The sequence below is a fragment of the Scyliorhinus canicula genome, chromosome 1 (assembly GCF_902713615.1).
Source record: "Scyliorhinus canicula chromosome 1, sScyCan1.1, whole genome shotgun sequence".
NCBI lineage: Eukaryota > Metazoa > Chordata > Chondrichthyes > Carcharhiniformes > Scyliorhinidae > Scyliorhinus > Scyliorhinus canicula.
In genome coordinates, this window is record NC_052146.1 from 131,149,443 (window position 1) to 131,293,621 (window position 144,179).

Below are 144,179 nucleotides of genomic sequence, written 5' to 3' on the forward strand. Positions count from 1 at the left end.
ATCACCCTTCTGTAGGTGAGCAAAATGTATTCGAACATAACAGCTATGTTCAGCGCAATGGTTGGGGCCGCTGCACTGCAGTTGAAGATGGAGCAGCATCCACAGCCACATCCCACAGTGGATGCAGGGCCAGCTGCAGCAGCAGAGGGAATGGCCGAGGAGTTGCCCGTCGTCGAGCAGCATGGGGGTGAGGAGGAGGAGGAGGAGGCATTGATGGTGGAGCCAAGGTGCCAGAGGCAACGACCGAGGCCGAGGGTTTACCGTCCCCGGATCTCATTCCAGACATTGCCTGACATCACCTGCAGGAGGAGACTCCGGTTGAGCAGAGAGACGGTGACACATATCTGCCAACCCGTGTCGCACCTCGGCCCACGTGGAACGGGAGGAGGACACACGATCCCGGTTGCCGTCAAGGTGACGGTTGCACTGAACCTTTATGCAACCGGCTCCTTCCATCTCTGAGCGGGGACTTCTCCGGGATCTCCCAGGCATCGGTGCACAGGTGCATCCGGGATGGGACCGACGCCCTGTATGCCATCGCCGACCGTTACATCACCTTTCCCGAGAACCGAGCAAGTCAAGATTCACGAGCTCGTGGATTTGCCAACGTTCCTGGGATATCGATGGTGCAGGGGGCAATCGATTGTGTTCATGTCCCCATGCGCCCGCCTGCAGGGGACAGGGACGTGTTCACAAACAGGAGGGGGACATACTCCATGAATATCCAGGTGGTATGCGACCCCCACATGAGGATCATGCACGTGTGCGCAAAGTTCCCAGGGAGTGTGCATGATGCGTACATTCTTACGCAGTCGTACATCCCTGCGATGTTTGAGGGACGGCCCCCCCGGCTGAGGGGCTGGTTGCTAGGCGACAGGGGTTATCCGCTGAGGTCGTGGCTGATTACGCCTATACGGAGGCCTCAGACCAACGCGGAAACCCGATACAACGAGGCCCATGCAGCAACCAGGGGTGTGGTGGAGCACTGCTTCGGATAGCTGAAGATGCGATTCAGGTGCCTGGACCGCTCCGGAGGGGCCCTGCAGTACCAGCCCGACAGGGTCGCTCGCATTGTTGTGTTCTGCTGTGCGCTGCACAACATCGCGATGCAGAGGGGAGATGCCCTGGTGGAGGAGGCAGAGGGAGAAGCCAGTGGCAGTGGTGCCAACACGGAGGAGGAGGAGGAGGAGGAGGATGGGGAGGAGGAGGTCGGTGGAGTGGCGGGCGTAGCACGCAGACAGGACCCGTGTGCTGGTGATGTCCAGGACGCTGCACGACGGCACCGGCGAGGACAGCGGGCATGCAACGTGTTGGTGGCAGCCAGATTCACGCGCCCGCGCGCGACATCCCCGCTGTACACCAAACCACCACCTGCATCGGCAGTCGCGTAGAGGGTCAACATACAAGTGCCACAACACCCCCCCGCACCCCCGCTCCGTGTACACTGCTCCAGTTCTACATCACCCTTACCACTGCGGCACAACGGTAGGCACGACATTGATGGCTGTATCAGCGGGTGTGATCAGTGCCATGTTGAATGATGACAGCCCGATCTGGGATGAGCTGTGAGCTCAGAATCGTTACACAAAGTCTGACTCATGGCAATAGCTGAACCATCATCTCGGTGTTTGCTGAGTTCGTCAGGGACACTCCATCACTTGCCCGCGTGGGGTGGCTGAGGGAGGGGGTGGGGGGAAGGGACTGCACACCCGCCACCGAGTTTCACTGCTCGTCAACCCCCAGCGACAAGGGGCAACACGGTGGCCTAGTGGTTAGCACAACCGCCTCACGGCGCTGAGGTCCAGGTTCGATCCCGGCTCTGGGTCACTGTCCGTGTGGAGTTTGCACGTTCTCCCCGTGTCTGCGTGGGTTTCGCCCCCACAACCCAGAAATGTGCAGAGTAGGTGGATTGGCCACGCTAAATTGCCCCTTAATTGGAAAAAATAATTGGGTAATCTAAATTTTAAAAAAAACCCCCCAGCGACACTCGGTCACCATCACAATCCCCGTGGCAACGGAAAAATCACACGGTCTTACAAGTTAGGTGCAACAGTGAGTTTAATGGTTAACATGATGTACAGATGCCCTAGCCCCTACAACTAAACTGTGCCCTTCACCCATGCCAACTTACTATGTGTCCCTCTTCATTGCCTTACGGACCCTACCACTACGTCTAAGTGAATCCCCAGATGGTACAGCAGGAGTGGAGGCGGACTGCTGAGAATCACGCCCCGCGACATGTCTCCCCGTCGGCACTCGTTTCCTGGGGCGACCCGGCCTTGCTGGGCCAGGCTGCTCCGCGGGCGTCTCGGGTGATGTTGTGCCACCCTGCTCTGCCCGCTGCCCACCCAATGCACCAGGGATGGGACGGGGGGAGGCCGAACGTTCCGGGACGTCCCGTGATGGAGATAATGGGACGGGCCCCGGAACCTCCTCCTCCCTTGGGGAGCCCGGTGGCCCCCGGGCCTCACTTTGGGACAGAGGTGCGAGCGGGAAGATGCCCCGTCGCCCCACCGACACCTGGTGCTGCCAGTCCTGGAGGCCTGCAACGGTCTCCACCAGGGTCCGAAGGTTCGCAGAGACGGAGTCCAGGGAGTTAGACATTCCCGCCAGGGAGTGTGCGACCTCAACCTTTGAGTGCGCGATGCCATCCAGCACGTGCGTCAGGCGATTGATGCTCTCCGCAACTGACTGCTGCGACTGGGCCATGGCGTGCTGAGACTCGGCCAAGGCCCGTAGCGCGCTGGCAATGTCATGCTGGCTCTGGCGCATTGCTGCCTGTGAGAGAGCAACCCTGTCCAGGGCCATGGATGACGAGTGCACGTGAAGCCCAACGCCTTGCATAACCTGACCCATGGCCGAAACCGTTTCACCCATTGCCTCCACTGCGGATGCCACCCGTGCGGTGTCGGCCTGGGTGGCTGCCATGAGCGGCACCACTCCCTGCTCCTGGGCGCGGTTCGATTCCTCTAACTGCGTCTGCAGCTGCTGGAAGACGGCCCTCATCCCGTCATTGTGTCCCTGGGTTTGAAAATGCATCGGCTGTGCGGGTGGGTCAGGTAAATCCAGGAACCCGGGAAACGTCTGGGAGCCAGATGGATGCTGGGCCTGGGCTGCCCTCCGACCATCCAGCCCCTCGGCTGCTCCGACATCCACCTGCTGTACCAGCTCAGCTGTGTGGTGCACACCAGACCGTGACCCAGGAGCCTCATCACTTAATTGCCCAACCGAGGTGAGTGTTTCTGGGATGGTGGATGGTGTGGGAGACAGCAGTGCCGCAAGATCTAGGTCCTCGTCCGTCATAATCTCTGCAGTGTCATCGTCCCATTCATATCTGGCCGCAGGGCGCACGCGGCCCATGCCATCTTCTCCCTCAATGGAGCCTCCAGAGTGTGGCGCCTTTGTGTGCACCCTGCTGGACGGACCCGGGTTGGGAGGATGGCCCTCCTGGCTGACCTCCTGCCTTCCCTCTGGCGTGTGGCCCTGGGTGCGGTGGTGGTGGCGGATGTCTGGCCTGGGTGTGGCAGCAGACCTCCCTGGATGTTCGTCAGCACGCCCTAGGGAACAGAATAAGACAGGGGTATTTAGACACTCTCGGCCGGGCGTTGGTTGGTCCAGTGGGCTGAGTGTGAGGGGAGAGAGGTTGGGGGGGGTCCAGTGGGCTGAGTGTGAGGGGAGAGAGGATGGGGGGGTCCAGTGGGCTGAGTGTGAGGGGAGAGAGGATGGGGGGGTCCAGTGGGCTGAGTGTGAGGGGAGAGAGGATGGGGGGGTCCAGTGGGCTGAGTGTGAGGGGAGAGAAGAAGGGCTGGGTGGGGGGGGTTGTCATGCAGGGTTGTCTCACTTGGTTCTGCACCGCCAACCTTGCATTGCGCGACCTCTCGGGTGGCAGATCCCCCAGCAAGGTCCAGAGCCCTCTGCTCAAAGGCAGTCAGGGGTGCATTATGGGGGAACCCCCTCCGGTCTTGTTGCGCTCCCGGTTGTTGTGCGCAGTCTTGTCCTGTTGGGGGGCATAGATAGATCATTACAATTCGGCAGGTATTCGGCAGGCCTTTCAGATATTGGCACAGGTTGGGGGGGAAAGTTGCAGCTAAACCATGGTATCTCTCCAGGGGGTCGCAGCGTTCATGTGAGTCTGTGACAACTTTGTTAACCACCCTCCACTCACTCTCGCCCCCCCCCTCCCCCTCGTGCCCGGGGGGGGAGGTGGGTGATGTGGGACTTGGGGGGGGGGGGGTTGTTGTGACCCAGGGGTACCCTCTTGGCACTTACCCTGGCAGCCCTGGTGAGGTCGTGGAGCTTCTTTCGGCATTGCTCCCCAGACCGAGGGGTCTGCTCCACAGCAACCCACTGCTGTACCCACCTCACGCCAGGCCCGTCGCACAACGCTGGCAGGGTGGCGATACCCTCTTCTAGGGTAGATGATGCTCCTTCGCTGCATCGAGGAGGGTCTCCCAGTCACTCTCGGCGAACCTCGGGGCGGCCCTCCGTGACTCCGTCATCCTCCCTCTCAGTCTGCTGAACTGGTCGCCCGCGCCTTTTTACGACGCGGAGCGGCGTCATACCGCCGTCATTCGGGCGTCGCACCATTCTGGCATCATCGCCCACGTTGTTTCCCGCGGCCCTGCTCCTAGCCCATTCGGGGCCTGAATCGCTCGGGAACGGGGCCGTGGGGAGCCGTCGTGAAACTCGGCCGAGTTCACGACGGCGTTGCCGATTTTTTTCCGGGTGCGGAGAATTCCGCCCAACATATTGGAAAGTGTTGCATTTCATCACTGACACATCGCACCTTGATTTAGTTTATATTGATGAACTGGGGCAAGGACAAGCTTCCCACCTGAGATCTAGCCCACCTCAGCGTAAACCCACTATGTGGTCGAGCGGGCGGGAGCCTGGAGTGAATCCTGACCCTTCAATTTCACATCCCCCCACTAAAAACCCACTGGTGGAGGAGCATATAATTCTGGCCATTGTGTATTTAATTGGACAGTTCTACAAGTGACTAAGAAGTAAAGAAGTAAAACAGGCATTGTCCAGGAAAAGTCAAATCTTCACTTTTGTTTTTGCTTTTGTTCCAACGTAATCTACATCTTCCAACGTAAGCATATACAGCCATGTATTATTTTAGAAATTGTAGGATAAGAAATATTTTGGCACATACTGTAGTTCAGGAAGTACCACTAATCATACAAAATGTTCTTGGTAAGCAATTTAGTGCAGTACTGAGGGAATACTGCAGCATTGGAGGTGGCATCTTTCAGATGCAAAGTCAAGATCCTGTGGCACTATTCTAAGAAGTGCAGGGGAGTTTCCTGATGTCTTTGTCAATGTATATGCCTCAACTGATATCATTAGACAAAAATGAAGAAAATTATCTGATTATTCTCTCTTTGCTGGGATTTTGCTCTGAACACACTGGCTGCCATGTTTTCCCTACATCCAATATTCTTAATTGGCTGGGAACAAAGTCTCTGAATGAGCACGTTGTGCCACATGTTTCCGGGCATTCACCAAGGCCGCACATAGCCCCATTTTATACAGTGGGGAGCTCCGCTCGCCAGCTCCCCGTTGTAGCGAGATCGGGATGCCATTTTTAAATGCCGTCCCGATCTCCGAGGCTCCGAAACAAATCCCCGGCCTCCTCCCAGCCCAAACGCAATATGTGAGGGTTGCCCTGCCCCCAACACCCACGCCAGGCAACTCCGGCCCAATCACGCCAAACTGGCACCTTGGCAGTGCCAAGCTGGTACCCAGGTGGCACTGCCAGGGTGTCCAGGTGGCACCAGCTGTGCTAGGGCACCATCCTGCCCAAAGGACATGCAGCTGGGGGCCTCTGATTCCTTTGGAGACCTCCAGGAGTGTTGATCCATCTGGTCCTTGCTTGTGGCAACCAGCGCGAACGGCGTTTGCCCGTAGGTCCCTAGGCAAAGGGATGAATCGCAGAGCTTCAGGTACCTCAGGAAACTGCACATTAAAGTGAGGCCTATTGCATCGCTCTAATATGCAGATTTGTCTGAAAGTGATCCCGCCCATTATGGGCAGGAATCATCTGCAATATCTCACGAGATTGCGTTGCATCCGAATAGATCCCTGGAGCGGGGTATCCCGGCTTTCAGCGGCCACGCTGCACCGCGGCGGAGCTGCTTTTATGGCATGTTCTGGTCTTGCCCAGACTTCTTCGAGGGCTATGTCCAAAGTGGTGGGGGTGAGGGTGGAGCCATGCCCGATAGTGGCGGTCTTCGGGGTTTCAGACCAGCCCGATCTATTCCTGGGGAGGAGGGCGGGACGCCCCTTGCCTTTGCCTCCCTGATGCCCGCCGTAGAATCCTGTTGGCTGGCAGTCAGCAGCATCGCCCAGAGCTGCAGACTGGCTGTCCGACCTCTCGGAATCTCACACCCAACCTATTTCTCCACACAAGAGGTGATCGTCTCCCTGGACGCAGAAAAGGCCTTCGACAGAGTCGAATGGAAATACCTCATAGAGGTACTGGAGCGGTTCGGGCTTGGAACAGGGTTCACCGCTTGGGTAAAGCTCCTATACAACGCTCCCATGGCGATGGGTGAACGGACAACAATACCAACTCCCAATACTTCCAGCTGCACAGGGGCACCAGACAAGGATGCCACTGTCCCCGCTGCTGTTCGCACTAGCAATCGAACCGCTAGCAATTGCGCTCAGGGCAGCAAAAAATTGGAGGAGGGATCCGAAGGGGAGGTAGAGAGCACAGAGTCTCACTCTATGCGGATGATCTGCTCCTCTATATCTCGGACCCCACAAAGCAGCATGGACGGAATCATCGCGCTCCTGAAAGAGTTTGGAGCCATCTCGGGCTACAAACTCAACATGAGCAAAAGTGAGATCTTCCCAGTACACCCGCAAGAGGGGGAGGCAGCACTAAAGGGGCTGCCGTTTCAAACAAGCCCGACATAAATTCCGCTACCTGGGGATCCAAATAGCCCATGACTGGAAAGGGATCCACAAATGGAACCTCACCAGCCTGACGGAGGAAGTAAAAAAGGACCTGCAAAGATGGAACACACTCCCACTCTCCCTCGCGGGGAGAGTCCAGACGATCAAAATGAACGTACTGCCCAGGTTCCTCTTCCTGTTTAGATCCATTCCGATCTACATCCCCAAGGCCTTTTTCAAAGCGCTGGACAAACTTATCATGGCGTTCGTATGGGGGGGGTAAAAATGCTAGGATCCCAAAGAAGGTCCTACAAAAAACAAAATCCGGGGGGGGCTAGCCCTCCCGAATCTACAATTCTACCAACTGGGCGGCAACAGCCCGAGCGAGTAAGGGGATGGATCCAGGAGCCAGAAGCCGGGTGGGTAAAGTGCGGAGGAGGCCTCCTGCATGGGAACCTCCCTCCGGGCCCTCGCCACGGCAGCACTCCCATCCCCTCCCAAAAAACACTCCAGCAGTCCATGTGGTGACAGCCACCCTCCAATCCTGGAACCAACTGCGGCAGCAATTTGGCCTGTACAAAATGTCGGACAAGGCTCCCATCTGCAACAACCATAGGTTCAAACCAGTACTGACTGACGCCACCTTCAAAAGGTGGAGGCAGGACGGGGGGACACTGACAGTCAGGGACCTATACACGGACGACAGGATCGCAACACTGGAGGAACTGACAGAGAAATTTCAGCTAGCTGGGGGGAACGAGCTACGGTACCTGCAGCTCAAAAACTTCCTACGAAAGGAGACAAGGACGTACCCACAACCGCCACGACAGACACTACTGGAAGACCTACTGGACGAAAGTATCCTAGAGAAAGGGAACTGTAGTGACATGTATGACCGACTGGTAGATAGGGACGACACCGTACTGGACGCAACAAGAAGGAAATGGGAGGACGACCTGGGGATGGAGATAGGGTGGGGACTCTGGAGCGAAGCACTGCATAGGGTCAACTCCACCTCCACGTGCGCAAGGCTCAGCCTGACGCAACTAAAAGTGGTACATAGAGCCCACTTAACGAGAAACCGTATGAGTAGGTTCTTCCCGGAGGTGGAGGACAGATGTGAACGGTGCCAAAGAGGCCCGGCCAACCACGCCCACATATTCTGGTCTTGCCCCAGACTTCTTCGAGGCTATGTCCAAAGTGGTGGGGGTGAGGGTGGAGCCATGCCCGATAGTGGCGGTCTTCGGGGTTTCAGACCAGCCCGATCTATTCCTGGGGAGGAGGGCGGACGCCCTTGCCTTTGCCTCCCTGATTGCCCGCCGTAGAATCCTGTTTGGCTGGCAGTCAGCAGCATCGCCCAGAGCTGCAGACTGGCTGTCCGACCTCTCGGAATCTCTCCAAATGGAGAAAATCAAATTTGCCATCCGAGGGTCAGACGACGGCTTCCATAAGAACGTGGGAGCCATTCATGCAATTGTTCCGGGACCTGTTTGTGGCCAACGTGCAAGAGGAAGAATAGTCGGGTGGCCAAGAATCAGGGGAAAATGGACAGGAATCGGGGGAAGGTAGCCGGGGGGGGGGGTTTACGGGTTCGTTATGGGGGTTTGATGGCAAGCTAAGGCCCAAAACCAAACTATAAATAAATGCCTATAAACATGTGCCTCGGCCATATTGGGGAATGTAAAATATGTATGCTAGCTAAAGGGGGCGGCCGCAATTGTTGTTATGAAGATGCTTACCTGTAAATATTCATGTTAAATTTTTGTGTTTTCTTTTTTTCTCTCTAATAATTTGTAATTTGTCATATATAAAATATGAAAACTCAATAAAAAACATTTATAAAAAAAAAACTTATTTCTCCAAACATGGATATGTGCATTGACTGTATAAATTCGACATTTCTCACTGAGTGGTCTTTGTTTAGATGTGATTCATACAAGTCACAATAAACAGACTGCAACACTGATGTAGTGTGGATATCAGATGACAAATTGATATCTGAATGAATCTGACTAAATAAAATGGAGGTACAAGAGCAACAATGTTTTTATATATGTTCATTGGTCTCAGACAGATTGCTTCTACGCACAATAAGAGCCACATCAGTGGCACCAGAAATTGTCAAGAATATAGCGAATGAGGGGCTGAAATCATTAGAGAAGTAGCAGAAGAGAGGCAGATGAAACTGCAGACTGTGCAAAGGAGGAGGGTCGGGCTACTGTGAGGCCTTGTGTCAAAACTGATTCAGAGGGGTAATGATAACAAAAGTAGTGATGACTGACAGTCAGCTATTCTTGGGGTAGTCACAAGCACAGCAGGAAAATCGATACTTTATCTAAATTTTTGGCTTCCATTTTCCTCCAATCTCCAGATGTAAACTGGTGATTTCACTTCACCCAGTTCCCACTTTGCTAACATATATGTTCAGGGTTTTTGAGTTGCTGCACCTGTATTCAAATGTCCCTAAGCTGCCTCGACACTAACATCAGTGTGTGTCATCTGAATGTGAATTCAAAAACTTTGAAACTCCAAATGAGAATCGGAAGTCCCTCGTCTTGGATCCATTTAGACTGAGATGTTACAACCTTGGCCTCTAGTTTATGTAGCTCTGAAAGGTGGGTTGACTGGCCCATTATTCATTCAGCCGGTGTTTCATCTTGGCCTTGATTTCTGTAGCATAAGGACAAAAAAGCAACAAAAATGAGCATTGCTCACTGACCCAAAATATCAAGACGTTCAGGACTATTTATGAGTTTTATAACCGATGGAACGGAAAGCACGAGTCACTCTCTTCGCAAAAAACAAGTTGCATATTTGAGTGCAAAATGTCAAATGGACCACTCATCATCCTATCCCGTAATTTTCTGTTCTATGTGAAACCGTTAATATCAATCTTTGTGAAAATTTATAAATGTTCAAATATTTAAGGTGTATTTTAATCAAAGTTTTGAGGAAAAATACTTACTGGTGTTCTTACAGATTGAATTGTCCTGTTTATATTAGTTTGTGGGTGACTCAAGATATACGGGTATTATTTGAGATTGAGCTATCCCGTTACATTAGTATGTATGTAGACGCATCCTAACTGTTGGCTCTTAGATACTGAGCTGTCTTGTTGACATCACAGTCTCACAGTGGGACACTGTGTTCACTGTTAATGGACTACCCAATCCATCGCACTTTATGCTGAGCCACTCAGGATGGGTTGGCATCACACGTTCACAAGTGCTCGAATGATATTCACAATAATTAAAGGGTTAATTAAAGTTATTGCAGTACAAGAGGCTACCAAACACTGAACAAGTTAATTTCTGAACTGTATCGAAATAACCTTTTGTCACTGTAGCAGCCCTGTGCTACTCCAGAGCAGAGTCGAGTCTTAATTTGCCCAGAATAATTGCAGAGAGTCTGATTAAAACCCAGGTGTTGAGAGAAACTCAATCTTATTTCCCAGGGTGATTCCACCGGTTTAAAAAAAATGTTTTTCTGCAAATGAAAAAAATGCGAAAAGATAACAAAATTCATTGCTCTTAAAATTTTAAATTTAAAAAGTTAATAAAGCTCAGTCTGGAAGATGATAGGAATTTGCATTTTGCAGATTAACATGCACAAAAAAAGCAAAAATCCTTTTGCCTCAGGTAATAATTTGAGAAACCTTTGCATATTTTATTTAAAACCAGACCGAGTTTAGCAGGGTAATAACACAGACAGATGATGATTAGAAGGTTAGGCCTGGAGGGCTCACAGCTTGGGCCCTGCAACTCCTCACACACAAAAGACTGCTGAAGAGCAGATTACTCTAATTGCCTGTCACGCGTTTGTCAAATGTTCTGTGCAAATATTATGCACAACTCTGCCAACCTTTTGAATATCTCTCTAACAACTTTTTTTTTTGCGCAGACAAGTTTCGGCATATTGTGTGTTACGAAACTGTGAATTGATCTTGTGGCGTGTGCTGCTTGTCATGGCGGGGACCCACCCCCTGAACAATAATTGAAAAACTGCACCCTACAGAGGGAGTTATCAGGAACGGGCACATTAGTCCAGTTGATTTTTGTAAAGTGAATAACGGGTTTGCCGAAATTTGTATTATCAAGAGGAATTACTTAACCCTTTGAATAACCAGACCCTCAAATATTTACAAGCCTTTCTACGCTCGCATATTTATTAAAAAAACAAAAATACCTTCTGGAGTTATTTTACGTCTCAATATCAAAGAAAAACCAGAGGAAACTGTCACTTCACTGAAAGCTTTCATAAACACAATGGAAAATGTTTTGTGCTCATTTCTTTGTTACAGTCCTTTGACAATTGGCATTAATCCACAACGAAGGTTCTAGTGTCAGGGTTAACATTAGCCTCAGTTTTAAGTAATGTATTTAAATGTCATAAACTCATACTTATGAAGTCGTTTTTAGGTTTTGGGTATGCAATTTGTGGAACATAAAGATACAAGTAAAATAAGTTAGCCGAGGAAGGAATTTAAGGCAAAAATACTTGTCTACAAAATAAACATCTGCCTCAACTTTATAATTGAAAGGGGCAAACACAGGGACAAGAACAAAGGCACCCAATATGGGTCCAATTCAATGTCAATGTTGGGGGGGGGGGGGGCGGGGGGGGGGGGCGGGATTTCTTTTTAAAATCTTTTTCAGCCCTGGAAATTTATTTTTTAAAACAGTGGGTTAGAAGCTATCTAGGATTTGTCCATAAGCAGTCATTCGCTGATGATTGCACAATGTTCATTCCCATCTCATCAGATATTGAAGCAGTCCGCATCCACATGCAACAAGACCTGTGCAGCTTTCAAGCTTGGACTAATAATTGGAAAGTAAAATTGGCATTACATAAGTGCCAGACAGTGGCGAGAGAGAAATAACCATCTCCCCTTTACATTCCATGGCATTATTACCATTGCTGCATCCCCCACTATCAACATGGTGGGAGTTAATCAGAAACTTATAAAAAGACTGTAGCTACTAACAGCAGTCAGAGGCTGTGAATTCTATGACAGCTAACTCACCTCCTGACTCCTCAAAGTCTGTCCACCATCACAATACATAAGTTTAAGAGTGTGATGGAATACTGTCCACTTGCCAGGATGTGTGGAGCTCCAACAACACTTAAGCTGTGCACCATCCAGAACAAAACAGCCTAATTGATTGATACCCCATTCACCACCTTAGACATTCACTCCCTCCACCACCACCACCCAGTAGCAGCACTGTGCACCATATACAAGATAACACAGCAGCAACTCTCCAAGCCGACATTGACAGTACCTTCCAATTTCATAATCTTTACAACCTAGGACAAGGGAAGCAGATGCTCGGAATACCATCACCTGAAAGTTCCCCTCCGATCCACACACCACCCTGACTTGGTACTATATCCCCATTCCTTCACTGTCTCTCAGTCACAGTCCTAGAACTCCTTCCATTGTGGATGCTTCGACACCAGATGGACTGCAGTGGTCGAAGAAGCTGCGTCACCACCACCTTCCTAAAGGCAATTAGGGTCGAGCAGCAAATAGCGATATTTACACCCCAAGAAAGAATGAGAAAGGTCAAACCAGCGTAAACGTTTGTGCAATTCATGCAAATAAGAGTTTCCTTGATCTTTTGCCGCTGGTCTAAAAACATAATTCTGGAGGCTGGCTCATCCACAATACTGGCCACACCCCTGATCGAGTAAATCACTGGGTGAATTATATCTATTTGTGAGTCAAAAGATCCTTAACAATTAAACTGTTTTAGTCACAAGGGCATAAGTAGACACTTTTTTAAAAAGGGTTTCAAAGAATAAAAATAAATCACTGAGAAATTTACTACTGTGTACCACTATGCAGTAAGGTCATTTTCAACTTTATTATTCAAATTGCACCAGGTAACCATTCTTAAATATATCAAGGAAATTCCCAATTGCACTTGTTCATGAAAGATTTGGGCATATGCAAATAAATTTGAGCAGAAACTTGAGCAAAAAAAATTAAATTTCAAGAACAATACAATGTTAAGTGACATTTGTGCCTGGATCACTGATTTCTCCCAAAGCAGAAACTCTACCCAGCTGTGGATTTGCCTCTAATGTTACGAGGTATTGTCCAAGGGTTGAGAGCGAGAAATAAGTGATCTGTCACTTCAGTGGTACAGATCAGTCCTCGATATAATGCTCTTCCTAAAAGCCAAGGGAGTGTAGCAAGGGAAACATAGTATGTGATATCATTACCAAATCCTTTCCTATTTCTATCATTTATAACTAAGAATTAAAATATATTATAAATTCTGTATTAACCCTTACCAGAGTTAGCTTCTGTTTAACCTCTCCGTCAGGCAGCTGCAAATTTGAAATGAATTTTAGTAAAGCCTGATTTCTCTTTGTGAGTCCTTCATGGTTTGTATACATAACTGAGACTGCTTGACGGAATATTACGGTCAAGGAAAGAAACAATATACGGTTTTGTACAGTAGTACTCTGTTGCATCCCTTATGACATCCCAAAGTACAATCAGTCTTGATTCAGTGGTCACTCTCACCTTTGAGCCAAACAAATTCAATTCCCACTCGGGACACATGAGTACCATTGACAAGGCTGACCCATCAGTGCAATAAGTGAGAGAGTGCTGCATTGTTGGAGGTGCTATTATTTGGATGAGGTGTTAAACCGTGGCAACGTATGTACCCTCAGGTGGACATAAAACAAGTTCTACATGTTATTTGAAGTAAAACAGGAAGTTACCTGGGCAACCTTTATCCCTCAGCTGACGCATTCAAACAGACTATCTAGTCTTATCTCATTGCGTCTGTGGGATCTGCTATTGTGAAAATCGGCTGCTGGATTTCCTTACATTATAACGGCGACCCACACTTCAGAGTACTTGATTGGCTGTGAAACATTTTTGTCCTAATGTCCTTTAGGGAAGGAAATCTGCCATCCCTACCTGATCTGGCCTATATGTGACTCCAGACACACAGCAATGTGCTTGACTCACAAACGCCCTCTGATGCATGGATAGGGATGGACGAAAAATGTTGGTCCAGCCACCGACACCCACAACCGTAACTGAATAAAATATCACGGCCATAACGTTCATCTTAATTTAAGGCAATGCCTTGGTACAAAGTATAGTATCTGTAACAATGAATCCCCCCCCCCCCATCCCAATCCCTCAATGCTGTACTGAAGTGCATGAATCAATATGACTCAGAACTTGTAAGTGCAATTCAGTGCTTGTTTAGCGCATAGAAATCCTAAGGAAATTGACTGAAGTTAAGCCATACCATCAATACTCAACCTCAGTCTATGACTTTACAGGAATCTTTTCAAGATGGAACAGGAAGCAAGACAAGCATTACCAAATGGAAACAAAATTGACCGAAACAAGTGATCTGAGAAGAACCAGGCTACTATAAAAATAAATGACACATATTTGTTAATTAGTCATCAAAGTACCTTCGCACGCAAACAAATCTGTATGGAATTACTTCGTCACAAGCTGAAACAAATTCTGTTCATTTGAGACAGAGAAGCAACCATCACCAATTTCTTGCAAATTAAAAGACTGAAATATCTATAAACTGCAATAAAGCAGTGAAATCATAGTTCAAAGGTATTTTTACATTCTAGTCAGGTAATTTACACTGGGGAGTTCAGTCGACTGCTGCAGACCCAAGTGTCAGGATTCCACAGTCTGGGTTGAGTTAGGAGCAACAGTCCAGGTGCTACCACTAGACATTGTGCCCCAGGCTAAAGGAAGGAAAAGCAGCTAAGGCTGCTCGTTCAGAATGCTGTCCAGTGACCCCTGCTAGCAAAGAAGCGATTGTGTGAACAAATGAAGGCAAGATTGGATTCACTGACATCCTCAGAGTCGAATAACTTTTTTTTTTTTTTTTTTTTTTTTTTGTCTCCAACTTTCATTTATTTTGCTTTGCTAATGGAAATTTCATCAAACATTTTAATCATCTGAATTTGCAACACACAGAAACCCGGAATTGACATTTTACTTTAAAACTAATTTTTGGGGTCCACCTTGCCAGCTGTAAATTTCTCATCCAAAAGTAGATAATGTAGCAGAAGCAAAATGCTGCAGATGCTGAAAATTTTAAATAAAAACAAAAAGGTGCTGGGAATACTCAGCAGGTCTGGTGGCACCTGCAGCCCCCGCCACAACCATAAAATGCCGCCAGCAAGGGAAGATAGCCCACACCACATGGCAAGACAACCAGGTAAACCTTGGCATTCTCACTGCAGGCTAGGAGAGCATCTTTTCCTGTCCAGCTACATTTGCCTCTGCTCCTTGGGCCAATTAAGGTTCTCCTCCCCCCACCAATAGAGGAAGGGATGGAAAAACCAGAGTCGAATAACTGACATTATTTTTGAACAGTGAAAAGCCAGTTAATCGAAGAAAAGAGGAAGACCATGTGGGAAGGGATTCTAGTCCCCCAAAAAGATGAACCCGGCCTACATGTCACCCCAGAGAATGAAAGGGGACTAATTGATTTTACCTGTAAGATCACGGGTTGGATTCTCTGCACCCCGACGCCAAAATCGCGGCCGGCGCCGGGGCGGAGAATCCAGTTTGACACGGAAATCGGGACCGGCGCCGGTTCGCCGATTCTCTGGGCACCGAAAAGTGCGTCACCGGGGAGTACGCCGCCTGGGACCCATTCCCCCTACCCCTCTACTTCCTGAGAGACCAACAATCTGTTCAAAATAGCCTTAAACGTATCAATCAGTGAACATTCACAACCCTTTAGGATAGAGAATTCCGAAGACCAGCACCCTCTGCTAGCTCAGCGGCATTGCTCCCTCTACCCCAACCCCTCGCTGACCTAAGCGTCAGACCTAATCTGTCCAGCAGCCTCTGGGACAGTCTGAGCAGTTTTGCCAACTTCATTTAAACCAGGTAGCCATGCTCCTTTGGGCTCCACATGCCTCCCCTATTGCAAGCTCATCTCCCTCTCCTGATCAGAGAATCCATGGGGACACCTTAGGAACTGATTCTGCCACTTACCTGTTGTTGGCAGGCAGCCTTTGGGCCATGTGATTTTTGCCTATTCCTGTCAACCTCCCAGCCGGAAATCAGCCATCAAGATGCAAATGAAAATTGGCCAGATTCCATTCTACTGCAGGGGAGCAGAAAATTAATCCATTGTTATGTTCATCCAGTGTAAGTCCTCTGGCACGACAGTCTCCATCTCACGGCACCACCTGTCTCTTCAATGACCTCAAGGATTCTGTCCTCACTGCCCTATCTAGAAGTTGATCATAGATGATCATTTGATGGAATTTCCTCACATCAGACCTGATTAAAATTAAACTTTTAGTAGTTCTCCTTCTAATCGAACTAACGTGAAAGAAACAATGAAGTAGGATTAGCTTTCTCTTTCATGTTATCTGTCTTCAATATGCCCATAAAGTCCCTGCTCGGTAGATCTTGACTATAGCAATTGTGTAAAATAGATTATAGACCCTTTTACATCCCCTCCAATTTTATTTCTATTGTAGTCAAATGACTGTCACCCCTTTAACATTTGGACAAAGTAAAAATCCACTCCAAAGAATCTTGGTTTTTTCCTTTTTCCCCTCCAATCCTGAAAAAAATAACAGTTGTAATTCCATAAAGCATTCTGTTTCCTCATTCACAAGCAGAACGTTTGCTTAGTTGCCAGTGTTGTCTTTGCTTGAGGTCACTTCCATCAGGGATCACTGGATGAGCTGGCAGGTGAGGTAGGGCAAGTGAAATGAAATGAAATGAAAATTGCTTATTGTCACGAGTAGGCTTCAAATGAAGTTACTGTTGAAAAGCCCCTAGTCGCCACATTCCGGCGCCTGTTCGGGGGAGGCTGATACGGGAATCGAACCGTGCTGCTGGCTTGCCTTGGTCTGCTTTCAAAGCCAGCGATTTAGCCCTGTGTTAAACAGCCCCTAGTGTGAGGTGTGAGGTGCAGTGGAGGTATCGGGCTTCAACCGATTTCCACATGCCGATTTTTCTTCTCTCCTGCCAGGGATGAAGACGACAATTGTTGCCCCAGAAACTAGCTGAAATTTAAAACTTGGGGGTAAATATGAAATATCAAAAGTACAACCATTAAGGTAATCAAGGAAAAACTGACAGAAACTTTCAGATACAAGGTCATTGACCTGAAGCATGAATTCAATTTAGTATTTCCAGTTTCTGCCAGACCTGCTGAACATTTCCAGCATTTTCTGTTTTCCTTCAAAAAGACATCTTTTATCCAGGGCGAAGGAACTTGCTACCACAAGGAGTAAGGAAATAGCATTAGTCTTTTAAGGGGAAGCTGGTGAATTACACCCATCCACCACCTTAAACATTCGCTCCGCCCATCACCAATGCACAGTGGCAGCAGTGTGTAGCAGCTGCAAGGTACACTGCAGCAATTCACCAAGGCTCCCTTGACAGCAGCTTCCAAACTCCTGACCTCTATCGTCTTGAAGAACAAGGGTGCCACCCGCAAGTTCCCCTCCAAGCCATCCTGACTTGGACCTGTATCTCCATTGATTCACTGTCGCTGGGCCAATGTCTTGGAACCCCCTGTCTAACAGCACTGTGAGTGTGCTGAAACCACATGGACTGCAGCGGTTCAAGAAGGTAGTTCACCAGCTCCTTCTCAAGAGAAATAAGGGACGAGGAATAAATGCTGGCTTAGCAATAGACACCCACATTCCGTGAAAGAACAATTTAAAAAAAGCATGAGGAACAAAGAAAGAGACAGGTATGCGAATAGACTAGGAGGAGTGTCATGTGAAGCATAAATGCCAGGCTGGGCTTGTTGGTTAGAATGGCCTGTTTCTGTGCTATTCATTCTATATCATTTACAAATTGGGTTGGTGCAAACCCTCATTGTATATTACCTTTTTATGCAATGGGCCAAACTCTAGTTCACATACAAGGGCTACCTATGCACTGGCAGGAGAAAGATCACTTGTGGATGATTTTCCTCCCATTAAAATAAATGGGTGATGAACGACAGGATGCACAGACACGATTCTCAATGACAGTCAATCCCCACTGGGACGAAGGAGCACACAACTCGGTCTCCGGTCAACACTGGGATATTCACCGGAACATCTGGTAGGGTTGTTTCTTTGCCGGCCGCTGCACTCAATTCTGTCAGGTTTGTGCCTCGGTGAGAGGGGTATTGAAGTGAATTCACTTTGTTGGACATTTTGCTGGATTGTGGTTACGACAGAATACCTGCAGCAGATGTTTATCCAAAAACATAGTTGACCTCAAAAGGTTTACAGCTTATTGATAACAAGGGAGGGCATTTTAAGGAGCACATTATGTTAAAAGACAGTTCTAGTACACTGAAAATTAATATTACCTACAATCTGGAAAAACAATGTGCAGACAGAAAGCATCTTTCCTCTCGTTTCCCTCCATGAACTCTGGCAACCACTCAGTACCTTACCCAAAAGGCCATTCTTTATGCTTGAGTTGACACAATGAATGTCAGTGCTCTAGTTGACCTTAGGGTATTATTCAAGCTGAGCTCAATCCTGCACTCACCTGACACACATTCTCACTCATGAACACAACTTCCAGTAGGTGTCACTAGATGACAATCAGGAGCAGGAAGCCGACCTGATGTTAGGATTCAAAGGCGCTGAGGCCAATTGTGGCGTCACTACCAATTCCATGTGCAATTAAGCACACAATTGATAGCAGTGCAATTTGCCTCTGGAAAATCATGAGTTTGCAGTCAAAACTGAAGAATGAGGATTGTGGCCAGGCTGAGAATTTGTCATTGGACTCTGGAAAATCCTGCAAGTATAATTACTGTCACAAAATCATTCTTAGTTGGAATGGCTTTAAACAACTGGTTTGTTTATCTGATCTCGGAGAATGCCTGTTATCATAGCATACCTGAACACAGGTCAAGCATTATCACATCAGATTCTTTTCAAATATACTCAAAGGCTTTTTTTTTACTTTTTCATTTACTGTTTGGCTACCCGTAGTATATCTCTCAATACGCAGTGCTATAGATTCCCTTGGTAAATGCTTCAGGAGCATAGGTTTGCTGACAAAGAGAAGCATCTTTAATATTGGTCTTGGTTGAACTCGAAAAGTCTGGCTCATCTTTTCACCCATTTAGCTAAATCTCAGCCTGAAAGTCTGTATTTGGTTTATGGAATTCGGACTTGACAGTGTAAATATTATTATCTAGCTCATGGGTGCACATGATCCAAATTGGAAGAACAATATACTCAAATTCTATTATTATTATTTCCAACACTGAGATCTTTAGTAGTGTTTCGGGGTCTGAATCCTGTCATTTCAATGATTTTTCATGTAAATCGAAAAGCAGCACGGTAGCATGGTGGTTAGCATAAATGCTTCACAGCTCCAGGGTCCCAGGTTCGATTCCCGGCTGGGTCACTGTCTGTGTGGAGTCTGCACGTCCTCCCCGTGTGTGCATGGGTTTCCTCCGGGTGCTCCGGTTTCCTCCCACAGTCCAAAGATGTGCGGGTTAGGTGGATTGGCCATGCTAAATTGCCCGTAGTGTCCTAAAATGTAAGGTTAAGGGGGGTTGTTGGGTTACGGGTATAGGGTGGATACGTGGGTTTGAGTAGGGTGATCATTGCTCGGCACAACATCGAGGGCTGAAGGGCATGTTCTGTGCTGTTCTATGTTATATATGTTCTATAGGGTGCAATATAATGGAAATGTTCCTTTGGGCATGATCTAGCCTCTAGCTGAATGGGTATTGCTAAGGGCGCTGAGAAGCACCCCGCTTCCTGCTAGATCGGGGGCTTCAGCGGGGAATCATTTTAAAATGGTGTCCTGATCTGGCGAACCCCAGACAAACCCCAAATCACTATAGTGAGATCCCGGGCCTAGGTGGCACTGTCAGGATGCCAGGCTGGCAGTGCCAAGCTGGTATTTTTTGCGCGGCAGTGATCAGGCCCAGGGTTCTCTGTGTACGTGAGGTGGGGTTCAAGGGGGGCCATTATATGTCCCCCTTATAGAATCATAGAATTTACAGTGCAGAAGAAGGCCATTTGGCCCATCGAGTCTGCACTGGCCCTTAGAAAGAGCATCCCACCTATGCCCACACCTCCACCCTATCCCTGTAACCCCACCTAACCTTTTTGGACACTCCGGGCAATTTAGCATGGCCAATTAACCTAACCTTCACGTCTTTGGACAATGGGAGGAAATTGGAGCACCAGAAGGAAACCCACGCAGACGTAGGTAGAACGTGCAGACTCCACATAGACAGTGACCCAAGCCGGGAATCGAACATAGGACCCTGGAGCTGTGCTAACCACTATGCTACCATTATGGGTGAGTTAGGGCTGTGGGAGTTTCGGTGGTCGCGTCTGGGTGTCGAGATATCAAGACGTCATTTAAAAATGTCATCCCGATCTCTCCCTGCACTGAGGAGTTTCGGCGAGCGGAGTTCCTAAGTGCTGGAAATGGGACAAAGTGCAGTCTCGACCGTGCAACCGTGCATTCCCCGCTGAGGCCCCATGTCTAACCAGAGTCAAGTTAGTTAGCTTTGTGTTTGGTGGTACTGCAAGAGCCTTGAAACATGCGGCTAAATGCATGCTATGGGCATAGTTGCCATTTGTTTGATTCGTGCCCTAAGTGTGGTTAGATTGTGGTGGAAAACGTGCCGACAGAGCCTGCCAGACACTTCGAGCAATACTCGCCATAAAGTACACTCAGGGCAGGATTTAATGGAAAATTTCGAAGTTCATTTGTGGTGGGTGTTCAGAGAGTTTCCCGTGGGCTCTGCCGGCGTGTTCCTCACCGCTATCAAATGATACGTAGGACACGATCAAGTGGCCACACTGCACCGGAAAAGCAGCACACCATAGTGCAGCGCGGCCAATAAAAGCTGGGAGACGCCGCTCCCGGGATCTTCCCGGCTCGCAACACCTCGCAAGATTCAACGCGATCTTGTGAGACGTTGCAATGTAAATCCCGCCCACAATGGGGGAAATAGCTAGACAGCTAGTCTTACACTAATATGCAGATTCCAAAGGTACCTGAGGTTTGGGATTCATCCCTTTCGCCTCAGAGTCCTCAGGCGAATGTCATTCAGTACTCGGAGGAGTCTCCCATGGGATCGGAGGCTCCCAACCGCCAGCTCTTTGGGCAGTGTGGTGCCACAGGGTGCTGGCCACCAGAAGTGCCATCTATGCACCCTGGCAGTGCCACCTGGGTGCCCAGGTGGCACTGCCAGCTGGCAGGGGCACTGCCAGATTGGCACAGCCAAGGTGCCAAGCTGACATTTTTTTGCATGCATGTGATCGGGACCGGGGGCGGGGGCCTTGCTTTGGTGGTGGCAGGGTTGCGGGGGCGTCCTGATCTCTCGCTACACTGACAGAGCTCCTCAGTGTACAAATGGGGCTATGTGCGGCCCCGGCTGTGCCCTCCCCATTCAGGTTCCTTATACAATGCGAGTCACATTGAATAGCAATGCGTTTCTCGGCACTGCGAGCGCTGGGAAATACGCGGTTGAACACACTCTCTGTGGGAATTGAAATTGAAAATCACTTATTGTCACGAGTAGGCTTCAAATGGAGTTACTGTGAAAAGCCCCTAGTCGCCACATTCCGGCGCCTGTTCGGGGAGGCTGTTACAGGAATCGAACCGTGCTTGCTTGGTCTGCCTTCAAAGCCAGCGATTTAGCCCTGTGCTAAACAGCCTTTCGGGAGACTCGCACCCTCAGTCAGTGTTTTGGGCCCTGGGAAGTTTCTCACCGGTTTAGCCCACACTTAGGGCGTGATTCTCTGGCTTAGTTGCGCTCTCGCTCTAGCAAAACGAGGCCGCTGAAGAACAGGAGAGGCCAAAAACGAGAACAGCGCCGGATGCCAAACAGTTTGCAATACAATTGGCACATTACCGTGGGTGAAATCAGGATCTCCTGAACAATTATCACCAATTAAGTCCTATTTTCATACAATTAACGAGAGCCACCCCTTATCCAACGGCCTCCCATGATTCATTGGCCTCCCCAGCAAGTGGTCACACTGGCGCCTATTAGAACTCCTTTTGAAAAACGTGAACCTGGCAGAAGGGCTTTTGTGGGGAGCCAAGGAGGTGAGTAGCCAACTTTGCTCAAAGGCAAAGAGCCCGGAGGCGCTGGGTTTGCCACCCGGGTGCCCAATGGGGGGTGAGGGACCCTTGACTGAGAGTAGGGAACCCCAGTTTGGGTGGGGGATCCTCTGAAGGGTGGGCTGCCATAGGAGAGCGGGGGGAGGCATTGGGGAAGAAACCGTGGAACAACCATGCACCGCACCACAATGTCAACCCCTGGATCATGTGTATCCATTCCAGGGGTAATTATTGTCCCTACTCTTCTGAACCACCGACCACCCATAACCCCCACCAACTGCCGAGGCCCCAGACCATGTAGCTGAAGGCTATTGCTAATAAGGAATTGGCAATCAAGGTAAGTGCACACTTCACACACCCCAAGTGGATTCACATGGGTAGGTGGGCCATGAAGCATATGGGAGTAATTGCCTAGTATTCCAATCAGATTGTGATGCCTGGACACAGTGCCTGAACACTATCGGAGGTAACACCTCACACGCAGCAACCAACATCCGAATATCCAGGGATGGGACACAGCTCCGGGACCATGTCCACGGTCGAGGGTGGGTGAGTGCAATGGGGAGGGGACCAGCACCCGATCCAGGTGACATTATGAGTGGGTGTCCAGTGTACAGGGTCTGGGGACGGTGAGGCATGCCCGCTGTGGCCAGGAGTGCATGGGTAGGTCATTCCATGTTGGGGGAGGAGGGGACCGGGGTATCAATGGGGCAATGGAGGGTCCCGCCCTGGGAGCGTGCCACATGAGACTCCACAAGTACTCAGTGCGGCAACCATTTTGAAAGGGTGCTCCAATCTCCAAGTAAGGGGGGTGCAGGGGGTCACCATGTACTGTCCCTGACTACCCAGGGGCCTCCGTTAGACCAGGAGAACCCCCCCCCCCCCCGGGTGCCATTTCGCGTGATCCACATCTGTGTGGACCAGTACTGATCAGCGCCCAGCTGCAGGCTCGCTGAGGAAGCTGTTATACTCACTTAGGCGCATGTGGCTTGGTCGCACTCATTGTGGGTGGGACTCACCCACAGGGGCTGGTTTAGCTCATTCAGCTAAATCGCTGGCTTTTAAAGCAAACCAAGCAGGCCAGCAGCACGGTTCGATTCCCGTACCAGCCTCCCCGGACAGGCGCCGGAATGTGGCGACTAGGGGCTTTTCACAGTAACTTCATTGAAGCCTACTCGTGACAATAAGCGATTTTCATTTTTTTCATTTCAGTGCGGGCGCCGCCTCACGAGGTCCGGGTAGATGTCGCGAGGCGATATGGCTGTCGGGAAGCCCTGCAGGAGGCTTCTCCCAGCATCTGCCGGCCACGTGGCTTTCCCGTTCGGGGGCAACGCAGCTGATAGATTGCGCCCATCATTTTGGTGCCAATTCTGGCTTTCTGAAAGGAGCAAGTACATATCTTATGAAACACATAAATGTCTACGGGGACTTGACAGGGTAGTTGCTGAGAGAACATTTCCCCTCGTAATGGAACCTAGAACCATGGGCCCAGTTTCAAAACAGGGGGTCTCCCATTTAAAATGTAGACGAGGAGGAATTTCTTCTCTCAGAGCATCATCAATCTTTGGAATTCTCTACGCGAGCGAGCAGTGGAGGTGGGGCCACTGAATATACTCGAGTCTGAGTTAGAGAGATTTTTGAACTACAAGGGTTGTGGGAGACTGGCAGGAATGTGGATTTAAGGCCCAATTGGATCAGCCTTGATCTCATTGAATGGCAACATAGACCCGTGGGGCCGAATGGCCTACATGTCTTCCTATTCCTTTTCAGTTACAGTAAGAAACTGTTGGCCTTTGTTTTGTCCTTGTAACCACATTTGCTTTGGGAACACCACTTTCCTTTCAAGGCTCGTCAAGTTGTTCTCACCCTAGGGCAGAGTGAAAAGCTTTAACTTCTTTAGCAGCGCTCGAGTTTATTTAATTATCTTTCTTATGGCCTTCTTTTCATTTGTTTCCTCTCCTGTCCACCCACCCAGGCTGCAAGTATTTTCGAGACTTAGAGGAGGTCCACTCCCAGTCTTCAGTCTGTATCCCTTCACAGCCAGTTACTAAGATGAGTGAGTTGAATGTCTGCCTCCCTCTCTCTCAACAATGCAATGAGACTGGGAATTGTCATGCAGGGAGAACTCCAAAAGACAGTGACTGCAGAACCAATACCTTGTGCTATTAAATATAAGAGATGAAATTTGGCTGTGCCAGTAATGCAAAACGGGCTGCGAATCAGCAGCCAAATACCGCGCATATCTTCTTTCCACTGAATGACAGTTCAGATTCCTTTTATAGGCTGCTTTCCTAGCCTCACTCCCACTTTTACTAAGTTTGAAATTAAAAACTACAATATTTCACAAATCAATGAAAAACAAGAACTGCCACGCTGAAAATTCAGCCATTGATTTGCTACAAGACTGTCTTGTGCTCCTAGCATAGTCTGATTTAATCTCCATCAACTTTAATTGGAATTCGACGTGAGCTGAATTCCAGATCTGCCTTGATTAAAAGAAGGTAGTAGGTCTAAACTGGTGTCATGTACATGGGCATCGGCAGTTTTTACTATCAGTTAATTGGGAACTGAAGGAGCTATGTGGATTGCTTTATTTGTTAATGAGTAATTTTCACAATGTTGCTCTGGGCAAGCAGGTTACACAGATAAGGCCTCACTCAAGTCTAATTTGTGCATAATTAAAGGAAAGGTATTTTCCGCCACCGCACCCACCTTATATTGCATATTTCCCCTTCCTCGCCTCAAGGGCTGGATTTTCTGGCCGTTCATGCCAGCAGGATCTTCCGGTCCCATTGACGGCCACCCACCATCACAAGTTCCCCAGTGGCAGAGGATGTGAACAACGGGAAACCCTGTTGCCAGCGGCAGGGGTGGAAGTTCCCTCCGCCGCCGCAAAACATGCTGCCGGGGGAAGGGGAGGGGAGAGGGGGAGGGGGGGAGGGGAGAGGGGGAGGGGGAGGGGGGGGAGGGGGGAAAGGGGGGGGAGGGGGGAAGGGGCGGGGCGGAAAATCCCCCGATGAGATGGAGTTCTCAAACTGGCCAACAAACCCCCGTAAACAACCAAATTGACATTCTTCCCAAGTGAGCTAAGACACTAAGCCGGAATTCTCCGGCTGTTCGCTGGTGGTAGGATTCTCTGGTACTGCCAGCAGTCCACCCCCGCCCGTGGCGTGGGATGGCCTCCATGTTAATTCCAATCGACAGTGACGGGAGCAGAGACGCCCGCGGCCAGCGAACAGCATGCCCCCTCACTCTGCAGAGAAACACGCAGCTGGCAGGCTGGAGAATCCTGCCCTCAATTATCATATAGTGGCTGCTTCAGCTAAATTCAGTTCTGTCTACATCTCGACATTAATACACTTCCAGTGGGGAGAATTTTCCCAAAGTTTAACAAGTTCGCAGAGGGTCCATCTCACTCTTTTTTTTAGAAAACACAAATGAACAAAGACAAAGGAGAATCAAACATAAACTGGCTGATCTCCCTGATCTCCCTTCAGGGGTCAAAAGTAACAATTGGCTGCAAAAGTGAACAAACAATGTGAATCAAATCAGTCTACAATTACAACTGCACAGAACGCCTAGGATTTGTAGACTTGGCCCAGGTTGGTCACCCACAGGTATTTTCCCAAATGGTTGTGAAGGGAACCTTTCACCTTGGGTTCTAGATTTGCCTCACACTTTAGTCTCTTTAGTCCCGAGGTTACTTCATTCCAGAATGAATAAATACAACAATAGAACCTCCTGCAGACACTCCCCCCTCCCCCCCCCCAACCTAAATTACCCAATCTCAACTCTGACATTCATTGAAACACTAAAATTGGCCTCAGAAAGAAGGAATCACTCTGTCTTCCCTCTCCTGAGCATTTCGCACTGACCTGTGTGCTCGAATATAGAGGTTGGTATGAACAAGGCTATATTCTTTGATTCAATAGCTTCCAAGCTTAGGAATGAAGCATGAGACAGATAGACTTGGTTAGGATGCCTTCCAATATTTGTAGAGCTACAGCAATATGCGCATGCCTTCAGGAGAGTAGAACATTGGAAAATAAATTCCTGGCAAATCCAACTTCAATCCCGACTCCATCTGGATACAGAAGTTGTTTAGTTAGCTCTCTAACATCCATGCTGCATTTTTCATTTCAATCATTTGCAAGCTGATTCATTCAGCTGCATTTTTGCTCCAATCTTTAACATGAATCCCTTGGTGGTACAGATTCAATGTACAGCTATACCTCAAGTGGATCAGATCTTTTGTCTTAAACTTATTGACTGGAGTAGTATTTATTGCCGTTTGATTCCTCCACCACCCCACCCTTGATGATGAATTGTCCGTCACTTAGCTGTGTGTGGAATTTTCAACCCCAGGCAACTGACATTGCATGAAGGGAAGTGGTTATCTGCTCTCAGCCTTGCCTTTGCATGTCAAAGGTATTGAGTGAAGTGTTTACAATGGGAAACCCAGGAGTATTTCCCCAGGGATTACTGCAGTGTTTCAGTAACCAGAGCTCACCTGTCACTCTGGTAACATTCAATGATATCATGGTCACTGGAATCCTGGAAAGCTTGGAATGCCTGAATATTTTCAACGCAGGTCTGGATGATTACATTTTAACAGTAGGAGATAACATTGAATCGTTGCAATCGGGCATTTGAGATCTTCTACCGGGGACTGTACACCTCCGAGCCCCCCAACGGGGATGCGGGAATGAAACAGTTCCTAGACAGACTGGAACTACCAGTTGTGGGGGAAGACAGACGGGGGGGAGCTGGAAGCTCCAATAGACCTGGGATATATCATGGAGACCATCAGCTCCATGCAGGCGGGGAAGGCACCGGGACCTGACGGATTCCTGGCGGACTTCTACAAACAATTTGCACCAGTCTTGGCCCCATACCTAAGGGACATGTTCGCGGACTCACTGGCAGGGGGCACCCTGCCCCCAACGCTAGCGCAGGCCACAATCTCACTAATATCCAAAAAAGATAAAGACCTGACGGAATGTGGATCATACAGACCCATTTCACTGCTGAACTTGGATGCAAAAATACTCGCAAAGGTCCTGGCCACAAGGCTGGAGGGCTGTGTACCAGAGGTGGTCGCTGAAGACCAAACGGGCTTTGTCAAGGGTAGGCAGCTCACAGCGAACATCAGGCGGCTGCTGAATGTGATAATGACCCCCTCCGGGGGGAGAACACCAGAGGTGATCATCTCCTGGACGCAGAAAAGGCTTCGACAGAGTTGAATGGAGCTACCTCCTCGAGATACTGGAGCGGATTGGGCTAGGAGCAGGATTCACCGCCTGGGTGAGGCTCCTGTACAAAGCTCCCAAAGCGAGTGTCCGAATTAACACCACCAGCTACAGAGAGGAACAAGACAGGGCTGCCCTCTGCCCACACTCTTGTTCTCTCTAGCGATCGAACCCCTGGTGATAGCCTTGCGGGGCGCAAAAAGCTGGAAGGGAATCCGGAGAAAAGACAGAGAGCACAGAGTCTCACTCTGTGGAGATGACCTGCTCCTCTATGTCTCAAAGCCACAGGAGGGACTGAAGGCAATACTGCAAATACTGAAAGAGTTTGGAACCTTCTCGGGGTACAAACTTAACCTGGGCAAAAGCGAAGCATTCCCAGTGAACCAAAAAGGGGGAGGGACAGAGCTGGTGGGGCTCCCATTTAAAACAGCCCAGAACAGATTCCGTTACCTGGGGATCCAGATAGCCAGAGACTGGACACAGATCCACAAGTGGAACCTGACCAGCCTGATGGAGGAAGTAAGAAAAAACCTTCAACGGTGGGGCTCACTCTCACTCTCCCTGGCAGGAAGAGTGGGACGATCAAGGTGAACATACTGCCATACTTCCTGCTTAGATCCATCCCAATCTTCATCCTCTAGGCCTTTTTCCAAAACATAGACAGGTTAATCATGGCGTTTGTGTGGGTGGGTAAAAACCCGAGAATTCCCAAACCGACACTGCAATAGGAAAAGTCAGAGGGCACCTGGCTCGACCGAACCGACAATACTACCACTGGGCAGTAACGGCTGAAAAAGTGAGGGGATGGGTACAAGAACCTGACACAGATTGGGTACAAATGGAGGAGGCATCCTGTAAAGGAACGACCTTCTGGGCCCTGGCTACAGCAGCACTCCCATCCTCCTCAACAAGGTACACAACGAGCCCAGGTGGTAGCGGCCAAGCTGAGAACGTGGACCCAGTTGAGACAGCACTTTGGGATAACCAAAATGTCCCTTATAGCCCCCATCTGCGGCAATCACAGGTTCCCCCCAGCCATGCTAGATACCACCTTCAAAAGATGGAGGCGGGACGGGGGCACACTGACGGTCGGGGGCGTCTAAGTAGGGCCCAGACTGGAGACACTGGACGAACTGACGAGGAAGTGGAAACTATCAAGAGGACAGGAATTGAGACACCTTCAAATAAAACACTTCCTTCGCAAAGAGACAGTGGGGTACCCCGGGGCCCCAGAAAGCACACTACTAGAGGCCCCGATAGGCACAAGCAGCGAGAAGAGGGGGGCTATGTGGGAAAATATACGGACAGCTACTGGACAGAACGTGAACACCTCTGGACGGGACCAGACAAAAATGGAAGGATGAACTGGGGACAGAGGTAGGATGGGGACTCTGGAGCGAAGTACTGAGCAGGGCGAACTCCACCTCCTCCTATGCAAGGCTAAGCCTAATGCAGCTCAAAGTGGTGCATAGAGCGCACCTGACCAGAACCCGAATGTGGTAGTCACCACTGATTGTATAATAGTTGATATTAGAGGTAATACGGTAAGGTTCCTGTACTACAGGTACTGGGGTAGATCCCTACCTGCTGGCTCCGCCCAGTAGGAGGAGTATAAATGTGTGTGCACACCAAGCTGCTCCCATTCTGGGAGCAGCTGCAGGAGGCCACACATCTCTGCTTAATAAAGCCTCGATTGCTTTCTACTCTCGTCTCGTCGTAATTGATAGTGCATCAATTTATTAAGCAGAGATTTTACAGCGATGGAACTATGCATCAAGCCAGATTGCCTACAGCTGCACCCACAAGCAGCCAACACCACGTCGGCCTTCGACCACTGGCTAGCTTGCTTCGAAAGCTACCTCGGATCAGCGACTGAACAACCCTCAGACGCACAGAAGCTCCAGATCCTGTACTCCGGTGAGCTCGAGATTTTTCCCCTTATCCGTGATGAACCCACTTACCCTGAAGCTATGGAGCTTCTGAAAGGACACTATATCCGGCCGATCAACAACCCCTACGCCAGGCAACTCCTGTCCACGAGGCAGCAACTCCCTGGTGAGTCATTAGACGATTTCTGGCATGCCCTGCACATCCTGGCGAGGAACTGCGATTGCCAGGCAGATTCGGCCACTGAACATACAGAACTCTCAATCAGGGACGACCGCACGGCGCCCTCATGGACATTGTGGGCCCCACCAGTGGCCGCCCCCAGCCAACCCCAAGCCTGTGTCGCGTGGCAGCCAGCCAACCCCAGGGGGCCCAAATGCTATTTCTGTGGGCAGGCAAAGCACCCCCGGCAGCGCTGCCCGGCGCGGAGTGCAATCTGCAGCACGGTAGCATGGTGGTTAGCATAAATGCTTCACAGCTCCAGGGTCCCAGGTTCGATTCCCGGCTGGGTCACTGTCTGTGCGGAGTCTGCACGTCCTCCCCATGTGTGCGTGGGTTTCCTCCGGGTGCTCCGGTTTCCTCCCACAGTCCAAAGATGTGCGGGTTAGGTGGATTGGCCATGATAAATTGCCCGTAGTGTCCTAAAAAGTAAGGTTAAGTGGGGGGGGGGTTGTTGGGTTACGGGTATAGGGTGGATACGTGGGTTTGAGTAGGGTGATCATTGCTCGGCACAACATCGAGGGCCGAAGGGCCTGTTCTGTGCTGTACTGTTCTATGTTCTGCAGGAAGAAGCAACATTTTGCTGCTGTGTGCCAGGCCCGGTCGATCGCTGCTGCATCTCGGCCCAGTGTTCCTGCACCCACCACGTGCGCTGCCATTTGCATCCCCGCAGACCACGTGCGGCCCGTGGGTGCTGCCCTCTTCCTTCCAGCAGCCCATGTGCGGCCCGTGGGTGGCGCAATCTTTAATGCCGCCCGTCATGTGCGCCCCGTGGGGCCGCCATCTTCGGTGCCAGTTTGGACGGCGCCTCAAGACCCCTGCTCGTCTGGCACTTCATCTGGTCGTTCATTGCCGACCAGCCCGGGGCCTACCAACAACAGCCGCAGCTCGCCTCCATCACGCTCGACCAGTCCCGGCCGCACAACCTCGCCACCGCGACGATGACGGTGAAAGTCAATGGGCACAAAACATCTAGCCTTCTGGAATCTGGGAGCACGGAAAGCTTCATCCACCCTGCTATGGTAAGGCGCTGCTCCCTCACGGTACACCCCGTTACCCAGAGTATCTCCCTGGCCTCGGATCCCATTCCGTGGAAATCTGGGGGTACTGCATCGCCACCCTCACCGTCCAGGGCATAGAGGTCAGCAACTTCCGGCTCTACGTCCTCCCCAACCTCTGCGCTGCCCTGTTACTCGGCCTGGACATCCAATGCAACCTCCAAAGTCTAACTTTAAAATTCGGCGGACCACTACCACCCCTCACCAGATGCGGCCTCATGACCCTTAAGGTCGACCCACCATCCCTGTTTGCAAACCTCACCCCGGATTGCAAACATGTCGCCACCAGGATCAGACGGTACAGTGCCCAGGACAGGACCTTCATTAGGTCAGAGGTCCAGCGGCTGCTGTGGGAAGGCATCATTGAGGCCAGTAACAGCCCCTGGAGAGCCCAAGTGGTAATAGTAAAGACTGGGGAGAAACACAGGATGGTCATTGACTACAGTCAGACCATCAACACGCAGCTCGACCCGTACCCCCTCACACGCATATCTGATATGGTCAATCAGACTGCACAGTACCGTGTCGTCTCCACAGTGGACCTGAAATCTGCCTAATACCAGCTCCCCAACGTCAAGGCGGACCGCCAATACACTGCGTTTGAAGCAGACGGCCGCCTTTATTACTTCCTTAGGGTTCCTTTCGGCGTCACTACCAGGGGGCGGGATTCTCCGACCTCCTGCTGGGTCGGAGAATCGGCGGGGGCCTGCGTCAATCCCGCCCCCGCCGTGTCCCGAAGTCTCCAGCACCGGAGATTCAGCGGGGGTGGGAATCGCGCCGTGCCGGTCGGCGCCCCCCCCCCCCCCGGCGATTCTCCGGCCCGCGATGGGCCGAAGTCCCGCCGCTGTCATGCTGGTCCCGCCGGTGTGGATCAAACCACCTACCTTACCGGCGGGACCAGGTGGCGCGAGCGGGCTCCGGGGTCCTTGGGGGGGGACGCATGGGGCGATCTTGCCCCAGGGGGTGCCCCCACGGTGGCCTGGCCTGCGATCGGGGCCCACCGATCGGCGGGCGGGCCTGTGCCATGGGGGCACTCTTTTCCTTCTGCCTTCACCATGGTCTTCACGATGGCGGAGGCGGAAGTGACCCCCTCCCCTGCGCATACGCCAGGATGATGCCAGCAGCCGATGACGCTCCGGCGCATGCGCGGACTTCCGCCGGCCGCCGAAGTCCCTTCGGCACCGGCTGGCGTGGCGCCAAAGGCCATTCCCGCCAGCCGGCGGAGCGCCAACCACTCCAGCGCGGGCCTAGCCCCTCAATGTTAGGGCTTGGCCCCTAAAGGTGCACCCCCCGTCTCTCCAGGTAGGGGAGAATCCCAGCCAGGGTCTCGGTCTTCCAATGTGTGATGGACCGAATGGTTGACCGGTACGGACTGTGGGCCACCTTCCCGTATCTAGATAACATCACCATCTGCGGCCACGACCAGCAGGACCACGACGCTAACCTCTTCAAATTTCTCCACACCGCTAAACTCCCTAACCTCACGTACATTAAGGGGAAATGCGTGTTCCGCACCAACCGCTTAGCCATCCTTGGTTATGATGTGGAAAATGGAGTTCTAGGGCCTGACCCCAACCGCATGCGCCCCCTCATGGAACTCCCCCTTCCCCACTGCCCCAAGGCCCTGAAACGATGCCTGGGGTTTTTCTCCTATTATGCCCAGTAGGTCCCTAACTATGTGGACAAGGCCCACCCACTCATCCACTCCACAGTTTTCCCCCTGACAACTGAGGCCCGACAGGCCTTCAACCGTATCAAGGCAGACATCGCCAAGACCACGATGCACGCGGTCGACGAGTCCCTCCCTTTTCAGGTCAAGAGCGATGCATCGGACATCGCTCTGGCCACCACCCTCAACCAGGCAGGCAGACCAGTGGCATTCTTTTCCCGCACTCTCCATGCCTCCGAAATTCGCCACTCCTCTGTCGAAAAGGAGGCCCAAGCCATCGTGGAAGCTGTGCGGGATTGGAGGCATTACCTGGCCGGCAGGAGATTCATCCTCCTCACTGACCAACGATCAGTTGCCTTCATGTTTAATAATACACAGCGGGCAAGATCAAAAATGATAAAATCTTAAGGTGGAGGATCGAGCTCTCCACCTACAATTACGAGATTTTGTATCGCCCCGGGAAGCTCAACGAGCCCCCGGATGCCCTATCCCGAGGTACATGTGCCAGCGCACAAGTGGACCGACTCCGGGCCCTACACGATGGTCTGTGTCACCCAGGGGTCACCCGGTTCTTTCATTTCATAAAGGCCCACAACCTGCCCTACTTCATTGCGGAGGTCAGGGCTGTCACCAGAGACTGCCAGGTCTGCGCGGAGTGCAAGGCGCACTTCTACCGGCCAGACCGAGTGCACCTGGTGAAGGCCTCTCGCCCCTTTGAATGCCTCAGCATGATTTCAAAAGGCCCTCCCCTCCACCGACCGAAACACGTACTTCCTGAACATGGTCGATGAATACTCCCGATTCCCCTTCGCAATCCCATGGCACGATATGACGTCTGCCACGGTCATTAGAGCACTCAACAGCATTTTCGCCCTGTTCGGTTTCCCGATGCATCGCTCTTGACCTGAAAAGGGAGGGACTCGTCGACCGCGTGCATCGTGGCCTTGGCAATGTCTGCCTTGATACGGTTGAAGGCCTGTCGGGCCTCAGCCGTCGGGGGAAAACTGTCCACAGCGACCGGGAATCCTCCTTCATGAGTGATGAGCTGCGTGGGTTCCTGCTCAGCAAAGGCATTGCCTCGAGTAGGACGACCAGCTACAACCCCCAGGGAAACGGGCAGGTGGAGAGGGAGAATGGGACGGTCTAGAAGGCCGTCCTGCTGGCCCTGTGGTCTAAAAATCTCCCGGTCTCCCGCTGGCAGGAGGTCCTCCCCGACGCGCTCCACTCCATTCGATCGCTACTCTGCACTGCGACTAATGAAACTCCCCCATGAACGTCTCCTTGCCTTCCCTAGGAAGTCCACCTCCGGGGTTTTGCTCCCAATGTGGCTGGCAGGTCCTGGACCGTCCTCCTCTGCAAATATGTGCGGATCCACAAGGCGGACACGTTGGTCGAAAGGGTACAAGTACTGCACGCGAACCCGCAGTATGCCTATGTGGCACACTCCGACGGGCGCCAGGACACAGTCTCCCTCAGGGACCCGGCACCAGCTGGATCCCCACCCACGGCCCACCACCCGACACCCCCCCCCCCCTCCGATTGCCCCGGAACCAACCACCCTCCCCCCAGTGCACCTCACTACAGCCCCCGCCCCAGGCGATCCGTCCTCCCATTGGTTCCACCCGGGGATGAAGATGAGGACAACACGCTTCCGGAGTCACAGGCGACCAAGTCTGCGCCTGCATCACCACCGGGACCGAGGCGCTCACAGCGGAAGATCAAGGCACCCGACCGGTTAAATTTGTAAATTTTCACCAGACTGTAAACTTTAAATTCTCACAAACCTGTAAATTTGTCCCCCCCACCACCCCCCCCCCCCCCCCCCCCCCCCCCCCCACTGGACTCTTTTTTAACAGGGGGTGAATCAGGTAGTCACCACTGATTGTATAATAGTTGATATTAGAGGTAATACGGTAAGGCCCCTGTACTACAGGTACGGGGATAGATCCCTGCCTGCTGGCTCCGCCCAGTAGGCGGAGTATAAATGTGTGCGGACATTTATGGTCAATCAGATTTCACAGTACTGGGTCTTCTCCACAGTGGACCTGAAATCTGCCTACCACCAGCTCCCCATCCGCAAGGCGGACCGCCAGTACACTGCGTTCAAAGCAGACGGCCGCCTTTACCACTTCCTTACACCAAGCTGCTCCCATTCTGGTAGCAGCTGCAGGAGGCCACATATAAAGCTTTGATTACTCTCTACTCTCGTCTCGTCGTAATTGATAGTGCATCACCAAATGAGCAGGTTCTTCCCGGAAGCGGAGGACAAATGTGAGCGGTGCCAGAGACGCCCGGCCAACCACACCCAGATGTTTTGGGTTTGCCCCAAGCTTGCTGGGTTCTGGGCAGTTGTGGGGGTGAGGGTGAAGCCATGCCCAATAGTGGCAATTTTCAGGGTATCGGAGCAGCCAGAGCTACACATGGGGAAGGTGGCTAATGCCCTTGCTTTCGCTTCCCTAATCGCACGCCGGAGAATCCTGCTCGGCTGGCGATCGGCAGCACCACCCAAAGCTGCAGACTGGCTCGCTGACCTCTCGGAATTTCTCCACCTGGAGAAGATTGAGTACGCCATCCGAGGGTCAGGGGAAGGCTTCCTGGATACTTGAGGGCAGTTCGTCGGCCTGTTCTAAAACCTGTTCGAGGTCAGCAGCGAGGAGTGAGATAAGAAAAAAAAAAGATGAGGAACCAAAGGATTGCGCAACCCGGGGAGGGGTGGCAGGGTGCGGGAGGGGTGGGTGTGTGTGGGGGGGGGGGGAGTGGAAGGAAGGTGGGGAAACCACAAGCGACGAGGAAGGGTGCTGAAGCTAATGAAGGGGGGGAAGGAAGGGCAGGGGGGAATCGTAGACCGATCCAGAGGGCAACAAAGTGTACATAGAGTTAGTTAAATGAAGGACAAAACAAACCTTTCTGTGAAATAAAGTAAATTAGCGCGGGTAAGTAAAATGTAATGTATATACACAACAACTGTTTATAAATATGAGACAAGCCAATAAAAAGATTTTCAAACAAAAACATTGAAACGTTGGACACTTTGCCTCCTTGTAAAAAATGGCAATGTCAGGAACCCACAGGTACTAGGTAGAATCAAACACTCTTAGAACGGTTACAGCATAGATGCAGGCCATTTGGCTCATTAAATCCATTCTGGCAATCTGCAAGAGCAATTCAGTCTGTCCCTGTGACTTTTCAGGTGCTTATCAAATTCCCATATTTTCTATTCCAAACAACAGTGAATTTTATAAATAGTTAATCTGTTTTGGAAATGTTGGCTTGGGGTTAAGTGTTACCCAGGACATTAGGAACATTCCCTTAAACTTCTTTAAGTAGTGCCATGGGATGTTTACATCCATCTGAGGGGGAGGGAGACCTCTCTTTACATTCTGTTCCAATGTGTTCCCATATCCAATTTCCCAGTGAAATGATTGGTTCCTTCTGGAAGACTGGGCTGTTAAAGTGTCTACTTCAATTTAACCCATGTCCATTTCCCCCAGTGGCCATAAACTAAATCAATTCTAATTATTGCCAATTTCACGTTGTAAATTTAACCTACTGGGAACAGGGTTAATGTTGCCTAAACTTGTATCATTTAGAAGAGTATCTTTATATCCTCAGGATGCCCAGAGCTCCTCACAGCCAATTAATTATTTTGAAGTGGAGTCATTGTTGTTACGCAGAGAAAAGATGTGGAGATGTAGAGAAAATACAGCAGCCAACTTTCACACAGTAAGAGCCCACCAAATATCAGTGAACTGTATAACCAGTTCATCTGTTTTGGAAACGCTGGGCTGGATTCTCCACTGCCCCAGCCGGTAGTGGAGTTCCTGATGTGGCAGGGAAAAAACGGGATTGGTGCCCCTGCCTATCCGTTTCCAATGCTCCGGTCCCCCGCTGGCGGCGACATCAAGGTTCACGCCCGCGCCAGAGGTAGGATCCTATTAACGGACTAGACACTGGATTCTCCATGCCTCCATGATTTTCCGGCCCTCTGGGGTGGGCATCACGTGGTCCAAGCATTTGCCAGCATGGGCCTGACAGGGTGGACTTCCCAGTGGGCCAAAGACATAAATATTTATGGTAGATGCCCGAAAGTCCATTGGAGGCCCCTCCCCCTCAAAATGCAAATCCTACCCACTACAGCCCCAGACCCCCAATCAGAGACCCCCACCAGAGATCCCCAACAGACACACCCATGAGATACCGCCACTAGACCCCCCATCAGCGACCCTCACCAGGGACACTCACCAGAGACCCCCCCAATATCATAGAACCACACCCAGAACAGAGATTCCCTATTAGAGACCAAACATGTCAGAGATCCCCTCCAACAGAGAAACCCCCCAACAAAGAACCCCAAATGAAAGACCCCCCATATCAGAGAACCTCCAATAACAGAGAGTGCCCCTGTGCCCCCCCCCCCTCCCCCACAACTCACCCCTGGCTGGAAGCAAAAGAGCAGTTCAGGCAGAAACAGTGAAAAAAAGCATTGCTGTCCTTTACACCTGCTGCCTCAGACAAATGTCAAGAAAGCAGGAGTTGTAACACATCACAATGCTTTAAACCCCCTCAGATGCAAGGCACTGCAAAGAGAAATAGATTTTAGTAGGGTTTAATTGACAGCTTCCAGACAACCACAGGTCTGGATTGTTTTTTTTCCATTTCCCTTCATGCTTGAATGCATCTCAAGTCGCCTGCTTTGAACCTAACCACAATGTTTACAAACAACAAGGTGTTAAGTGCTTTCATTTCCTTTTTTTCTCAGCAGAACGCACTTAACTGCTTTTGATATGGTCATGGCGTCTAATCATAGCTAGATGTGGCAAAGTTTGCACAGACTACAAAAGCAGGTGAGTGGAAAAGCAATTATGTTTTTCTTTTTTTCTGCATTGAAAGCTTTTTAAAAAAAAATATTTTTATTAAGCTATTTGAAATTTTTTTTAAATATAGCATAGACAATGGCATCAACATGGTATAATAAACATTCCCCCCCCCCCCCCCATCTTAATCTTCACAAACCCCAACCAATACTGCATCTGCTGACATTTTCATTTTCCCCAAGAAAGTTGACGAACGGCTGCCACCTCCGGGTGAACCCGCCAATTGACCCTCTTAAGGCGAACTTTATTTTCTCGAGACTGAGAAACCCAACCATGTCACTAACCCAGGTGTCTACACTTGGGAGCTTCGAGTCCCTCCACATTAACAAGATCCGTCTCCGGGCTACCAGGGAGGCAAAGGCCAAGACGTCGGCCTCTTTCACCCCCTGAACTCCCGGCTCTTCCGACACTCCAAACATCGCTACCTCCGGACTCGGCACCACCCGTGTTTTTAGCACCGTGGACATTACCTCAGCAAAACCCTGCCAAAACCCTCCAAGCTTTGGGCATGCCCAAAACATGTGGACATGATTTGCTGGGCTTCCCGCACACCTCACACCCCTATCCTCTACCCCGATAAACCTGCTCATCCTAGCCGCTGTCATGTGTGCCTGGTGGACTACCTTAAATTGTATCAGGCTGAGCCTGGCACACGATGAGGAGATATTAACCCTGCTTAGGGCATCAGCTCATAGACCCGCCTCTATCTCTCCTCCTAGCTCGTCCTCCCACTTGCCCTTAAGCTCCTCCACTGGAGTTTCCTCCGCCTCCGAAAGCTCCTGGTAAATATCTGAAACCTTCCCCTCTCCCACCCAGGTACTGGAGACTACTCTATCCTGTATCCCCCATGGCGGCAGCAGCAGAAAGGCCGGAACCTGCTTTCTCAGGAAGTCTCGCACCCTGCTGGCAATTCAAATTTATCCTCCAAGGCTTTCAAGCTGGAAAAGCTCCATCTATAAATAGATCCCCCATCCTTCTAATTCCTGCCCTTTGCCAACTCAGCAGCTCCAGATCCTTCTCCCGTTTCAGGATCAATGAAATCAAGGCCTGCGACGTTATTGAGGGGATGACTCCCTTCTCTCTTGCTTCATTAAATCTCCTCACCGGTAGTGGGCTCAATATCTCTGAAAACATCTTATAGAATTCCACCGGGTAGCCGTCAGGCCCCGGGGCCTTGCCCAACTGCATGCCCTCCAGCCCCTTGATTATTTCCTCAATCTCAATTGGGGCTCCCAGCCCTTCCACCAGATCCTCATCTACCCTCGGGAACCTCAACTGATCCAGAAATGGCCTCATCCACTCCACCCCAGCCGGGGGTTCCGACTCATTAAATTTACTATAGAAGCCCTTAAACACCTCGTTCACCCCCGCTGGGTCCAGGACAGTATTCCCGCCTCTACTCTTTACTTTACCTATCTCCCTGGCTGCCTCCCTTTTCCTGAGCTGGTGCGGCAACATTCTGATAGCCTTTTCCCCGTACTCATAAATCGCCCCCCTTGCCTTCCTCAACTGTTCCACCGCTTTCCCCTTTGGTCAACAGCCCAAACACCGCCTGTAACCTCCGCCACTCCCTCAATAGCCCCGCGTCCGGGGCCTCAGAGAATCTCTTGTTCACCTGGAGTATCTCCTCCACTAATCTATCCCTCTCAGCCGGTTCGACTTTTCTCTTGGGCCCATATCGAGATTAATTCCCCTCTGACTACTGCCTTCAAAGCTTCCCAAACCGTCGCTGTGGAGACCTCCCCCGTATCATTTGCTTCCAGGTAGTTCTGGATGAACTTGTTAACCCGCCCACAGATTACTTCATTTGCTAGCAACCCCACATCCAGTCTCCACAGCGGGCGTTGTCCTCTCTCCACACTAACCCGTAGATCCACCCAGTGAGGGCATGGTCCGACACTGTGATTGCTGAGTACACTGTATCCATCACCTCCAGTATTAGTGCCCTGCTCAGAACAAAAAAGTCGATGCGAGAATATACCTTGTGGACATGTGAGAAAAAGAAAACTCCTTCGCCTTTGGCCGTGCAAATGTCCATGGGTCTACTCCCCACATCTGTTCCATAAACCCTTTCAATTCCTTTGCCGCAGCCGGCTTCCGCCCTGTCCTGAGTTTTGACCGGTCCAATTCCGGATCAATGACTGTGTTGAAGTCCCCTCCCATGATCAGGGTATGTGACACTAAGTCTGGGGTCTTACCTAAAACCCGCCTCATAAATTCCACGCCGTCCCAATTCAGAGCATATATATTCACGAGGACTACCCGCACCCCCTCCAGGTTCCCACTCAACATTATGTACCTACCCGCCTTGTCTGACATGATTTTCCCTGCCTTGAATGCCACTTGTTTGCTGATCAAGATCGCTACCCCCCTGGTCTTTGGGTCCAGCCCTGAGTGGAATACTTGGCTGACCCACCCCTTTCTCAATCTCGTCTGGTCTATAACCTTTAGGTGTCTTGTGGCATTGCCACATCCGCCTTCAGCCCGCTCAAATGCGCAAACACGCGAGCCCTCTTGACTGGCCCATTCAACCCTCTGACATTCTATGTAGTCAGCCTGGTCAGGGGGCTTCCAGCACCCCCCCTCCCCCATCCCCCTGCCAACTAGCCATCACCCTCTTTAGGCCAGCCTCTAGCTCACCTCCACCTCCTCGAGCCCCCCTCGGGCAGCCGGCATTACCGACCCCCCATTTGTCCCCTAGTAACAGTTCCTCCCCTCTCAGCAAAGCAGCTCCCCCCCTCTCCCTCTTCCCCAGCAACAACACTAGAAACCCAACCCCCCAAGTCAAGCTCCAGCTTAACACCTGCTCACCCCCCATTGCGCTTCCGAGCATCAGCTGACCCACGCTGACTTGATAGCGCCCGCCCCTGGCACCAAGCAGTCTGTCTCCCCATTGTTCTCACCACTCTCCCCCCACATGGACAAACATTTTAAAAGCATCACATTCCCCAGTAAACAAACATCAGAAAAAAACAGTGAAGAAACAGTCACTTTAGAAAAATAATCACCCAAAAAACAGAACCAACCCCAAAGCCCATCTCACCTCTAACTGGCTCCATGCAAGACAAAGTTACCTTTAGCCCTCCAAACAGCCCCTTATTACACATAGCACTACTTATATTTATACAACCCAGCACAACAAATCACCGACACAGTACTTCTCCAAGGCTTCAGTGTCTTTTAATTCACCTCCAGCCTCTTTTCTTTAATAAAAGTCCATACTTCATCTGGTGTTTCAAAGTAGAAGTCCCGTTCCTCATGTGTGACCCACAGACGGGCTGGGTACAGCATCCAAACTTCACTCCTTTCTTAAAGATGGCTGTTTTTGCCTGATTAAACCCAGCTCACCTCTTGGCCAGATCCACACCAGGTCCTCATAAATGCGTAGCTCACAGTTCTCCCATTTGCTGCTCCGTTGCATCTTGTCCCACCGCAGAACGTGTTCCTTGTCCAGGAAACAGTGAAAGCGAACCACCATGGCCCTCAGCGGCTCGTTCGCTCGGGGCTTCTTCGCCAGGGCTCTGTGCGGTCTATCCACTTCCAGGGGCCGAGGGAACACCTCAGCCCCCATCAACTTCACCAACAGGTCCATCACATAAGCCCTTGCATCCGATCCCTCACTGCCTTCAGGGAGGCTGACAGTTCTAAGATTCTGCCCCCTGGACCTGTTCTCCTGGTCCTTCAGCATCTCCTGCATTCTTTTCTGGTGGTCATTCATCATCTCTACCTGGATCGCTCTCCCTTGGGTCTCTTGATTCTGCACAACTTGATCAATCGAAGCCTTAATTGAGTCCAGCGAGTCCTTCTTCAGCTTGGCGAAACAATCTTCGAAAAACTTCACCAGCTGCTCCGTCGACCACTGTGCCGTCTCCCCGCGGCCCTTGCTCTTCGCCATGCTTTCCTGTGTTACCAGATCTGCTCTCGTCTTCCTTATAGGACTTTGTCTTCTCACACGGCCACTTCTGGTCCAATTCTCCATACACCGGAGGGGGATTTCTCCTCACTGTTCCACTCTTCACCGATTTATCCCATAAAATCTGGAAAAATACGGGACAAAGGTCCAAATGTCTGTCACAGACGGGAGCTATCAAATGTGCGACCAACTCCTCCATGGCTGCCACCGGAAGTCGCATGGAAAGCTATTTAGCTTCCAGGGAGGGGTGACTGATGGGGGGGGGGGTCATTTCAGTTATCGGGGTAGTCCTTGTTATGAATGTGGTCCCTGTTATGGGAGAGGCTCCTGTTATGGGGTGAGGGGGGGGTTCTCTGTTATGGACCTGGACCGGTACTCTGAGACGGGGAGGTCTGTCTTATGCGGGAGGTCTCTGTTATGGGGAGTTCTCTGTTATGAAGGGTTATGACCGTGGTCTCTGATGTGGGAATTTCCCTGTTATGGAGGGGTTCTCTGATATGGAGTTTCCCCTGTGACGGGTTCTCTGATATGAGTGACCTCTGGTAGAGATTTCTGATATGAGGATCCCCTGGTGGGGGTCTCTGGTGAGGGGGGTCTGGGTGGGTGTCTGATATGGGGGTCCTCTGGCGGGGGTTTCTGATATGGGTGTTCTCTGGTGGGGGGGTGGTCTGGTGGGATGGTCAGATGGGGTGGTCCAATGGGAGGTCTGATGGAAGGTCTCTGATGGGGGGGTCGGGTCAGCCTCAAGCGTGTGTACTGTATGGGGGGGGGGGGGTGACAAAGCAATTCCTGCTGTGGTTGGGGGCATGGAGGATGCCCCTACTTGTCAGCTTTGAGTGCAGAATTTGAGTTGTCGGGGAGGATGGCCAGCCGCCAGACCTCGGTAGAGGGTCACCACTCAAAATGGTGGCCCATTAGTAGGATTCGCAACAAAATCCCTCGCGATCCCCACCATGCATAAATTTGTTTGGCAAGGGAGAGTGAATCACTTCTGGTGCCGCTCGTAGCGCTAGTGCAAACCAGATGCAATTCAGCTCCGGCAGAAAAAATATGGCGGGATTCTCCGTTTTCTAACACCAAAATTGGGAAACACGATTGGGTGGAGAAAAGGTTCCAAATGCCAAAATCGATGCCGATTTGACGCCAACTCTCAATTCTCAGGGCAGCACGGTGGCCTAGTGGTTAGCACAACCGCCTCACGGCGCTGAGGTCCCAGGTTCGATCCTGGCTCTGGGTCACTGTCCGTGTGGAGTTTGCACATTCTCCCCGTGTCTGCGTGGGTTTCGCCCCCACAACCCAAAAATGTGCAGAGTAGGTGGATTGGCCATGCTAAATTGCCCCTTAATTGGAAAAAATAATTGGGAAATCTAAATTTAAAAAATAAATAAATAAATAAATAAAAACTCTCAATTCTCCGGCACCTCAACAGTGGTGTCAATGCGATGTGGAAAGCACGTACAGTAGACACCGTTTGTATGTCATCAGCGAGCCTGACCTGGTATTCTTTGGGGCCTCCACGATTCTCCGCCTCCGATGGGCCGAGTTCCTGATAGTGCGGTTCACTTGTGCTTTTAAAAATCGTGAAACCGGAAGTCATGGTTGCTGGGGGAAAGAGAGGAGGTACAGAAAGTGTCCAACATCGCCACAGTTTGCTGACAATTGTGCCACTGCCCGGAGCATTCTGCCAGGGCCGGGGGGACTAGCATGGAGTGGCCAGGAGGTGGGCTGTGGGGTCGGTGTGGATGGGCATAGAACACCATTGCCGCAGCCAGCAATGCAGCCATGCAGCTACACACGCCGCTGTGAACTTAGGGCCACGGGTCTTATAGGTGTCCACCGCCAGAGCACTCCCCTAGGTACCCTCTGGCCCCAGCCAACCCATCAGTCGGATGGGTGCACTCCAGCGTAACCAGTGCCACCTTGTCGGCTGAAATGAGTGTGTGGGGAACAAAATGGGTATATGCGCTGCAGCTTGTCAGCCTCCTGAGTGTCAATCATGGACCCGGCGAATCTCGCACTGTTTCTTATTGGAATCGATTGTGTTCCACGTGACGCCAGTGCTAGCCCCTCCACAGTCGCTGAATCGGGCCAGGTTTGGTACGCAGTTTTGCTGTCGTGAAAATCCACGAATCCTGCCCCAGCATCAACCCATAGTCTCAGGAACAGAGAATCCAGCCCATAGTCTCCCAAACGGAGCACCCTGCCTGCTGTTTCGGGAATGTAAAAAAAAAAATTTAGAGTCCCCATTTTTTTTTCCAATTAAGGGGCAATTTAGCGTGGCCAATCTACCTAACCTGCACATCTTTGGGTTATGGGGGAGAACGTGCAAATTCCATATAGACACAGGATCGAACTCAAGACCTCAGCGCCCTAGGCAGCAGTGCTAACCACTGCGTCACCAGGCATTCCGGCAATAGTACTGAAGGTTTGTGTGCCAGAACTTGCCGCAACCCTAGCCAAGCTGTTCCAGCAACTACCCTGCAATGTGGAAAATTGCCCAGGTGATTCCGGTACACAAGGAATAAGACAAATGTTGAGCCGATACAGCTGAAGGTGGTGTAGAGAGCGCACCTTACAAGGGCGAGGATGAGCTGGCTCTTTGAGGGGGTAGAACCCCCGCAAACCACGTTCATATGTTTTGGTCCTGTCCAAAGCTGGAAGATTACTGGAAGGAGGTGTTTAGAGTAATCTCTGAAGTGGTGCACGTGAAACTGGACCCGGGCCCTCGGGACGCCATATTCGGGGTCGGACCAGCTGGGGTTGGAAACGGGCGCGGAGGCAGATGTTGTAGCCTTCGCCTCGTTGATCGCCCGAAGGCGGATCCTGTTAGGGTGGAGATCAACCTCTCCACCCTGTGCCCTGGCGTGGCGCGGGGACTTGTTGGAATTCTTGATGCTTGAAAAGGTCAAATTTGAACTGAGAGGAAGGATGGAGGGGTTCTACAATTCATGGGTGTTATTCATTATGCACTTTCGAGAATTGGATCACATCGGACATTAGGGGGGTTGGGGTCTGGGAGGGTTGGGGGGAGAAGGACTGTATGTGTTAATGGTGACTTTGGGTGATTCCTGATTCCTTTTTGTCATTTGTTTATGTTAACATGTAGGCTAATGTTTGGGGGTTTGGTGGGAGGATGGGATCGTTGTTATTGCTGTGGGGATTTACATTACATTCGTTACTGATTATTAATTATTGTTTATTGTTGGGTGTAAATTTGGAAGAAAATGTGAAAAAGGAGAATAAAAAAATATTTTGGAAAAAAAGGAACAAGACAAATCCAACCCAGCCAAATAACTGCCTATCAGTCTACTCTCCATGATCAGCAAAGTGATGGCAGGAGTCATTAACAGTGCTATCAAGCGGTACCTACTCACCAATAACCTGCTGACGGACGCTCAGTTTGGGTTCTGCCAGGGTCACTCGGCTCCTGACTTCATTACAGCCTTGGTACAAACATGGACAAGGGTGCTGAATGCCAGAGGTGAGGTGAGAGTGACAGCCCTTGACATCAAGAAAGCATTTGACAAAATATGGCATCAAGGAGCATTAGCTAAACTGATGTCAATGGGAATCAGGGGGGAAACTCTCCGCTGGTTGGAGTCACACCAACCATAAAGGAAGATGGTTGTGACGGTTGGAGGTCAATCATTTCAGCTCCCAGACATCACTGCCAGAGTTCCTCAGGGTAATGTCCTGGGCCCAACCATCTTCAGCTGCTTCAACAATGACCTCCCTTCCATCACAAGGTCAGAAGTGGGGATGTTTGCGGATGACTGCACAATGTTCAGCACCATTCGCAACTCCTCAGATAATGAAGCGGCCCATGTCCAAATACAGCCAGATCTGGACAATGTGCAGGCTTGGGCTGACAAGTGGAAAGTTGCATTCGCGCCACACAAGTGCCAGACAATGACCATCGCCTACAAGAGAGGATCTAACCATCACCCCTTAACATTCAATGGTATTACCATCGCTGAATCCCCCACAATCAACATCCTGGGGCTTACTATTGATCAGAAACAACGAGACTAGCCACATTAATACTGTGGCTACCAGGGTAGGTCAAAGGCGAGGAATCCTACATCAATTAAACTCCCTTCCTGATCACCCAAAGTCTGTCCACCATCTGCAAGGCACAAGTCAGGAGTGTGATGGAATACTCTCCACTTGCCTGGATAAGTACAGCTCCACCAGCACTCAAGAAGCTCAACACCATCCAGGTCAAAGCAGCATACGTGATTGCTGCCCCTTCCACAAACATTCAATTCCTCCACCGCCGATAAACAATGGCAGCCGTGTGTACCATCTACAAGATGCACTGCAGGAACTCACCAAGGTTACTTTAGCAGCACGTTCCAAATCCATAACTACTACCATCTAGAAGGGCAAGAGCAATAGTTACCTGGGAACCCAACCACCTGGAGCTTCCCCTCCAATTCACTCACCTCCCTAACTTGGAAATATATCGCCATTCCTTCACTGTCGCTGGGTCAAAATCCTGGGGCTGCCTCCCTAACAGCACTGTGGGTGTACTTACACCTCAGGGACTGGAGCAGTTCAAGAGGGCAACTCACCACCACCTTCTGATGGGCAACTGGGGGATGGGCAATAAATGCTGGCCAAACCAGCAATGCCCACATCTCATAAATTAATTTTGAAAAACGCACACTCACAAACACACACCCCCAGAAACACGCACAATTGTCGGGGGAGGGGAGGAAGGCGTTGGGGGGTGGGGATCATAGAATTTACAGTACAGAAGGATGCCATTCGGCCCATCGAGTCTGCACCGGCCCTTGGAAAGAGCACCCTACCTAAATCCACACATCCACCCCATCCCCGTAACCCAGTAACCCCACCTAACCTTTTTGGACACTAAGGGGCAATTTAGCATGGCCAATCCACCTAACCTGCACACCTTTGGATTGTGGGGGGAAACCGGAGCACCCGGAGGAAACCCACACAGACACAGGGAGAAAGTGCAAACACCACACAGACAGTGAGCCAAGCCGGGAATCGAACCTGGGACCCTGGAACTGTGAAGCAACTGTGCTAACGTGCCCCCCCCCCCCCCCCCCCATGCTTTGGCAAAGGAGGAGCAGCAGTAACATGACCACTATATCAGTAATGGGGCACACTTTTAAGGACACTATCTTCATGATAATTTTACAAACTAGAGTAAACCAGAGCATTCTCGGAGAATTCTTTGCTGATGAGACTATGATCTCTTTTGATTTGATTTGATTTATTGTCACATGTACCACAGCTTGCCACTGAAGTCTTCTACTGTACAATCTTCTGAATAATATAGTGACTGTGCTTAACTGATCAGGGTGAAACAGAATTCCTGCTATACTGCAGTGAACTGAAATCACCATAGGCTCCGAGGACCAAAGGCTGCTCTCCCATTATTTTGAGAACAAGCTGACTGATGGTGATTTAACCTGAGGGTCACTACATGTCAGGCAAGAGACAGGGTTGAGAAGATGGGGGCTTCATGAATAACCTCAGCTGGTATAGGAATTGAACTTGCGCTGTTGGCTTTGCTCCGCATCATGAACCAGCCGTCCAGCCAACTAAGCTAGCCAGTTCAGGCCAAGTCAATGATATATGGCAGATCAAAAATTAAAGAAATCTTTAAAAGAATACATTATTTTTATTTTCCTGAAATTTTTCATTTCATTTTTTATCATTACAATATGTAAATTTCATATCAAATGAAAATGCTCAGGTTCAAGATCCATTCCAGGGGTTTAAATAACCTAGACTGACCCTCAGTACAATCCTGAGTTGATAATAATAATAATAATCTTTATTGTCACAAGTAAGCTTACATTAACACTGTAATAAAGTTACCGTGAAAAGCCCCTAGTCGCCACATTCCGGCGCCTGTTCGGGTACACAGAGGGAGAATTCGGAATGTCCAAATTGCCTAACAGCACGTCTTTTGATACTTGTGGGAGGGAACCGGAGTACCCGGAGGAAACCCACGCAGACACAGGGAGAACGTGCAGACTCCACACCGACAGTGACTCAAGCCAGGAATTGAACCTGGGAACCTGGTGCTGAGAAGCAACAGTGCTAACCACTGTGCTAGGAGTTGTGAAACTAAGCACTTTCTTTCTTTCTGTCTGTCTGTCTTTGGGAGTTGGGCGGTTCTTATGAATAGTCGGAAACACATAAATCGAGTAAAACTGATTAGGAAACGTATCAATTATTTTCCTCTGTGAAAACAATGATCAATACAAAGTATTACCAATCACAATATGTGTTAGATTGCAACCAGTAATATCCAAGTGAATTTTGCAGTAACATTTTACATACAAACAGGACCATACATGTGCAACTCTGACCATTGGCCAGAACTGGACCAGTTTTGTCTTAAGGTCTTGTAACAAGAGTATTTTATAATCCACAGTCGGTATGTCACCAATCTGACAATCCTTCATATTATTGACAGAATTATCATATCAGTGAGGTTAATGGATATAAACTCATGTGGAGTATACCATGTGGTCGATCCACTGTCACCTACTTTGGTACCCCTGTTGAAGTTCAATTTTATCTCTGTTGAATTTTTCTGAGTTGAGAAGCTTGAAATGTCTAATTGTTGAAAATAGAAAATATTCCACGAATAAATGCCTTGAAAGCAACAGAACTTAGAATACTTCTTCAGCCATGGACAAATTCTTAACGCGCTGGCCCAAAGTTCTGCTCTGTATTAATGGCAGTCATGAAATTGAACACACAAAGAAAGAGCCCTGCAAAAAGATTCCATAGTCCACAGGGCTGGTCCCAAAAAACAGTTCCTCTGAATCACCAACTTGCACAAATATCTATCCAATCTTCTGTTAAAGCTTCCTAGTACTGTGTCCCACTTATTCATCACCTTCTGCGTCAAGGAAGTAAATCTAACTTGTCACTACACTTTTTGTCTTCCAATCTTGAACCCATTTTCCCTGGTTTGAGAGTTTGTCCAATGTTGAAAATATCATTCGGGGTCTGTCCTTTCAACATTTTCAGTAATAACATAGGGGCTGGTTTAGCACAGGGCTAAATAGCTGCCTTTTAAAGCAGACCAAGGCAGGCCAGCAGCACAGGTTCAATTCCCGTACCAGCCTCCCCGAACAGGTGCTGGAATGTGGCGACGAGGGGCTTTTCACAGCAACTTCATTTGAAGCCTATTTGTGACAATAAGCGATTTTCATTTCATTTTTTTTTCATTTCAATATTTGCCTGAAGCCTTCCTCCTTCCAATGTAAATCATCTCTGGTGCTTGAACTTCTTCTTGTAGCTCAGATACCATAATTTAAGCACCTTTTATGTTTGTCCAAATCTGCATTGTTTTCAAAACCCGGATCATTTTGTACTCCATTGATTAGAATTGTAAACAATCTGCCAGTTGTGGCCATAACTGTGCCTTTAACCTGACGTCTGTATGCATTTTGTTATACATCTCAAGATCCAATATGGCTACTGCTCTATGTTATGCTGCTAACTCATTAGATTCTTCTCCCTAAACTCCAGTAGAGCCACTAGTAATCTACATCAGCAACAGCTTGTGTTTATATGGCACCAATAACTTAATAAAACGTCCTAAGGTGTTCCACAGACGCATCAAAAAGCAAAATTTGACACTGAGACATATGAGAAATTGGAGTGGAGTACCAAAATCTTAGCCAACAATGCGGCTTTTAAGAAGCATTGGAAAGGAGGAAAGAGCGCGAGTGGAACAGTTTAGAGAGCGAATTCTGCCGATTACCCATCCTGTCATATCCAGCAGTATCAGATTCCTGTAAGTGATTGCACAAATTCTCAATGGCACCATTTACAGGTCTCAAGATATTATTTTTCCTCTCCCTGTGCTTTGGGTGTTCCCTTGAATGACTGCGCAGATAACATTCACTCCATGATGCTCTGGATTGACATGAATTACTCATGCAGGACGAAGGTAATATTGATGGTGCACAACAGCATGGTGGTGCAGTGGTTAGCACAGCTGCCTCACGGCGCTGAGGTCCCAGGTTCGATCCCGGCTCTGGGTCACTGTCCGTGTGAATTGGCACATTCTCCCTGTGTTTGTGTGGGTTTCGCCCCCACAACCCAAAGATGTGCAGGATAGGTGGATTGGCCATGCTAAATTGCCCCTTAATTGGTAAAAATGAATTGGGTATTCTAAATTTTTTTTTAAATATTGATGGAGCACTGTCACAGACTGTACTACCAGGTACGCAGCGTCTCCATAGCAGCTTCAAAGGATATAGAGCAGGCCCAGTAGATACTGTAGCCCATATTGCATTGTTGTTCATCGAGAAAGTATGTGACAATGCCGCAAAGGGAGTTAAATATGAGGGTGGGAAACTGAACTTTAAGGTGTTGTGAGACACCATAGATTAATGAAAAGAAAGGGGATTTGGTGCAGGGTGGGATGCAGCAGAGTTTAGATGAGCACTTTGAGTATGAAGGGTGGAATATTTTTCGCGTGACCGATTCGTTATCATGCATTTCTACTGTCATTGGCCTTTGTTTTATGTTTGGAACTATCGACCCGAACTACATCTTAGTCATATTTGGCTTTAACTTGCTCATGTGCATTATTCAATATGTGTTTTATTATGTCTTTGCTGGGTTGTTTTTTCGAGTGTTCTCTCTTAAGTTTGGGTTTCTTCAAGAGATTTTCCTTCTTGGGGATTATTTTTGTGCTGCCTTGGCTTTTGCTTTTCCCAGGAGCGTTCTTTCCGAAGGTGTTTTCTCTTTTTTTATTGCAAATTTCTGCTAATACGCTTGAGATGTTGATAGTAAATTGGCTTTTCATGCAACCATCCTAATTCAATCTACTCCAGTCTAAATTTCTACCTGGCATTCCTCTATTTGTTCTTGGAGCCCTTAAGCTAAACTTGTATGGTCTGACCTGACGCTATTAAATGTGTTGTAAGCTTCAACATTCCTGATGCTGTTTTTCCACTTTTTCCATACTAAAATTTAATCCAGCTGGGCTTTCTTACTATTTGGGGGATTTATATGTCCTTATTTCCTGGCAAAGTTATTACTTGTAGATCAGAGGCTAAATTCCATGTTGTAATCAAAACGTACTTCTCTGTTTCTATTTACATCATCACTAAACGTGTGCCAAATTATTTATTTACTCAACCCTGTGTCCAGATCACTCCCATAGAACCCCTACAATGCAGAAAGAGGCCGTTTGGCCCATTGAATCTACACCGACCCTCCAAAAGGGCACTCTAACTAGGCTTCCTCCCCCCACCCCGACCCTATCCCTGTAACCCTGTTCATTGATCATGGCCAATCCACCTAACCTGCACATCTTTGGACACTATGGGCCAATTTAGCATGGCCAATCCACCTAATCTGCATATATTTGGACTATGGGAAGGAACCAGATCTGGAGGAAACCCACGATAGTCAATAATTCTAATAATCAAGAAATATGGGATGGGGTGGGCTCCATTGTCTTCACGAAACATGAGTGTTTCTGCATCGGGACTGTGGTGGTTGAGCAGTTAATATCATAGATCATTGAATTTATAGTGCAGAAGGAGGCCATTCAGCCCATCAAGTCTGCACCGGCCCTTGGAAAGAGCGCCCAACTTAAACCCATACCTCCACCCTATCCCCGCAACCCAGTAACCCCACCCAACCTTTTTTGGATACTAAGGGCAATTTAACATGGCCAATCTACCTAATCTGCACAGCTTTTGACTGTGGGAGGAAACCGGAGCACCCGGAGGAAACCCACGCAGACACAGGGAGAACGTGCAAACTCTGCACAGACAGTGACCCAAGCCTGGAATGGAACCTAGGTCCCTGGTTCCGTGAAACAACAGTGTTACCCACTGTGCTACCATGCCGCCAATATGTCGATTAATGGGTTGCCAGGAAATGCTGAAACAAATATCCTACATTTAATTATGTCTACATTGTAATGATATGCTTAAGCAATTCTGTATTTTAATATATTAGACCTCCAACCAACAGGGGGAGTAGAACTACATCATATGAAACTGCAATCTCAGGGAGTCTGAGTGAGGAGTCGTCATGGATAGTCGTGTTTTGTGTTAGCTCTCGTATTCTGGTTGTTAACAGTTTACAGTTTGTTTGTAATATTAGTATTGTTTCTTACCCACGTTATGGTACTTTAATAAATTTAACTAGTCACAAACTAGACGATCTTTGTTGCACTGACTCAAACATTGCAACGCACTGGAACCGAACATACATATTGAAGACATTCTGCCACATTATAGGCTGAGCAGGAATTCTACTCCAACGAGGACATAGAACACAGAGTGCAGAAGGAGGCCATTCAGCCCAGTGAGTCTGCACCGACGCACTTAAGCCCTCACTTCCACCCTATCCCCGTAACCCAATAACCCCTCCTTTCCTTTTTGGACACTAAGGGCAATTTATCATGGCCAATCCACCTAACCTGCACGCCTTTGGACTGCGGGAGGAAACCGGAGCACCCGGAGGAAACCCACGAAGACACGGGGAGAACATGCAGACTCCACACAGACAGTGACCCAGCGGGGAATCGAACCTGGGACCCTGGAGCTGTGCAGCCACAGTGCTATCCACTTGTGCTACCACTGTACAGCTGCCACTGTAATATATTTTGTCATTGGAGCTTTAACTAAAGTCTATCCATGAGGAAGGCCATTTCATGCCTTCATGCTCACAACAGAGGGAATGCACATCACCTTGATGCAATACTTTGGTGTCTTCATAATTCCCCTTTTGCAAAATATTTCATAGAAGAATTACAATCAAGAATGAAGAAAAAAAAGTGCCATTCTAGAATTCCAACAATGGGCAACATATGATGATGATAAATGGTGGCCACTGGGCCAGGAGACAAATGTAGTCACTAAGTATGGCAATTAAAATAGCTGGTTAATGATTCCAGAGGCAGAAGGACTGAAGTAAGACAGATGTGTCCAATGTTCTAAAGTATATAATAGAGGATATGGAGTGGGACATTCAGTTTGGGGTTGACAAGCGATTGCAATTAGTCTGTTTTAGTTGAAATGATGGCTGGGATTCAGTGGCAAGGATAACATTTGTAGTGAGGTTAAAAAAAACAATGGTTTTGGTCTTCCCTACATTGAGCTGGAGGAAAGTGTGAGCCATTAAAGATTGGATGTTGTAAATGCAGTCCAATAGCACAAAAGTAGTGGTGGGATCAAGAGAGGTGGTTGAGAAGCAGGCCTGGTTTTCAGCTAAACCTGTGTTCTTAGGTCCCAAAGGACAGCATGTAGATGAGAAAGCATGGGTGCCAAGGGTGGATCATGTGGGACTACCAGGTTGACATTGGGTGATGCAGAAGAAAAGCCATTGCCAGATAAACAAGAGTAAGTAAAGTTTTCATAACCCCAGATGACCATAGGTTGCTTTCCCCTTTGAGGGGGAGAGGTAACTGCTGGCAGTTTAACCTGAGGATCACCACACCTCAGGCGAGGGGCAAGATTGAGAAGGTGGGCCTTCATGAATAATTTCCCAAACACATAAAAAATTTGGACACTAAGAGCACTGATAGTGATTTCTACATTTTAGATAAACAAGAGTGGAACCAAGCAAGGGCAGTTTCACAGAGCTAGACAATGGAGGAGAGATATTGGAGGGTAGGTGGGACAGTCGACTATGTCAAAAACTACACAAAGATCAAGAAACCTGAGGAGGTATGATGCAACATAGTCACTCTCAGAGAAAGTTAGCTGTGGCTTTGTTTAGGGTCATTTCAGTGCTTTGGGTGAGGTAGAAATTAGCGTGAAGGGATTCAATTAAGGAGTTCCAGGAAAATAGGTATGGATCTGGGAGGCACCACAACAGGTTAACATCTCTGTTTAAATGAGTGAGCGTCTTCTTTAAAATAATGAAATCTGCAATTTCCCAAACACAATGAAAATTTAGACATTAAGAGCACAGATGGTAATTTCTACATTTTAGTGCCTCTGAGTGACTACTGTCAAATAGTGACTCACATTTATCAGGATCTGGGTTACAATTATTGAATTTTATTTAAATAACACCCGTGTAACTGACTGAGACGACCTTCTTCCTATTTTTCTCGGTAGCATCTGAACTCCAACTCCAGTCTGATATTCAAATCCCAAGCTATTGTCTGCGTCTGAACACTTTAAATAGGCGACTGCTTTGCAATTTAGCCTGGGCGTCATCATTCATGTTATCATTTTTCAAGTAGTCATCATTATCTTGCTCTCCTAACATCTTTAAAGTGAGCAGTATTCCAAGTGATCCATAGAAATCAGTAGCTTTAATACTCAACGTCTTAAAGAACTAGTGGGTATCGGGAAGCATTTTTGATCAAAATGTCTTGTAATTAAAGGACTCATTCAGACACTCCTCCAACCAACTTCGATATACTCTTAAGTTTAAAATGTGAACTGACAGCAAATAATTGTGACACTTTGTTGATTTAAAAAAATGATCAAATAAACCACTTGCTGGAATACAGTTCCGTTGGTGTCATGCAGCTCTTTAAAGCTTGTGGGGAGCTGAAGAAGGGAATGTTAGGGGACATTTCTACCACAAATGATATTTCACTAAAGCCCATTGCTGTTCTTAACCAATATTCATCTAACCATGATTCCAGGTAAGTACCGCTCGATACAGATCACCTGAAGTGGGAACCCGGGCTGGTTTACTCCATTGTGAGCTGATGTGAACTGTAGCATCCAACACTTGTCCATCTGAGAAAGGAGGAATTTCTAGCTATGAAATGATCTGGATAGCTCAATAATATCAGGATATTCTGTACAATCATGATAAAGTAGCTGATATAGATAGATCCTTTGCTGGTTTACCCTACAATACGGTATCCAGCTTTTACAAAAGTGCCTCTGGCTTGGTGCGCAATTAAATTTCCATGGAAATCTTCTTTTTGTGCAATTAATAAAATTTACACATCTGTGTTGTGTTTTTCTGTGTAATTTATTTTCTCATGACAAAAACACAAATAAAGAGCAACATGCAATAATTATACGGTCCATTAATGAGTAGCCACAGCTATTAATCAGCTGTAACATAAGCAGTCGAGTAATTATGTGCAGATTGTATAGAATGCAGAGTCAGAAACTAAACATCGGCACTCGCTGTTGCACATTTGGTGTACACCAAAGGGTGTCACCTCCACAGTGAATTGCCAATCTTGGCAGATCTGTCCGAGAATGAGAGATACTTCTTCACAGAGAGCAACAGGATAGTCGGTGACTGACGACTTCTCCCAATTACACACTCTTTCACCATATGTTAAACAGCTCTAGAACCAAAGCTGGAAAAAGGTGGGTTAACATCGAGATCCCAAAATTTTCCATCCCAGCGTACAGCGGAATCTGCCTCCACTGGACTGGAAATATTTGGCCCTAAATCTTGTCAACTCTGTCCCCATCCACCAGAGCTGACTGCATTAACCTGTTTTACAGCTCTAGCCTGTTCCTTGTAAGTAACATCTCGACTAGAATTAAATCCTTTCTGAGGAATGCAGCACACTTGATTCTAAAGCTGCCACTTACTTTTCAACTGTCCAAATCAGATAACATAGCCACACATGGGCCAAGAATAAATCTTTTATCCCTCAAAGTATCGTGTATGTGGATACTTAAAGTGCACCAGACACATCAGATTACATCCCTTAACATGGCGGCACGTATGCACAGTGGTTGGCTCTGATGCCTCATAGCGCCGGGGACCCAGGTTCAATTCCTGGGTGACTGTGTGGAGTTTGAACTTTCTCCCCGTATCTGCGTGGGTTTCCTCCGCGTGCTCCGGTTTCCTCCCACAGTTCAAAGATGTGCAGGTTAGGTGGATTGACCATGCTAAATTGTCCCTTAGGTGTCAAAAAGATTAGGTGGGGTTTTTGGGTTCTGGGGATGGGGTGCGGCGTGGGCTAAGGTAGGCTGCGCTTTTCGAGGGTTGGTACAGACTCGATGGGCCAAATGGCCTCCTTCTACACTGTAGTGATTCAATGATTCTATTCCATGATTCTATGCAAGCCTTCTGCTATTTGTTTACAAGTGATAAGGTCCATCCCCAAAAAGATGGCAATTCTAATTCTGGACTTAGATTTAAATGAATTGAGTCTGATAGACAAGCTGATAGTAATTAAAACCAATAAATCCCCAGAGTTTGATAGTTATTATTCCAGAATATTGAGGGGAGCTAAATGTTATGGTGACCACAAAGGGCACGGGGTATCATCGATAGATCTCCCATGGGCTTTATGGAGTATGAACCTCCCTATTGAGCAGGCAGGAGCTTGCTCAATGGAAATGAGCAGCAGGAGATTAAAACCTTCTACTTCAACCTGGGCCGGTATTGTGTAGGTCCCGGGCTTGCACGCTTGTGCAGTAAGCCATGGCTAGGACCTTTTCCATTACGTAAATAAAGGGCCATGGTGTAAGAAGGCCTTGGTGAGGTTATTACATTGGCAATGAGAGTAAAGAAGGTTTTTTCTCTGAGCAACCTTCATTGTCAAGAACAAGTGGCTTCTCTGGTCAGAAAAAAAATGCCTCTCTTCGGAAAACTTGAACCCTATTATTTAAACGGAGAAGATTGGGCCCAATACACAGAGCGCATGCCTGACTTCTTCCAGGTTAATAATATTGAGGGAGATGAAAAACAGAAAATGATCCTACTGGACAGCATGTGGGGCCCCAACATTCAGCTTGATAAAATGCCTAACCTATCCAGATGCCCTTGGTTATTGCTTATTCTTAACGAGTTAGTAGACTTGGTTAAAAATAGACACTATGATCTGAAGCTCTCTGTTATACTCCAGTGACACCACTTTAACATAGCAGGGAGATCCCCGGAGGGAACCTGCACTGAATATTTGGCCAGGTTCCGAAAATTGGAAGAGCATTCTGAATTCAGACCATCCTTGAACAAAATGTTGCGAGGCAGACTGGTTTGGGGAATAAACAAATTGACAACCCAAAAAAATTATCGGCAGAACTCAACCTGGATTTTTAAAAAACAAGCGAACTAGCTCTATCCTCAGAAAGTGCAGAAAAAGGGGCTCTGGAGCTATAAGAGGCAACAGACAGCAGTGTCCTCCACTTAGTGAGCGGGGCCTCATGTAACAGTGGCTATTCCTCAACTGAGGGCACTTATGTAAGTATGATGACAGATAGTCTGTTATCATATCAATGCTCAACTCCTATCACCTGGCAGTCAAGGAAATGCAATGACTCCCCAAGAATGCGTGGGAACATACTCCGAAAGGTTGCAGTGCCAGATGATGGACTATTGCAAGCACAATTAGATTATTTTGTGCAGATCTGGAAGCCACATTATAGGAGGGATGTGATAGCACCGGAAAGAGTGCAAAGGAGATTCACCAGGATGTTGCCTGGGATGTAGAGTGTTAGTTATGAAGAGAGGTTGGATAGACTGAGGTTGCTTTCCTTAGAGCAGAGGAGACTGAGGGGGGAAGACATGATTGAAGTGTATAAAATTATGAGGGGCATAGCTAGAGTAGACAGGAAGAAACTTTTCCCCTTGGGAGAGGGATCAATAACCAAGGGGCATAGATTTAAGGTAAGGGGCAGGAGGTTTAGATGGGATGTGAGGAAAACTTTTTCACCCAGAGGGTGGTGGGAGTCTGGAACTCGCTGCCTGAAAGGGTGGTGGAGGCAGAGATCTTCATAACATTTAAGAGGCATTTAGATGTGCACTTGCAATGCCAAAGCATACAAGGCCAAGTGCTGGAAAATGGGATCAGAACCGGCACAGCCAAGACACAGTTGTAGGTAAAGGAAAATGCATACTGTTTAGGGAGGAAGCTAAGTACTGGCCTGCACAATGCAGGTATATCCACTGCCAGAAACAGGGATAATGCAACTAAACCAGATCATTACAACCAAGGTCGCCCCAATAATGGTGGAACTTCTGGTAATCGGTCAACCATTGAAAATGGACCTGGACACGAGAGATGCAGTCTCTGTTATCAGTGAGAAGACAAATGATCACCTCCAAACTGCTATTCAATCCTTGAGCACAGAAGACACAAAAGCCAGACTAGTCACCTACATGGGGACACCATTCCAAATAAAGGAATTCAGTGACCCCAGTGACTTACAGGCGGCAATCAGCCTGACTCCCACTCATCATTGTGTGGGGGCAAGGGCCAAGCTTAACGGGGAGAGATTGGCTGTAGCGGATCAGGCAGCACTGGTTGGAAATCCTCAAACTGGGTGTGGGATGATTGTATGAAGTCATCAGCAAATACCTTTTGTGGGATTCTCCATCAGCGAGATCATCCGTTTTGCCGACAGTGCACCCACGCCCGTAGGTTTCCCAATAGTGTGGGGTGGCCACAATGGGAAACCCCATTGACCTGCTGAGGGGGTGAGCCGCACCGGAAAACGAGGCTGGGGGGGGGGGGGGGGAGGGGATGATGGAGAATCTCACCCCTGAAGTTTTCCAGGCAGGCCTTTGGAACATTAGAGGAGCCAAAGCCAAGATTTATGTCAACCCCAATATTACACCTAAATTAGAGCAAGACCAGTTCCTTATTCCCTATTGGGAAAGGTGGAGGCAGACCTTAGGTGCCTTGAAGATCGAGGCATAATAAGGCCCGTATAGCTTGCAGCGTGGGCCGCACCTGTCGTCCCTGTCCTGAAACGAGACAAATCGGTCTGCCCCATGTCGATTAGAAGCTAACAGTCACTCGGCTTTCCAAGCTGGATAGATGCCCAATGCCTCGATTCGAAGACCTGTCAAGTTAGTAGATGTTCACTAAGTTGGATATGAGCCACGCCTATCTTGAACTTGAATTAGACGAGCCTTCCGGAGGTATGTTACAATCAACATGCACAAGGGTCTATATGAGTACACTCTTTTGCCCCTTGGGATCTCATCAGTGTGCACCATATTCCAACGGATCATGGAGAACATACTCCAAGGGTTACCCAAAGTGACGGTGTACTTGGATGACGTCCTGGTCACGGGGCCTTCAGAACGAGAGCACCTGTCGGACCAAGAAGGGGTCTTGCAGAGACTCACGAGAGCTGGAGTACATTTGAAGAGAGAAAAATATGTTTTTCAAATAAATGAAGTGAACGACTTAGGCTATGAGGTGGATGAAAAAGGTTTACATCCGGTAGAGGACAAGGTGAAGGCCATCAAATAAGAACCAACTCCAAGAAAAACCACGGAGTTAATGGGCGGGATTCTCCTACCCCCCTCCGGGTCGGAGAATCGCTGGGGGTCAGCGTGAATCCCGCCACCGGCGTCCCCCCAATTCTCCCGCCCCCCAAAAACCGGCCGGTGTGAGTCGTTCCGAATGCCTCGGAGAATGGCAGGGTCCGGCACGACTCAATGGGCGGCGGGGCTGCCGAATCCTCCGGCCCACGATGGGCCGAAGTCCCGCCCGCCTGTAGCCGGTCCCGTCAGCATAAATTAGAGTAGGTCCCTTACCGGCGGGACCTGGCGGGGCGGGCGGGCTCCGGGGTTCCTGGGGGGTCATAGGAGGATCTGGCCCTGGGAGGTGCCCCTATGGTGGCCTGGCCCGCAGTCGGGGACCACCGGTCCACAGGCAGGCCTGTGCCGTGGGGCACTCTATTCCTCCGCATCGGCCAATGTGGTCCTCCGCGATTGCCAATGCGGAGACGAACCCTCCCGTGCATGTGCAGGGATGACGCCAGCCGCACTAGCGCTCCCACGCATGCGCCGATTCGCGCTGGCTGGGAGAGGCTCTTCGGCGCCGGTTGGCGTGGTGCCAAGCCCCTATCCCGCCGGCCGGCGGGGCACCAACCACTCTGGGGCAGGCTTAGCCCCTGAAGGTGCAGAGGATTCTGCACTTTGAGGCGGCCCAACGCCGGAGTGGGTCACGCCACTCCGTCCCACCGGGGGTCCCCCGCCCCGCCTGGTACGAGAGAATCCCGCCCAATATTCTTCCGGAGATTAGAAAAAGATATGGGAAATTTATTCCAAAATTGGCCTCCTTACTGACTCCCTTGCATACCCTACTACAGAAGTACCAAAGATGGTCTTGAAAGGCTTTCAATAAAGTTAACAACAATTCCTGTTATCAAATTTATTGTCTCATTTTCACCCTAAGGAGGAATTAATTTTTAAAAATAAATTTAGAGTACCCAATTCATCTTTTCCAATTAAGGAACAATTTAGTGTGGCCAATCCACCTACCCCGCACATTTTTGGGTTATGGGGTGAGGGAGAATCTGCAAACTCCACACGAACAGTGACTAGTTGAACCTGGGACCTTGGCGCCATGAGGCGGCAGTGCTATCCACTGCACCACCGTGCTGCCCAGAAGGAACTAATTGTGACATGTGATGCTTCCCTTTACGTAGCTGGGGCAATATTTTCACACCGCTGGAAAGACACGACAGAAAGGCCTTTCACTTACGCACGCTGGGTGGACGTATCCTCAAATTGAGAAAGATGGCTTGGCGGTATGTTTGGTGTGAAAAGGTTCCACCAAAATGTCTAAGGCATTCCATAACAGTATCCAACCACACACCCTTATTGCTTCCACCCGGAGACAGCATTACTGTTACTCGCAGTTTATGAATACCTTTTAGAGCACCGCCCTGGAACCTGACACCAAACGTCGATGCGTTGATACTACCCACAAGCCCGGCTCCTTTACCAGCATTGGGAGAGGTCGCGCCAACACTAAATTCTTTTTAGAGACTTTGCTGGTGTCTGCGAGGCAAATTAAGACCTTGATGCAAAAAAATCCAACTCTGTCTAAACTAAGGTGCATGAGCCTGAATAGTGGATTCTGAGGACATCCCTGAGGAGAGATGAAAGGGGCTCTGACTGAGCTCACTGTTGAGGACGGTATCATTCTCTGGGGTAGTTGATCCTCGCCCGGGGCAGTGTCCAATTCTTATGGAACCACATGATGGCCACTCTGGAGTATTGAAAATGAAAACCCTTGCCAGGAGCTACGTTTGGTGGCCCGGTCGCGACTTGCTGAAAATGTGTGATCTGTGCCTGGAGAATCAACACCTCCCACCCTCCCTCTGCTTCCTTACAACTATGGCAGGCCATGGGTGGGAGTGCAGGCGGATTTCGCCGGGCCTTTTATGGGCTCCACGTTTTTGATCCTGGTAGATGCACACTCCAAATGGCTGGAGATACACCGCATGAGCATCACTATCTCGCATGCTACAATAGAAAAATTACAACAATGTTTCTGCACGCACGGAATGCCAGACGTCCTGGCTTCGAATAACGACACTGCCAGCGCCAGTAGTGAGTTACAAAACTTCATGCTGTCCACTGGCATCGAATGTATCAGAACAGTGCCTTATCACCCATCATCAAATGGGCTGGCCAATGCAGGGATTTCTCACAGATTTTTAGCCTCTTAAAACAAATGTTTTTTCACCACGTGAATCACGCAGCGCTCTTGGTAACCTCCCATTCATTCGCTCGCCTTGGGTATACTTTTAATCTCTGCAATCGCAGGGAGGCTCCATATAAATGTCTCCCCAGCACTTGTCTCCGATCCATTGCAGATGAGATGACAGCCAGGAAACGTGTTCCAAGATTTTCTGAGGAAGCCCTGACTTGACTTCTGGATGGAGTCCAGCAGAGATGGGACATCCTCTACCCGCACTCCCGGAAGAGTCCTACCAGCAACATGACAAGCCCGCCTGGGAGGTTACAGTGGCATTAGTCAGTACCAGCTCACTGCAGAAGAGGACGGGCACACCTGCCATAAAGAAATGAATGACCTTCTTGCGCGGCCAGGATAGTTCTTCCACCACCAGTCTCCCAGTGCACCCCCTCACCCACCACTTGCACCGCCTAGGTGATCTCTCACCTGGCCACCTTGCCTCTTCCCACCCCCAATCCCCGACCCAATCACCTTGGTGCCCCCAGTCTCAATTCTGTTCCTCACATCCCTGCTCCCACTCCTGTCCCACGTGTGCCAATACTCAACCATCTGAACTGGCTAGGACTCCCACCTACCCTCTCCCCGACTCTATCTGAGCAGGACAACCTACTTGAGTTAACACAATCGCCCAGAATCATGCGGGAGCTCCACACCCTCACTCCCCATGAGGAAAGAGCCCTTGAGCTGAGTGGGGAGGAGCAGGACTGCGCCTGCGCCTGGGGACAGCGAGCAAAGGTGAGAACACACAGGACACACATTCATTCTTCAAGACTCACATGAGTAAACATCTCACATCATTTATCCCCTGTGATAGACTAATGCCATCTCGCTTCCCTTGCAGGGCAATCAGAAGAGCAGCCCGGAGCATCATCGCGCCCCCTGGAAACCACAGACCTGAGCTGCTCTGTTTTTCTCACCAGGACTGAAACTTTGCCATTTTTTGGTAACATTCCGCCATCAATGACTAAGCTTTTCCTGGATCACTGTCCGTGTGGAGTTTGCACACTCTCCCCATGTCTGCGTGGGCTTCACCCCCACAACCCAAAGATGTGCAGATTAGGTGGATTGACCATATTAAATTGCCCCTTAATTGGAAAAAAAAATTGGGTACTCTAAATTTAAAGAAAAAGTCTAAGCTTTTGATCACTGATCCCAATGTCATTTTATACGATTTGGTGTTAATTTCTGTTTTTTCACAAGTGCCTTGAGACATTTTCATCCATCAAAGATGCTATTTGTGGTGATACAATTTGCATAGCTGTCTGCCACTGGGGCAGAACTCCGGCTTACCATTGGCCCTGGTCGGTCATGTGACTCTCGACCGATTGGTTGAGACCAGTCATGTGACAGCTCTCCGATTGGTTGAGAGGCTGAATTAACCACGCCTCCTTGCCGAGGTATAAATAGTCAAACGCCCAGCGGTCGTCCATTTTATTGTAGACAACCGCAGGGCTAAGTTCTAGTTTATTAAAGCCTTACTTTTGTAAAGCAACTCGTCTCTCGTGCAATTGATGGCACATCACTATTTAAATGCAAGTTGTTGTTATATGAGGTGACTTGAGCCCCTCCAAGTGCGGTTCTGGCAGATTGTGCCTCTCCACGAGATACTCAGTAGCTTCAGAGAAAGTGTGGAGAGAAGGAAAGAATTTCAGGTTAAATAAACCAGAGATTTGAAACTATTATAAAAAGACAATAAATAGGGACAATTTGACAGTGAATCTTTTCCAACCTCGTTCATAAACAAGAAGCCATAATGTGGAGATGCCGGCGTTGGACTGGGGTGACACAGTAAGAAGTCTTACAACACCAGGTTAAAGTCCAACAAACCTGAACCTGGTGCTGTAAGACTTCTTACTGAAGAAACCATAAATGACAGTGCATAAGTTGAGTCCACGTATCAGACAACCTTATTTTTCTGGCTCTAACAATGTTGTATTTGCATATATTTGGTATATAAGTCAACGCCCATTTTCAGCCACGACCTGCCACACTCACATTAATAGTCAGCCTCACTTTTTCAACCCATGAATGCATGTTTTACCGACCAGTATCTTAGACGTGGACACAAGGGATCAAGCAGGTGATGCAGGCAGTGTTGCAAAGATGTACAAGAGTTCCAGAATGTTCAGGAGCGGGCACGCCTGCTCTTTATATTGAATGCTGACGCTGACAACCCCACACAACCATGTTGGCGGTTCACTTTTATTTCTTTTTAATAAATTTTGTGTACCCAATTGATTTTTTCCAATTAAGGGGCAATTTAGCGTGGCCAATCCACCTAACTTGCACATTTTTGTGCTGTGGGGGCGAAACCCACGCAAACATGGGGAGAATGTGAAAACTCCACACGGACAGTGACCCAGAGCCGTGATTGAACCTGGGACCTCGCCGCCGTAAGGCAGCAGTGCTAACCACTGTGCCACCGTGCTGTCCTACGGTTCACTTTTATAAGCAGAATATAAGTCAACCTCCATTTTGAGAGGGATTTTTCAAGCCTTCAAACGTTGGTTCATACCCCACAGCTCCGGTACTTTTAACACCGTGGTAAAGGGATCCAGCTAAATCAATAGGGGACTGGGTGAATAAATGTCTCTGAGCTCTCCTTATTGTTGACCATTACATTCATTCCTTTCGTGAGATTGCTGAAGGTGAGAGGCCATCGGCGTGAAATTCTAAAAGACTAACTGCAAGAAATATTTCCCCTGTAATTATAGTGTTCTGCTGATGTGCAAAGAAACAAAATACAGCAATTTTAAATGCTCCTGAAATCTTCTTTGTTGCAAGGGTGCAGATGAAATATTTTCCTGCTGTCAAGCTGTCTGAAAATACCTGCTACCAACCCAAGGACATGTTGGCTATTATTAAGTTTGTACCAAAATATAACACTTTACCTCTGCAAAATATGGCAATTTGGTAGATAATGAAAAAATGACTGGGGGGCAGAGCTGCCTCTCTGAAAAATTACCGCCTGTTTGTCTGATTTCTTTGCTCCTTCCTCCAAGCCTTCAATCATCTGTTCAGGTGAACTCGGGGCGAATTCATTTAGAACTCTTCTCTTATACCTCAGCTGGCATCAAGCCTGCAGCCTTCTGTACCAGCCCCCTCAACCCCAATCTGAACTATTAAACATTTCAGTGCTTTCTGAGGAAAACATGAAACTTTCCTTTGAAGGATCAGAATCCGTTTTAATCCTTTGCACACAACAGGCAAAGCTGCACAATGTCATGGGGATATCTTGCTGCATTTAAGGTGCTATACAAATGCAGGTTGTTGTACTGTGGTGATATAACCACTGTAGTTATGCGTACTTGTAGTAGGGGGATGTATGCCTGTACCTGTAATACAGGTTCCTCCGGTAAGCCCCTGCCGGCTAGCTCCGCCCACAGGGAGCTTGTGTATAAATATGCGTGTGAGTCACTCAGACCTTTAGTCGACAGTTGCAGATGGAGGGACAGCATCATACAACAATAAAGCCTCTATTATACTAGTCTCTCGGCTTTGAGTATAATTGTTAGCGCTACAATTTATTGTTGTACGATTTCCCATTCACCATGGACATCAGAATCAAGCCTGACCATCTGCAGGTGGATCCGCAGCCACCTCACGCCAGAAAAGACTTTGTTCACTGGCTCGCAGTCTTCGAGGCCTACAACTCTTCAGCAGACCCTCCCCCGACGGAGGCTCAGAAAAAGCAACTCCTGTACTCCAGACTTAGCTCCAGTGTCTTTCCGCTAATTTGAGATGCGACTGACTACACCAGAGCTATGGAACTGCTCAAGGAGAACTATGCACAGTCGGCGAGCACCCTGTTTGCGAGGCATCAACTCTCTACTCGCGTCCAGCATCCGGGTGAGTCTGGAGGGCCCTTATACCTCTGGTACGAGACTGCGACTGCCGGGCCCTCACAGCCACGGAACATTCTGATCTTCTCATGCGCGATGCCTTTGTTACAGGCATTGCATCGGACCCCATCCGGCAACGACTGCTGGAAGGGGCCGCCCCCGACCTCGCGGCCGCAAAGGCCCTGGCCCTTTCCATGACGGCCGCCTCCCGTAGTGCACGAACTTACTCCGCTAGCCACTCGGCCCACCCGTCCTACCCCTCGTGGACCCCGCAACCGGCTCCCCCAGCAACCGCCCCCGCGCATTACGCCTGCGCTGCCCGCCGCACCGAACCCCCTGGGGGTCCCCACTGTTACTTCTGCGGTCAGCAGAAGCACCCTCGCCAACGCTGCCCGGCCCGCACCGCGACCTGCAAAGCTTGTGGCAAGAAAGGCCACTTTGCAGCGGTGTGGCAGTCCCGGACGGTCGCCGCTATCGCGCCCCCGGTCCCCTCGCCTCAGCCGCTCGTTCAATGGGCCCCGCCGTCCGCTTCCCCCGACCCCACGTGCGATCAGTGGGAGCTGCCATGTTTTGCCGCCCCCGTCACGTGCGCTCCATGGGCGCCGCCATCTTCATCCACCACCGCCATGTGCGTTCCATGGGCGCCGCCATTTTGTTCCGACCCCACTATGTGCGCTCCATGGGCGCCGCCATTTTACCCACAGGTACTGCAGATGCCGCCATCTTGTCTCCAGATGCATCGCTTGGCTGATTCCTTCCTTTCTGCTTCTTTTTGTTCTTTGCGTTTTAGTGACCCAGATTTATGCTTTTTCTTTTCCATGCTGGTAGGGGTAATATTCCTGAAATAAAAACTTAATAAAAAATAGCCCACATTGGGAAAAATGAATATTGATGATTGCAAGAATAACTTGAAGGAACGCCAGATAAACCCCTACTTGATAAAAAATATAAAATAACTTACTTACACTTCAATAGGCTATGTTCATTAGTACCCTATGTACTGCTTGATATCCTTTCAAGTTGCCGACCATCTCAAATCACGAACTGTAACTTTATCTTTAAATTCACACGCTCTTGCTGAAAACGTGGATTTCCAACTATGTCCGACCCGGGTGAACCAGGCCCCCCCCCCCCCCTCACTCCTTTTCACATCCGTTTAACACTGCTTCGTTCCTTCATACACTGAGTGATTATTTGTTTGTTTCTTTATTGCATTTTTATTTGGTATTGCCCTTTTTAAAAACAATTATATTTTATTAAGTTAGAATACAAGTCTCAGGAAAGAAGTTGGAGATTTATTTACCTAATTAATTATAATTTTTAAGTCCCTTCAGAGATTCACGGGCCCCTTCTTGGCTCTCCGGGCCCCGGACCAATGTACCAGCTGAACCAAGACTACTGCTTGATATCCTTTGAAGTTGCCGACCATCTCAAATCACAAATTGTAACTTTATCTTTAAATTCACACACTCTTGCTGAAAACATAGAATTTCCTTAATTATTCCCGACCCAAGCCCCCCTATTCCACATCCTTCCACTACCTCCCCTGCTTCGTTCCTTTTCATGCACTGCTTATTTGTGTCCTGTTCTCTTTTTTTTCTTATTCCTTTTTATTACTAAAACAGTTGTCTGTGTTTGTTTCTTTATTGCATTTTTATTTGATATAGGGGGCCCACTTCATCAGGGGCCCACTTGCCATCAGGCAAGCTGACACCCTGGCCAGTCCGCCACTGCTGGTGGCTAAGGTAAACTGCCTCTTCTGTGGGAGGACACACCATGGGGAGGGGTTGGAAATTCCAGCCTAAGAGTCTAAATTGGTTTTGGGTATCAAAAGTGCAAACAGAACACTGGGATTCAATTCTAGAGGGATAGAAATCAACAGCAAATTATTTTATTTATATTTTATATGTATAAGTTACTCCAACAACTGGATTGGACCGTAGGTCTTATGAGGAAAGTTTGAGGGAGCTAGGGCTTTTCTCATCGGAGCGGAGGAGGATGAGAGGCGATATAATAGAGGTTCAGAAGATGATGAGGGGGATAGATAGAGTGGACGTTCAGAGATTATTTCCTCAGGTGGATGTAGCTGTTACAAGGGGGCATAACTATAAGATTCAGGGTGGGAGATATAGGAGGGATGTCCGAGGTAGGTTCTTTACTCAGAGAGTGGTTAGAGTGTGGAATGGACTGCCTGCTGTGATAATGGAGTCGGACACTTTAGGAACTTTCAAGCGGTTATTGGATAGGCACATGGAGCACACCAGAATGACAGGGAGTGGGATAGCTTGATCTTGGTTTCGGACAAAGCTCGGCACAACATCGGGGGCCGAGGGCCTGTTTTGTGCTGTACTGTTCTATGTTCTATGTTCTATGTTCTAACCCAAAGATGTGCAGGGTAGGTGGATTGGCCACGCTAAATTGCCCCTTAATTGGGACAAAAAGAATTGGGCACTATAAATTTATTTTTTTAAATTTGAAATTAATAAAAAAGAAGTTAGTCTACACTCCAGGCATTGTGCACAGTTCTGGTCACCATATTACAAAAAGGATATGGGCAGCACGGCAGCAAAGTGGGTAGCACTGTTGCTTCACAGCTCCTGGGACCCAGGTTCGATTCCTGGCTTGGGTCACTGTCTGTGTGGAGTCTGCACATCCTCCCTATGTCTGCGTGTGCTTGCTCCAGTTTCCTCCCACTAGTCCCGAACGACGTGCTGTTAGGTAATTTGGACATTCTGAATTCTCCCTCTGTGTAGAGGGAATAGGCGCCGGAATGTGGCAAGTTGGGGCTTTTCACAGTAACTTCATTGCAGCGTTATTGTAAGTCTACTTGTGACAATAAAGATTATTATTATATAGAAGCACTGAACAAAGTGCAAAAAATATTTACAAGGTTGAGAAACTATAATTATCAGGTAACACTGAACCGTCTGGGCTCTCTTCTCTCGTGGTAACCTGCTGGAGGTCTTTGAAGTTAGCATTATTGCCTTTTCTTCAGCCGGAATGGGCTTGTTACCACAACTTATTGTTGAGTATAGCTAGATAAATCAGCCACTTATCTGTATTGATGCTAAACAGTAACTTTCCTACATTATAAAAGTACTTTGAAAAGCATTTCATTGGCTAAAAAGCACTGTGGGACAGCCTGAGGTCATGAGAGGCACTAGAAAAATGTTAATATATCTTCCATGTTCCTTTCATTTTCAAATGTTCTATATTTCAGGGAGTTTCTCTGTTAGTGACCATAGGAAATTTGAGTGAACAGCTGGTCACTGCCAGGGATGATCCCACTCCTGAGACAAAGACAAATTGGGTGCAATTTCCTTTCTGTTGCACTAAAGTTTCAGAATCATTAAAACTTACAGCCCAGAAGGAGGCCATTTCACCCATTATATCAGTGCTGGACTCGCCGGGGGGGTGGCGTAAATCCCGCCCCCGCCGGCTGCAGAATTCTCCAGCGCCAGGGATTTGGCGGGGGCGGGGATCGCGCCCGGTCGGTTGGCGGCCGCTGGCAGCGCCCCCCCCGGTGATTCTCCGTCCCGCAATGGGCCGAGTGGCCGTCCATTTTTTTTGCCGGTTCCGCCGGCGTAAATTAGAGTAGGTCCTTACCAGCGGGACCTGGCAACGCGGGTGGCCTCCGGGGTCCTCGGGGGGGCACGGGGGGATCTGGCCCCAGGAGGTGCTCCCACGGTGGGTTGGCCCGCGATTGGGGCCCACCGATCCGCGGGCGGGCCTGTGCCGTGGGGGCACTCTATTCCTCCGCATTGGCTGCTATTCCTCCGCAATGGCCGACGCGTAGATGAACCCCCCCTGCGCATGAGCTGGGATGACGCCAGCACACCCTGGCGCTCCCGCGCATGCGCCAACTCACGTTGGCCGGCGGAGGCCCTTCGGCGCCGGTTGGCGTGGCGCCAAGCCCCTTCCCCGCCAGCCGGCGCGACGCAAACCACTTTGAGGCTGGCCTGCCCCTGAAGATGCGGATTTGGGGTGGCCCGACTCCAGAATGGTTCACGCCACTCCTCGGCGCCGTGGGTTAGCACGGCGGCCTCACGGTGCCGAGGTCCCAGGTTCAATCCCAGCTCTGGGACACTGTCTGTGTGGAGTTTGCACATTCTCCCCGTGCTTGCGTGGGTTTCGCCCCCACAACCCAAAGCTGTGCAGGCTAGGTGGATTGGCCACACTAAATTGCCCCTTAATTGGAAAAGATGAATTGGGTATTCTAAATTTTTTAAAAAAGAAAGGAGCTGCTGCCTGATTTTTCGGGAAGGAAGGATCTTGGGCGGGATTCTCTGATCCTGAGGCTAAGTGTTGACGCCGTCGTAAATGCCGTCACGTTTTACGACGGCATCAACAGGCCCCCAGGAGCAGTGATCCTGAGCCCTACAGCGGGCCAGCACGGCACTGGAGTGACCGAAGCAGCTCCAGCTGCCGATACCAGTGTCAAACGGGCACTGATAGCCGCTATGACCGGTGCGAATTCGCACATGCGCTCTAGCTTCCTTCTCCACGCCGGAGAGCTATAGGGACCGGCGCGGAGTAAAAGAGGCCCCCACCAGGAGAAGCCAGCCCACCGATCAGTAGGCCATGATTGCGGACCAGGCCACTGTGGCGGCTCACCCCCGGGTGGGATCCCCCCTCCTCCCCACCAGGTCACCCCCCTACCCCCCCCCCCCACCCCCTGCAGGATGGACGCCGAGGTCCCGCCGGGTAAGACCACATGTGAACGGTGCCGGCGGGACCTGGGCTATCTCGGCGGCCACTCAGCCCATCCTGCGCAGAGAATTGCTGCATAGAGCGGCCCCCAACCGGCGCCCCATCGACTGAGCCGGCGCCAATAACGCCGATTCTCCTGCCACCAGAGAATCGTCGGACCGGTGTCAGATCGGCGTCGCGTGAATCGCGCCTGGCCCGGCTATTGTCCGACCTGGCCCGGGGTCAGAGAATCCCGCCCGTTATCTCTCTTCCATGATTCTATGATTCTACCATCCACACCAACAATTAATTGATTTTGTCATGGGCCTGTGATGACTCACAGAAAGGCAGGAATAAGCATCCCTGAGGTCTGAAATGACCCTGTTACCTCGGTCATTTTAAAACCATGGACCCTAGTTATTGCCACATTCGATTCAGACAAAAATAAATAAGTGTTTACACTCTGAAGCCAGTGCTGGTGAACTCAGGAGGATGTCTATACAAGCTGCTGGCCATCCCTGCAATAGGACTGAGAACCAAAGAGGCATTACTGGATGCGAATCACTTGCTCAATTCCTTGATATCAATCTGTGATCGCTGATATTGTCGTGCCAGGTAAAAGATGCCATTCCATGAAAGGTGCTGCAATATCATTACTGGTATATGTCTTGAGTACCCTGGCAGCACCAAGACTCTTTTACCTAGGCTAAGCTTAGGGACGAAGAATGACTGAGTAGCAAGTAGTTCCTATATAAAATGTAGGCCTCTGGATACCAGAGGCTGTTTCCTATCCAATCAACAAAGGGTACAGTCTCAAACTGAAGCTCACAGCCCCAGTGCCAAAGAGAGAGGTATGGCAGCATACCATAAGGGTGGCCATAGAATGTGTATATGGCATTTCAAACATTGCATTTTGAAGTTTAGATCTCCATGATTTAAATGACATAGCTCTCAAATTATCTCCAGACACTTGGTTGCTTGCTGTGTCCTGTCCATATGACAAGCTTTTGGTCTGCTAATCTTCACCTCCTGGAGATAAGCAATGACAGGTAGTCATTAGACCAGGTTCATGCAGCTGCCAGGTATGTTCAGAATGCCGTCATCTGTAGCACCTTTGCCTTCAGGTCAGAAATCGCATGTCAAGGAATGGTGCATTATGCTGGAGTAGAAAAACGAGTACATTTTCCCAGAGCCTTTCAGGAGGCAGGTGCCGCAGTAACATGTGCAATCCTCACAACAACTCTGACTAATGATTTTTTATGAGGCGATCTCCTTCTTCACTTCTGAACATCATTGTGAAAATGCTGTATTGTGCTCCCTCATGCAGCAGTGACAGGCAATAGGCATGAACCCTCAACATGGTCGTCTTAATCGTTTAATTCAGCACTTTAATTGTGCCAAGGGCAAATCAATTTCTGCACACAAAATAATTTTTTTAATTCCAACTTTTAAGCCCCATAATGAAGTTCCATTAACATTTTACTAGATCACCTGTGATCAAATAGTGATGGTTTCCACTGAACTCTGTGTTCTGCTTTCTCTCCCCGCTGATATGCTAATAAAAGTGAGGTCCTTTGTGCACACAGAAATAAATGGAGACATACCAGGCAATCATAGCAATGAAGTGAAAAGAAAAATCAAAAGGCTGAAATAAAATCTGAAATAAAATAGAACACACACATCACGTTGATCAGTGATTGAAAGGGGAGGAAAGCAGAATTAATATTTCAGGGAGATCCTTTACCCAAACACAAGTCTCCATTCTGAAGCCTCTTTTAGGGGATGGCACGATGGTACAGCGGTTCGCACTGCTGTCTCACTGCTCTGAGTACCCGGGTTCAATCCCGGCCCCAGGTCAATGTCCGTGTGGAGTTTGCACATTCTCCCCATGTCGCCGTGGGTCTCACCCCCACAACCCAAAAATGTGCAGGGTAGGTGAATTGGCCACACTAAAGTGCCCCTTAATTGGAAAAAAATAATTGGGTACTCTAAATTATTTTTTTTTAAACTGAAGCCTCTTTGTGTAAGCTATAGTTGCCGAATTCTTCACGATTCCACAAAAACAATTCTGTTGAGGACACAGCAATTTCCTGATGCTTAACTTGGAAAATATTATCATTTAAACTTTTAAAAAGTCAGAGTGCTGGCATATTTTTATACAAGCAGATTGTTACAAGGCCATAAACAAATCCAGAACCCATTAAATCTCCACTTGCCTAGATGAGTGCAACTCCAGGAACACTCAAGAAGCACAACATCACCCAGGACAAAGAAGTCTTCTTGATCGACATCTCATCCACAGACATTCACTCCCTCCACCATTGACGCACAGTGGCAGTAGTGTATACCATCTATAAGATGCACAGCAGGAACTCACCAAGGCTCCTTAGACAGCATCTTCTAAACCCACAGCCACTGCCATCTAGAAGGATAAGGGTAGCTGACACATGGGAAACCAACCACCTGGAAGCTTCCCTCCAAGCCACTCACCAATCTGACTTGGAAATATATTCCCGTTCCTTCACTGTAACAGCACTCTGGGTGTACCTACACCATAAAGACTTCAGGGTTTCAAGAAGGCAATCCACCACCACCATTTCAAGAAAATTAGGGGTGGGAAATGAATGCTGGCCTAGCCAGTGATGCCCACAACCCTTAAATGAACAAAAGCAGAATCCGCTGCATGCAGAATTTATGGAATATGGTTCTAATGTGCACCTCTACCACTGTCAAGTTTCTTCCTTTACCTTCGCAAACCTTTGTGTAAAATCCGGCTGTGGTATTAAAATATCTGTGCAACACTCAAACTCTCTTGTCAGCAGATATCATTCTCTCTACTGAATCAACAATCATTTCTGGCGTCTGTTCAGATGTGTGGTGAAAAATGGCTTTTGAGCCAATATTTGAATTTTTGACTTCTATCCTCTGGTTCCCTGCTAATTTTTCACAAATATTGCATAAGTATTAAAATATCCATCATGAAATTGACCCATGACTCAAGTATAAATATTGGAGAGGACACCAAGGATAATTCTCCGTTATTCTTTGAAATAGTGCCATGGATTCTTTTATCCTCACAGATGGGGCCTCAGCTTCACGTTTCATTCAAAAGACAGCAGAGGGCCACTCCCTCAATACTGTACTCGAGTGTCAGCCTTTTGTTTTGAGCTCAAACGCTGTGAGACCTGAACCCATAACCTTCTGACTCAGCCGCAAGAGTTGCCAATTGAGCCACAGCAATGTAATTAAGAACGTTCCGAACTGCAAAATGTGCCGTTTTAAAACAATACAATTTTCGCTACCCTTTTGTAAATCACTCAGTTGTACAAGTATTTCTACTACTCAGTTGCTGAGGTTGCCTCCTCTCATATTCATGTGGCATGTAATGTCCACATCACAAGCCTTTAAAAGACACAGTGATTTTTTTTATTATGCCAAAATATCGAGAAAAAAAAGAGAATTTGGTTTTAACTGCCAGGTCCAAACGTCCCCTACTGACCCATTGAAAAATGGAGAATGTCAAATTTAATTCCTGAAATTTCGGATTCAGTCCCTTGTCTTGGAAACAGCATGCAGGTCTTTTTTCCATTCACAGGGGGAGAGCATGGGTCAGCATTTATTGCCCATCCCTAATTGTCCCTCAGAAAGTGGAAGGGAGCCTCCTTTGTGACCCGCTGCAGTCTCTGCGGTGTAGATATCACCTCACTGTTGTTCAGGGGAGAGATCCAGGCTTTTGGCAGTGTTGATGAAAGAACAGTGCTATACCTCCAAGTCAGGCTGATGTGTGACTTGAAGAGGAACTTGCAGATGGGAGTGTTCCCTTGTAATGATTGTCTTTGCCCGTTCTAATACAAAGAACAAAGAAAATCACAGCACAGGAACAGGCCCTTCGGCCCTCCCAGCCTGCGCCGATCCAGATCCTTTATCTAAACCTGTTGCCTATTTTCCAAGGTCTACTTCTCTCTGTTCCCCACCCGTTCATATATCTGTCCAGATGCATCTTAAATGATGCTATCGTACCCGTCTCTACCACCTCCGCTGGCAAAGCATTCCAGGCACCCACCACCCTCTGCGTAAAAAACTTTCCACGCACACCTCCCTTAAGCTTTTCCCCTCTCACCTTGAAATCGTGACCCTTTGTAATTGATACCCCCACTCTTGGAAAAAGCTTGTTGCTATTCACCCTGTCCATACCTCTCATAATTTTGTAGACCTCAATCAGGTCTCCCCTCAACCTCCGTCTTTCCAATGAAAACAATCCTAATCTACTCAACCTTTCTTCATAGCTAGCACCCTCCATACCAGGTAACATCCTGGTGAACCTCCTCTGCACCCTCTCTAAAGCATCCACATCCTTCTGGTAATGTGGCGACCAGGACTGTACGCAGTATTCCAAATGTGGCCTAACCAAAGTCCGATACAACTGTAACATGACCTGCCGACTCTTGTACTCAATACCCCGTCCGATGAAGGCAAGCATGCTGAATGCCTTCTTGACCACTCTATCGACCTACGTTGCCACCTTCAGGGTACAATGGACCTGAACTCCCAGATCTCTCTGTACATCAATTTGCCCCAGGACTCTTCCATTGACCATATAGTCTGCTCTTGAGTTAGATCTTCCAAAATGCATCACCTCGCATTTGCCTGGATTGAACTCTATCTGTCATTTCTCTGCCCAACTGTCCAATCTATCTATATTTTGCTGTATTCTCTGACAGTCCGCCTCGCTATCTGCAACTCCACCAATCTTAGTATCATCTGCAAACTTGCTCATCAGACCACTTATACCTTCGTCCAGATCATTTATGTATATCACAAACAACAGTGGTCCGAGCACGGATCCCTGTGGAACACCACTAGTCACCTTTCTCCATTGTGAGACACTCCCTTCCACCACTACTCTCTGTCTCCTGTTGTCCAGCCAGTTCTTTATCCATCTAGCTAGTACACCCTGAACCCTATACGACCTCACTTTTTCCATCAACCTGCCATGGGAAACTTTATCAAACGCCTTACTGAAGTCCATGTATATGACATTTACAGCCCTTCCCTCATCAATTAACTTTGTCACTTCCTCAAAGAATTCTATTAGGTTTGTAAGACATGACCTTCCCTGCACAAAACCATGCTGCCTATCACTGATAAGTCTATTTTCTTCCAAATGTGAATAGATCCTATCCCTCAGTATCTTCTCCAACAGTTTGCCTATCACTGACCGATGGTCGAGGTTGTGGGTTTAAAGATGCTGTTGAAGGCATGTTGACAAGTTGCTGAGTGCATCTTGTAGATGGTACACACTGTTGTCACTGCATGCTAGTTGTGAAGTGAAAGAGTGCAGGTGCGATTCTCTGACCTCGTTGTGCTCACGCTCGAGTGACACGAGGCAGGTGAACTGCAAGGGGCCGGAAATGTGAACCGCCCACTCCCGTAGGCGAATCCGGGATCTCGCTGTAGCATGACGAGAAACGAATTTTCACCACTTAAGCCCTATTTCCATACAATTAATGAGAGCCACCCCATGTCCAATGGCCTCCCGTGATTCAGTGGCCTCCCCAGAAAGTGGTCACGCTGGCACTGATTAGTACGCCTTTTGAAAAGTGCGAACCTGGTGGAAGGGCTTCTATGGGGAGCTGATGAGATGAGTTGCCACCTTTGCTCACAGGCAAAAAGCCTGTGGATGCTGGGCCTGCCACCCCAGGGCTCGACAGGGGATGGAGGACCGTCGACTGGGGATGGGGGACACTCTGCAGGGGTGGGCCGCCATGGGATGGTGGGGGGGAGGTGCTGGGGGGGGGGGGGGGCGCAACCAGGGGGCAACTAGTATGCCAACCCCTGGATTGTGTGCGCCTGTTCTGGGGGAAATTCTTGTCCTTGCCCGTCTGCCCCACCGACCACCCCATTGATGCCGAGACCTCTGGCCGTGCGGGCTGAAGTTGGTTGCTAACAGGAAATTGGCAATCGTAGTTACTTGAGCACTTCACACAACCCAAGTGGATTCCTGTGCGTAGGTGTGCCATGTAGCATGTGCAGCTCATTGCCTACCATCCCAATCACACCTTCATGCCTGGACACTGTGCTTGAACACTGCGGGAGGCAACACCACACACGCAGGAGCCAACGAGCCAACATCCGAATACTCAGGGGATGGGACACTGCTCCGGGGACATGACCACAGCCAGATGGTGAGTGAGTGCCATTGGGAGAGGGGGATTCCTGGAGAGAAGGGCCAAGGGTCCGGAGGTTGGCCAGTATTGTGGAAGAAAGTGGCAGAGGCATCATACTGGTTGTGCACAAGGGTGTTCATTGTGTGTAACAATACACACTCTCCCGATGATGCCACCCCCTCACCTTCCATGCCACCCCTCACCCCCTACCTACCACCCCACCTCGTTCCCCCTCCCCCGATGCCCTCAGTGATCCTCGATGTACTGGGTGACATCCTACAGCGAGTCGGACATTCTGCCGAGACCATCAGCCATGGACGTCAATGATTGCGCATTGCTTTGGACACTTTCACTCATGGTGCCAACATCGTGCACCAGGTCACTACACTATCAGTGTTGGCCATGGTGCCACGCATTGCCAGCGGAATCTCCTGCTCCCGTAGTCTCCTCCAAGCGGCTATGGACCTTCTAGAGTGTTGCTCACATCTCACTTTAAACGTCCCGACTGTCTTGTTATGCTATTGGCGTAGCATAAGCTGCTTCCTTGAAGTTCACTCTGACAAAGGAAGGTTCAGGCATGGAGATAGCTTCAACACGTTTATTAAACTATTTACAATTCTCCTACTTAGGTTCGCCTCAACTGTTAATCCTTCTATAGCTACTCAGAGTGACGAACCAGTCTGCTACAATCCACATGGTGGGTGTGATGTTGAATCAACCCTGTGTCTGTACTCACTAAGTGTCTCCACTGGAAAGAGGAAGATCATGTGTGCTGTGTCCTTTATATATGGGTTGGTGTAATCCCCCCCTGTGGTAGTGTCACTTCTGTGTGTATCGTGAATGCCCATTGGTCGTGTCCTATCTTACTGACCTTTTGGTTGAGTGTCTGTGTGTCATGTCTCTGGTGCTCCCTCTAGTGTCTGGATAGTCTATGTGTATTCACATTAACCCCTTGTGTACCTACAGTGATGCATATCACCACATCCCCCCCCTTTTTTCGTGTTACATATTTTCTGTACTTAAAGAAAGTTGAACAAAAAAACAGGTAGATACGCAATGCTCTGTACAAGTCACGATAACAGTGATCACTAAACAATAAGTCCAAATCATATTGTGTGAGTCCAAAACCCATCAATTATCATGGTCGAATGTCTTTCTTGCTGGGTTGGTGAGTTGGTGATTTTGACGGTGGCATGTCCTTGTGAACGCCATTAGTGTCCCTGTGCATAAGGAACCAAGAAGTGGTCAAATCACTTCGTTTTCGGAGTCTTTTTTCTTCCGATGCTTGTGATAGTGATGTTGGATGGCATCTGTCCTGAAAGCCAACTTGCCTGTTGGTAGTGCAGCACACATAAATTGGGAAGATGCATCGTCCTGCCATGGAATGTCATTGTACTGAGCTGAGCAGTAACAGTGTCCCTCATGGGAAGAATTGTACCATGTTGTACCAGTCGAGGTTCCATTGGTGTAGTCTTTGTCGTGCTTGCTGTCGACGATGTTGCCTTTGGTATGCGTCATGTCATTGTCTTTGATATGGTTTTCATAGGTTGTGTTGGATGGTCCTGTTGTTGTGTTCGCTGCGCTCAAGGATCACACACTGTGGATAATATGGGTCCTTCACACAGTGACTCATGTCAGCGTGCTTTGTGGCATCTGCTGTTTCTTTGAGCGTGCCATCACTGAGTTTGCGGCATTCCCCGTCTGGAGTCATGTCCGGCTTACTTTGTTGCTTTGGCTTGTTGATTCTCCCCGTCTGGAGTCTGGTCTGTGTCATCTGAGTCCGTTTTGGTTTGTCGATGCTCCCCGTCTGGAGTCATAGCAGGTTCACTGGAGTCAGCTGAGATTTCTTGATGCTCCACGTCCGGAGTCAAAACATTCAGGAATGCATTTGCTTGTGGAGAGGCTCGAGCGAATGAGGTTTGAAGTAACCTGGTGTCACCGGAGTCACCAGTGGTCTCACTGTGATCGTCGCGTGCCTCTGTACACACTAGCTGAGGTCTGTCACATTGCACATCTTGTATGGGAAGTGGGATGTCGTCATCACTTGTCTCACATACAGTGGATAGAGCCTCAGTAGCTTCTTGTTGTTCACTTGGGCTGCGTAGACTGTCAGAGTCTTCTTCTTGTGGCTCAAACAATGTGGGTGGACTGTCAAAGTCGCTTTGTTGTTCACTGGAGCGTGGTAGACTGTCATAGTCGTCTTGCTGTGCACTTGAGCATGGCAGACTGTCATAGTCTTTCTGTTGTTCACTTGAGCGTGGCAGACTTGCATTGTCTGCTGCTGGTTGCTCAGAGGAGGTTGCTAGACCCTCATGGTCTTGTTCATGCAAGGACTGTGCTTTGGAGTCTTGCATTGCCTCTATCGTGGAGGCTGTCCACGAGCTCGCTGTGGAGGCTTGTGTCACTCGAGTCACTTCTTGTTCATGCAAGGACTGTGCTCTGGAGTCTTGCGTTTCTTCTATCGTTTCCTGTGAAGAGGCTGGGACCCTTTGTGGTGCGTGGACCACTCTCTATGTGGAGTCGGGGACTCTGCGGTGTGTGGACCACTCTCTGTGTGGCAGCAGGCCGCTCTCTGTGGGCTTGTACCGCTCTCTGTCTCTTGGTGTCAGGCTGCAGCATAATCCTGCACTCACGAGTCGGGATGTCATATGTGCTGGGCTGAAGATCCTCAAATCCGAAGAACACATCCGCCTCTGTGTCGGAGTTTTCATTGTACAACAGATCTCGTTGCGGTTCGGATTTGGTACTGGGGTCGCCATCTCGAATGATGAAACCTTTGTCTGAGTCGTAGTCTTCTAGGACCATATCACCACTTTTTGTGTCGGAGCTGTCATTGGGCTCGTGATGTCCAAAGAAGAAATCAAGGTCGGAGTCGTAGTATTCAAGGACTGTATCATCTCTTTGGGCGGTGCTAACTGCTTTTTGTAGGGTTCTGCAGAGGTTACTTTCAGCTACTGGTTGAATTCCAGGCATTGTGCTGTCGTTCCAGGTGAAAGAATCAGGTTTTACAGCTTTTTAAAAAAAATTCTTTGTTTTGGGATATTTCTCCTTTAAGTGGGCATGGTCTGGGGCCTCTGACGTCACGAAGCGTGTATTTGAAGGTCTGGAAGATTTCAACTGCTTCTGTACCCGCGATGGTGAGTAGAAGCTTTATTTTCCCTGCATCCGCCACGCCATCTAGGTCGGATGCTACCAGGTGGATCTCGAACCTTGCCTGAACCAACGGCAGTTTTCACTGAGATTGCCTTGGTACCTGACTGCTGCGGAAATGGAATCCCAAACATCGTCTTGCCTGGCTGTTGTTGCTGGTTGTCACTGCTTGCTGAGTTGTAACTATATGGATTGAAACAGTCACTCAACTGGTACCATGTTTTGTTATGCTGTTGGCGTAGCATAAGCTGCTTCCTTGATGTTCACTCTGACAAAGGAAGGTTCAGACATGGAGATAACTTCAACACGTTTATTAAACTATTTACAATTCTCCTACTTAGGTTTGCCTCTACTGTTAATCCTTCTATAGCTACTCAGACTGACAAACCAGTCTGTTACAGCCCGCGTGGTGGATGTGATGTTGAATCAACCCTGTGTCTGTACTCACTGAGTTTCTCCACTGGAAAGAGGAAGATCATGTGTGCTGTGTCCTTTATATATGGGTAGGTGTAATGCCCCCCTGTGGTAGTGTCACCTCTGTGTGTATCATGAATGCCCATTGGTCGTGTCCTATCCTACTGACCTATTGGTTGAGTGTCTGTGTGTCATGTCTCTGGTGCTCCCTCTAGTGTCTAGCTAGTCTATGTGCATTTACATTAACCCCTTGTGTATTTACAGTGATGCATATCACCACACCAACCACACCCTAACGTTTCCACCAGCTCTTGGATGACCTTTTCCAGAGGCACAGCATCAGGCTGGGGTCCAGCTGTGCCCTGGGATCCAGCAGCCCTCCGACTGCTGTCTCGCCTGAGCGTTCCTGCCTCCACCTGATGTACATCAGCATCTGTGTGCTGCTCACCAGATTGTGCCCCAGAAGCCTGACCGCTAACCTTGCTACTGAAGTGCATGTATCTGCGCTGCGTGGAGATGACAGTTGTGACACTTCGAACATGTCTGCCTCAGAGCTTTGGTTGGGGCCTTGTGGTTCCTCACCTCTGCGGCGTCCGCCAGCCTCCATGTGGGTGACCCCTCTGTCCTCGGCCACACCGGTCACCTCCAGGGCACGCTCCTCAAAGGAGGTGAAGATTCTTATGTCCGGCACACCACCGCCAACCTGGGCCCTCTCCCGCTGATTATGGGAGAGCTTTTTCTGGGGAGACACAGTGAGGGCATCATCAGCCACACACGTGGTTCACAGTGGTGGGGGTGGCGGGAGGGTTTGAAGGAATGTTTGGGGGGATGGAGGTGAGAGGAAAAGGTGTGCAGGAAGTGTTCGGGGAGGTTTAAGGGAGTTGGGGGTGGAGGGAGGTTGGGGGTCGCATGGAGGGTTGAGGGGGTGGATGCTCACGTGAGAGCAGAAATGCCTCGGAGAGGGGGGGTCATTGGTGTCTCCTCACTCATGCTGCCCGGTGTAGGTCATTGACCTTTTTCTGGCAATGGAGGCCAGTCCTCCTGGCCGCACTCCTGGCGCTCACAGCCGTCGCCACCTTGTCCCAGGCAGCACTGGCTGCCCTATGGTTGACCCTCCGGACCCTCGGAGGAACAGGACATCCATCCTGGCCTCCACTGTGTCTAGGAGCCTCCCCAGATTGGCAACTCTGAATTTTGGGGATGGTCTCCTGCACACCATTGTTGACAACTGGCTGGGGTTGGCTGAGCAAGTGCAGCTTAAGTGCTGCTCGACCTTCTTAGTTGAGGGCTGGCGAGCGTGGTGCCGGTGTATCAGCTGGCGAGTCTTCATTTGCCGCGAGTAAGCCATGGGGCCTTGTTAAGTGGGCCAATTAATGTCGAATAGTGTTGCCGGCCTCACTGGGCCGAGCAGCAGGAAGCTCGCGGCAGTTCCCGATCACTACCACTCTTAGAAATCTTTATGGAGAATCGCGTCCTGTATAATATTACGAAAGGGGTGCCAATCAAGTGGGCTGTTTTGTCCTGGATGGTGTCGAGTTTCTAAAGTATTGTTTAAAGCGTACTCATCCAGTCAAATGGAGAATAGTTCACCATGCTTCTGACTTACGCCTTTGTGGATGGTAAAAAGGCTTGCCTGGGTCTAGAGATGAGACATTGGCCGCAGAGCATTCAGGCTCTGATCTGCTCTTGAAAACATTTTATTCATATGGCTGGTCTAGTTTATTTAAAAATAACTTCAGTCAAGGGATAAATTGGTGTAAATTTCACAATCAATCCTTCCAAATAAAATATAAAATCCAAAAGAGATGATACAACAGGTATTGATCATCAGATTGGGGTCTTTACATTATTAGATGCAAATTTTAACAGTCACTAGAGTTTGTTCATTGTGTGGATGAGTCATGGCATTGGACTATTCTTACAATTTGTTGTTTTGTATCTGAATTCAGTTAGTTGTTTTGAGCTCCATAGCTTGTCAGTATTGTAAGACTTGAATGATTGAATAAACATACCTCGCAGTTTGGCAGCACGGTAGCACAGTGGTTAGCATAGTTGCTTCACAGGTCGAGGATCCCAGATTCGATTCCCATCTTGGGTCACTGTCTGTGCGGAGTCTGCACATTCCCCTCGTGTCTGCGTGGGTTTCCTCCGGGTGCTCCAGTCTCCTCCCACAGTCCAAAGATGTGCAGGTTAGGTGGATTGGTCGTGTTAAATTGCCTTTAGTGTCCAAAAAGGTTAGGTGGGGTTACTGGGTAAAGGGGATAGGGTGGAGGTATAGGCTTGGGTAGGGTACTCTTTCCAAGGGCCGGTGCAGACTCGATGGGCTGAATGGCCTCCTCTGCTCTGTAAAATCTATAATTCTATGATGCTGGATTGTGAGGTCAGTAACAAATTGGGAGGGGTTGGTTTGTTTCGAATGAAGCAGCTGTCAATTGTACATTTTTTTGAGGTTGAGGCGCATTCCATCTCTGCAGATCAATTTGCTCAAGAACAGCTAGCATGAGAGGTTCAGTGCATCTTTATAGCAGCGAACGTCTGTGCCAACATCTCAGCAGCTGGCACTGTTGATCGTGGCAAAGAACATAAAGGCCTCATCTTAGTTGCCTGTAGAACCCAAGCATGCATATGCATCCACTCAAAAACTTGACACAGTGTTGCCGATTAATTTGGCCCATAATGAACTCTCCTCACCCCACACTGATATCAATGGTGGAGGATTCAGTGATGGCAATACCATTGAATGTCAAGGGGAGGTGGTTCGACACTACCTTGTTTGAGGTGGTCATTGCCTGGCACTTGTGTGGCACAAATATTACCCATGGTCCCAAATTAGACATTACTGTTTCTCACCATTTCTGAACTAAGCAATCTTCTTGAAATTAAATCTGGAGTGGGGCAGTAGTTTTTGTATAATGTTGCTTGGAGTTGCATAGAAATTACATCGGGCTGTTCAGCCCAACCAGAAAGTTTGGTGGTTTATCGGCCATTCACTGCTTCTTCTAATAACAATAATCTTTATTATTGTCACAAGCAGGCTTACATTAACACTGCAATGAAGTTACCATCTGTCAGCATTAGAGATTTTTTTTTATTTTTTAAATAAATTTAGAGTACCCAATTCATTTTTTCCAATTAAGGGGCAATTTAGCGTGTTCAATCCACCTACCTTCACATCTTTGGATTGTGGGGGTGAAACCCACGCAAACACGGGGAGAATGTGCAAACTCCACACGGACAGTGACCCAGAGCGGGGATCGAACCTGGGACCTCGGCGCCGTGAGACTGCAGTGCTACCACTGCGCCACCGTGCTGCCCTGCATTAGAGATTTAAGGGTGGCTGTGGCCTCATAGTGCCTGGGTTCGATCCAGGCCCCAGGTCACTGTCCGTGTGGAGTTTGCACATTCCCCCCTTGTCTGTGTGGGTCGCAAGCCCACAACCCAAAAAGAGGTAGGGCAGCACGGTAGCATGGTGGTTAGCATAAATGCTTCACAGCTCCAGGGTCCCAGGTTCGATTCCCGGCTGGGTCACTGTCTGTGCGGAGTCTGCACGTCCTCCCCGTGTGTGCGTGGGTTTCCTCCGGGTGCTCCGGTTTCCTCCCACAGTCCAAAGATGTGCGGGTTAAGTGGATTGGCCATGCAAAATTGCCCTTAGTGTCCTAAAAAAAAGTAAGGTTAAGGGGGGGGGGGGGTTGTTGGGTTACGGGTATAGGGTGGATACGTGGGTTTGAGTAGGGTGATCATGGCTCGGCACAACATCGAGGGCCGAAGGGCCTGTTCTGTGCTGTACTGTTCTATGTTCTATGTTCTAGGAGCAGGGTAGCTGAATTGGCCATGCTAAATTACCCCTTAATTTTAAAAAATTGGGTACTCTAAATTAATTTTTTAAAAGCATCACAGACTAACATCCCTATTCCACAAACATTTATATGGATCACGCGAGCTAAACGAGGCATGGCCTGCTGAGATGGTCGCCCTGATAATGTAAAACTTATAATTGGAAATAATCTAAAAATGGGTCTTGAAAATCTCCAGTGATGGGGCTTGACCAATTCCTTTCGTAGCTTGTTCCTTTCTGCAATTTGGGAACGGTCTTTATAGTTTGTGTGTATGGTTACCTTGTTTTGTTATTGTTGAAGGGCACCAGATTTTTGTTTCTGTCGATTCCCATTGCAAATCTTTGATCGTGGATGTGACACTGGTGTATTTCCCGGACTGATTCATACAGAATCGGGCAGCATTCCATCAGTAGTCTCAATCCCAAGTGCCAGTTCTGTTCCCATATCCTTTCAACCCTCTTTCCTTCAACCACTCAGCTAAATTAATTCCAAAAATTGATGTGGGGCTCTGCTTCAGTCATTAACTTGGATGGTCCATTTCACAGCCTCTCAAACCTGTGCAAAACATTTCTTTTTGAATCATAGAATCCCTGCAGTGCAGAAGGAGGCCATTCAGCCCATCAAGGCTACACTGAACCTCCGAAAGAGCACTCTACACCGGCCCACTCCCCCGCCCTATCCCCATAACCCACCTAACCTTTTGGACACTAAGGGGCAATTTAACTTGGCGAATCCGTCTCACCTGCATATCTTTGGACTGTGGGAGGAAACTGGAGCACCCGAAGAAAACCCACGCAGACACGGGGAGAACGTGCAGACTCCACACAGTCACCCAAGGCCAGAATTTAACCTGGGTCCCTGATGCTTTGAGGCAGCAGTGCTAACCACGGTGTCACTGTATCGCCCATTACTAATCAGACTTTTAATCTTATACCGAAGCCACTTTGTTCTAGACAATCAGTCACTTGCTACCTACTCCATCCCAACCATTCAAAACCTCCTTAAACACCCCTCAAAAGAGGCAGTGCAGGCCCCAAATTACAGGCAAATATTTTCACCAATAAGGGGGCTGTAGTCATTGGTTTGAAAAATTTCTGATTGAGCAATTAAATGGAAAGATTTCTAATTTTGGGGGTGTTTGGCGGGATATTTCTTCGGAGGCTGCATTGTCGAGATCACGGCCCATATTCAATGGCACATAGTGCCATTAATGAGCCCCCGCAAGATTCCCGCCATTACTGGCTGTCTCAGTGTTTGATTCGCCCGACTGACGCCTCAGCTTCCTCACCACTCAATCCCGTCAACACATAAGCATGGCAGCGTGCAGACCTGCTCTTCACTTTGGGGATGCTGACCTAACCAGGCTTCCTGACGCAGTGGAAGGGAGATGGAACATCCTGTTCCCCTGTGACAGTCGAAGGTCCAGCAGACGTTGTTAGCAATGCTGCTTGAGAGTCAGTGGCAGCAGCTGTCAGTACGGGCAGCCAGACAAGGAGGACTGCTGTCCAATGTTGGAAGAAGACCAATGACCTCCATCAATCTACAAGGGTAAGAGTTACCACCTGTCTCCTGGCATCAGTTCCATCTGCCACCCCTCAAATTACCAGCCCCCCCACCCCCGTCCCCACAAATCAATGGCTGACTCCTCACACCCTCCCCACATCCGATCTTCGAGCTTGCACCTCAGAACCCACTGGCACTCACTAGTACAACCCATTCATGTCCAGGTGCGGTGCCCAAATGGGCAAACTGCTATCGACCTGCCCCAACCAATCAAGCATGGGGATTGCAAAGTACTTTCTTTGCCACCGCAGGAGAAGATAGCACATAATAAGCGGGAGAGGGCCAACACAGGGAGCAGAGTACCAGATTTTGAATCCTCACCCACTATGAGGGACGGGCGCTGGAGGTTACAGGGTTGTCCGAGGAGAGGGCAGTCACTGACAGCGAGGCTAGCCTGTGCCACGGAGGTGAGGATCCACTGCCCAATTACCCAGATAACCTGTCTCAAGTGAGTTGTTCATGTCAGACAAAATGATCCTCCCTCTCACTGACCACATGTCCATTGTCTCACAGGATTTCCATCTGATGGGGTTGGGCCATCTTGAGTTGTCCCCCCACCCCGTCATCCGAGAGATCACCTTTGAGGAGAGCTCCATGGAGACCACCATCGATGCGCCACAGCTATCACCCGCACCCTCCATCAGCACAGAGACACACACCTCAGTGGGCGACATTAGTGGCAGGCATCTGGGGCAAAATCTGGTGAGCACCACACAGCTGCTGATGCGCATCAGGTGAACGCAGGAACATCAAAAGGAGTCAGCAGTCAGAGGTCTGTTGGATCCCAGGACCCAGCTGGGTCCCATTCAGTTGCCAAGCCTCTGGATAAAGTTCTCCCAGAGCTGATACAGCAGATAGGACAAAGCCGTAAGATTCAGGAGGGGATTTCAGGTACATTCCAGTGACTGCATAGCCAATTGAAGGAGTCCCAAAGGCTATAATCACAGGAGATGTTGTTGACCATGTGTGACACAGAAGCCAACACTGCTAGGGTGGCGACCACAGTGGAAAACCTGGAGCATGACATTCGTATCTTGAGCGATGGTGTCTAAGGTATGGCTGAGTCTGTGACGACCATGGCTAAGGGCCTTGACATTATGTCCAAGTCACTGGGGGATGTATCCCAGGCGCAGGTGGACATTGCTGAGGTACGCCAGAGTATGGCACAGTCACTGAGGGACGTGTTCCAGATCTGCCGCCTGTCCTCCATTCTCCGGCTGCTCCTACGACTCCTCCCTGGGCTCGTTCTCCAGCCCCACTTTGCCTGCCTATTCCTCAAATGATGCCTCATGTCCCTCCTCCTCATCCAGCAGCTGCTGTGCCATGTTGTGGAGGGCACAGCAGACCACCACAAATAAGAGACCCTATGGGGCGTGTACTGCAGAGCACCACCAGAGTTGTCCAGCCATCAAACCACATTTTCAGCTGTCTGATGCACCGTTCAATGACAGCACAGGTGGCAGTATGGGCCTCTTTATATCAGGGGCGGGATTCTCCGACTCCCCGCCGAGGACCAAGAGTGCAATCAGTAATGAGCATTTATCAAAATCCTTTCAATTTCAGTTTAAACGCTCTTTTTGTTTATCATTCGGTCCTGGAAGTTTGAGGTTGCAGGGAAATGTTGCACAGACTGAACACAGCTCCAGTTAATTATCTGCCAAGACAGTTTATCTTTTCCTTTGTGTTATTTTAATTAATGTTGATTTCTTCCAAGCGAAGCAGCTGTCATGTAAATAGTAAAATCTTGCTGACCAGCAGTGTCTCCTGCTCTTAGTCAGCCATTGGCATGTTGGAAGAATTTGAAGGTTGACCTTCAACCTGTTTGACCACATTATAATCAAACCTTCCTTGGCCATCAAGTCCTGGGATGGGACTCGAACCTGGAGCTTCTGTGTCAGAGGGAGGGACATTATCCACTGTGCCACAATACACCAGCGTATGTTACCCATCCTTAAATGCCATTGATTTGAGTTTCAGAGGGCAGTTAAGAGTCAACCAACTTGCTGTGAGATTGGAGTCTGGAGTCACATGTAGGCCAGACCAGGCAAAGATAGCAGATTTCATTCCCTAAATGACAACAGTGAACCAGAGGGTTCTTTAATGACAATCAATGATAATTTTAGGGTCACCATTTTTTTTCTAGCTTTCAATTCCAGATGTTTTAATTAATTGAATTTAAATTCCACCAGCTGCCGTGGTGTAATTTAAACCTGTATCCCCAAGCATTAATTCAATTTAATAATCTTTATTGTTACAAGTAGGCTTACATTAACACTGCAAAGAAGCTCCTGTGAAAAGCCCCTAGTCACCACATTCGGCGCCTGTTCAGGTACACTGAGGGAGAATTCAGAATGTCCAATTCAGCTAGCAACATGTCTTTCGGGAGCACCCGGAGGAAACCCACACAGACACGGGGAGAACGTGCAGACTCCGCACAGTGACCCAAGCCGGGAATTGAACCTGGGACACTGGCGTTGTGAAGCATCAATTAGTCTGGCTTCTGGATTATAATCCAGTGATGTTACCATGATGCCATTGTCTCCCCACACGCCTCCATCATGGCTACAGCCTTCTTTTGAAATCTCTCCCCCCCCCCAACCCCCCCAAACCACCCCCCCCCCCCTCCCACCCACCCAGCTAACCACTAGTCCTGGTCCTTCTTCTTCGTTCTTGCTCACAGTTGCAGCTTCAGCTGCGCCGCCTTACCTGATCACTGCAGGATTCTTACTGAAGAAGATCCATACAGACTCAAAATGTTAACTCTATTTCTCTCTCGACAGGTAACTAACTGCCAGACCCGTTGAGTTTTCCAGCATTTTCTGTTTTCTGTTTTTATTTCAGGATTCTTTCTGCCTGTTAAGGGAAATTTACATTCGAGGTTATTCATTTATTCATTAAGAATCTCTCTATTTTATTATGTTTAATTTTTTTTTTTTTTAATTTTTTTTTTATAAATTTAGATTACCCAATTATTTTTTCCAATTAAGGGGCAATTTAGCATGGCCAATCCACCTACTCTGCACATTTTTGGGTTGTGGGGGCGAAACCCACGCAGACACGGGGAGAATGTGCAAACTCCACACGGACAGTGACCCAGAGCCGGGATCGAACCTGGGACCTCAGCGCAGTGAGGCGGTTGTGCTAACCACTAGGCCACCGTGCTGCCCTTTATTATGTTTAATTAATGGTTTATGCCTGCAATAGTGTGGACTTCTGAGTCATTCTATACTAGCTTACTCACCACGGCAATCTAATTCTGCAATGAATTGATAAGGACGGTTACTGGCGAGTCATTCTCTAACTGACCTAATGACATCTGCAATGTTCCGATTTGCTGAGTCATTCTGTAACTGACAAACTGACCCTTAACTGTTGAGACACCTGTTATCCTTGCAATTGTGGACAAGGAGTTGCGAGCATTAGATAACGGATGTTCTCAGAGGAATGTGATTGGAAGCCAATTGTTGCTCAGGGGGCCTAATTGGTCGTGTATGTAACCCCCCAAGCTAATTAGGAACTAACCAAGTGTACATGTATAAAAGAGGCTAACTGCCGTTGTACAATTGAGAAGGTGACCACGAGCACAGCCGAGTGCCTGGCTTTCTCCCAAAAGGTTTTGCCAATAAATTGACTTGACTCAACTCTTTGCTGTGAATAAGTTATTTATCACTTCAATTGGCGATGAGGATGGGATTCTGTCTCCGGACTAAAGCGGCTGGCCACCCCTTTGAGAGAGTCGGGACAGAATATCCGAACGTTGGTAAAGACTTGAGTCAATTCATAAAAAGTTAAGTGACTGAGAGAATGATAACTGCCTGAGTTAACCTAAGGACAAGGAAGTGCTCATCTCTAACACACAGCCTTAGACCGGTTGTTAAGAGAGGAAATCCTCTCACGCGAAGGTCAGGACCCTGAAGTGGATGTCGGGACTGGAGAAAGAGCACTTGTGAGGGAGACTCAGGCAGCTGTGAGAAAGTGTGTGTGAGCGGCCAAAGGTCAGAACAAGATACGGATTTTAAGTATACTTTCATCTCAACGTGTGTATATGGCAAGAGAGAACTGATCATCCCAGAGTTTGGCGGACTCGAGTGACGATGGCCCCCAAGAGAAAGACGTGGCCCGGGGGGGGGGGGGGGGGGGGGGGGGGGGGGGGTGAAAGATGCTCTAAATACCGGTGGTTGCAGAGCGCTCTCCGGTGGGTAAACACGATCTGGAGACTCGGGGATAATCGTGAGTATAAAAATTGTTACCGAAATGGCAGGAGAGGAAGTGAAACAGGGACCGATAGGGTCACTGATAAATAAGTATCTGACCGATAGACGCTCGATAATTAAGAAGGTGCAAAAAGATGGTTGGGATGTCTCTCAGACATTGGAACAACAAAGGAAATGGATAGATGGGGAAAAGAAAGATAAAACAAAGAAAGCAGGAGCATTGTTAGTCCACCAATTAGAATCTGGCCCTGAACAGGTAACAGCCTCGACCGAAATATGGTCTGAGGACAAAGATAAGATAAAGAAATTAGAATCTAGGGTAAGGGAATTAGAAAAAAGGAAACAACTGTTAGAGGAGAATCATTGGGGTCTCCTTCCACCTTATAAGACAACAGGTGAAGTAACAACCCCTTCCCTACCTTAGGGGGATACGGAAGAATGTAATATGGCCCCGGTAACTGGGACAGGAACTGCCGCACAACTGAGGCCAACTTATAAACCCTTCACCCCTGGGGAAAGACAGCAAATATTGGACTCCATGGGCAAATTACAACAACTGAGGTGTTATCCGTAATACTGATGAAATTAAGGGCTACAACAAACCGTACAACTGGTTTGACCCCGTATGAATTAATGACTGGGAGGGTGATGCAACTACCAGAGAACATTATCACTGGTGGGGCCGATGTAGATTCGCTGAAAGATAGAATCAGACGTTATGTACTGGACCTGAGCGCCCAACTTAAAGAGATGTGTAAATTAGTAAAGGACAGTCAGGAACAACGAGACACACAGAGAGAACTTGAGACACTTCCTGATGTCCCTGTTGCAGGGATTCAAGTAATGGTGAAAATGTTACCTGCAAAACACGGTTTCGTCCCTAAATGGAATGGGCCATACCAAGTTATAATTAGTGCCGATACTTGTGCACGTATAGACATTAGAGAGAAAGGGGTCTGGAAACATTGGACTCAACTCGAGATGCACCCAGGCGACAATTGATACCAATATTTGAATATATGTGATTTGCTTGGCGTACAGATCCTCTCCTCTCTGACCTCCAAGCAAGCTGAACGAGAACACGGGCAGTAGCGCGCAGCTGGTATAGGCTTTGGGACATTGTTAATTTAAATTAATATGTCTGGATCTGATAAAATTGATACTGTGTTTGGGACTGCTGGGAACAGACAACTGTCTCCATAAAAGCAAACGAGAATTGCCTGTGAATAGGTACCTTTATATGTCCTATGTGTCTGCAAGGGATGCCGATGTGTCCCGATGTTGGGTTTGTGCTCATATACTGATACATGCGGAAGGAGAAATCCCCTTACATCCCCTCCCTTTTAATACTTCTACCACGGCAGAATGGTGGCTAAGGAATGGCGATGCGATCACACCGCAATGGGTAATCTCTCGCCACAACAGGAATACTATAGAAAAATGGGAATCGGCTGGGTACTATATGAATCAGTTCGACAGTTGGTATCGACCGAGTATAATGGCCACCATGACCCCCCTCATTTTGTCCTAACTAATAAATCAGGGATGGGTCGCCCAAAGGGAGAAATCTGCTTCCTAAAAAATGGGACACGAGAAGCCGTCAAGGTAGGAGATAGTGCATGTGAACACTATCTCAATATCACCCCCTCATCCAGCAAAAGCACGTCCCTTCGGACTATTATGAACCTGAGAACTCCCAATAAAACTGAAGGAGGCAACATAATTTTTACAACCTCCTGGATGGGTGATCAGGTGACTAAACTGACCTCGTACAACGGCACCTACTTTATCTGGGGTCATAAGACGTACCCCTGGCTACCTAAGGATTGGACGGGATCCTACTACTTAGGATATGTAGACCCATATATCCACCACCTTAAGGGCTTGAGGGACCACCATCAGGTGGGAACTAGGCACAAGAGAGCTATAACGGAGACTCAACATTTCTTCGGAATCTTGATTCCCCCTATTGGAGTGGCTTTAGCCATCAAGGAAATACGTAAAGTAGCAACGGTCTTAGAAAAGGTAGCCAATAATACCACAGAGGCATTGCTCGAAATGAGCAACGAGATGGTTGCCATAAGAACGGTGGCCCTACAAAATAGGGCAGCCTTAGATTACCTTTTGGCAAGCGAAGGAGGGACATGTGCTGTGATTGTCTCCAAATGTTGTACTTAAATCACTGATAGGTCAGAGAATATCACTAACCTCGCTGACTATATTCGGAAAGAAATTAAGAAACTGCATGAAACCTCGGGCGGGGGATGGTTCGATTGGCTATTTGGAGGATCATGGGGGTCCTACCTGATGCATGGATTGATAATACTTGTCATTATTAGAGGTCAGGAGCAGGGACCTGTCGTGAAGGTGAGTGAGTGCCTTTAAATTTGCTTAGCTTTCAGCGGGAGCAGGGTTTGAGGTAATATCAGGTAAGCTCTTCCTTTCTTTTTCTTTTTCTTGTTTTTTTTTAAATCTAGAGGTGATGTCAGGGAAGGCAGTACAATGCTCCTCCTGCAGAATGTTTGAGGTGAGGGACGCCGTCAGTGTCCCTGCTGATTTCATCTGTGGGAAGTGCACCCAACTCCAGCTCCTCAAAAACCGTGTTAGGGACCTGGAGCTTGAGCTGGATGAACTTCGGATCATTCGGGAGGCAGAGGGGGTCATAGATAGGAGCTTCAGGGAAGTAGTTACACCAAAGACTGGAGATAGATGGGTAACTGTAAGAGGGGCTGGGAAGAAGCAGTCAGTGCAGGGACCCCCTGCGGTCGTTCCCCTGAGTAACAAGTATACCGTTTTGGATACTTGTGGGGGGGACGACTTACCAGGGGTAAGCCATGGGGTACGGGCCTCTGGCACGGAGTCTGTCCCTGTTGCTCAGAAGGGAAGGGGGGAAAGGAGTAGAACACTAGTAATTGGGGACTCAATAGTCAGGGGCACAGATAGGAGATTTTGTGGGAGCGAGAGAGACTCACGTTTGGTATGTTGCCTCCCAGGTGCAAGGGTAAGTGATGTCTCGGATCGTGTTTTCCGGGTCCTTAAGGGGGAGGGGGAGCAGCCCCAAGTCGTAGTCCACATTGGCACTAACGACATAGGTAGGAAAGGGGACAAGGATGTCAGGCAGGCCTTTAGGGAGCTAGGATGGAAGCTCAGAGCGAGAACAAACAGAGTTGTTATCTCTGGGTTGTTGCCCGTGCCACGTGATAGTGAGATGAGGAATAGGGAGAGAGAGCAATTAAACACGTGGCTACAGGGATGGTGCAGGCGGGAGGGATTCAGATTTCTGGATAACTGGGGCTCTTTCTGGGGAAGGTGGGACCTCTATAGACAGGATGGTCTACATCTGAACCTGAGGGGCACCAATATCCTGGGGGGGAGATTTGTTAGTGCTCTTTGGGGGGGTTTAAACTAATTCAGCAGGGGCATGGGAACCTGGATTGTAGTTTTGGGGTACGGGAGATTGAGAGTATAGAGGTCAGGAGCACAGATTTGACTTCGCAAGAGGGTGCCAGTGTTCAGGTAGGTGATTTGAAGTGTGTCTACTTCAATGCCAGGAGTATACGAAATAAGGTAGGGGAACTGGCAGCATGGGTTGGTACCTGGGACTTCGATGTTGTGGCCATTTCAGAGACATGGATAGAGCAGGGACAGGAATGGTTGTTGCAGGTTCCGGGGTTTAGGTGTTTTAGTAAGCTCAGAGAAGGGGGCAAAAGAGGGGGAGGTGTGGCGCTGCTAGTCAAGGACAGTATTACGGTGGCGGAAAGGATGCTAGATGGGGACTCTTCTTCTGAGGTAGTATGGGCTGAGGTTAGAAACAGGAAAGGAGAGGTCACCCTGTTGGGAGTTTTCTATAGGCCACCTAATAGTTCTAGGGATGTAGAGGAAAGGATGGCGAAGATGATTCTGGAAAAGAGCGAAAGTAACAGGGTAGTTGTTATGGGAGACTTTAACTTTCCAAATATTGACTGGAAAAGATATAGTTCGAGTACATTAGATGGGTCATTCTTTGTACAATGTGTGCAGGAGGGTTTCCTGACACAATATGTTGACAGGCCAACAAGAGGCGAGGCCACATTGGATTTGGTTTTGGGTAATGAACCAGGCCAGGTGTTTGATCTGGAGGTAGGTGAGCACTTTGGAAACAGTGACCACAATTCGGTGACCTTTACGTTAGTGATGGAAAGGGATAAGTATACCCCGCAGGGCAAGAGTTATAGCTGGGGGAAGGGCAATTATGATGCCATTAGACATGACTTAGGATGTGTTGGTTGGAGAAGGAGGCTGCAAGGGTTGGGCACACTGGATATGTGGAGCTTGTTCAAGGAACAGCTATTGCATGTTCTTGATAAGTACGTACCAGTCAGGCAGGGAGGAAGGGGCCGAGCCAGGGAACCATGGTTTACCAAAGAAGTGGAATCTCTTGTTAAGAGGAAGAAGGAGGCCTATGTGAAGATGAGGCGTGAAGTTTCAGTTGGGGCGCTTGATAGTTACAAGGAAGCGAGGAAGGATCTAAAGAGAGAGCTGAGACGAGCAAGGAGGGGACATGAGAAGTCTTTGGCAGGTAGGATCAAGGAAAACCCAAAAGCTTTCTATAGGTATGTCAGGAATAAAAGAATGACTAGGGTAAGAGTAGGGCCAGTCAAGGACAGTGGTGGGAAGTTGTGTGTGGAGGCTGAGGAGATAAGCGAGATACTAAATGAATACTTTTCGTCAGTATTCACTCAAGAAAAAGATAATATTGTGGAGGAGAATGCTGAGACCCAGGCTATTAGAATAGATGGCATTGAGGTGCGTAGGGAAGAAGTGTTGGCAATTCTGGACAAGGTGAAAATAGATAAGTCCCCAGGGCCGGATGGGATTTATCCTAGGATTCTCTGGGAAGCCAGGGAAGAGATTGCTGAGCCTTTGGCTTTGATTTTTAGGTCATCATTGGCTACAGGAATAGTGCCAGAGGACTGGAGGATAGCAAATGTGGTCCCTTTGTTCAAGAAGGGGAGTAGAGATAACCCCGGTAACTATAGGCCGGTGAGCCTAACGTCTGTGGTGGGTAAGGTCTTGGAGAGGATTATAAAAGATACGATTTATAATCATCTAGATAGGAATAATATGATTAGGGATAGTCAGCATGGTTTTGTGAAGGGTAGGTCCTGCCTCACAAACCTTATCGAGTTCTTTGAGAAGGTGACTGAACAGGTAGACGAGGGTAGAGCAGTTGATGTGGTGTATATGGATTTCAGTAAAGCATTTGATAAGGTTCCCCACGGTCGGCTATTGCAGAAAATACGGAGGCTGGGGATTGAGGGTGATTTAGAGATGTGGATCAGAAATTGGCTAGTTGAAAGAAGACAGAGAGTGGTAGTTGATGGGAAATGTTCACAATGGAGTTCAGTTACGAGTGGCGTACCACAAGGATCTGTTCTGGGGCCGTTGCTGTTTGTCATTTTTATAAATGACCTAGAGGAGGCCGCAGAAGGATGGGTGAGTAAATTTGCAGACGACACTAAAGTCGGTGGAGTTGTAGACAGTGCGGAAGGATGTTGCAGGTTACAGAGAGACATAGATAAGCTGCAGAGCTGGGCTGAGAGGTGGCAAATGGAGTTTAATGTGGAGAAGTGTGAGGTGATTCACTTTGGAAAGAATAACAGGAATGCGGAATATTTGGCTAATGGTAAAATTCTTGGTAGTGTGGATGAGCAGAGGGATCTCGGTGTCCATGTACATAGATCCCTGAAAGTTGCCACCCAGGTTGATAGGGTTGTGAAGAAGGCCTATGGTGTGTTGGCCTTTATTGGTAGAGGGATTGAGTTCCGGAGCCATGAGGTCATGTTGCAGTTGTACAAAACTCTAGTACGGCCGCATTTGGAGTATTGCGTACAGTTCTGGTCGCCTCATTATAGGAAGGACGTGGAAGCTTTGGAACGGGTGCAGAGGAGATTTACCAGGATGTTGCCTGGTATGGAGGGAAAATCTTATGAGGAAAGGCTGATGGACTTGAGGTTGTTTTCGTTAGAGAGAAGAAGGTTAAGAGGTGACTTAATAGAGGCATACAAAATGATAAGAGGGTTAGATAGGGTGGACAGCGAGAGCCTTCTCCCGCGGATGGAGGTGGCTAGCACGAGGGGACATAGCCTTAAATTGAGGGGTAATAGATATAGGACAGAGGTCAGAGGTGGGTTTTTTACGCAAAGAGTGGTGAGGCCGTGGAATGCCCTACCTGCAACAGTAGTGAACTCGCCAACATTGAGGGCATTTAAAAGTTTATTGGATAAGCATATGGATGATAAGGGCATAGTGTAGGTTAGATGGCCTTTAGTTTTTTTCCATGTCGGTGCAACATCGAGGGCCGAAGGGCCTGTACTGCGCTGTATCGTTCTATGTTCTATGTTCTATTATTATAATTGTATGCGGTATAATCATTGGATGCCTTTATCTATGTTGTAAGATGGCTATGGTTCGGATGATGCCAGTAAACACGGCCCATCACCAAGCTGACATCCCGTTACTGGATACCATCAAACCAGAAGGAACCCAGACGGAGAGCCAGTGGCTGTAAAATGTGATGATGTGTTTATATAAAAGATGGGATGAATTAATTTGGAACAAGATGGCAACAGGATTTTTTGTTGATCTAAAGAGTTGTTAGTACAACTCTTGACCAAAGGGAGGGATTGTTAAGGGAAATTTACATTAGAGGATATTCATTTATTCATTAAGAATCTCTCTATTTTATTATGTTTAATTATTAGCTTATGCCTGCAATAGTGTGGACTGCTGAGTCATTCTATACTAGCTTACTCACCACGGCAATCTAATTCTGCAATGAATTGATAAGGACGGTTACTGGCGAGTCATTCTGTAACTGACCTAATGACATCTGCAATGTTCCAATTTGCTGAGTCATTCTGTAACTGACAAACTGACCCTTAACTATTGAGACACCTGTTATCCTTGCAATTGTGGACAAGGAGTTGCGAGCATTAGATAACGGATGTTCTCAGAGGAATGTGATTGGAAGCTAATTGTTGCGAGGGGGGCCTAATTGGCCGTGTATGTAACCCCCCAAGCTAATTAGGAACTAACCAAGTGAACATGTATAAAAGAGGCTAACTGCCATTTTACAATTGAGAAGGTGACCACGAGCACAGCCGAGTGCCTGGCTTTCTCCCAAAAGGTTTTGCCAATAAATTGACTTGACTCAACTCTTCGGTGTGAATAAGTTATTTATCACTTCACTGCCCCTCCCTCACCTGGTCCTCCAAACGTTTCTTGCTCCTGCTTTAATATCTGAGACCTTGTCAGCCCAATATCCAAGAAACGCATTAATATTGATCATCTTCAGTCATCTTAAAGAGTCACTGTCAGCCTAACGATGAATGCCAAGTTGTCATTGAATTGAAGTGCCTGGGAAACCAGGAGCCCCCGGTTCAAAGAGCACCAGACACATTGAAGTTTGATTTGGGCACAGTTTTCCGCTCCCCACCAATTGTGTGCATCCCAGAGAGCTTTCGAAGACTGCGCTGATACAATGGGCTGGATTCTCTGGTCACCGCCACCAAAATCACATCCAGCAATCGGCCGGAGAATCACAGTTCCAGACCAAATCAGGGGTGGCACCGCTTCCGCCATGCTCCGCCCCTCCAAAGCCGCGTATTTGAGGACTACTCCGCGCCACGTATCGACGGCCTCAGGACATTGCCTGAGGCTCGCCCCCCCGATGCTCCGCCCTGACTGACCAAGTTCACGACTACGTCGGTCGCGTCTGGCCTCATCCATCAGGAACTTGGTGTGGCGGCTGGGAACTCAGTCCAGCGCCGCCGAAGTCAGGGGAAGGCTGATTCGCAGGCAGGGGGATGTTTATTAGGGGCTGTGGGCACTGTGTGGGGGGTGGTCCAAGGCACGCGAGCCGGCCAAAGGGGGGGCACTATTTCGTGGGCCGGGTCCACGAGTAGTCTCCGCCATGTAGCGCGGCCGCTGCATGCCCTCGACGTGCGCATGCGCGGCCATGGACCCAGCAATTCTCCGGCCCATATCGGCAGCTAGAGCTGGGTGCTCAATGCTTCCTGCCTGCTAGCCCCCAGCAAAATGGGGAATCGATGGCTGTTTTAAGCCATTTGTTCTGCCGTAAAACGCCACTGTTCCCACACCAGAATGGGGACATAGCCCTAGAATTGGAGAATCCACCCCAGTATCAACTGGGGACAATGGCAACAGTGAATAATAATGTAAACTTTCTTAAAATCTATTGAAAAACCAAGGTGAAAGAGGGAGAAACCGAGGTAATACACACACTTAAATCTGGAAACTTCAGCTTGAACTGAGGCATGTTTATTTTTGGCTTCATCAAACGAGTTTCTTGATGTATGAAAAGATTTCAATCAAAGAGTGAAGTTTGGGAAAAGTTTTGAGTCCTTGTATGAAACATATTGAGTAAAATTATCTCCTGTCACTATTACAGTTACGTCTTCAAATACATGTTAATCCTTGTGCAGTTCAATTTAGTCATGAAATGCCCTTATAATAAATTGCAAGCGGTTTCTCAATAAACTTTTAACAATTTCACCATAATCATTAACTTGATGTGAAATCAATGAAGCTGCTTTACCATCAAACCACAAATAGATATTTCACCGGCTATTCTCTATTTCTAAGGTCTCGGTCCTCATGTAATGTTATAATTTAATTCTGCCTACATAAAATTGCATAATTGGTATTAGCCTCCTCCACTGAATCACCGTGCCGCCCGCTATTCTTCTGCTGCCATAACGGCAGTGGTTAATAATAATAATAATCTTTATTGTCACATAAAGGCTTACATTATGTTTCTATTCTATGCCCCTGTCAAAACCCCCTAAGGATCTTCCTATTCAGCTTTGCATCTAAAACACTTGGGATGTATTGAAGGTGCTGTAGAAAAATAATTTGTTAATTTATTTTAGAGATCCTGGGCGGTTTCTGCGGGAATCGGCGGGGCGGGCAACTTCGGCGGGAAGCAGTGGCGTGAACCACTCCGGCGTCGGGCCGTCCCAAAGGTGCGGAATCCTTCGCACTTTCAGGGGCTAGGCCGGCGGCGGAGTGGTTTGTGTCGCGCCGGCCGGCGGGAAGGGGCTTGGCGCCACACCAACCGCCGCCGAAGGGCCTTCGCTGGCCGGCGTGAGTTGGCGCATGCGCGGGAGCGATAGCGAGTGCTGGTGTCATCCCAGCACATGTGCGGGGTGGATTCATCTCCGTATAGGCCATCGCGGAGGAATAGCAGCCGACGCGGAGGAATAGAGTGCCCCCACGGCGCAGGCCCGCCCGCAGATCGGTGGGCCTCGATCGCGTGCCAGGCCACCGTGGGGGCACCTCCCGGGGCAAGATCCCACCGCGCCCCACCGAGGATCCCGGAGGCCGCGCCGCCAGGTGCCGCCAGCAGGACCGGCAAAAAAATGGGCGGCCACTTGGCCCATCGCAGGCCGGATAATCGCCGGGGGGAGGCCGCCGAACGGCACGGCGCAATTCCCGCCCCGGCCAAATCTCCGGCACCGGAGAATTCGGCAGCCGGTAGGGGCGGGATTCACGCTGCCTCCCGGCGATTCTCCGACCCGGCGGGGTGGTTGGAAAATCCCGCCCCCTGTTTCCCCATCCAACGTCTTGGGTGAATGTAAAAGATCATAGGGCACTGTGAAGAAGAATGTGGGAGTTTTTCCTGTATCCTCACCAGCATTTATCTCTCAAGCAGCAGCCAAGACAAATTTCCCAACAATTAATTAATTGCTATCTATGGGAGCTTGCTGTGCACAAATTGGCTGTCATTTTGCCCTGAAGTATAATAGTGAAGACACTTCAAAAGTGTTTCATTAGTTGGAAAGTGCTATGAAACATCCTAAGGTAACAAAAGGCACCATCAAAATGTAAGTCTTTCTTTTTTCCTACGTTGGGATCATAAGAAAAATAAAAGCACATTAAGCCAAATAGAATCAGAACCCTAGAAAATGTCGCCCTTTTGAAGAATTCCTTGCTAACGATGATATTGTAGCATCTGCCTTTCAGATAGGAAACACATCACAGTTTAGCAGTGGGATGCCCAAACTTCCCAGCTGTTGACCCCACTACCAAATTCACAGGCCTTATTTTTAGCTTTCCCAGGCAGACATCCAAGATAAGCATTTAACCACGTCTAATTTGTAAATTATATATTTTTTAAATTTAGAGTACCCAATTAATTTTTTCCAATTAAGGGACAATTTAACGTGGCCAATCCACCTACCCTGCACATCTTTGGGTTGTGGGGGTGAAACCCACACAGACACGGGGAGAATGTGCAAACTCCACACGGACAGTGACCCAGAGCCGGGATTCGAAACTGTGACCTCGGTGCCGTGAGGCAGCAGGGCTAACCCACTGTGCCACCGTGCTGCCCTCTAATTTGTAAATTAGGGCTCCAATGAAAGGACCCCTTCCAGAATCCAGTGACCAATGAACAGACATTGGGACTGGATGTTTAGGATTCTTCAAGGGCCCCCAGGCCCCTCAGCCAAAGGTAAGTTTTAAAACTTGTGCTTAAAACCTAGCCCAGGTGAATCCCCCCCCCCCCCCCCCCCCCCCCCAACCACCCCCCATCTCTCCCTTTCATGCCTGTTCCATGCAAGTGCACAAAGTACAATGGATAATCAGTAAAAGGTACACAAGGAATAATTGACCTGGAATTTAAATTTGGGGGAGGGGGGGGGGGGGGGGGGGGAGGCTTGGGGGGAAGCAGGAAAATCAGAATTTGTGCCACTTCTTAGCTCCTGCATACCCAATTCTTGGCAATAGAACTGATCCCACCAGAGTCATAAACATCACATTCATTTATAACTGCAGGATATTTCTCATGCCAAAGTGCTGAGTATCTTTTGAAACTTGTTTCTCTGTTCAGAAGTTCAAGATAGCACAACTTTAAAATGAGACGGTCTTTTTTCAAGTTACACAAAAATGCATTTGAAAATGTTACAGATTCTCAGTGGTAACTGACAGGGATGTTTCAGGATTCACAATGCACAGTATCTGAATGGGTCCAGTGAAAGTGACCTTTTTTGGTCCAAGTTGTGTATTCTGAAGCAAATTTTAAAGTAGTGTTTCTAGTGCCTCACTGTGTGTGTGTGTGTGTGTATGTGCGCGCTTTATGGAGCCTAGACCATTGGAAATCAGTTATTTTAATCTTCCGCTCAGGCTCTGATTAATGACCTGTGAAAACAGCTCCTGGAAGTAAAGATTTTCTTGATGCTAATGCCATTGATTTATGGCATTATTACTTCTGCACCTCTATTCTGTGCATTGCGGTGAAGTCCCGAGTTGTGGTATCCTGCTCTTTCCAAAAAGGTATTCTATAGATTTGAAATTGACCTATTAACCATTTGAAGGATCGTGTTACCTTGACAAATGCACGTCCCAAATGTTACATCGCAGTGCAGCCTCTTAATTGTCAAACCAGTGAAGCAAGTAAAATATTCCCTTTCCCCAGTCATTTCCAGGAAGAAAATAATGTAGGATGTATGAAACAAAATAGAAATTGTTAGAACTGCAGATTCGGGCAATCTGGAAATAGAGATCGAATGAATCCTATGCCTATCAAATTTATAGAAATATTTTCTATTCCAAAAAAATTCAGCACAAAAATAAATATCCATTCCTCAAATATTGTCCAATAGATATTTAATTTATACAGCGAAAGTTTGTTTTTTAAAAAAAGGCTTCTCACTTTCTATGCGCGATCAATGATTGTTGCACAGATTTGTAGCAGTCTATAATTGGCCATTCATGTTGGCCTGCTGCTTACTGCCCTAATGTTCTTTAGCTAGCAGTATAATTTCAACATCTGGCAACAAAAGCTTGCTGCCGATCTCCCCAAAGCAGTTAATAAATACCATCAGTAGGTGGGAAACATTAACTTTGGAACTTGCTTGTACTGTGCAGATTAAAGTATTAAGACTAACTCATGTCGGTAACTAAAGACTGAATGGATGCCTGTGAGTTGAATTTAAGTTGATTGGAACATGGACTTTAAATTGGATATCCATTAACTGATAGGAACTGGAACAGAATTTTTGCATTTGCTCAGATCATAATCTAAAATGCAAGAACTTTATTGTGTCTAGACCACAGAAAACTCTAAACTGCTAAGACTCATTTTCCTCTCACCGTGTAATCCCGATAGCCTGGGTACAAAATCATTCCTAATTGTGAATAATTTGTGCAGAGGCGTAGTTTTGCTCTTTTCCCTCAGAGCTCAGTATAAATTATGAATATTAACCTGATTTCATTTGAAAATCTATGATTAATGACATTAAACTCTGTGAGAAAAATACTCAGGGCGGAATTTGAACATATTTTTTCAAAGTGTCAGGCTCTGTCTGAAAACCGGCACTCCAACTACACAGACTAAATTTCTTTCCAGAACTTGAGTCTCACTGAGTAAAATAAATGAGTGGGCTGGTTTGTGCTGCCAACCTGTTGGGGTGGGCTTGATAGTGCTGGCAAGGCTGGCTCCACAGAGATCAGGGGGCCACCTTCAGAGGGTGCTCCAATCAACACACAAGCTGAACAGCCCCCAATCGCCCCTCCCAATGTAAAAGTTAGAATCCCCCTCACAAGCATCGGGGCAACCCCCGCCCCCCATGCACACGTTCGCAGGCATCAGGAGACCCCCTCTCACCCCCACCCTGTCACAGACATCGCTTGACCCCCCCTCTCATTTCCAATCTCACAACAGGCATCCGAGTGACCCCCCTAACACCGCAGTCTCGGGAGCACTCACAGGCATCAGCGTTCCCAATAAACACAAGGGGAACTACTCCCAGGAGGCTGCCCAGAGAGCCCACCCTGGCACTTCACCAGCACAGGCTGGCACTGCAACATTGGCACCATCAGGTTAGCAGTGCCATCCTGTGCCGGGGGAAGTGCTAGGCACTGCCCGGGCACGTCCCTATCTCCCAGGGGATATACTTAGCTTTGCGCCCCTGGAAAAAATACACTGGACTGAATCTCAGTTTTCAAAACCTGTTGTAGGCCTCGCCTGTGTAATATCATGTCGGCGAGGTTTGAATATTCAGTGTCGGGGGACCATGGGCCTGGGGGGCTGACCAATTATTTCCAAATGTATGTAAAACCATTAAAATTAGGTTCTCGCCATTTGTGGACTTGAACCTTGTGGCAAGGGGCGTGGAAAATCAGGAAACACGCGGGGTGAGATTTAACCACCACATTGCGCCAGGCACAGATCTGAGTGCACCGGTTAAATAGAGGCCAAAATTGGGATCCGCATCGGGTGCAAATCAGTTCACTACCTAACCAGTCTCCTCCCAGTGGTGGGTTCCAGATTCCCCGAACATGGTGAATTTCTAATTGACCCCAATTAGGACCTATTAGTGAGATGGAAGTTCAAAGGAACAACCTCCCGGGAACTAATCAGCTCCCTGCCAGCTGCGAGGTACATACCCTGCCTCAGCGGAGGAAACAAATGGGTAATTTGGACCCATTTTCACATGATTAATGGAAGCACGATTCTCCACGCCTCTATAATGCCCCGGCACTCTCGATTGGGATTCAGGTGGGCATGGATGGGTGCAAGTATTTTCCAGAGTGGCCCTGATGTGGTGCACCCCATGGTGCGTCAAAGTGGTACGTATGTCACGTAGGTGACACCAAATTCCATCAGACACCCCCTCCCCCCACAATGCAAATACTGCCCATCCCACTCCCCAGCCCCCATCACAGCCCCCCATCAGAGACCCCCACATCAGTGATCCCATCAGAGCCTGCCATAAGAGACTTGTTATCACGGACCCCCATATCAGAGACCCCGTATCAGAGACCCCTCATGCCAGAGACACCCATCCAAGACCCCCATATCAGAGACACCCCCTTCAGTCACCCCTGCCTTGGAGCAAAAGAGCAGCCCAGGCCAAAACAGTGAAAAATCACTGCTTTTTCACTTTCCAGTCTCTTACGCCGGCTGCCTCAGACAGAGGTTTTGAAAGCAACAGCTAGCTAAGATTAACAGGTCCTCACCACATCAAAAGGAGTTCAGTGACTTTTGCTGAGGAAAAGTGTAAGTGAAAGCATTTATCTCCGAGATGTTAAAAGGACTGTGGTTAGTTTCACAGCAGTGTATGTGAGATACATTCAAGCGTGAAGGGAAATGACAATAAATAATCCAAAGACCTGGCTGTCTGGAAGCTATTACCATGTCAATTACAGCTATTCAAAAGCTATTTCTCTTTGAAAGTGAATAGAAACCTCGCAGATCAAAGGATCTGAGGGGGTTGAAAACCTTGTGATGTGTTTTGGATTTCTATGAAGTAACAGCTAATGCTTTCAACACTTCTGTCTGAGGCAGCAGGTGTAAGGGACTGGAAAGTGAAAAAGCAGTGGCCTCAAACAGGCATTAAGTCCCATTTATGTAAATGCCAAGGGATGAAGTATTTTTCAGCCATTTGCTCTGGATGCCTATGGAGGAATTATTACTAATATGGCAGTCAATGCACTTTTGAACATGCAAACACCAGCTGCCATATTGATCACTAGTTGCCCATTTCTAGTAACTCTAGAAAAATGCCATAGAATTTCCAGACCTGTGCACCTTGACTTTGTAAAAGCTATTGGTTTGTAAACACACAATAAAAAACTTAGTGACAGAGGGTGCAATTGAGGGTGCAATCTAACCAAAATAAAGCAGAGTGCTGTTCTGGGCGGGATTGTTCCTGGCACTACAAGCGCCAGGAATGACCCCGCCATCTGCCGGCACTCTGTCTTGTTCTCGTGCCCCAGCGGGGAGCGCCCCTATGAGGCCACACTTAACCAGATTTCCTGCACTGAGGGGCTCTGACAAGTGAAGCTCCTCAGAGCAGGAAGGGATCAGGATGCCATTTTTAAATGGCGCCCCGATCTCACAACCCCTCGACGCAACTCTTGGACTCACCTGTTGGGGTGGTCCTTGGGCTCTCTCACCACCTCATGTGGGCAGGGCACCTCCAGGCCTGATACCTGCTGATGACACAATGCCAGCTTGGGAACTTGGCACTGCCAACCTGCCACCCTGGCAGTGCCATGTGGGCACACAAGCAGTGCCAGACTGGCACATGGGTGGAACATCCAGGGTGCCAAGCTGCCCGAGTCACACCAGCAATGCCAGGGTGCCAACCTGCCGAAGGCTGACTACCAAGGGACCTCCAATCATCTGGGAAACCCCCCAGGTACCGTGGCTGGGGTCTCCTCGGCAAGGCCTGTAGATACCAGGTAGCCGCTTAATCTGGCGAAGGCAGAGGTAAGAGGTCAGATTCTAAGCCAACTTCATTCTGCGAGACTGGACCCCACCGAGATATAGTTAGATTTCGCGAGGCGTAACGGCTGTCGGGAACCCCAGGGAAGGCTGCGACGCGTCCCTGTTTGGGTGCAATGTGGCCAGTAAATCGTACCCTTCGGGTTTTGTGAGATTTGTGGGTTGATTCTGAGTTGGATAAGGAATTGGTGCCTTTAAGCATGCAGGGGATTGTTTATTGGTGTCAGTGTTCCTGCGTGGAAACTTAAAACGCTGTTGTTTAAGCCAATGCTCTTAACCATTTGTGTCAATGATCAGATTGCATTGGAGGAACTATCCACAAGTTCGTAAATGATACAAAAATTTAAGTGACGATCAGGGCCTAATGTGAGCAAAAATAGATCACAAGCAGATCTAGATGCAATGGAGGAATGTTATTTAGTTATTTAGTAAAGATGACTCTAGTGTGACATATGTAGCAAGGGGGGATACTCTGTCCAAAAGCAAAATAATGCAGATGCTGGAAATCTGAAACAAAAAGAGAAAATGCTGGAATTGGGAGGGAAATAGAATTACTGCTCCAGACCTGAAACATTCGATGGAATATAATGGCCTCCTCCCAAAGCAGGTTTGGAGGTGGGGAGGGCATTTAATTAGGAGGAGAACAGTAAGTGGGTATCCCGCTGCCTTCGCACCACTGGCTCAATTAAGTGTGGTGTGGGAAGGCCCATGGGTGGCCTGCTCACCCTGCCACTAATAGAGACCCCTCAGTGAGCAATTAATTTGAAAACAAGGATGAGATTCACTGAGCATTTACTCTTTATTGGAGTATACTCGCACTGACATCGGACGGCCCCCAAACAACTATTATTCATGCCTAAGATTCAGCAATGTGGGTCAGCAGGCTAACTGACTACTGCAAACAACTCAGCTAACGCTGATCTTGTCCTCTCCTGACATCCATACAGTGGATCAGCAGTGATTTTATGGACAGTAATTAGGAACAGAAAGTCTGGTCCCTCTGACCAGGGACACTGGGATAAGTGTAATATTTTTACTGCCAAACTGGATAAGATCAAATCATTTTGACTGAGGGTCAAATATGGGATCCTAGATGGATCTAGTAAATCTGGTGTGGATGTTGAAGGGCAATTGGTCCACCTTACTTCATCCATCCAGAATAAAGCACCAGACACCTGACACATCCTGTTTTCTAACTGATTCTTGAATGCGTTTGTGGTTTTCATCTCTGCGGTTTCACTCTGCCCTTTGAAGAAATGCACCTGCTAGATCAGCACAGTGAGGTAATTATGAGCAAACTGTACCATAAAGAAGTGGCATGCAATTTCAAAGTATGTAATGGAGTATCAGCAATTTATTCCTTGGTCTTGAAACTCACAACCTTATGGAACCAAATATCCAGTGTGTCTCTCTATAATATTCTTGTTCTGGATTTCTGTAACACACTGGTTCACTGGCACACCAATCAGAATTTTAGTTCTAACCTTTTGTAATCCATTTCCATAATGGTCGTAGATAAAATAGAGAAATATGTAACTTGTCAAAATATACATCCAGGTATATAATGGTGCGCAGACAGGCAGTGATTGACACACAGGATGACCAGTGAGCACACAGAACACAGCAGCCAATCACCAGACAGGACACGACCACTATAAAGCCAGAGGGCACCAATTTTCCCGCTCTCTCGGGATCCAGCCTCTGAGACAGTCAGAGCTCATGAGCAGCAGCCAGTGCAAACACCATGTGGCAGTCGGTAAGTCTGGTCAGGCTAGCCTCAGGTCTCCAGTCAAGTCAGCATAGTGTCAACCCACAGTTAAGCATGTAATATAGTTAGATGTTAAATAAAATCGTGTTGCATCTCATCAAGTGTTGGAAGCTGTCTCTCTCTACACTGCATCAAACGCAGTCCACATAGACCCAGCCTACTCAACACATCATGGTACCAGGTCTGGATGCTGAGAATTGACGGACTCACCTTGAGGTAATCAGCGTTGACCAGCAATCAGCCATCCGGTAACATGGACAGCGTCCGCCCTCCTCCGCAGCTCCGCATCGCCGGCAACCTCGGTGCAAACTGGAAGATTTTCAAACAGAAGTTCCAACTCTATCTTGAAGCCACCGACCTCGAGGCCACATCGGATGCCAGGAAGATCGCGCTCTTCCTCTCTACAGCCGGGGGCCACGCCATCCACATCTACAACTCCCTTCCATTCGCTGAAGGCGAAGACAAGACGAAATTTAAAACAGTCCTGCTGAAGTTCGACAGCCACTGCGACATTGAGGTGAATGAGAGCTTTGAACGGTACGTTTTCCAGCAGAGGCTTCAGGGTAAGGATGAACCTTTTCAGTCCTTTTTGACCCATCTCCGCATCCTCGCGCAGTCATGTAACTATGACTCGACAACTGATTCCATGATCCGGGATCAGATCGTTTTCGGGGTCCACTCCGATTCCCTTTGCCAGCAGCTCCTGAAAGTCAAGCAGCTCACCCTCAACATCGCCATCGAAACGTACGTTCTCCACGAGCATACTAACAACCGGTACTCCCACATCAGGGCGGCAGAAACGGTAAAGCTAAACCCCCACGAGGCAGAATGGGTACAGGCCATCACACAAATGCAGGGCCTGAGTCTTGATGAGAGTGGACATTTTGCGCGCTTTTCCCGGGCTCCAGTGTATGCATGCCACGACCGAGGGGACGGCGAGCCCGATGACCAGCCTACGCAGGCGCGTACGTCATTCAACCGCACTGCGCATGCGCGTTAGCACATGGAACGAGCTGACATCGGCGTCATGACGTGTCCGAATTGTGGCTATGCCCATTTAAAGCGGCAATGTCCGGCAAAATCACGACGCTGTCTCCTGTGTGGCAAGCTTGGCCACTACGCAGCCCTTTGCAGATCTGCTCCTCTGCCCAACATCCAGCGACCCCAGCCATGGCGCAGAAGCATCCGTTCGATTCAGCAGGGCAAGCCAGACTCCGACCCCGACAGCCCAACAGATCCTGACGCCGAGTGCCTCAAATCCCCATTCCGGGTGGGCATCATTACTAAGCATGCCCTGTCTTTCTCAAAGATGATGAAACACCTCCCAATCCTGTGCGTTGATCCAGACAACGAGTGGTGTGCTATCCTTACAGTTAACAAGGCTCGCATCCGTTTCAAGCTGGACACCGGCGCTTCAGCGAACATCATTTCGAATTCCGATCTCGACACCATCCGCGTCAGACCAAGCATTCTTCCACCGGCCTGCCAGCTCCTTGAATACAATGGCAATGCCATTGCTGCCAGTGGCTCATGCCAACCTGCAGTATCCAATAGGTCACTGAAAGCGACACTGCGATTTGAGATTGTAGGACCTGACAGAGCATCCCTGCTCGGTGCTCGGGCCTGACAGAGCATCCCTGCTCGGTGCTCGGGCCTGACAGAGCATCCCTGCTCGGTGCTCGGACCTGACAGAGCATCCCTGCTCGGTGCTCGGGCCTGCAAACTCCTGAACCTGGTTCAGAGAGTCCACACCATGTCATCCTCACAGGTGACGGCCTCACCTGATGAAAACTTCCAGGCTCAAATTGATGACATCATAGCGCAGTACCATAGCGTGTTCGAAGGTATGGGCACACTCCCATACCGATACATAATCCTGCTGAAACCAAACGCCACCCCTGTGGTTCACGCATCGCGTCAGGTGCTGGCACCCCTCAAGGACCGCCTCAAGCAGCAGTTGCAAGACCTCCAGGACCAGGGCGTCATATCAAAGGTCACGGAACCCACGGACTGCGTTAGCTCCATGGTTTGCACCAAGAAGCCACCAGGGGAGCTTCGAATCTGTATCGACCCCTAAGATTTAAACCGCAACATCATGAGTGAACATAACCTGATCCCAAAACGAGAAGGGTTAACCAACGAGATGGCTCATGCTAAATTCTTTACGAAGCTGGACGCCTCCAAGGGGTTCTGGCAAATACAGCTGGACGCGTCCAGTCACAAGCCATGCACATTCAATACCTCGTTTGGTCACTACTACTACAACCAAATGCCTTTTGGCATAATCTCTGCCTCAGAGGTATTTCACCGCATAACGGAACAGATGATGGATGGCAGCGAGGGGGTGCGAGTGTACGTCGACGATGTCATAATCTGGTCCACAACTCCTCAAGAACACATCGATCGCTTCAAGCGGGTGTTCCACAGGATCTACGAGCATGGCCTCCGACTCAACAGGGCCAAGTGCTCGTTCGGTCAATCAGAAATCAAATTTCTTGGCGACCACATCTCGCTGCAAGGCATGCAGCCAGATGCTGACAGGATTTTGGCGATCAACGCCTTGAAGACCCCAGAGGACAAGAAGGCGGTCCTTCGCTTTCTAGGGATGGTCAACTTCCTTGGGAAGTTCATTCCCAACATGGCGTCTCACACCACAGCCCTCTGCCATCTCGTCAGAAAATCGACGGATTTCCAGTGGCTACCCGCTCATGAGATAGAATGGCGTGAGCTGAGGGCAAAACTCACCAAAGCCCAGGTGCTGCCGTTTTTCGACCCCGCCAAGGAGATAAAAATATCCACTGACGCGAGCTAGGACGGTATTGGGGTGGTGCTCCTCCAACGGGATGACTCCTCATCCTGGGCCCCAGTCGCATATGCCTCTAGAGCCATGACGCCCACTGAGCAACGGTACGCTCACATTGAGAAGTAATTCCTAGGCCTCCTGTCGAGAATCGATAAGTTCCACGACTATGTGTATGGCCTCCCTAAGTTCACAGTTGAGACGGACCACAGGCCATTGGTTCACAACATCCAAAAAGACCTCAATGACATGATGCCACGGTTACAAAGCATCCTCCTCAAACTACGCCACTACGATTTCAACCTGGTTTACACCCCGGGCAAAGAGCTCGTTGTTGCAGATGCACTTTCCAGGTCTATCACCACATTGTGTGAGCAGATGGACATAGTATATCAAATAGACGCGCAGGTGCAATTCTGTACCTCCAACTTTCTGGCCTCTGATGAGAGGGTCATTCAAATTCGTGAGGAAACGGCCAAGGATCCTCTGCTCCAGCGGGTGATGCAGCACTTCACGAATGGCTGGCAGAAGGGACAGTGTCCCCAGTTTTACAATGTCAAGGACGATCTGACGGTGGTAGACGCATCCTCATGACGCTTGACAGAATTGTCAACCCGCAGAGCATGCGAGATATGGTGCTCGGCCAAATCCACGAGGGTCACCTGGGGGTCGAGAAATGTCGCGTCGAGCTCGGGAGGCAGTCTACTGGCCGGGCATCAGCCAGGACATTGCCGACACGGTCCTCAATTGCCCTACGTGTCAAAAATTTCAGCTGGCTCAGCCTAAAGAAACTCTGCAGCAACATGAGATAGTGACCTCCCCATGGTCCACAGTCAGTGGTGACCTGTTCCATGCCAAGGGGCGTGACTATGTCCTCCTGGTCGACTACTTTTACAATTACCCCGAAGTGGTCAGACTGTCTGACCTCACGTCGGCAGCGGTAATCAAGGCATGCAAGGAAACTTTGGCCAGACATGGGATACCACTCACGGTGATGAGTGACAACGGCCCCTGTTTTTTCAGCCAGGAGTGGTCAGATTTTGCCTGGCTATACAACTTTCGGCATGTCACATCCAGCCCCCACTACCCACAGTCAAATGGGAAGGCAAAAGATTATTATGTAAGGCTGCAGACTCAGGCTCTGAATTCAACCTAGCGCTGTTGGCATACAGAGCAACCCCGCAGTCCACTGGGTTGTCTCCAGCGCAGCTTCTCATGAACTGCACACTGCGAACTACGGTTCCAGCCATCCACATTCTAGATCTTGACAACTTCCCGGTCATACAGAGGATGCAGCAGTCTCGGGCCCAACAGGAATCAGCATACGACGCCCATGCCACAGATCTCCCCGAGCTGGTCCCAGCTGATCGAGTTCTTGTGCAGCTGCCTGACTGTGGCTGGTCCCCCACAGCTGTGGTGGTCAAGCAAGTGGCCCCGAGATCGTTCCTTTCGCATGGATGATGGCTCTTTCCTATGGTGCAACAGGCGGGCACTGCGCAGACTTCCACGTCCGCCACCCGACTGTGACATCCCACCTCGCACACTATTTCCTCCGGGCGCACCCTGCCACGAGGCCACCGATCTACCAACAATCCTGCCCACCTCTGCGACCACCGCATTGGTGGCAGTCCCGCCCATCCAAGTGCAGGCGGCCCCTGATCCACCCTTGAGGCGGTCAACCAGAATTCGTCGCCCACCACAGAGACTAAATTTATAGACTGAATGGTGAATAACCTTGTTACCTCATCGTTTTGACATCTGTACATATCGTTTTTTACTGCTTTATTTGCCCTATATCTGCAGTAGCAACACCCTCCTATGTATATAAGTTAGAATATTCTGTATATAGTCAAGTACATATACACATCTTCACGCACACGCACCTCAATATTTATTACCTGAACACAAACTTTTTTTAAAAACAAAAGTGGTGGAGATGTCATATTACACATCCAGGTAAATGATGAAATGAAAATGAAAAATGAAAATCGCTTATTGTCACGAGTAGGCTTCAATGAAGTTACTGTGAAAAGCCCCTAGTCACCACATTCCGGCGCCTGTCCGGGGAGGATGGAGTGCAGACAGGCAGTGATTGACACACAGGATGACCAGTGAGCACACAGAACACAGCAGCCAATCACCAGACAGGACACGACCACTATAAAGCCAGAGGGCACCAGTTTTCCCGCTCTCTCGGGATCCAGCCTCCGAGACAGTCAGAGCTCGTGAGCAGCAGCCAGTGCAAACACCATGTGGTAGTCAGTTAGTCTGGTCAGGTTAGCCTCAGGTCTCCAGTCAAGTCAGCATAGTGTCAACCCACAGTTAAGCATGTAATATAGTTAGATGTTAAATAAAATTGTGTTGCATCTCATCAAGTGTTGGAAGCCTGTCTCTCTCTACACGGCATCAAACGCAGTCAACATAGACCCAGTTTACCCAACACATCATAACTTTGCCTCTGTTTTGCCAGAAGATGACTTTTATGTATATATGTAGCCAGCAAACTTGCAAGTTATAAATTTCTGATGAGTAAGTGGTTAGCACTGCTACCTCATGCTGCAATTCCAGCCCTGGGTCACTGTCCATGTGGAGTTTACACATTCTCTCCGTCTCTGCATGGTTCTCACCCCACAACCCAAAGATGTGCAGGTTAGGTGGATTGGCCACGCTAAATTGCCCCTTAAAGTGAAATTTAAAAAAAAAGACTGAGGCAGAATGCAAACTCTACAGCTTGAGCCTGAGAAAGCAGGAAATGAAAAGATGATGGGCCAGATACATTTCTGAGACTAAGTGTTGACGCCGGGGCAGGATTTGTGGACTTCTACAACAGCAAAATCGGTGCTGCACCTGGACCAATTTACTGACCATCAAGTGGCTAGCACCGACGCCATGTGGAACACGGAGGATTCCAATGGGAAATGGTGCCGGATTCAACGGGTTCTGGATTGACACTCAGGAGGCGGACAATCTGCAGCCGCACATACACACTTCACACCCCATACCGACCATCCCAGCCAACAAGGTGGCAGCAAGGAGAGCACTACCCCGTTTCACAGACGCTGAACTCGAGACCCTGCTGGATGTCATGGAAAAAAGATGGGATGGAGAATGCCAGCCATCGCCGTTCGCGAAGTCGTCAGTGCCGAACGCAACAACGCGAGGACTGGCCTGCAGTGCCGAAAGAAACCGCACAACCTCCTCAGGGCGACCAGGATGCGTGGGCAGCACTATTCCCCGAACACACCCCCACCTCCTCACCCCCCCCCCCCCCCCCACATACACACACACCCGGAACCCCCCCACCCCCACCCAGAGGGCAACCAAACCCCCACCCTGAACCACATTCCAGCACCCATACCGGCTGCCATGGCCTTGCGCCCTGGCCGCATATGCCACCAGCTACCCACCCCCTGGGCTGCATGAATTGGATTGTCTAACACTGTGCGCTTTATGCCACCCCCCCCCTACAGCCCCTCCCCCCTCCCCACCACACCGCCCCCAGGAGAAGGCCGCTCATAATCAATGAGAGAGGGAGAAGACTGGAGGGCGACCACCAGACCTGCAACCCCTCACCGCAGTGGAACAGAGAGCACTGGACGTGGTTGGTGGGCCCGGGCGAGGAAGTAGAAACCCGCTGAGTTGCGGATCCCCATGGCACGCGTGTCACCCCATAACCTCCCCTCCACCCACCCGTACACTCACACCACCCCCACACCCATCACCATCCCACACATCCCCATACGAAGGTTCCACCATAACCCCCCTCCCCACAAATCCCCACCACCAAGAGTAGGAGGTGCTGCCGACCATGCATGCCACCAAGGCAAACACCGCACAGGTGCCTCTCCCCCATACTCCCTCCCCCCTGCCCCCACGTTTGCCACCCCAAGGGTTCAGTGGGACCGTGTGATGGAATGGCGAGCTCGGATGCAGGGATCACCCAGGTGGACGGTGGAAAGTGCTACCGTGGGCAGGAGTCATGCGTTGCCAAATGAGTGGAGCACCAGAGCTCATCGCAGAGCGGGTTGTCATCACCCTCCATCCCATGGACCAAATCCGCTGTTACTGCCAATCCATGGCCCGCAGTCCACAATGAGGTAGGTAGGAAGCACAGAGGGAGTTGCAAGGGGGGGAGTGTGTGGCGCAAGGAGAGTGTTCACGGGAGGGGGTGGTCGGCAGTGGGGGAGGGGGGGGTGGTAGGGGCAGTGGGGGTTGTTATGTTCAGGTACAGAGACAATCACTGAGTCGGCGTACCAAAGAACATCTAGTTCCAGAAAAGTTGAATTTATTATTGTATAACGTACTGTGGGTTGGCAACTAATGCTAACAAACTGGAACAAACACAAACACAGCTAACCACAATGAAGTTTCCTTCAGACTCCCCTCGGTTACAGTGTCATGTGCTATTAATTGCCTGACACCTGGTGGCCGGAGGCTAAACATATTTACACACACAATTGCTTATGCCTATCACTACAGGGGTGGGATGGGATGTCTGTGCCGCTGGCCAGTCCCGCTAGTCAGTGAACCTATGGGTGATTAGAGTGTCCCGTACGTGTAGGCCCTGACGCACACGTTGTGTGGTTTCCCACGACTGCCCCCATGCAGTCGTGTCCCCATGTCCCCATGTCCTGCCCAACCTCACCATCCCTGCATCCTTCTCATCAGATGAAGACTGATGTTCAACCTCCTCTTCCAGAACGTCGCCCCTCTGCTTCGTGATGCTGTGCAGGACGCAGCAGACCACCACAATGTGCGAGACCCTACTAGCGCTATACTGGAGGGCCCCTTCAGAGTGGTTCAGACACCTGAACTTCACCTTGAGGATGCCGAAGCACCACTCGATCACGCCCTGGTCACGGCATGGGCGTCGTTGTAGTAGGTCTCCGTGTTGATCTGTGCCCTCCAAATAGGCGTCATCAGCCACTACCACAGCAGATAACCCCTGTCGCCGGGGGAGGGGGCGCCTCAAAGAGACCAGGAACCGTTGAGTGTGCCAGCATGAAGGCATCATGCACAGTACTCGGGTATCGGGTGCAGATGTGCATGATGCGCATCTCATTGTCACACACCAGCTGCATGTTCATCAAGTGGAATCCCTTTCTGTTTGTGAAGACCAGCCTGTCATCTGGAGGTGCTCGTAGGGTGACATGCATCCCTTTGATCACCACCTGGAGATGGGGCATCCTGGTGAACGCGGCCAACTCCGCTACCCAGGCGTCCTGGTGGGCTCGGTCCACAATCCAATTCATGCATTTAAATTGATGCATTGCGACGACTGGGCCTCCGTGATGGCACAGATGCACCTGTGCTCCGAGCTCTGTGAGATCCCGTATAGGTCCCCATCGGAACCTAGAAGGACCGCATTGCGTAAAAGTTTTGGGTGACAATCACCTTGACCGGGAGTGGGTGTCCTCCGCCATTCCCCCGTTGTGCCAGGTGCGCCATGATCTGGCAGATATGTCGCATTGTGTCTCTGCTCAGCCGGGTCCGGCAGGTCATCGAATGACATGCACTGTCGGTACACAGGAGGCCTCATGCACCTTCCCTACACCTTCTCCTCCTCGGCCTGTTGGACGGCAGGATCTCCATCCTCACCAGTTGCCTCCTGTTCCTCTGGGGCAGGCTTTGCTGCTGCAGCTTCCTCCTCGAGCAGATTGAACTTGTACAGCCGCAGTGCATCTCCCAGGGCTGTGGTGACTAGGAGGGAGGCCACCATTGCTGGTTGAATTCCAATATCCATTGCCTGCAGGGGGTGAAAGGCCGACATGTTTGCATTGTATGTACCACTGTGCCAAACCAGGTCCCATAGGTTACAGGTGACCCCATTTGGCACTGCGGACCCTCCCCCCACATGTCGTCTTTCCCCCCCAGCTCCTCCCCCATCTTCGCACCCCTGGTTGTGTCAGTGCCAGGCACTACAGGGTCCTCTGGCCCTGGCATCCATCCCTGCTGCCAGGGGTATTGTTGGCTGGCGCTGGCCTTGCCAGCTCTACGCTCCGTGGCCCCCGTCCAGTGCCCCCTGTAGAGGCTACTGTGGGTGTTGCCATTGGATGGGCCACGTGATGCCCTGCCGGCGAATGGCGGTCGGTTGAGGTGGGATGGTGTGTGGAGGGTGAGTTGCGGGGTGGGAGGTGGAACGTGGGGGTGGTGGGCTGGAGGATGGGGGCTGGAGTCTGGGGGTTGGTGGGGTGGGGGCACCCATACAGCCGGTGTCATTCTGCAAAACCAAGGCTAAGGTAGGTGATCACTGGGGTTCGCAGCAAGATAGCTGCCTTGCAGGCTGCAGCAATGGTGGTCCGTGCCTGGACACCCCGGTCCTGTTGGGTGTCACTCCAGCCCCATGGTCCATCCATCCATCAACCCGCGCCATCCCTTACCCGGCCAGCCTGGCCAGTGTCAGGACCGGGAGCCCACAGACACACATCTGCATGTCCGACCTCCTCTCTCTCCCACATCAGCCACAGTGCCTGTTTCCCAATTTTCAAAAGCACAAGTGTACCTCGCTGTCAGTAATTCCACCCAAAGGAAGCGGATGATCACAGAGGTTCCAGAGAACACAGGGTCAGGCCCGCTAATTATATGCAAACTGTATTTACTGTACCTACCGAGTGGAATGCATTGACGCCGCTGTCAAGGTACCGGAGAATTGAGATTTGGCGTGAACCCTGGGTTGGCCACAATTGCGGCATCAAGACCGATTCTTCACCAAATCGCCTTTCCTGACTTTGGAGTTGGCCAATGGAGAATCTGGACATCTTCTTGACGTCAAAAACTGTTCACATGTTCAAAAAAGTTAAACCTTTGAATTTATGCGGTAAGATTGCTTCTGTGGAAGAGTGCGTGGTTTGATTTGTTTATAATCTTCGGTCTCCACAAGAGGTATGCTGCTCAAATCTTTCCACATCGATTCCTACGGTTGCCATTTGGGTCCTTGGGAAGTGATAGGGTAATCTGTCACCTCGGCCAAATCACCTTATCAACCGTCTGACACAATTTGGCAAGTGACAAACTGGTTGATTGGTGACAAAACCCAGAAATTAACACCATAATTTTAAGAAAACATTATAAATAATGAGGTTAACCTTGATATTATGGCCCTTGTCATTGGCAATCACCTGAAAGTGTCTGGAACACAAAAGGTGAGATTTCCTGTCATCCCTGCTTGTACTGACAATGCTATAATCACTGAAAATTGGCTTCTTGTGTCACTCCTTAACTCTTGCTAGGAATCGACTATAGTAGAAAGCAATGTCACCATAGGTATTTATTTTCAATAAGCTCTAGACTGTGACGTTGGTGCATCAAGATATCATCTGCATCTTACTGTTTACTTTTCTTGCACTGCCCAAATCAACAACTTGCCAGTCATTCTTCTCATAAAACATAGAACATGAAATGAAATGAAAATCGCTTATTGTCACGAGTAGGCTTCAATGAAGTTACTGTGAAAAGCCCCTAGTCTCCACATACCGGCACCTGTTCGGGGAGGCTGGTACGGGTACATATAGTGCAGAAGGAGGCCATTCAGCCCATCGACTCTCCACCGACCCACTTAAGCCCTCACTTCCATCCTATCCCCGTAAGCCAATAACCCCTCCTAACCTTTTTGGACGCAAAGGGCAATTTAGGATGGACAATCCACCTAACCTGAACATCTTTGGACTTTGGGAGGAAACCGGAGCACCCGGAGGAAACCCACGCAGACACGGGGAGAACGTGCAGACTCCTCACAGTCAGTGACCCAAGCCTGGAATCAAACCTGAGACCCTGGCGCTGTGAAGCCACAATGCTAACCACTGTCCTGCTTCTGTTTTTCCTGTTTCTGGTTTAGTTATGTTGCCCATCACAGACTAATATCTGTCTTCCCCCAGGGATTGAAAGCAAGGGAAAATAATAAAGACAGTTGTCCCACATCTTTCACAAGTACAGGGCAGCCTAAATCCTTTGCAGCCAATGAGATTCTTTCTGAAATGTAGCCATGCCACTGAGTAATGTAGGAAATGCAGTAGCCAATTTGTGCACAGCAAGGTCCCACAAAGAACATTGTGATAATAGCCATATAACCCTGCTTTTGTGATGTTTAATTGCGGTATAAATATTGTCCAGGATACCACACTGTTCTAACCCGCACGAGACCTACGGGGATGGACCAATTAGCCTCCCTGTGAGTCTCATAGAATATGAACTTCCCCGCTGAGGGGCGGAAGCGCATCAGCGAAGTAAATGGACTCCAGCATAAAAGCCGGCCCAGATAGGGTAGCACGGTGGCGCAGTGGTTAGCATTGCTGTCTCACGGCGCAGAGGTCCCAGGTTCGATCCTGGCTCTGGGTCACTGTCCGTGTGGAGTTTGCACATTCTCCCCGTGTTTGCATGGGTTTCGCCCCCACAACCCAAAAGATGTGCAGGGTAGGTGAATTGGCCACGCTAAATTGTCCCTTGATTGGAAAAATGAATTGGTTAATATAAAATAAATAAAAAAATAAAAGCCGGCACGTGAGAATCAAGCATGAGTAGTCCTGGTTGGGAACTGAACTGTACTGTGTATATAGTTTACTTTGTAATAAAATACGTTTCTTTAGGCCACTCATTTTTGACTCCTCTGTGGCCACTAAATTGGCAATGAGGGTGGAATCCAATTTAGTGGCCACAGAATCCAAAATGGGAGGCGTGACGAAATCTATTTTATTACAAAGTGAACGATGTACACAGTAAATTTCAGGTTCCAGCAGGGACTACACATGCTCAGCTCGCATCGGAGTCAGTTTTTATGTTCGAGCCCATTTATTCCACTGATGGGCCCTTGCTCCTCAATGTATTCTATGAGGTTCACCGGGAGACTAATTGGTCTGTCCCTGTAGGTCTCTGCAGGTTATAATGCAGAGATAGCACCCTTCCCCTTCTTTGAAATAATGCACTTGAGAGGGCAGACAAAGCTTTTGTTTAAGGTCTCAGCCAAAGTGCAGTGCTCCAACAGTGCAGCACTCCCTCAATACTGCAGTAGAGGTCTACCTTGACATTTATGACTCAAGTCCTGAGGCAGCAGTGTTACCATCTGAGCCAACGCTGACACAAAGCTTGCCATTTATAATGTATCACGTGCCTGTAGCTAAGACTCAGGAAAAGTATTCCGAATTTGCAATTAGTGCAATATTTGGCAGAAAGAGTGCCTCATGCTGTGCAAAATGGACTGATTGCAGCTCTTAATCAAAACATGCACTCAGCCAAGCTTGGCAACACATGAGCATCTGGGCAATCTTGAAACCTGTAAAATGGGCACACTGGGCAATACCAAAACATACACAAGCAAGAACAGTGGCTTCCATAACAGAGCCAAATAAAATAACTTTAATTGGCAATCTGGGCTAATCATGTTACAACTGAGCCTCAAAAATTGTTTTTCAAAGATGTGCAGAAATCAAAATATGAAGTAGCTTTTAATTAAGATTATAGCCAAGGACTTGGTAATGCAGAGTATTACTTTATAAAGGCTGTGCTTTTTTTTGTAAAAATGTTGATCCCCAGGAGAAAATGGCAATGTAGTGTCAAAGGGTTCCGATTATGCCATATTATCATGGTTCATAAACACCATTGTAACTCTTAAGATAATGTTACTGCCTTCGTCCCTTGTTCTTTATTTTGACAGGTTTTCAACTGTGTGTGGGGTTTCTACAATTCAACTCTTTCCTTCTTGTGAGAGACGTTTCTGTATTTACTGTTCTCTGATGTGTCACCCACTATACCCTATTTCCTGTCATGATGTCATAGATCATAGAATTTACAGTGTAGAAGGAGGCTATTCGGCCCATCGAGTCTGCACCGGCTCCTGGAAAGAGCACCCTACCCAAGGTTAACACCTCCACCCCATCCCCATAACCCAGTAACCCCACCCAACACTAAGGGCAATTTATCATGGCCAATCCACCTAACTTGCACATCTTTGGACTGTCATGGATCAAGTGAATCATTAACCCGTTCTTTTGAATTAACTTACAGCCCTGTTGGATCTGAAACAACCAGCCAAGTAAGATTTAATTTCAAAGCTCTGCTATTCATTTTGTGTAGCAAGGATCTAGGCACCAGTATATCAAGCTTCCGTGTAGATCAGAAAATGTATGTTGATAAAAATAACGGTTGGTCTTCATATTCATCAGTGACATTACATTATGTGATGGTCTTAATGTGATTTCTAGATTCAGGTTGCTCTCTGAAGAGACCAGTAATCATGAAGGTATGCTACTCTCTTCTAAGTTTTCTCTATAAAGGGCATTATAAAAGCCTTCTGGTCCTATGCAGTTTCATTTCTTTCCCATGAATTTAAGAGATGTATACAAAATGTAATTTTGGGTATATTCCACAAGTTGTTCAGAAACAGATCAGTGACAATTTGTTTCTTTCAATTCCAGTTTAATTCTCTCTTTTTCTCTGTTTTCCTGAAGCCGTTTGCTGGTGTCCAGGTCTACAAGATGGATGTTTTGACACGTTTAGGAGTCCCAAAGCTCTGTGAAGTCAGGGGAGCCAGGTGCATTTCATAAAATTCTCTCTGATCTGTGTCAAACACTATTACAAAAATTATCGGGCCCGCCTGACTTCACAGAGATTCAGGGATCCCGTGGGAATTGCGCGCCACACAAAAAATAACTTAGCCCTGTGTGAACCTCGGTAGATGTATGGCAGACTTTTTATCTACAGGGGCATCGCAGCCAGGTCCTCAACCAACATTACCGAATATGCACTTTCCAGCTGTAGTCAGTGGATTATAATGCACAGAGGGAGCCCTTGTTGATTCCTCCTTTTTCAAGCCCAAATGACTGGAGGACTAATTCTAATCCCAGCAAATTTGTGACCTTTTATTTATTTATTTATTTCATAAATTTAGAGTACCCAATTATTTTTTCCAATTAAGGCGCTATTTAGCGTGGCCAATCCACCTACCCTACACATCTATGGGTTGTGGGGGTGAAACCCACGCAGACACGGGAGAATGTGCAAACTCCACACAGACAGTGGGAGATAGAGGAGCAGATATGCAGACAGATCTTGGAAAGTTGCATAAACAATAGGGTTGTTGTGGTGGGTGATTTTAACTTTCCCTATGTTGACTGGGACACACTTACTGCTAGAGGCATGGATGGAGCTGAATTTGTAAGGAGTATCCAGGAGGGTTTCTTGAAACAATATGTAAATAGCCCAACTCGGGAGGTGGCCATATTAGACCTGGTCCTGGAGAATGAGCCCAGCCAGGTGACTGAAGTTTCAGTAGGAGATCGTTCCGGGAACAGTGTTCATAATTTTGTAAGTTTTAAGCGGCTTTTGGAAAAGGACAAGAGTGGTCCTGAGGTGAAGGTGTTAGACTGGGGGAAGGCTAATTACAACAGCATTAGGCAGGATCTGGAGAGTGTTGCCTGGGCGAGGCTGTTTGAGGGAAAATCAACATCCGGCATGTGGGAGGCTTTCAAATGTCAGTTGATTAGAATTCAGGACCGGCACGTACCTGTGAGGACGAAAGATAAGGGTGGCAAGTATAGGGAACACCCTGGATAACAAGGGATATTTTGAACCGTGTCAAAAAGAAAAAGGAAGCATTCGTAAAGTCTAAAAGGCTTAGGACAGATGAAATCCTTGAAGAATATAAAGAAAGTAGGAAGGAACTTAAGGTGGGAGTTAGGAAGGCTAAAAGGGATCATGAAATGTCACTGGCAAACAGGATTGAGGAAAATCCTAAGGCATTTTACACATATGTAAAGAGCAAGAGGGCAGCCAGAGAAAGGATTGGTCCATTCAAGGATATTGGATGGAATCTATGTATGGAACCAGAGGAAATGGGAGAGATACTAAATTAATACTTTGCCTTAGTGTTCACCAAAGAGAAGGGCTTGGTGGATGAGGAGTATCGAGTAGAGTGTGTAGATATCCTGAGTCATGTTGATATCAATAAAGAGGAGTGTTGGGCATCTTAAAAGCATTAAAGTAGATAGGTCCCCAGGGCCTGATGCGATATACCCCAGAATACTACTGCTACTAATAAAAATAATCGCATATTGTCACAAGTAGGCTTCAATGAAGTTACTGTGAAAAGCTCCTATTCCACATTCCGGCGCCTGTTCGGGGAGGCCGGTACGGGAATTGAACCCACACTGCTGGCATTGTTCTGCATTACAAGCCAGTTGTTTAGCCCACCGTGCTAAACCAGCCCCTGAGGAAGGCAAGGGAGGAAATTGCTGGGGCCTTGACAGTAATCTTTGTACCTCATTGGCTACAGGTGAAGTTCCAGAGGACTGGAGAGTTAGCCAATGTTGTTCCATTGTTTAAGAAGTGCCACAGGGTAACCCAGGGAATTATAGGCCGGTGAGCCTTGTGTCAGTGGTAGGGATTCTTAGAGACAGGATTTACTCACATTTGGAAACAAATGGACTTATTAGTGATGGACAGCGTGGTTTTGAGAAGGGGAGGTCGTGCCTCACTAATTTGATTGAGTTTTTTGAGGAAGTGACAAAGATGATAGATGAGGGAAAGGTAGTAGATGTTGTTTGCATGGACTTCAGTAAAGTCTTTGACAAGGTACCTCATGATAGACAAAAGGTGAAATCACATGGGATCAGAGTTGAGCTGGCAAGTTGGATACAGAACTGGCTTGGGCACAGAAGCCAGAGGGTAGCAATAGGCAGTCAAGAAGGCATACAGCATGCTGGCCTTCATCAGTTGGGGCATTAAATATAAAAATTGGCAAGTCACGATGCAGCTATACAGACCCTTAGTTAGGCCTCATTTGGAATATTGTGTACAATTCTAGTTGCTACACTACTAGAAGGATATGGATGCTGTGGAGAGGGTACAGAAGTGGTTCACTAGGATGTTGCCTGGAATGGAGGGCATTAGCTATGAGGAGAGGTTAGATAAACTCGGTCTGTTCTCACTGGAACGACGGAGGTTGAGAGGCACATGATAGAGGTCTACAAGATTATGAGTGGCATAAGCAGAGTGGATAGTCAGATGCTGTCTCCTTGGGTAGGAGGGTCAAGTACTCAAGGATATAGGTTTAAAGTACATGGGGAAAAATTCAGAACAGATGTGCGAGGCAAGCTTTTTACAATAAAGGGTGGTAAATCTGTGGAGCGCGCTGTCTGGGGAGGTGATGAGAGCAGGTACGATCGTGGCATTTAAGGGACATCGAGACAAGTATATGAATAGGGTGGGAATGGAAGGATACAGATTCCGTAAGTGCATACGGTTTTAGTTTAAGCTGGTACCATGGTCGGCTTAGGTTTGGAGGGCCGAAGGGCCTGTTCCTGTGCTGTATTGTTCTTTGTTCCACGTGGGCAGTGAACAGGGGCCGGGATTCAAACCCAGGTCCTCAGTGCCGTATGCAGCAGTGCTAACCACTGCGCCGCCCCTATTTGTATTTTTATATTTTTACATTTCTGATGTATCAATTCAACAAGCGGTACCTTTATGCCAGTGATGGGCAACCTACGGCTCATGGGCAGCACGATGTCCAACAGGGTTCTCAGTGCAACCCGCGAAACATTTTGTTGAGAGAATGAGAGCAGAACTGGGAGGAGAATAGGGTCAGATAACTAAGGTTTTCTTCATAATAAGGTTTTTATAATAAGTAGTAAAGCTCATTGAGAAAGTAGGGCTTATTAATTAAACTAAATATTTATAAATAAATATAAATGAAAACTTAAATCACATATCTGTGTAATTAAGAAACGTGTGCGGGATTCTCCCATCCCACGGCAGAGTGTGCACGCTGTCGTAAACGCCATTTTACAATGACGTAAATGGGCCGCTGCCAGGAATAATTCTGGCCCCTACAGGGGGCCAGCACAGCACTGGAGTGGTTCATGCCGCTTCAGCTGCCGATCCCGGCGCGAACTGGGCGCTACAGGATCCGCGCATGGGCAGTGGCGCCGGCACCATCGTGCGCATGCACGGTGGCTTCCTTCAACATGCTGGTCCGACGTAATATGGTGCAGGGGTACAGGGCCAGCGCGTAGGAAAAGAGGCCGGGGGACATAGAAGCCGGCCTGCCGATTGGTGGGCCCTGATCGCAGGCCAGGCTGTATTGGAAGCCTCCCCCCACCCCCCCCCCCCACCCCCCCGGGGCCGGAGTCCCCTCTACCCCACAGGCCACCAACCGACCCTTCCACCCCAAGTTCCCGTCGGCTGCGAGCAGGTATGGGCGGCGCCGGCGGGACTCAGCGTTTTAACTGCAGCTGCTCGGTGTAGCCATGCTGGCCACGCAAAATGGACACTGAGCCAAACTAAAATGGAAGACAGCAGGGAAAGCCTGTTTAGTGAGAACAGACAGCCTGCTCTCAACTAATTAGCATTTTGCAAGCAGCAAACCAGTTTTCTGGCCAGGTGCAGATCTCCAAGCCAAAGGTGTTAATGGCAAAACGCTTAACATTCTGATGAGGCGGCCCAGATCCAGGCACACACAATGGCAACATTTCCATCTCAATGTAGCACTTAATTGGTGGAGCAGACAGGATGGCACCAGAGTAACGAATATCGAAACCACCCCCCAACATCGAGGGAAGCCCCGCATTGGAGGATTTCGAAGGTAGCCGTTTGGAAACGTTCCAATCGGTACCGAAAGGTAGAGCCCGCCTAGAAGGGGGCAAGGACATTAGAGAGGGGTATAAAAGCAAATTCCCCACAGAGCCCGGTCTGTTAAACTCGTGCTCCGGCTCTGACTGACATCTTGCATCCTGACTCCAGCCGTTGAGCACCAGCCGCCGAAACCGTAAGTTCAACGCTCGCTACGCGATCCAAGCCCACTAGACCCCAAAGTACCAGAACGCTTGCTGAAGGCTGCAGTACAAGACCAGGACGAAGGCCTCGTTCTCTGACCTTGCCTGTTCCTGTTAGATAAGTATTCTGTTCACTTAAGTTTAGTTATAGCTTAGTCTCTTAGTGTGCGCATGAGTATTTATTATAACTGTATAATAAATATTGATCGTTTGAACCTTACTAATCGGTGTATCGTCTTTATTACTTTGAACTTGACCTTGGAATACTTGTGACGTTGCCTATACGGCAACTGGCGACTCCAGAGCTAAATAATTACATAGAACAGAGCCTAGTAGTGTTAAGCACACGTCGAACTCGGAGGCGTGTTAATACACTCCAATAAACGCGTTTTACAACCACAGTAAAACGTGCAACATTTAGTGGCGACTCTGGTGGGACCCTGTTGTAAGTGGAAACACCACAGTGTCCAGGACCCTGAAATTTGAATTAGAACTCCAAATTGCAGAGAAAGAAAGAGATCACAAGTATTCAAGGTGTTCAAAATAATAAGCGAAATTCGGAAGTGTGTTTAGTGCATGCGTACTAACAGGGCTGTAAGGTAAAACTGAAAGCTTTTTGTTGCGACAAACTTTCGGTAGTTTTGTTAACGGAAAATAGCGTAAGCCGTACCCTTTTTTCGAAACACCACCCCAACAACCCCCTGTTCCAAATTATACAAAGTGAGTCAGAGGAAATGGCCATGCAGGCAATGGAACGTCTGATGGATCCAGCAAAGTTTGTGGTCGCAGCGACCAGCAGCAGTAGCAGAGTAGGCCAGTGTCCCACGTGGGAGCTGGAACTCCGCAAATATTTACAAGGAAAGGGATGGCCCCTTTGGAAAGAGTTTTGTGCAAATGAGGAGACAGGTCCCGGGAGTATAGGTCATACTTGGTGGGAGAACCTCTCTCAAATACACAAAAGGAATCTAGGTAAAGCACGCAAGCCGATGGCGATTGTGTCCTGCTTGGCACAGTTGCGAGGCGCAGAGGAGGTCATCAGGACGCTCCGGACAGATTTAGAAGAGAGGAATAGGATGAGTAAGGTCGATGTCAGGGACATCGAGAAAGAAAACCTGGAATTAAAAGGGAAGTTGGCAGAGAAGGATAGAGAGGTGGATGATGCCAAGAGGGCTCACCAGTCTTGTCTAGCTCATCTGAATAGTTCCCAGACCCAGTATGAGAAAGCCTATCAGGACGTGCAACGTGCCGTTCTGATAAGACAGGAATCGGAAAAGCAGGTGGAGGCATTGCAGAGGCAATGTTCTGATCTCAAAGCAGCTTTGAGAGCACTCCATGCTGCAACGACCGAACAAAGACAAAGCACAGTTGACCACGCGAAATGCAGGAAACAGATTGCGGAACTGCAATCTCTGCTTTCGGTGCAGAATGGCTTCCAAAGCACCTTTGGAGCACAGTTAGATGGGGAAAATGCCCCAGATTGGCAGGAATTAAGCGAGACAGCGCAGCGTTATGTTCAGGGAACATGTGCGCCCGCAGCTCAGCAGAAACGACAGGCACCCCAACCCCCCACAGCTCAGACAATAACCGCACCCATGAATCCCGTAACCACACAGAGAAAAGCCGAATCCGAAGGCGCCCCAGACATAACTTACACCACCCCTTTAACAGTAACCCAGCTAAGGGACGCTTGTGAAAAGATCACTCCGTTCCTCCCCACCGCAGACCCCCACCAGTTTTTCGCTAAAGTAAAACAGCAGGCTACCATGTACGGCCTGGATGAGAGAGAGCAGGTTAAGCTCACCGTGCTGAGCTTAGACCAGAGTGTAGTAGCAGCCCTCCCCGACCCACAGAACGTGGCAGGAGGCAGCCTAGAGGAGATGCACACCGCCATTTTAGATGCCATCGGGTACAATAGAGGTGACCCCGTAGAAGGATTGAATAAGTGCAGGCAGAAAAGATCCGAACACCCCACAGCATTCGCAGGAAGGCTGTGGATTCATTTCAGCGCAGTTTTCGGACAGTTAGATAGAGCGCATTTAACCCGCGAAAACATGGTTAAGTGGACGCGCACAATTATCTCACACGCAACAGAAGCAGGACAGAGCGCTTGCAATAGCTACGACCCCTCAGAAGAGGCCCATAACGAAAAATGGGTCCTGAAAAGATTGTCCCGCGCTTGGGAGCAATCGCTTCAGGGAAAAGGAAAAGTTAGATCCCCAGAAGAGGCTCAGGCTGCTGCAGATATCCAAGCAGTCAGAGAGCACCAGAAGCCCGCATGGGTAAATGAAGGCAAGAACAGCCCTCAACAGAAAGGACAGGAATGCTATAACTGTGGACAGTTAGGGCATTGGGCAAAAGAGTGTAATGCACCCCAGCGATCTCAGAGAGGCCAGCAGACAGGCACTCTGAACCGCAGTAAGGCAAAACCCATCCACAATGTGATAGTACAGTCAGGACCCACCAATGTGGACGAGACGAACTGACGGTGTTCGGGCTCCCCCACTTGGGTCTGTGACACACTATGGGACTCATCAGGGAGGCCCGTAGTCACAGCGAAAGTCAAAGGGAAGCCCATAGAGTTACTGTGGGACACAGGAGGATCCCGCACCACCATTAACTCCACAACCACGGCACACTCAGACACGTGGCCGACCACCTCCACCATTACACTTAGCGGGTTCACCGGACACTCGCAGCAGGGACATATCACAGCACCCGTAGCGATCCAGCTAGGGAACATTTCCACAAGACACCCCGTAGTTTTAGTAAATCTTCCCCGGACAGCAGAGCACATCCTGGGGATAGATTTTATGAACGCTCACAGCTTGTCGTTCGACACAGTGAACCAGTGTGTCTGGCGAATGGCTAGATCAGACAGAGCCCCAGCCACCCTCACAGTAGGAGACTACGCTAATCGGATTAGCGCAGTGGGAGAGTACTCATTCGACCTGACTACACTCCACACCGACCGACAAATTAAGGCCCTACTAAACAAACACAGGACAGCATTTGCAAGTCACCGTCATGACTGTGGCAGAATGACTGGACAAGTTCATGTTACCGGACAGGACCCCCGACCGCAAAAGCAATATAGATTTCCCCTCGAGGCAGAGGTGGAAATAGAAAAAGTTATAGGTAGCTTGTTGGACCAAGGTGTACTGAGAACGGTAGCCTCCACCAACAATGCCCCAATTTGGCCAGTGAGGAAGCCCGATGGATCATGGCGTCTGACCATCGATTATCGGGAACTCAACAAAGTAACCCCCGCAGTAGCCCCAACGGTAGCTACTAGTCCCGAGACCATGCTCAAGCAGGGTCTCAACGCCAAGTACTTCACGGTATTGGATATCAGTAACGGATTCTGGTCCATACCATTGGCAAAAGCGTGCCAATACAAATTCGCATTCACTTTTAAAACTCAGCAGTACACGTGGACATGCCTCCCACAAGGATTCCACAATTCCCCCTCCATTTTCCACCGACAGCTGGCAAGTGGATTAGAGAAATTTTCCCGACCCGAATGTCTGGTACAGTATGTAGACGACCTACTACTGCAGACAGACACAAAGGCAGAGCACATTTCGCTTCTGGCCGAACTCCTGGAACTCTTAACTGAAATTGGCTGTAAAGTTAACCCGAAAAAGGCCCAAATATTGGAAAGTAAAGTGATGTATTTGGGAACAGTCATCACGCACGGCAAACGCGAGATCGAATTCAAAAGAATTGATTCGATTGTCAAATTGCCCCTTCCCCAGAATGTTTCAGCCCTCCGGTCGTTTTTAGGACTGGTTGGCTATTGTCGGAACCACATCGACGGATTCGCGACAAAAGCCGCCCCACTTTCAGACCTCCTTAAGAAAGGAGCCCCCTGGGAATGGCTTCCGCAGCATACAGGCGCTGTGGAAGAGTTAAAACGAGCCCTTAGTGCAGCACCCGCGCTGCTAGTCCCAGACCAACTTTCCCCGTACGCAATCGAGGTAGCTAGCACAGATCTAACCCTCTCGGCCGTGTTGCTTCAGGAACGGCACGAGCAGCTAAGACCAGTGGCTTATGCCTCCCGACTGTTAGACCCGGTAGAACAAGGATTTTCAGCCTGTGAGAGGCACCTCCTTGCTGTCTTCTGGGCAGTACAGTATTTTTCATACATAACCGGACTAAACCCCATCACCATTCTAACCGAACACACACCCACACAGCTACTACTAGACAGTCGACTGAAGGACGGTTCAGTTAGCCAGATTAGGGCAGCTAGGTGGACCCTACTTTTACAAGGACGGGACATTACTGTAAAACGGACACGCACACACACATATTTAGCAGACAACCTCCAATACCCCGGACAGCCCCATGACTGTGAAATTGTAGCTCCCCTGCATAACACAGGACCCTTTTTAGCAAAAACACCCCCCAGGAAGATAGGGAACCCAAAACAAAGCCCCCAGCCCACAGACACGTGTGGACCCTTGAGGATTTATGTAGACGGTTCCTCCACAGTTTTAAATGGTGAGCGTATCACAGGGTGCGGCATCTATGTAGAGGACGCGCAGGGGCGCGCTCTCGAAGAGATAGCTCTTAAGTTACCAGGTCACTTAGGCGCGCAGGCAGCAGAGCTAGCAGCCATAGCGTACATAGTGGACCACCCCGATTCTTTCCCCAGCCCAGCAGACATATATTCAGACAGCTTATATGTCTGCAATAGCCTAACAGATTTTCTGCCCCTGTGGAGGACACGAGGTTTTGTATCCGCAGACGGAAAACCCCTTCCATCAGCCCCCTTACTCCAGCATATCCTAGAGAAAGCGAAGGACAGGACCTTCGGCATAATAAAAGTTCGCAGCCACCATAGGTCATCACCCCCTGGGAATGTAAAAGCCGACGCATTGGCTAAGGCAGGTTCCAGGAGAGGACACTTATGGACCCCCCCAGCTAGCGCACCAGCTAGCGCCCCTGTGAGCGCAGTACAAGTCTCACAAACAGAGGTTAAAGATCTCGTAGCAGCACAGAAACAGGACGGAGACCTCAGGGAGGTTTTCAAGGGAAACTTTGTGCCTGCGTACGAGCACTTTAAACAAGCACTGACCACACATGAGGGTGTGATCATTAAGGACCAACTTTATGTGGTCCCGAAGCAGGACAGGAATCAGATGATTGCCTTGTTCCATGACGGACACGGGCATCAGGGAATTGATGCAACAACGAGGCACCTCAGGCAACTCTGTTGGTGGCCTAATCTTAGGACTGATGTCACACATTACATAGAGAATTGCCTGATTTGTGCTCAGAATAACCCGGAGCGGTATTCTAAGAAAGCACAACTTCGGCATACTCGCCCAGTTAACGGCCCTTGGACAAACCTCCAGATCGATTTTATAGGTCCATTGCCCCCTTGTAGGAATGGCTATAAATACGTTCTGGTGGTCATAGATACCTTTACCAAATGGGTAGAGGCATTTCCCTCACGAACAAACACAGCTAAGACAGCTGCAAAGATCCTGACCCACCACATCTTCACGAGATGGGGTTTACCCCGAAGTATCGATTCGGACCAGGGATCTCACTTTACAGGACGGGTCATGAGGAACGTCCTGACAATATTCAGAATCAAACAGAACTTCCATATTGCGTATCATCCACAGTCCAGCGGGATTGTGGAGCGCATGAATCGGACCCTAAAAACTACCCTCAGGAAAATGGTTCAAGAGAATAATTCCACATGGGATTCAGTGCTCCCCTTTGCACTTATGTTCATAAGGAACACTGTCTCCACATCTACAGGATACACACCACATACACTCATGACCGGACGCCCTATGAAAGGTACAGAATTCCTTTTAGGACTGGACATGACAAGCCCCGAAGTGACGGCCCTCACACATGAAAAGGCAGTTAAAGATCTAGTTGAGACTGTGAGGTCTGCACAGATCGCAGCCGCAGTCCAGCTAGGGAAACGCCGACAGCAACGTACTGCCTGTTTCAATAAGACCGTCCACACCACAGAATTCCAGGTTGGGCAACAGGTAATGTTATCTGTTTATAACCCCAGCAGTTTTTTGGCTCCAAAATATTCTGGTCCCTACTCAATTTCGGACAAAATTAGCCCCTCCGTTTACAGGATAAAGTATCCTAATGGGAAGACCGCGTGGTTCCATATAAACCAGTTAAAGGCATATGGAACACAGGCCAACCATGCTCACCATGTCCTGCTGGATGCAGCAGAACACTTCACCCCGCCCACCAGAAACACTTTTCCACCATCCCCCTCACAGACCAGTTCATCAACGGACTCGCCCACGACTCCGCCCACAGACCACTACAGACCACGCCCCGACACGCCCACAAGCTGCCACAGCAGAGACAGTAGGACTGACACTGACTCTGAAGTGGAGATGCCGGCGTTGGACTGGGGTGAGCACAGTAAGAAGTCTTACAACACCAGGTTAAAGTCCAACAGGTTTGTTTCAAACACGAGCTTTCGGAGCACGGCTCCTTCTTCAGGTGAATGGAAAGGCTTGTTCCAGAAATGTTTATATAGACACAGTCAGGGATGCCCGGAATGCGAGCACCTGCAGGCAATCAAATCATCAAAGATGCAGAGAGAGAGGTAACTCCAGGTTAAAGAGGTGTGAATTGTCCCAAGCCAGTTCAGTCGGTAGGCCTCTGCAAGTCCAGGCTTGTTGGCGGGGGCCGAATGTAATGCGACATGAATCCCAGATCCCGGTTGAGTCCGCATTCATGCGTGCGGAACTTAGCTATAAGTTTTTGCTCAGCAATTTTGCGTTGTCGCGTCTCCTGAAGGCCTCCTTGTAGAATGCTGACCCGGAGATCAGAGGCTGAATGTCCTTGACTGCTGAAGTGTTCCCCAACTGGAAGGGAACAGTCCTGCCTGTTGATAGTCGCACGATGCCCGTTTATTCGTTGTCGCAGTGTCTGCATGGTCTCGCCAATGTACCACGCTTCGGGACATCCTTTCCTGCAGCGTATGAGGTAGACTACATTGGTCGAGTCGCACGAGTATGCGCCGCGTACCTGGTGGGTGGTGTTTCCACGTGTAATGGTGGTGTCCATGTCGATGATCTGGCATGTCTTGCAGAGATTACCCTGGCAGGGTTTTGTGGTGTTGTGGTTGCTGTTCTGAAGGCTGGGTAATTTGCTGCAAACAATGGTTTGTTTGAGGTTGCGCGGTTGTTTGAAGGCCAGTAGTGGGGGTGTGGGGATGACCTTGGCAAGATGTCCATCCTCGCTGATGATGTGTTGGAGGCTGCGAAGAAGATGTCGTAGTTTCTCCGCCCCAGGAAAGTACTGGACGACGAAGGGTACTCTGTCAGTGGTGTCCCGTGTTTGTCTTCTGAGGAGGTCGGTGCGGTTTTTTGCTGTGGCGCGGTGGAACTGTCGATCAATGAGTCGAGCGCCATATCCCGTTCGTACGAGGGCATCTTTCAGCATCTGTAGGTGTCTGTTGCGCTCCTCCTTGTCTGAGCAGATCCTGTGTATACGGAGGGCTTGTCCATAGGGGATGGCTTCTTTAATGTGTTTCGGGTGAAAGCTGGAGAAGTGGAGCATCGTGAGATTATCTGTGGGCTTGCGGTAAAGCGAGGTGCTGAGGTGACCGTCCTTGATGGAGACGAGTGTGTCCAAGAATGGAACTGAATTTGGAGAATAGTCCATGGTGAGTTTGATGGTGGGATGGAACTTATTGATGTCATCGTGTAGTCGTTTCAGTGATGTCTCGCCGTGGGTCCAAAGGAAAAAAATGTCATCGATGTATCTGGTGTATAGCATCGGTTGAAAGTCCTGTGTGGTGAGGAAGTCCTGTTCAAACTTGTGCATGAAGATGTTGGCATATTGAGGTGCAAATTTGGTCCCCATGGCTGTTCCGTGCGTCTGGATGAAGAATTTGTTGTCGAAGGTGAAGACGTTGTGGTCTAGAATGAAACGGATGAGTTGCAGAATTGCGTCTGGAGATTGGCAGTTGTCGGTGTTGAGGACTGAGGCTGTTGCAGCAATGCCGTCGTCATGGGGGATGCTGGTGTAGAGTGCCGAGACATCCATTGTGACGAGGAATGTTCCTGGTTCAACTGGTCCATGGGTGCTGAGTTTCTGTAGGAAGTCCGTCGTGTCGCGACAGAAGCTGGGTGCATGGGTGCTGAGTTTCTGTAGGAAGTCCGTCGTGTCGCGACAGAAGCTGGGTGTCCCAGCTTCTGTCGCGACACGACGGACTTCCTACAGAAACTCAGCACCCATGGACCAGTTGAACCAGGAACATTCCTCGTCACAATGGATGTCTCGGCACTCTACACCAGCATCCCCCATGACGACGGCATTGCTGCAACAGCCTCAGTCCTCAACACCGACAACTGCCAATCTCCAGACGCAATTCTGCAACTCATCCGTTTCATTCTAGACCACAACGTCTTCACCTTCGACAACAAATTCTTCATCCAGACGCACGGAACAGCCATGGGGACCAAATTTGCACCTCAATATGCCAACATCTTCATGCACAAGTTTGAACAGGACTTCCTCACCACACAGGACTTTCAACCGATGCTATACACCAGATACATCGATGACATTTTTTTCCTTTGGACCCACGGCGAGACATCACTGAAACGACTACACGATGACATCAATAAGTTCCATCCCACCATCAAACTCACCATGGACTATTCTCCAAATTCAGTTCCATTCTTGGACACACTCGTCTCCATCAAGGACGGTCACCTCAGCACCTCGCTTTACCGCAAGCCCACAGATAATCTCACGATGCTCCACTTCTCCAGCTTTCACCCGAAACACATTAAAGAAGCCATCCCCTATGGACAAGCCCTCCGTATACACAGGATCTGCTCAGACAAGGAGGAGCGCAACAGACACCTACAGATGCTGAAAGATGCCCTCGTACGAACGGGATATGGCGCTCGACTCATTGATCGACAGTTCCACCGCGCCACAGCAAAAAACCGCACCGACCTCCTCAGAAGACAAACACGGGACACCACTGACAGAGTACCCTTCGTCGTCCAGTACTTTCCTGGGGCGGAGAAACTACGACATCTTCTTCGCAGCCTCCAACACATCATCAGCGAGGATGGACATCTTGCCAAGGTCATCCCCACACCCCCACTACTGGCCTTCAAACAACCGCGCAACCTCAAACAAACCATTGTTTGCAGCAAATTACCCAGCCTTCAGAACAGCAACCACAACACCACAAAACCCTGCCAGGGTAATCTCTGCAAGACATGCCAGATCATCGACATGGACACCACCATTACACGTGGAAACACCACCCACCAGGTACGCGGCGCATACTCGTGCGACTCGACCAATGTAGTCTACCTCATACGCTGCAGGAAAGGATGTCCCGAAGCGTGGTACATTGGCGAGACCATGCAGACACTGCGACAACGAATAAACGGGCATCGTGCGACTATCAACAGGCAGGACTGTTCCCTTCCAGTTGGGGAACACTTCAGCAGTCAAGGACATTCAGCCTCTGATCTCCGGGTCAGCATTCTACAAGGAGGCCTTCAGGAGACGCGACAACGCAAAATTGCTGAGCAAAAACTTATAGCTAAGTTCCGCACGCATGAATGCGGACTCAACCGGGATCTGGGATTCATGTCGCATTACATTCGGCCCCCGCCAACAAGCCTGGACTTGCAGAGGCCTACCGACTGAACTGGCTTGGGACAATTCACACCTCTTTAACCTGGAGTTACCTCTCTCTCTGCATCTTTGATGATTTGATTGCCTGCAGGTGCTCGCATTCCGGGCATCCCTGACTGTGTCTATATAAACATTTCTGGAACAAGCCTTTCCATTCACCTGAAGAAGGAGCCGTGCTCCGAAAGCTCGTGTTTGAAACAAACCTGTTGGACTTTAACCTGGTGTTGTAAGACTTCTTACTGACTCTGAAGACAGCGACAGCACACAGCCATACAGCCCACACTGCACCAACTACGACCCCGACTCCAGTGACCCCATGGAAGTCACTTACCTCAAATATCCAGAACCACCACCCGACCCCGACTACCCCGACAACACACTCGACACTACACAATGGCACAGGGACAATTCCTACAGACTTGTCCGCAATGATGAAAGTGACCCCCGGTCACACAATTCCAAAGTTTCATGCCTGATCCACACAAGGGTGTGGGATCCGGGAGAGCAGGACGACACGGTGTCTGACTCCCGACACGGCAACCCCTTTGTGACCCTGTTCACAGAGGCAGAATCAAAGTGAGGTGTCCAGATGATGTAAAATAGGAATCGTTTGAGGGAAACGATGTCCTTTCTGATGGAACCTGCACGTATGTTTGTCTTCGTTTTATGTTTGTTTGTCTCAGGATTGTACATTGTTCAGCTGGAGGATGGACATCTTCTTTTCAGCTGAAAAGATTGTGACCACCTCACATACACGTTAGTTTGTCCGCAGATACTTTTGAGAACTTCGGTTTGATTGGAGATCCTTTCCAAAGTTGTAAGGCCACACGCCAAATAGCTTGTCCGCAGATATCTCTGAGAACTTCAGTGATGTCCTCAGTTGGAGCATCTTGGCTCCCTTGGTTTTTTTTTCAGGTGCCCCTCTATTCGGCGAAATAGAGGCTGCAAGTCACGGTCAACACATTCGTACCCGTTTCTTTCCAGGTTACTCAGGCAGTGGACAAACGGCACTGAGGACCCGCCCTGTCTGAGAACCAACCCTTGGTCAGCCAAGCTCGGGTATGGCACAGCACGCCCTACCCGGGGATCCCATCCAACTCGTACCCGTCGCGGCACATACGCAACTCATTCGGACGTTTATTTCAAAGTTTGTTTTCATTTTACGTTAGGTAGCCCTTCGGCCGCCATCCCACATGCTATTTACATCCGGGAACATTCGGATGGTAAATCAGCAAAGCCTGCGAGACGGCTCGCAGAAGGAAGGATTGTTAGGTGTATGCTGGTCTTTAAATTCGCTTTTTGAAAAAAAAAAATGAGGGGAGTCACAGGGTGTGACTTAGCCAGTCATTTTAAAGGGTCAATTGGGTTTTGAAAGACAGATGCACTAACAAGTAAAGGTCTTAAACTGTGTATTGACAGATACTGTGCTTGATCCCAAAGGTTTCAAAGGACGAGACAGAGGTCGAAGCCAGGATTGTCAATACCGGAGGAAGAAGGAAGAGAAAGAAGAAGAACAACAAAAGATTTTTTTTTTTTTTTTTTTTTTTTTTTTAACATTTTTTTTTTTATTTATTTATTTTTTTAATTTAGATTAGCCAATTATTTTTTCCAATTAAGGGGCAATTTAGCGTGGCCAATCCACCTACTCTGCACATTTTTGGGTTGTGGGGGCGAAACCCACGCAAACACGGGGAGAACGTGCAAACTCCACACGGACAGTGACCCAGAGCCGGGATTGAACCTGGGACCTCAGCGCCGTGAGGCGGTTGTGCTAACCACTGCGCCACCTTGCTGCCCAACAAAAGATGATGGAAGCCCACTTATTACTGTTCAATGTCATATGTATATGTGTGGAAACAAGACACGTTTCCCCCACAACCCCCACCGTAAATGTTTCAATTACAGCAAACCCCCAGTGCTCAGCTCTGATCAGCGAGGTTCAGACCTGGTGTACTAAATTCATGACGTGGTACTCCATGTCCTATATAATCGAATCACTGTTGGTGATCGCGATCCTCATCATACTAGTGCAGACCCTCAGGTTGAGGAAATGGAAGAGGAGAGCCTCTCGTTCCAGCACCTCACCCATCTATAGAGTTCAATCCCCCATCTTCGGATTCCACCAAACCCCTCAACCCCTCACTGATTACAACACTCTGTAAATAAAAGGTTCAGCCATGTATTATATTGTTCCATACTCGACTGCCGAGTTGGGAAGTGTGATGTTGTGGTGTGAATGGTTAAGATTTTAGAGTGATGAAATGTTAAGTTAAGGTTAAGGTTAATAGTGATAGGTAGAGGTTCCCAGTTGTAGTAATGCATGTCCCTTTGACATAGGGCCAAGTAGAAATGTTAGTTAAAATTTTTTTTCTCTTCTTCCCATAGTTTAAGAATAGAGTAGAACAGGAACTGGCAAGAGGTCAGAACACAAGGAAGGCAAAGTACATAGGTGATCCTTCACAATAGTATGATTGTGAGGATCACAAGGAGGGAATGTAGCCATGCTGGCCACGCAAAATGGACACTGAGCCAAACTAAAATGGAAGACAGCAGGGAAAGCCTGTTTAGTGAGAACAGACAGCCTGCTCTCAACTAATTAGCATTTTGCAAGCAGCAAACCAGTTTTCTGGCCAGGTGCAGATCTCCAAGCCAAAGGTGTTAATGGCAAAACGCTTAACATTCTGATGAGGCGGCCCAGATCCAGGCACACACAATGGCAACATTTCCATCTCAATGTAGCACTTAATTGGTGGAGCAGACAGGATGGCACCAGAGTAACGAATATCGAAACCACCCCCCAACATCGAGGGAAGCCCCGCATTGGAGGATTTCGAAGGTAGCCGTTTGGAAACGTTCCAATCGGTACCGAAAGGTAGAGCCCGCCTAGAAGGGGGCAAGGACATTAGAGAGGGGTATAAAAGCAAATTCCCCACAGAGCCCGGTCTGTTAAACTCGTGCTCCGGCTCTGACTGACATCTTGCATCCTGACTCCAGCCGTTGAGCACCAGCCGCCGAAACCGTAAGTTCAACGCTCGCTACGCGATCCAAGCCCACTAGACCCCAAAGTACCAGAACGCTTGCTGAAGGCTGCAGTACAAGACCAGGACGAAGGCCTCGTTCTCTGACCTTGCCTGTTCCTGTTAGATAAGTATTCTGTTCACTTAAGTTTAGTTATAGCTTAGTCTCTTAGTGTGCGCATGAGTATTTATTATAACTGTATAATAAATATTGATCGTTTGAACCTTACTAATCGGTGTATCGTCTTTATTACTTTGAACTTGACCTTGGAATACTTGTGACGTTGCCTATACGGCAACTGGCGACTCCAGAGCTAAATAATTACATAGAACAGAGCCTAGTAGTGTTAAGCACACGTCGAACTCGGAGGCGTGTTAATACACTCCAATAAACGCGTTTTACCCCACAGGCCACCAACCGACCCTTCCACCCCAAGTTCCCGTCGGCTGCGAGCAGGTATGGGCGGCGCCGGCGGGACTCAGCGTTTTAACTGCAGCTGCTCGGCCCAATCCAGGCAGAGAATTGGTGGACCGGCCACATCGAACGGCTAGGGACCGGCACCGCGCCAAACACGCTGGCGCCAATGGTGCCAAATCTCCGCTTCTCCGCTCTGCGGAGCATTGCGTGCTGGTGTTGCCTGGTCACGGGGATTCTCCGGCCCGGCCCCGGGCTGGGAGAATACCGCCCCGTATGCCTATGCCCGTAACTTCCTAGATCCCCAGCATTGGATTTAGGAAATACCTTTGTACTGGTTAATCCATCTCAGAAATTTTCAGGTAAGGCTCTACATCGCAATTGCCCAGATGTGTGAACTTCCTCTGGACAAGCACCCGACAAAGCAATTCAAATCACTAACTTCAGATGGTTCTGCTAGTTTTACACCAATATTTACTCTGAAAGAGGTAGAAAGAATAAAACCACTTTAAAAATAACATTTTTTTTAGAGTATCCAATTCATTTTTTTCCAGTTAAGGGGCAATTTAGCATGGCCAATCCACCTATCCTGCACATCTTTTGTGTTGTGGGGCGAAACCCACGCAAACACGGGGAGAATGTGCAAACTCCACGCGGACAGTGACCCAGAGCTAGGATCGAACCTGGGACCTCGGCGCCATGAGGCAGCCGTGCTAACTACTTGTGCCACCGTGCTGCCCTGAATAAAACCACTTCTAACTTCAGCATAACTATTTTAAACATCCAGACTAAGCCCTGCACATGATACCGACCACATCCCGGCTAATCAACTCCCAGTGCTTTCTCAACCCCACACCGACCCACTGCCCTATGAGATTGCCCCCATCCCCCAAAGTTCAGCCTCCCTAACCTGCAGGCCTGTCTCTCGGTTCCCACCTCCCCAGAATGTGCCTTTGCAAGGAGGTCTAGGAAGGGACACAACAGTTTTTGTCGAGGTTCATTCTGAACAACTTAGGAACGTAGGATTCTGTACTTTGTGGGTTGTTCCCAGGGATGCACATCAAGATAAGTATCAAAGTTTTGTGTGGGAGATTTTCAGCTTTGTGAAAGACACTCTTTAGACTGCCCAAAATTTACTCAACCCTTCAGCACAAGGAGATGTCCACGACCAAGTGTTGCTGACTGGCACATTCCAAGGCCCAGGCCCCCATGCTGAGGTATGCACTGGAGCCTGGGTCAGCCACTGCAAAGATGCAATGGAGAAAGGCCATTGTCTAAGATCCTTCTGCCTTAGTATACAGAGGGGCTAGAAACCGTGTAAAGCCCCTCGAGCATTAATCCAGCAAAAATGTTTGGCATGAAATGTAAATATACATTAAATATAACTTGTGTAGGGAGGCACCTCATACTGTGTTGAAAGAAACTGATCTGTATTCATGTAATGTCAAATTTGAACTGTTACATCATGGACTTCCTCAGGTTTTATGAATGAAATATATTTTTGGGAAAAAGTAAAACATAGATGTGGGTGTTTGGCTTGGAGGACCAAACTACTGGACATCAGTTGGCCAGGTTTGTGTTTGTAATGCTTCTGCAAACGATTCTGGTTATAGCAGAATATTTAAGACAGCATATTCCAGTGAGATGAAATAGGGACTATCTCTTTAATACTCTGGGGCAGCATGGTGGCACGGTGGTTAGCATTGCTGCCTATGACGTTGAGGTCCTGGGTTCGATACCGACCCTGGATCACTGTCTGTGTGGAGTTTGCACATTCTCCCCGTATCTGTGTGGGTTGCACCCCCACAACCCAAAGATGTGCAGGGTAGGTGGATTGACCACGATAAATTGCCCCTTAATTGGAAAAAAAATAATTGGGTACTCTAAACTTTAAACAAAGATGGTCCTGAGCATAAAACAGGGAAATTTGTACATGTGTTGTTCAGCAAGGCACTTGGAGGGTGGCATGGTGGTGCAGTGGTTAGCACTGCTACCTACGGTACTGAGGACCCGGGTTCGATCCCGGCCCCGGATCATTGTCTGTGTGGAGTTTGCACATTCTCCCCGTTTCTGTGTGGGTTTCGCCCCCAGAACCCAAAGATGCACAGGTTAGGTGGATTGGCCACGCTAAATTGCCCCTTAATTGGAAAAACATAATTGGGGACTCCAAAGTTATTTTTTTTAAATGAAAGCAAGATATTTTTTTTTTAACTTTGGTTTGTCATGAGGCTGTTAATTCCATTAAAAGGATACTTTGCTGTACAAAGTGAATTTAAAGTCAAAGTTGGGCGCGATTCTCCCAGACAGGGAGAAATCGTAAGGCTGGCGTCAAATCCGGGCGGGTTTGACGCCAGCCTCCTCCTCCCCGACCGGGAACCGATTCTGGTCCCCGGTCGGGGCTAGCATGCCGCGGCCGTGAACTCCGGCATCGCGGGCTTAACGAATTTCGTTAAGCCCGCTTGCCAGAGTTTGCGCCGGCTGACGCGTCACATGACGTCAGCCGCGCATGCGCGGATTGGAAGACTCCAACCCGTGCATGCGCGGATGATGTCATCGCGCATTTGCGCGAAACCCGCGCATGCGCGGGCCGGGATGCGCCTCAGCCGCCCCACGAAGTGATACAGCGGGGCGGCGGAAGGACAAAGAGTGCGCGGGAATCGGACCCGCTGCCCGCGATCGGTGGGCACCAATCGCGGGCCCATGGCACCCTTGGCACGGCCGTGGTACTGCCGTGCCAATCGGTGCCATGGTTTTCAAAATCGGGACTTTACGGCCGTTTTTACGAATGGCCAGAGCAGGTGTGTTTGCCGTTCGTAAAAACGGCCGTAAAGGGCTTGGACTTCGGCCCATCGGCCAGCTGAGAATCGCTGCTGGCCGTAAAAAAACGGCGGCAGCGATTCGTGTCGGGAGTCGGGTGTGGGGGGGGGGGGGGGGGGAGAATAGCGGGAGGGCGTCAGACTAGCGTGGCCGTAAAAATTTACGAACCCCGCTATTCTCCGCACTGTCGTGAGTGCGGAGAATTGCGCCCAGTGTTTTTTCATGACGCTGTTATTCCACTAAAGGAACTATAGTGGATAGAATGCATTGATCACTCACTAAAGGATATGATTGTCCATCGAAAGTACTCCACATTACTGGCCACGGATTCTGTGTATCCTTACATGACTGATGAGCCCGATCCTAGAACCACACCTTCAACCACTTATTTGGCAGGAGTTTCCGAAAGCTGGGATTGGTCCTTGGACTCTGGGTTACGGGTATTCACTTCTCAGGCTCCTTTTCCAGGCCTCTACTTGCCGTTGGGTGTTCTCGAAGAATTGTGACCCTTCAATCAGGAGGCTCCGCCAAGTAGGTCACTTCTGAGCAAAGGTCTCCCAGGCATTGACGTCTATGTTTCATTTCTTGAGGGCAGCCTACAAGATGTCTTTGAAGAGCTTTCTTTGTTCTCCTCTTGTTCAGGATCCTTCCTTGAGCTGGGTGAAGAAGAGTTGTTTTGGCAGTCGGGACTGTGGCATCCTAAACATATGGCTGACCCAGCAGAGTTGGTTTTGGATGATCATCACCCTGGCAACTGATGCTATTGACTCCTTTAAGGACTCTAATATTAGCACGCCTGTCCTCCCAGCCAATTCAGAGCTAAAATACATTTGGAGTCTGCAATGTATTTTAAGCTGAGTTGTTTACGAGTGTTCCTGATGTAATATCATTCCTTAGAAGCCTCAGTGATGACTTCAAATCGTTTAACAAAGTTTAATGCCTTAGTTGATATATGCATGCCTCTTGTAAGCTAATGTGAACTATCTGTCTGACAGATATTGCAGTGAATCAATCACCCATCCCTAAGAGTATACTGCCAAAGAACATCCCGATGTCAGAGGAGATGTGTGCCAGGAGACTGTGCTTCAGCAGCTGCTGCTTTCGGATGTTGACTTAACAATTGTCAAAACCCTCCCCTTCCCCCCCTCTTCCCTGCCTCCCCTTTCCCCCTTTTCCTTCCCTGCCCTTCCCCTCTTCCCTCCCTCCACTTTACAAATAGACTGAACTTTTGTGTTTAAGTGAGAAAATATCGCAAGAAATTTGTAAAAGTTGAGGTGATTTTATGTCATTGTTCAGCTTATAAAGTTAAACGTTAAGTTAAATGTTTACTGGTTTCAAAGTTTGGCATTTCTAAAATTATTTTTGTTAATAAATGTTTCATATTAAACTCAACAAACTTCTACAAGTGTCTTACTGAAACATCAGAACGCAACATTTAATTGAGGTAATTATAAATTAATAAGATAATTGAAGGAAACAAAGCAGAACATATTTAACACGGCGGCACATTAGTTAGCACTGCTGTCCCACAACACCGGCCTCCTTCTGCACTGAAATTTCTATGATTACAGGAGCTCGAGACTTTGTTCTAATAATGTCACACTGCAGTACAGAACTCAGATGGTTTTGCTACACTAGAGAGCTCGGTGGCAATTCACACTGCAGCTTTGACGTCATCTCAGTTTTTCAATTGCTTTAAAATTACTGTTTCAAAATAATAATAATTGATTTAAACATGGTGTAAGTTGTACGATCCACAATAAATCTGTGAGAGACTTTGGGAAAGGTTTTCCTGTGCACTACTGCAGTGAGCAGTTGTGAAACTGGCCTTTGAGGGTTTGCTAGAGCTGTCAACTCTTAATCTAGAGGTCTCACAAAACAACTCCGTTGTAAATCTGCCTACTGTGCTAAACCCAGCCACCAGGATTAACTGTTGGTTTGTACCTGTTTTTTCTAGTGGGCAAAGCACAGTGGATTTGTCACTGTGAAAGATCTGTGCGTTGGGAGTCAGTATTGGTGCAGACCCAGTATCCAGCCCTGCAGCCAGTAGTAGTGTAAAACATTTAATGAAATCATAAACTTGCGTTTGTGATTTTGCTCTAAACAACGTACAGAGGGAAGTTTCCCCACCATCTGTCACAATTGTTAGAATGTCTCCTGAGTTGTAGACTGAAACAGAACTTCACGCCTCTTATAGATATCAAGAATCTGAAGATATAGAATGGCCATGTATTTGCCTGAAAGACAGCAAGCGATCAAATGATACACATATTAACATTTGCAGATTCTCTAACAACCCTCAGCTGAATACAGTAACAAAATTATGCTACTTATAATTGTACCTTCTTCTATATAACCTGTCATAGCACAATATAATTTTTCTTGTACTCTAACCATGTTCCTGATATTACCTTACTACACACGTATGTCACAGTATGTTAGCTAGTGCCCAAAAATTGGCCGAATTATAGTCTATATAATTTTGATGAGTTATATACCATAGCACCTTCACACAGCTTTCAACTACTCTTGCAATACATCACACTTTTTGACATTGCCATCTAACAGACTTACCTTTAAGTAAATTTAAAATCTACAAAACAAAAGATCAACAAAAGGAAGACTGAATCTTTCGACCCTGTCTATGGATAAAGATTAATTCGGCCCTTGATTACTGAAAAGAAAACTAATGTTCCAGAGTGATAATTGTCCTCTGCTGTGACCCTTACCCCCTGCTATTCTGCACCTTGTCCTCCATATGTACACAGGTCAATCCCATCAGCGGTGACTGCAGAATGTGCTGTATCGCCTGGGGCACAATCCACTCAACAGCCTGGTGCTTCCAAATGGCTTTTAACTCATTACAAACGCATGGAGACTGACAGTTGGCAAAAATCACACAGGAGAGTGTACCCTTTTTTTTAACTGTCAGGAACTACAAGCTCTGTTAAGGCAAATAGCAAATGTATTCCAGACATGTGTTTGGGAACAATATTTGTTCTACTTTATGAACCTGCCAAGGTGGGATTTATAAAGTAAACTTTTAAACCCAAATTCAATTTGGAAACAAATGGTTTACAGGTATCCACCCACGAGGTGCTGCAAATTGTTTGCATATCTGAAATGTTTTAATAACTTCAGATCCACTTGTTAAAGTGTATTATCAATGATCCTGAACTGAAAATGCTGACAGAGATATGTAAAGGAGAGAATCAGCATAAAGAGGTATTGGAAGGATCATAATACTGTGGTTTAGCAATTCTAAGAACAGGTCTGACAGTCTGTAAGCAACACTATGTCACAGGCAATATTTTATTTTTCCATCAATGTTCGAACCTCATGCAATACGTTACACCTGAGAACATTAAAGATAGTCTTATATTATATTTTCATTTTGCATGATCAAAGGAGAGATAAGTAATGGTTGTGTACTAAATTGGGAACAGTGCCTGCTGTAAAATACGTTATGATGCAGCATATATCAGCTCAATATTGATGGTTGAGATCCATGTTGCAATGATTTATACAGAAATTTTGATATAAGGACTGTATAAGCTAGATGGCCTCAACTTTGCTATTTTGTTGACCATTGTGCCTCTGTAGACCATAGAAATTGCCAATCTGGGCGGTACAATGGCACAGTGGTTAGCACTGCTACCTCACGGGTTCGATCTCGGCTCTGGGTCACAGTCTGTGTGGAGTTTGCGCATTCTCCCCGTGTTTGTGTGGGTTTCGCCCACACAACCCAAAGATGTGCAGGGTAGGTGGATTGGCCATGCTAAATTGCCCCTTAATTGGAAAAAATGAATTGGGTACTCTAAATTTTTTTAAAAAACACTGCTACCTACGCCGCTGAGAACCCGGGTTCGATCCCGGCCCCGGGTCCCTGTCTGTGTGGAGTTTGCACATTCTCCCCGTGTCTGCGTGGGTTTCACCCCCCCCCCCCCCCCCCCTCCCCCCCCCCAAACCAAAGATGTGCCGGTTAGGTGGATTGGCCTCACTAACTTGCCCTTTAATTGGAAAAAAATAATTCAGAATCCAGAATTACTGGGCCCACAACTCAGGTGCATTGGAGCCATCCCTTAGCATAGAAATGAGGAGCAGAAGTAGGCCTCAGTTAAACCTGTGGATGCCGTTGAATGATCTTGTATGATGGGGGAGGGATCTTCCCCATGAATTTAGGAATGTCTTTTTGTGCCGGAATAAGAGAAATTTCAATGTTGGAGATTTAGCTGCAGAGCTTTCTTGAAAAGCCTACAAGATGATTTCCAACTCTACCAGGGGGCTGACTGTTCTTTAAATATGGTACCAGTTTCTGCATGGTGATGAAGGCTTCCCAAAAATCATAACCATCCCCCTGCCAAATGATCCAGTGGTAAGCCCGTGCCAACGCATTCATAAGATTATTACCATATAATGTGGTTCAGCCAACCACTACCCATGCCAGATCTCCCAACATCTACATAACATAAAGCCAGCCCAGTAGGTGTGAACTTGGATGCAGTAAGGTGAGACAAAGTGAAGGAGATTGGCATTTAGGTTGGGACCCTTGGACAGAATTGAGAACTGAATTTATATCAAAATAGATTTTCTGTGGCTAAAGTTGCAGGATGCAGATTGATTGATCCCATAGGTGTCCACCAGAGGTAATCGCATGGAGTTTGATGGGTCAACAGGAGGGCACCCCATCTTCACAGGACTAAAAGGCAGACATGCCACTATCGCCTTTGCTGCTAAAACTCTACATACAAACATATGAATTAGAAGAAGGAGTAGGCCACTTGGCCCCTCGAGCCTGGTCCGCCATTAAATCATGGCTGATCTAATTGTAACCTTAACCTCACATTCCTGCCTACCCCTGATAACCTTTCACTCCCTTGTTAATGAAGGATCTATCTCACTGTGCCTTAAAAATATTCAAAAATTTTGCTAACACTTAATTTTGAGGAATAGAGTTCCAAAAGACTCACGATCCTCTGAGAGAAAAAAATTCTCATCTCTGCCTTGAATGAGCAACCTTATTTTTAAACTGTGATCCCTAGTTCTAGATTCTCCAACGAAAGGAAACATGTTCTCCACATCCACCCTGTCAAGACCCCTCAGGATCTGAAAGGTTTTGACTAAGTCACCTCTTACTCTTCTGAACTCTCGTGAATATAAACCGAACCTCTCTAACCTTTCCTCATAAAACAACTTGCCCACTGCTAGAATTAGTCTGGTAAACATTCTATGAACTGCTTCAAATGCATTTACATGTTTCCTTAAATAAGGAGACCAATACTGTACTCTGCAGCCCACCAATTGTCCCTTATTTCACTGGAGCTGAACATCTGACAAAATATATAAGAGAGTTCGATCATAAATCATAGAATTTACAGTGCAGAAGTAGGCTTTTCAGCTCATTGAGTCTGCATCGGCCCTTGGAAAGAGCACCCCACCCAAGCCCATGCCTTCACCCTACCCAGTAACCCCACCTAAGCTTTT

General features: G+C 48.7%; 1 protein-coding gene across 1 annotated transcript; it reads left to right on the top strand.

Annotated features, from left to right (window-relative positions):
• Positions 1 to 36,856: 36,856 nt before the first annotated feature.
• Positions 36,857 to 90,379, top strand: LOC119977600 (endogenous retrovirus group PABLB member 1 Env polyprotein-like). Its single transcript, XM_038818727.1, has 2 exons — positions 36,857 to 36,926; positions 89,197 to 90,379. The coding sequence occupies exon 2, from the start codon at positions 89,521 to 89,523 to the stop codon at positions 90,331 to 90,333; it is 813 nt and encodes a 270-aa protein (XP_038674655.1). The 5' UTR covers positions 36,857 to 36,926; positions 89,197 to 89,520; the 3' UTR covers positions 90,334 to 90,379.
• Positions 90,380 to 144,179: the final 53,800 nt, after the last annotated feature.

Coding starts and splice junctions, on each gene's coding strand:
- LOC119977600 (XM_038818727.1), top strand. CDS start 89,521: ATGGTGGCTAAGGAATGGCGATGCGATCACACCGCAATGGGTAATCTC.